Genomic DNA, 118,944 nt, shown 5'->3' on the forward strand with positions numbered 1-118,944 from the left:
GGCTTCAGGTAGGCAAACATGACAGTGCTGATGAGCAAGGAGACCACGGCCAGGTGAGGGAGGCCCATGGAAAAGGCTTTGTGCCAGCCCTGCTCAGAGGGGATCCTCAGCACAGCAGTGAAGATCTGCACGTAGGACAGCACAATGAAAACAAAACACCCAAAGCCTGAACAGATACTAACCACAATAACCCCAACTTCCCTGAGGTAGGAGTCTGAGCAGGAGAGCTTGAGGATCTGGGGGACTTCACAGAAGAACTGGTCCAGGGCATTGCCTTGGCAGAGTGGTATTGAAAATGTGTTAGCAGTGTGCAGGAGAGAATAGAGAACACCACTGGCCCAGGCAGCTGCTGCCATTTTGACACAAGCTCTGCTGCCCATGAGGGTCTTGTAGTGCAGAGGTCTGCAGATGGCAATAAAGCAGTCATAGGCCATGACTGTGAGGAGAGAATACTCTGCTGACATAAAGATGACAAAGAAAAAGTCTTGGGCAGCACATCCTGAGTAGGAAATGGCCCTGGTGTCCCACAGGGAATTGGCCATGGATTTGGGGACCATGACAGAGATGGTGCCAAGGTCGAGGAGGGAGAGGTTGAGGAGGAAGAAGTACATGGGGGTGTGGAGGCGGTGGCTGAAGGCTACAGCTGTGATGATGAGGCCGTTGCCCAGGAGGGCAGCCAGGTAGATGCCCAGGAAGAGGGAGAAGGGCAAGAGCTGCAGCTCCCGTGTGTCCACAAATGGCAGGAGGAGGAACTCATTGAAGGAGCTGCTGTTCAACATTTGTTCCCTCTGGCTGTGGGGGACTGTCCAAGGAGGAAAAGACATTGACAAGTTAGGAGAGACTTTTAAAGGAAAATAAATAAATAAACATTTTCATTTCTTATTAAAAATCCCACATTGCTTCTCTCTTTTTTGGGAGGCCCTTTGCCCATTTCCCTTGCTTGAGCTCTGGTTTGTGAGGGCAGAGGGAGTCATGAGGAGCAGGGACCTCTGCCCATAGGTTCCGGAGGAGTCTGTCCTGCTGTACAGCAGGGGGTACATGGGAATGGGGGTGACTAGCTCTGAGATTCACAATTTCTGTCAAATGAAATTCATTCATCTTGTGGAAGGGCTTTTCAGCATCTTCTCTCCCAATTCTAAAGGACAAGGGTTGCAGAAGTGAGTTTCAGGGATTTTTTAAATATTGTTTATTTTCTTTGAGAGGCCCTTGTCTCCCCTGGGGAGTGTTCTTTAAAAGTAGAAATCCTTGGCATTTCTACTGTGAGTCCTGAGAGGAAAGCATGCACTGTCACTTGGAGTGGGGACATCTCGACTGTCTAGTAGTCTCATTCCTACCTGTCCTGTGCTTGCACCTCTTTGAGCTGGAGCATGCTGTTCCCCCCAAAGAAACGAGTCCCTGCTGAGAGCAGACAAGTCCAGTTTCAAAGTGCAGATATCCAACCTTCTCTGCCTTTCTCCGGGCACCTGAGGGAGGTCTCCACACTCCTCTTCTAGCCAAGGACACACAGGACTCTTTTCAGATGCCCATTGACAGCCTCCCACCACCATCTCCATGCTCTCAGCATCTCTGCAGCTTCATAGAGATGCTATGAGATCACAGAGATGCTATGAGACAGCAGTGCCTTTCTGGAGGGCAGCTCACAGCCCGGCAGGACCCAACAGAGAAACAGTCAAAGGACCGTTAGGACTGAAGACGGGCTCTGCTTAAGGGAGAGTCAGCTCATTTCCCAACTCCATGGACTGCATTTCCTTTATCTGCACAAGTTTGAAGGGGGCTGGGGCAACCTCGTTTCCATGCAGACTCCTCTGCTGTACAACTCGCAATGTCAGTGTGTGAACTTCATCTGAAACCCTCAACCCCAGGGAGATCGAGAGAAGAACAGGAGCAGCATGGACAGGAGGGAAAAAAAGGAGCAACATCACGATCCTGGTGCTGAAGGAGGCACAGAGAGAGAGAGAGAGAGGGGCACCCCTTCACCTTACCCAGCTGGGCATGCCGCCTCGCAGACAGCGACATTTGCAGAGCAGTCGCTCTCAGCCCCTTTGTTGGGCAGCACAAAACAGGCCCATGGCAGGAGAGAGGCCCCTCTCCTCTGCCAAAGGTCTGGCTGCAGAGGAGGCGGCTCGTGCCCTGGACGTCACAACTGTCAGGGCAGAGGCTCTGCTGGGTGGGAGAGAAGACATGGGGGAGTGCTCAGAGGAAGGTGTCTGCATCGGAGGGATTGACCATGACTTGCCCAAATCCACCCTCCCATGACGATTGTGTTCACTGTTCCCTCTCATTCCCTGCCCATCTCTGCTGCCTGGCACTGTCCCTGCTGCCTGGAGCTTTCTCACTCCCAACATCTTTTCCCTGTCGATGCTCACAGACCCCATCCCACCCTCCATGTGCACAGTTCTGCCCTACAGAAACTACTCAGGACAGGGCACTTGCCAGGGGCATCTCTGCATGCAGGTCCTAAGCAGCAGGTCACATAAACCCTGATGAGACCATAAAGGTGCTGCTGGTGCTGTCTGTAGGCTGAGGTGGGGTTGAAGGGGTTTGCTGACCTTTCTCACAGACCTACTGATCTCTGAGAGTGAAGGTTAGCGAGTCCCAGTCCCTTGCCAAACCAGCAAACTCTTTCCCTTTTTCTCCCTGCCAAATTAGGAAACTGAAAGCCCTGGAAGGGAAACTCCTTCCCTTTCAAGTAGCCTTTTTTTTTTCACCTTCCCCTGTGGTGCAGGGACACTGCTCTGAATCACAGCCCTGGGCAGATCTTGGTGCATGTCCCAGCTTCACAGCCCTGCACCGTCCCTGGCAGAAGGCAGCAGCATGCCCTGTGCCTGTGACGGTGTGACAGGGAAGCCCTGCTCTAAAGCATCACCTCCCCCATACTGGAGAAGCTGGGATAGCGATCCTTAAAAACTGATCATTTGTGCTGGAATGGGTTTAGAAGATCCCTGCAGGAGCCTCAGTACCATTGCCCTGCAGCGAGAGGCTTACCGTGTCAAGGGCTGTGGAAATTTCTCCCACAAGCAGCTCTCCTCTGTCCTCCCACTCCACACTGCCTTGCACTTCTCTCTGCCTTCTCTCATCTCATGTCAGCAGCAGCAGGCAGTGCCCGCAGCCCTGCTGCTCTTGGCAGAGGAGCTGCTCCTCTGGTTGCCATGAGCTCCCTCCATCCCAGGAGCCTGGCCTCGCTCAGGAGCAGGGGCCCAGCTGAAGGCCTGAATTTCTCTGTCCCTTGTGCTCCCTCCTCCTGGGAAATGTTCACTCATGTAGACTAAAATAATCACCTATTGTCCTTTGCTAAAGAGTGGAGAAAGACAGATTCCAACATTGCAACTTGTTTTATCAGAGGATGACTGACTATGAGAGGTGGAAATGTCCCACTCTGGAAGGCCCTATTCCCATCTCTTGTTCAGCTGGAAAAGGAAAGGCTTTGCTGGGGACTCATAGCAGCTTCTCAACTCAAGGTTACCACCAATAAAGAAGCAGGTTTTTGCAGCGACCCATGGCAGAAGAATGAGAGGCAATGGCTATAAGCTGACACAAGTGAGGTTAAAATTTAGATGTAAGGGAGAAAATCAAAGAGGGTGATGAAGCATTTGAAGAAGGGTCCAGCGAGGTCATGGACTTTCTGTTCCTGGAGGCTTACAGGATGCAGCTGGACAAGGCCTTGGGGAATTTGGTGTGAATTCAGTGTTGATCCTGATGTGAGCAGGAGATTGGGCTAGAGACCTCCCAAGGTCCCTTCCAGCCTGAATGATTCAGTGATTCTGTCATCTCTGGCTATTGTCACTGCAATTCTTGCAGTTTTGAATTCCTTTTCTGCATGTGGGTTAGCACCAGATGTGGCCTCCCCAGAGCCAGCCGCTCCTAGTGGTGGGAGGTTTCCTCTTGGGCCTGAAAGGTTTTAAGGTCAAAGTTTAATTATGAACAGCTGCTTGTCCAGAGTGGACCCTTCTCACAGCATACAATACCTGCTGCGTTACAACACAATACTCTTCACCATTGTGAATGACGGGAAGTGAGAGCCAACGGGCATTGGTTGCAACAAAAGAGGTACGGGATGGGGATAAGGAAAAAAATTTTAGCTATTGAGATGGTGAAGCGCTGGGGCAGGTTGCCCAGAGAGGCTGTGCCCTCCGGGCCAAAAAGCATCTCCATCCTTGGAGGTTTTCAAGGCCTAAATAAATAAAGCCTTGAGCAACCTGGTCCGATCTGAGAGCTGACCCTGCTGTGAGCAGGAAGCTGGGTTGGAGACCTCCTGAGGTCCTTTCCAGCCTGAATCATCTTGCATTTCTTTCCACACCAGGTCTTCCCTTGTTGATGGTAGGGAAAGCACTTAGGTCCTCTGTGACCACAGAAGTAAGTCAGACGTAAGTATGGTCAGAACAACTGCAGCAGTCCTGTCCTCTGCCAGTCAGTGTTGCTCAGGTGTAGGACTGTTTCACAGGTACCCCCAAACAGCCCTGATCATATCCTTTATTTCACCCCCTGCTTTCCCCCCCTCCTTTTCCCCCTTTCAAGTTCTTCCCTTTTATCATCCTCATGCTCGTCCACACAAACAGCCCACCTCTGCTTACCCTGTTCCCACTGGTCCTCATTTTGTTTGCTTTGTGCATTCATTGGGCTTTTCTGTGCATTCATCTGGCTTTTACTGTGCTTTACTGTCAGCACAGTAATTCCTACCAGTGCCAGCAGTTGCATTAAACTAATACCTCCTTTTATTATGTGTAGTGTCCTGCAGTTCCTCACGCTCTTATCCTGCTGGAGTCACCACAAGTCAGGGGAGCCATCTGCACACACACACATTAACAGCTGACACAAGAGAGCTTCAGTCTGGGGGACCTTCAGAAACTTGAGGGTTTGTCTAACTGAAGCCTCAGGAAGTTTTCCAAGGAGAAGGGGCAAGTCCTGCCTGCCTGGGGAAGGATAACTCCATGCATCAGGGCAGCATGGGCCCTTACCAGCAGAGGAGTGACCCTGAGGAGATGGGCCTGGCCATCGTGAGAAATGCCACACGAGCCAGTGGGGCACACTCATTGTGAATAAGGCCAGAGGTCCATGGGCTGCATTAGGAAGAGCCTGGCCAGCAGACCAGGGGAGCCATTATCCCCCTGGACTCAGAACTGGTGTGGCCACAGCTGCAGTAGTGTGTCCCAGGGTGGGGCTCCCAGGAGCTTCTCTTGGTAGCGGGAACCAGCATGAGAAGGGGAAACAGCCACAAACTGCAACTTGGGAGGTTCAGGCTGGACATTAATGTGAATGAATGTCACTCAAAGAGTAGTGCTGTGCTGCCAGAGATCACCCAGAGGGAGTCTGTGATCATCCCCTGGCTCTGTGTTTCAAGGAACAGCCAGTGAGGATGGAGAGACACCAGTAAAGGGAGGGAGATCCTGGAGTGAGAGAGAGCAAGGTGGGGAAGCAGGTTTACAGTGTGCAGGGACACAGCAGCAGGCATGGGACAGTGTAGGACAGCCTGTGGTGGAGACAGTCAAGGGCACAGGCAAGCCTGAGGGCCGCTTGTCCCCCAGGGGACCCCAAGAGGTGTCATGTCATTGTCCTGCACTCAGCATTGTTGCACCCCCACCTGCAACCCGCCCCCAGGAAGAGCCCTGGGAAACATGAGAGAAAAGGATCTGCCTTCCCAGGGGCTGTGTGTCCATCCTTGCCCATTTTGCTTGATCAAACACATCAAGGTTGACTTGGCATTAGAAACACCTGCACATTTCCTTTGCCTGCTTGTAGTCAGTGATCACAATTCTCTGCTCAGATCAGCCCCTGGGGAGTCTTTGTTGCTCATGGCTTTCAATGGGACCCACTAACACTCAAAGAAACTTTGGGCTTTGCTTCTTTGACTTCTGGAACATTTTCTGCAATATCCTGCGAGGAGCTGCGGTTCATGGACTCAGCACCAAATCCACCATGGGGATCATTAAAATGCAAAAGCCCTGATGAACCACATCTCTTCCTGTAATTTTCTTGTATATAAATCTTGTATGGCTAATGGAAGATGTTTCGGGAGTGTAGCTGAAAGGTGGAGACTGCAATAGTAAACAAGCATTTCTGCTTTGAAAGGGTGGTGGTTTTTTTCGGATTATTTATTTATTTGGATTATTATTCTCCCACTTTCAGAATAAGGGACAGCAACATTCTCTAGTTGAGATCGACCCAGAGTGTCTCCTAGTGAAGTCTGGACATGTAGCCAACACCTGGGGCTGGCACCGCCAGGGTGGGTCGGGAGAGGACAGCTCCCCTCCGCCACACTGGGGCTGGGGCTGAGGATGGGGCTGGGCACAACGTTTCCCTGGGGAGCTCCCTGAGGAGCCGCTCTGGGAGATCCTCCACCTCTGCCCTGGCAGCAGCACCAGTGCTCAAGGTGCTGGGGTGGAAGTGCTCAGAGGGTGGAAGGGGCATGGGCTGCCCAGGGGGAGCATCAAGACCTTGTCCGTGCACGAAGGGATGGAGTGAGGAAAGCCAGAGCTTGGCTGGAGCTGCAACCAGATGCCTTGGACATGGCAACTGCTGTCATTAAATGACTCCTAAATGATGCCCCACCCACTGCCCAGCCAGTGGTATGCTCCAGGATCCGCTGGTGTCTGGTGCAGAAGAGAGGCCCTGCAAGGCTGGCCTTTTCCCCTCTGTTGGGATACGGAGACCTGCAGCAGGATGGAGCTGGCCATGGACCACCCCACAGCTGGGTGAGCAGCCAGTGCTGGAAAGGGGTGATGTGAGGGGCTGCTCTGGGACGATGGCCCTGGGGCAGCTTCCCCACTGTGTCCGTGCAACACAGGGAACTACCTGGGCTCTTGTAGTCTGCACCCACCATGTCCTGCTGCCTTTCCCAGCAGACCTGCATTTGCCTGCAAGCACATGGCTGTGTGCTCCCACACTGCCGTTCACACGCAGGAGCTGCCTGCTGGCATTTGTCCTCTCCCAGACCCTTTCCAGACCAGACCAGACCCTCTCCAGCTCTCCCCACCTCCCCTGCCCTCTCCCCAGCCCACCCAGCACAGCAGACCAGGCTGGGGTGGCCCCACAGCAGTGCCTGTGGCAGGGGGCTGCAGAGCTCTGGGCACTCACCCCACAGCCCCAGCCCCTCTGCAGGGCACAGCAGCTGCTGGGGGGCACAGAGGGGTGTCAGCCTCCCCATCAGCCCCACACCTGGGGACCAGCAATGGCACAAGGAAATGGAGGCCAGGCACTCCATGTCTCCACTGCTCTCATGACCAGAGATCCTTAACCCTGGCTGCCTGCAGCCCCTCTGGGCAGCCCCTCTCCCCAGGGCAGCACAAGAGTCCTGGCCCCGGGGCTCCTCAGGCAGCTCCAGTGACAGGGCAGCCTGCCCGGAGCTGACACACACAGGAACAGGTTTTCATTTATTCCTCCCCACAAGCACACAATTGCTCCTTCACTCTTCTCTGTAGACCTCCCTGCTCCCCAGAGAGCCTCTCCCCAGGTCAGTGTGTCCGTGCTGGCCTGGCCGGCGATTCCTGCACCTCTGTCCTCTGCTCCCTGCAGGGCGCTGGGCTTGCGGTGCTGCTCTGCAGGGCAAGCAGATGTGCAGTGGTCCTGGGTGACTCCTCACTGGCCGTGCTGGTGAGGGCAGACCCAGCTGGACCAGCATCATTGCACCTGACTAGCCCCTCCCTAGGGTCTGTGGCTGTGAAAGATGCTTGGAGCAATCAGAGGACATTTCACATTGCTCAGGAGGTGTTCAGGAATGTCATTAGACCGAGCCCACTGCCTCTCCTGAGGCTGCAGAGCCCTGATTTGGTGCATTCCCTGGTTTGGCCCTTTACCTTTGGGTGACTCCACTTGGTTTTGGGAGTCTCCACTCACTGCCCATCCCAGGCACACGCTGCCCCTGGAGATGTCCTGTGCTCTCTGGGTGGCTCCATACTCCCTTCCAGAAGGATGGACATCTGTCACCAGCCCTCTAATAGGTGGGACAGTCCCCAGCAGAGACCTCTTGAGCACTCACCCTCTCCAGGGGCACTGGGCACCCACAAGTGAGGGCTCCCTCCAGCCCTCCTTCCCTCGCATATCACCCTCTGCACGCATCCCCCTTAGCCAATGGAAATCCCAAGCACAGCAACAGGACCTTTTGGGGTGCAATTCCCTGAGCGCATTCTTGGCTCCAGCATGGGAAGAAGAGCCTTTTGTTCAGGTACAGTACTAAGTAGTACCCCTTTTATTACAGAGATGCTACTTGGGAGGCCACCTCTGACACAGTGATAGGCAGATTTACAGAAGGCCTCTGGGTTAGACAGATGGGCTTTGCGACTTTGGAGAAGTGGGAGGAATCCAAACTTGTGCACAAATGTGACTATCACAGACAGAATGCACAATGCACAAGAGCTGCTGGAGATAAATGGGGAATTGCTTGTGAGGAGAGATGGGCAGCTCATTGCTGCTGAACTAGTACCAGCTGAAAGAGTTTCCTCACTGCCTCCTGGATCTCCTTGTTCCTCATGCTGTAGATGAGGGGGTTCAGTGTTGGAGGCACCACCGAGTACAGAACAGCCACCACCAGATCCACAGCTGGGGAGGAGAGGGAGGGGGGCTTCAGGTAGGCAAACATGACAGTGCTGATGAGCAAGGAGACCACGGCCAGGTGAGGGAGGCCCATGGAAAAGGCTTTGTGCCAGCCCTGCTCAGAGGGGATCCTCAGCACAGCAGTGAAGATCTGCACGTAGGACAGCACAATGAAAACAAAACACCCAAAGCCTGAACAGATACTAACCACAATAACCCCAACTTCCCTGAGGTAGGAGTCTGAGCAGGAGAGCTTGAGGATCTGGGGGACTTCACAGAAGAACTGGTCCAGGGCATTGCCTTGGCAGAGTGGTATTGAAAATGTGTTAGCAGTGTGCAGGAGAGAATAGAGAACACCACTGGCCCAGGCAGCTGCTGCCATTTTGACACAAGCTCTGCTGCCCATGAGGGTCTTGTAGTGCAGAGGTCTGCAGATGGCAATAAAGCAGTCATAGGCCATGACTGTGAGGAGAGAATACTCTGCTGACATAAAGATGACAAAGAAAAAGTCTTGGGCAGCACATCCTGAGTAGGAAATGGCCCTGGTGTCCCACAGGGAATTGGCCATGGATTTGGGGACCATGACAGAGATGGTGCCAAGGTCGAGGAGGGAGAGGTTGAGGAGGAAGAAGTACATGGGGGTGTGGAGGCGGTGGCTGAAGGCTACAGCTGTGATGATGAGGCCGTTGCCCAGGAGGGCAGCCAGGTAGATGCCCAGGAAGAGGGAGAAGTGCAAGAGCTGCAGCTCCCGTGTGTCCACAAATGGCAGGAGGAGGAACTCATTGAAGGAGCTGCTGTTCAACATTTGTTCCCTCTGGCTGTGGGGGACTGTCCAAGGAGGAAAAGACATTGACAAGTTAGGAGAGACTTTTAAAGGAAAATAAATAAATAAAAATTTTCATTTCTTATTAAAAATCCCACATTGCTTCTCTCTTTTTTGGGAGGCTTTCAGGAGCCTCAGTAGCATTGCCCTGCAGCCAGAGACTTACTGTGTTCAGGGCTGTGAAGATTTCTCCCACAATGCACTGTCAGCCACTCTCCCACTCCACACTGCCTTGCACTTCTCTCTGCCTTCTCTCATCTCCTGTCAGCAGCAGCAGGCAGTGCCCACAGCCCTGCTGCTCTTGGCAGAGGAGCTGCTCCTGCACACAGCTGTGTCTGGGCAGTGCTGCCAGGTTGCCATGAGCTCCCTCCATCCCAGGAGCCTGGCCCTGCTCAGGAGCAGGGTCCAGCTGAGGGCCTGAATGTCTCTGTCCCTTGTGCTCCCTCCTCCTGGGAAATGTTCCCTGATGTAAAGCAAAATAATCACCTTTGGTCCCTCCCTAAACAATACAGAGAGACCAGCTACAGCACTGTCACTTGTTTCATCACAGGATGGTTCTCTATGAGAGGTGGAAAGTTCCCACCCTGGAAATCCGTATTTCCATCTCTTAACTAGGCAGGACAGCTAGAAGCGGACAGGAAGGGAGCTCATTTTCCCATGGTTCAGGTGTTGATTCAGATGAGTCAGTCTGGGCATCTCATGCCACTTTAGAGGCCCCTGGGATGCAGTGGGATTCAACTAACTCCTGTGAACTCCACAAACACACAGGAGGTGGGATTCCCCTTGCCAAAACTGAAGTGAGCACAACGGAGGGGTCTGCCTGGGAGCTCCTTGTCTAAGCTCCCATTACAATCACTGGAGATGGAGGGTGGGAGTCAGTTGCCCTCACACAAACATCTGGTGACAGTTGAAGAGACAGAGGTGGTCCAGGCATGTGCCAGTGTCTGCTTGCTCTGGTGGAGCGACTTTGAGACTGTTAAAGAATATTGGACTGGGGCTGTCTAGAGGTAGCCGCTTAGCACAACTTCTATAAAACTGGCTTAGCATGAGGAGCTAAATTTGCTGCAGCCTTAGGCTGCACTCAGAGAACATGAGGAACTTTCACTTAGTTCAGTAAAAGAGGCCCCAGAACTGGTTCAAGCTGGGAAGATAAGGGAGTTCCAAGCGGTCTGCATTCCTCTGTCTCACACTCCGAAAGGGAGGGTGTCAAGGCTTTGAAATAAGGCCTGTGCAGGGCTTCAGGAGCTTGAGAAACAAAGCCTGCTCTCACTGCTGGGGCAGTGTTAGTTGCTATGGTCTGGAACTATCTCCTCCAGACCTGGAGAAACGACGATAGGATTCAATAGGGAATGGGAAGACCCCAGACCTGAATATTACTCTTGGTATGAACTATCACGTCAGGGGTGGAGAACTTAGATTGAAAAGTTATAATTGCCCAGGAGTTTCTCTGTTTGGGTCCCTCTCCAGAGGCACCCAGCTCGAGCTGTCATTTGCTGCTGTACCACTTAGAGTAAATGAGTCTGTGATACTCCACGTCTGAGACTCTGCTTTGGGAAACCTAGGGTCAGAGGCCATCTTTAACACTGCCCCTTGCCTGCCAGCAGTGCAGCTCATGGGAAAGGCAGAGCCTGTCTCTGTGCCCGGGGTCTTTCCATTCATGGAGTTGCAGAGGACTTTTGGTGGGATCAGACCCCCGGAGGTCTCCAGTCCAACCTCCCACGCACAGCAGGGCTGCTTAGAGCCCTACGCTCTTGTCTGTGATCTCTGAACTGCACCTGACCCTGGTTACCATCCCCAAACCTGCTCTGCTCCTCTTGTCCAAGCACTGCAGGACGGCACCTCTCGTTGGTGGGTCACTGCCCTGCCTGCCTTGCCGGCACCCTCGACTGCCAGCTCCCCTTCCCACACGCAGCAGCCCAGCTCTTGCTGCTCCCAGCACTCCAGTGCTCTGTAGCAGAGCATTGTGGTGCTCCATTGAGTGCACCTTTAAGCAGCATTAAGTGGTGCTTAGACACTCAAGGTGTGATACAGAGCAATCTGCTTTCATAACTACACATTAAAAAGCACACCCCAAGTGGCTGCTCTCACTTTTTCATCTAGCTAAGGCTCCATGTGCAGCGTCATCCGGGTAGGGGGTCCAAATCCAAAGCACTCCTTACTTCTTTAAGTGGGCTGTCAGGCAAGAGTTGCTGCTGTGTCTCTATGGCCAATGTTTTCACTTACAACCTTCTCTGGGATCTGCTTGGGTCCCAGCTTCCCTTGCCAAGGCTTTCCTGACCATAGTCAGACACAGGTCTGAGGCAGAGATGGGGAGTTGGGTCAGCAGAATGGGGACAGGGTCAGGTCAGCACCCAAGAGGTGCAGGGCCAAGGACAGGCATATCCACAGCATAGCTCAGGCACAGCCCAAGGACAAGGGCAGCAGATCCCTGGCATGGGGGACGAGGCCCCGCAATGAAGCTGGTCACTGTCTCCCCTGCTCTTGTGCCCAGCAGATCCCCCTCCCTGTCTGCCTGCAGCCCCTCCATGCCCACCCCGCTGCCCAGCACAGCACCAGAGCCCTGGCCCTGCAGCCCCTCCGGCAGCTCCTGCTGCCCTGGGCACAGAGCCGCCTGTCCCAAGCTGGTGCACAGAGAAACCTTCTTCTTCTTCTCATTTGCTCTCTCTGAACGCTGCCCTGCTTTTCTCCTGGGACATCCCTGCTCCCCAGAGAGCCTTTCCCCAGGTCAGTGTGTTCATGCTGGCCTGGCTGTTCCTGCACCCCTGCCCTGTGCTCCCTGCAAGGCCACGGGCTGGCGGTGCTGCTCTGCAGGGCGAGTGGGCTGTGGGGGCACGGGGTGACTCCTGACTCTGCACTAGCCATGCTGGTCAGGGCAGGAAGCAGACTCAGCCAGACATGGCTCAAAACCACTGACACTGCTGGCAGGTGTCTGTGCTCAGAGTGACCCCAGGACATTTGCAATGGCAGGAGATGTGTTTGGGTGGGCACCAGCTCCAGCCTGTGGTGTTTCACTGCAGGTGCAGGAATCACTCTCCAGTGCCCCTTCCCTGGGACTCCTGGGTCCCCACTGCCTCTTCTGCAATTGCAGAGCCCTCGTTTCCCCATGCATACCAGGTTTCAGTGCTCTACCTTCTGGTCACTCCACCATGGACCATCCCTCATTTTGTGAGGCTCCACTCACTGCCCTCCCCCAGGTACACGCTGACCCTGGAGATCCCCTGAGCTCTCCTGGGGGTTCAGATTCCCCTCCAGAAGGATGGGCATCTCTCATCAGCGCTGTCACCCATGGGACAGCCCCGGGCAGGCAATTCAGAGACCATTCTCCATCTCCACTGGTCACTGGTCATTGAGAAATGAGCCACGAATCCAGTCCTCAGTCCCTAAGAAATCACAGTGGGACTCTGAGCTCATCCTCTGCAGCCCACGGAGAACACAGGCAGAACAGCAGGCCCGTCTGTGGTTCAATCCCTTGGGTGTATTTTTAACTCCATCTTCTGAACAGAAGCCAGACTTGAGGCACGTGTCTGAGGAGAGCCCCTTCTATTTTAAAGGCACCCATTACCTGGTCTGCCTGTACTCACAGGAATGCACGTGGCAACAAAACCCTACTGCCACGAGGTTAGGAGAACTCTTGGACCATATACACCCACTAGAGTACAGCAGGGCAGTGTGGAAATGAGAACCACTCTGAAAAAGAAAGTCCTGCTGCTGTTGGTGGACATGTCGCCAGGAAAGCTGCAGCCCTCACACAAAGGCTGCAGCAAGGAAATGCCTGCTTTGGCAGTGGGAGGATGGTCCTAAGGAGCAGAGCGCCTGTCCCCACAGGCTGCATTGAGATCTTCCTCCCCTCCACTCCCACTCCTCTGTGAGCACTGGAGCACTGTAGAGGAAAGGGACAAGCCCACGGGGACAGCCAGCTGCCACCCTTGCTGAAGAGGGTGGTGAGATCACAGCCTGGCTGTGGCTACGGAAACAGAGCTTGCCTAATGGTCATGGGAGCCATGGTGTCGCCCCGTCTTTACTTGTCTGAGCCTCTGTGTGCCCCCCTTAGCTCCCTTGGTGTCAGCGCTGAAAGACACACTGCAAACAGAAATGCTTCTCCTTGCACTGAGGGCATGCGAGGGAGCTCAGACTAGCGGGCTCTGAGGTTCCCCCACCTCTGCTGATGAAGGGGGAAGCCTGGCTTCCTGCTCCAACACGGTCTCTGGGTCAGATTCAAACGAGAGACTCCTGAGGACAAGGAGCATGAATCAGAACATTTTATTCCTTTACAAGAATGTAACAGAAATGTAGGGAATGGCGATCGGATGATCTCGCGATGGCATGGAAAGAGGAAGGAAGAGGAAGGATATGACGTAGAGATAGCAGTATGCTTGTAGGTATATAAGCGAATACATGCGTACAATAAACGCCATTTGTAGCATCCTCATATTGGTGTCAGTGCTCATTGGCCCGGAGGCTGGGGGAGCCTCCGTGCCGTCTCAGGCGAACGGGAGATTGTCGCATCAGAAGGCGACAAGTGGTGACCCCGACGTGATAGCTGAGACGGCGGACCGCATGCGGTCGAGAGGATCCGGATCATGGACGCGGTACTTAAGGTTGTACGCGTGGGTGCCCAGGAATGGGGGCTCTCTATGAGAGCGGATGCAGTAGCGAACTGCGTCGGGCGGCTCCTGAAAGATGGAGCGATAGTTAGACCAGGGGACATTTTTTCCCCTTCTAACTGGGAGAAGTGCACTCGAGCACTCGCTCAGAGAGCTATGGCCACTAAGAAGGCCGCAGAGCTTAAGACATGGGGAGACATAACGATCATTTTACAAAGGACTAGGGAGGAGCTTGAGACCTGGCAGGCTGCCCGCGCGGCGCTGCACATGTCCGCGGAAATGGCGACACAGACAGCAGCGAACGCAGAGGAGCGAACGGAGGAGATAGAGGGCGAGACGATAGTAGGGGATGAAGTGAGAACGGAGAGTGTGGAAACAGACATAAAGGAGGAGGCGGTTAATCAAGAACCAGAGCGGGGAGAGGGGGAGGCAGAAACTCCAGAGGCTTACCCAATAACGCCCTCTTCTCCGCCACCGCCGCGGTATCCGTGGAAAGAGATGAGGGCGATGGAAGGGGGAGAACTAGGAGAACCAGGAGACCTTTGTGGAGACCGAGATATGAAAAAGCCAGAGGCGGGTAGAGGAAAAGAAAGCAAGGTGAAAGTGGAGGAGGCAGAAGAAAAGGAAAGACCGCTTATAGTGGATGATCCCCGAGACTGGCTACCGGGGGCCATGATTCGGGTGCAGTGGGAGGACGAAAGAAGAGAAGAAGCAGGGGAAAGACCAGAAGCAGGGGAAGGACCGAGGGTGCCGCACCCGGGAAAAGATGGCGCTGGCCGAGAGAGGAGTGGGCGTCGACCAGCATTGCGGGAGGAGGAGACTGAAGACTCAGGTACAGACTCTGACTCCTTAGAAGGAATAACAACGAAGATGCAGCAACTAGGGCGGAGTTCCCCGCCGCAGTCAGAGGCGGGAGGGAAAAAGGGGAGGAAAGTCACAAGAGATATGGAGCAGATGTTTATGCTGCTTACAGCTCTGGAAGAAGAAACAGCTAAACAAAGAGGGCTATCAGAGGCAACAGCTAAACAAAGAGGGCTATCAGAGGCAGCAGCTAAACAAAGAGGGCTATCAGAGACAGCAGGTTCCACCCAAGCGGGAGGGGGAAAAGAAATTCCCCTAACAGACTGGAAACTGATAGCGACGGAATGTGCCCTGAGTGGCCTCAAGTTTCGTGCGCCAGTAGGGGCCTTCCCAGTACGAGTTGCCCCGGGGGAGGGGGGGGGGGCAGTGGAATGGATGCCCCTTGACCCAAAGACGGTACAACAGCTATTGAAAGCAGTGCAAGAACAGGGCCTGCGACACCCGGTGACACAGACGTTGCTGGACGCAGCGCACGCGGGAGGCCTAATACCGTGGGATTGTCGCGCCCTCGCGCGACTGGTTTTATCGCCCACGATGGTCCTTATGTGGAAAGAAGCGTGGACCTCGCGCCTGCAGCAGGCGTTGATGGCCGCGCAGGCAGACCCGCAGAACCCACTGGGCCAATCCACCCTAACGCGGTTAAGAGGAAATGATGCGACCATGGCTACACCCCAGCAGCAGGCAGCGGGCCTGAGACCTCGGGAGATACTGGTGGCAACAGAAGCATCTCGAAAGGCCTTTGATGATATTGGGCCACTGGTGCAGCAGGCAGACCCATGGACGACTGTGAAGCAGAGAGTGGGAGAGCCGTTTGACAAGTTTTGTGACAGGCTACAGGCAGCAGTAGAACTTGCATCTTTACCAGACGCTGCAAAAGGAGCGGTGATGTTGGAATGTATCAAACAGCAGGGCAACGAGTTGACAAAAGAAATCCTAAGAACAGCGCCTAAGGGAGCAAGTCTAGGGCAGACGATCAAGTACGTATTAGAACACCGGGACAAGACCACAGCCCTACAGATTGCTGCAGCAGTTATGGCAATGCCGGAGGTTAGAGCTAGAGGAGGTCCAAAAGGAGGCCCATGCTTTGGCTCCGGGCGAATGGGCCATTTGAGAGCACAGTGCACGAATAAGGGAAGTTACGCGCGCCCAACAGGGGGTATGGGGAGCCTTACATGCTGGGCCTGTGGAAAACCAGGACACAGAGCACAAGATTGTCGACAGTTGGGAAACGAGAAGCGGGGAGGGCAACTAGGGGGCCACCCCTCCCCGGTGAGCCGGCCTCAAGTAGCCCCCGTCAACAACAACACACCGCTGATGGACAGCTCCAGCGACCAAACTCCGAAGGGAAACCCTGCGTGGCCCTGGTCTTAGGGTGTGAGAAGAGACCCCAAGTAAAAGCGCATCTGATAGGCCCACCAGGGGCGGGTCCTCCTAGCATCCCCTTAATAATGATGCTAGATACGGGGGCAGATGTTACATGTGTGCCCTCGTGGTTGTGGCCATCGAGTTGGCCAGCAAAAGTGGCAAGCTCGTTAGATGGAGTGGGAGGCAGGGTGGAGGCTATGATTTCTGAAACCGATATCACAACTGTATTGGAGGACCCGGATAGGCCTGCTTAGATCATCCGTGTGCGGCCGTACATAACTGCCATAGGGGAACCATTCTTAGGGCGAGATGCCTTATTGCAAAGCGGCTTTCACCTGACAAATTTAGGGTAAGGGCCACTGCCTACCTCCTCGGGGCTCATTTCGCTGTCCCGCTGACATGGTGCTCCAGTGAGCCTGTGTGGGTAGAGCAGTGGCCATTGACAGGGGACAAATTGGCGGCTGCCCGACAAATAGTAAGTAGAGAACTAGAGCAGGGACACCTGGAGGAAAGCCACAGTCCCTGGAACACTCCTATATTTGTGATACACAAAAAGGATAAGTCTAAATTTCGATTACTGCACGACCTACGAGCGGTAAATCAGCAGATGGAAGCGATGGGTGCCCTCCAGCCGGGGTTGCCACTACCATCAGCAATACCAAAGAATTGGCCAGTGGTGGTGATGGATATCCAAGATTGCTTTTTCTCTATACCATTAGCCTCAGGACAAAGCTCGATTTGCCTTCACACTGCCCTCAGAGAATCTGCAGGAGCCAGCAGCATGATATCAATGGACAGTCCTCCCGCAGGGCATGAAAAATTCACCTACGATTTGTCAGGCGGCAGTAGCTAAGGTATTGCAGCCGGTAAGGGCGCAGCTCCCGCGCGCGCTTATCATCCATTACATGGACGACCTCCTAATAGCTGCAGAGACCCAGCAAGAAACCGATCAGGCAGAACAGGCAGTAATTAACTGCCTAAATGAAGCGGGATTGTACGTCCAGAAAGCGAAGATGCAAAGAGGAGAATCTGTCGACTATCTGGGAACCACCATCCTCCCCAGAGCTGTGGTCCCACAGCCGATAAAGCTCAATAAAGAGATACGGACGTTGCATGATGTACAGCAATTGGTTGGAGCTCTCCAATGGCTGTGAGGGCTGATAGGTATTCCCGAGGAGTGGATGGAGCCACTGTTCGAGTTGCTCAAGGGCCGCAAACCATGGGAACCGAGGCAGATGACACCGAACGCGTTAGAAGCCCTCCGAAAAATAGAAGATCTCATGGCAAAGGACGGAGTAATGAGATACAACCCGGCCAGACCAATCAATCTGTACGTGGCAGTTACAAGAACAGGAGCCATAGGCGTTCTAGGACAAGAGGCGCCGGAGCGTCCGGAAGTCGTATGGTGGATAGTGTCAAACCAAATAAGTACAGCATACGTCACAATCGTAACAGCGTTGGCACAGATGATACAGAAGGGACGGACCGCCACCGTTCGGCACTTTGCGAAGGAGCCTGAGTCTATTTACCTGCCGGTAAAAAGGAGTCAATGGGACAGCGTGGTCCAGAAACAAGATAGTATAGCAATAGCTTTAGAAGGATTCCCAGGAACAATCAGATTATCGCCTGTGCTGGAGATGTATACACACCTCTCCGTCCTTCGGCCCCATCTGAAAGCCCGAGTGCTACAGCGACCTGCACCAGGGCGCACAGTGTTCACCGACGCGTCATCGGTGACCAGGGCAGCGGTCGTTGTGTGGCAAGATCAAAAGGCCCAATGGCACCGAGTGAAGATCAGCGAGCCGGACAGTAGCGTACAGCATCTAGAGGCCCGAGCTGTGGCGCAGGCATTGCAAATGTGGCCAGAAGAGCATTTGAATGTAGTGACAGACTCCATGTTCGTCTTTAAATTGTTACACAACATGTCGTATCCCGGATGGGCCGGATCGCCCATTGCGCTAATGCTAGAAGAAGCCCTACAACAGCGGCGGGCCACTGCCTCCGTTATTCATGTTCGGAGTCATGAGGCAATCCAAGGAGTGTACCAAGAGGGCAACAATAAAGCCGATCAAGCGGCCAAAGATGTGTGGACAGTCGCAGAAGCAAGGCAGGTGCACGACCTTCTCCATGTTGGTGCAAAAGCACTGGCAAAAAGCTGCAACATCCCCCTCACCACGGCTCGTGAAGTGGTTGCGGCTTGCCCGTATTGCCAAAAAACCCCCCTGTGGGGCGCCGGCATCAACCCCAGGGGGCTGAAAGGAAACCAAATATGGCAAACGGACTTCACAATATGCCAGCGACTTCGACCACGGCCCTGGCTGGCTGTCACAGTGGACACACACAGCGGTATCATCGTTGTGACCAAACATAAACGAGTCACAGCGCAGGCGGCACAGTTGCATTGGCACACGGTAGTGGTAATTGGCTTGGGCTAGGACCATGGGCCAGGCAATTACTAATAGAAGGGTTGCGCCTGCTGCTGATGCTCGTGCTAGGCATATTAGCATGTAGGCTAGTGTTTAGATGCTTGGTAAGACAACTGCTAGAAAAGGGGTGGTCCCACCCACACCCGCACTATGAACGCTTAACCCGCGACACGGCAATTTAAAGCAAATAGCATAGCCAAAGCATGGGGAGGGGGAGATGTAGGGAACGGCAATCGGAAGATCTCGCGATGGCACGGAAAGAGGAAGGATATGACGTAGAGATAGCAGTATGCTTGTAGGTATATAAGCGAATGCATACGTACAATAAACGCCATTTGTAGCATCCTCATATTGGTGTCAGTGCTCATTGGCCCGGAGGCAGGAGGAGCCTCCGTGCCGTCTCAGACGAACGGGAGATTGTCGCATCAGAAGGCGACATTGTGAGGTCCCTTCTGCCCAAGTACCTGACTGGATAGCAGCAGGCACAGAGCTGGGTCGTGTCCATCAGGTAGCTGAAAGGCTGGCAGCTGGTGCGTGGGCTTGGATGTTGTTTGTGAGGTTCTTTGTAGCTGATCAGCTGATGGGCCACTAAGAGGCTGATGGGTGGCAAAGTTATGATGAGGCGAATTCTGTCTTGGAAGTTCCTAAGCTACTAGGAGGACCCTGGCTGTGAAGATGACAGTGATGTCACTTCTGTCTCTGAAGATGATGGTCCAGCAACAGGCACCGGTGTGTGGAAGTGCCTGTGAGGTCACTTGTCCTGGAGAAGGCGTTAGGCAGCAGGCTCACAGCTTGGGAATGTGCTTCTGAGGGCACTTGTGCCTGAGGACCTGATTAGACAGCAGGCACAGAGCCTGCTGATACAGAGCCTGCAGGCAGAGAGCCCTCGCCCTGCTGCCAACACTCTTCCCAGTGCAGCCCAGGAAGCCATTGGCTTTCTTTGCCACAAGGACATGTTGCTGCCTCATGCTGCTTCATGTTGTCTACAAGGACCCCCAGGTCCTTCTCTGCAAAGCTGCTTTCCAGCTGGTCAGCACCCAGTGTGTCCTGGGTTACTCTTTCTCATGTCCTGGGTTACTCTTTCTCACATGCAAGACGTTGCATTTCCCTTTGTGGAGCTTCATGAGGTTCCTCTGTGCCCATTTCTCCAGCCTGCTGAGGTCTCTCTGAATGGCAGTGCAGACAGCTGTTGTATCATGGCTGTGTTTTAGGAGAAGATTGTGTCTCAGGAGCTTGTAGGCCTTTAGGTCTACATGCACATGACCCTGCAGGGGGACTGTGAGGTGACTTCTGTGTCTGCAGGTGATGGGCCAGGAACAAGCAGAGGAGTTGGAAACTGTCTGTGAGGTGACTTGTGCCTGAGTATCTGACTGGAGAGCAGCTGGCACGTAGCTGGGTCATGTCCCTCTGAGAAGCTAACCTGCCAGCAGCAGTCATATAGGGTTGGAAGGTGATGATGAGAGTACTGGTTTCTGAGGGGTTGATGGGCTCCAAAGCTCAAAGGCCAATCTGAGGCAGGCACATGGCCACAAAGGTGATGGTGAGGTCACTTCTGTCTCTGCAAGTGATGGGCAAGGAGCAGCAGTCTGTGAGGTGACTTGTGTCCCAGTACCTGGGGTGTGAGTTTTCTACCTGTGTGGTTTGCACCTCTAAGTAGATGGTTCCATCCTCTCCAGTCTTTCTTTCCTGAAGCTCAGACATGTACGTTTTGCCCTCAGGGGAGCTGAATCCCGCCCATGACGGTTAAACCCATGCCCTGTGTTCATCCAGAGGACAGCAGAGAGGGTTTTCTCCTGCTGGCTTGCTCCCATGCCACAGGGGCTCTTCAGCTGGGATTTGTCTCCCCTTGTTCTGGACAACTGCCATTTGGAAGTCCGTCCACTCTTGCTCGTACAGGCTTCTCTTACAGCTGACAGAGGGTCTCAACCCTCATCTGGGGTAATTCATCCTTGCAGCACCATGAACTCATCTGGCTCCTTCATCCTCTTGGCCTCTGGGAGCCTGATCCGCCCAGGCACAGCCTGGCTATTAGCTCACTCCTGGACTCTTCTTTAGAGGTGAACCCCCTGTGAGATGATATCCCAAGTGTGGTTCTGAGGCTAATTTGGACAAAGGTGCCCTCTTGGCATTGAGGTGTGGAAAAAATGAGGTTCAATTCCTTCTAGTGGCAGGTCCGCTGCAGAGGGGCGAGTCCTGAGCAGGGTGGCCGTGAGCCATGCCTGCCTGCCTGCCAGCCGCGGGCGGGTGGGATGGCTGCAGCAGAGGTGCCCTCACAGTCAGCACCCAGACAGGGACCTTTCACTTGTGTCACCCCCTCCCCTCCCCAGGACTGTAATTGCTGCTGGGTGGGCTCTCTGAGGTGCTGGGTGACATCACAATGCCTGCTGGTGAGCACATCTGCTGAGGGCCAATCAGGCTGCTGCAGTGGAAGTGACCTTCACAGTCAACACTGCAGCCATGTCCTTTTTGCCTGCCTCTCCCCATGCTCTGCAGATGCAGAAGAAAGGAGAGAGAGGCAGAAGAGAAAAGAAGTATGTCTGTTCGAATACCATAGTTCCTCAGAACAAAATTTTCTCCATGCAGAGTGCTGGTAGGAAATGAAGAAGAAATGAATAACTGTAAGTATATATATATATATATATAAAATAAATATATACAGTAAAAAAAGAAATAAAAAATCCATTCCAACTAATAAAAAAGAATTTTTGTGGAGACGGGGATTTTTTTCAGCTCTTCCGTAGAGTTAATTTTTGAATGGGTTTCACCTTATGACTAAAAATCAGTGTTCCGGCCTTTATTCATCTGCTGACATATAGAGGCTGTTACTGCCTGAGATGCCCTGGGGTGGCTGTGTGCCCATGGGGAGCTGGGAAATGTGACCCAGGACCTACGGGAACCTTTTTGGAGCATTAGGTGGTCACCAGCAGAAGTCTCTCAAGACCTCTCAGTGAGACAACTTATTTCTCTCCCTTGACTAGAAAAGAAAGTCCAGACACTTGCGTTAGACATAGACGTGCACTAAAATTGCCTGGCATGGAGTGAGATCAGTCTCATCCCTGTTGTCACCTCAAATGCAGTAGCACTGCATTTACCGTGCAGGGAAGGAAACGGGAGTGTGGCTAGATGATTAGGGACTCCTTTCAGACATCACTCTACCACAGCTATGTTGAGGTTTGTGCAGATTTGGCCACCCAAAGATGCAGCATTTCACTGAAGCTGGTCACCCTGCTTGCCTCTATCAGTCGAGAGAGCCCGACACCTCAGTGTGTGACTCGCTCTGCAGTGAGGAGTGGCATGGACAGCCCTGGGCAGGGGGTGGTTTTGGTGCTCTGGACTCTGTGCAAGACACAAAAATATCTGTTTTAATGGTGCAGGCCTGATTATAACAGGAAGGTCTACAAACAGTCAATACAAAACAAAATGAGGAAGAAATTAAGAGAATGATCAAAAGCTAAGGAAAGTTTGGTTACAGTTTCCAGGTTTTAACCTTCTTTGTGTTCTTATGGTCCTTCTTTGCTTTGTTTTCATTTCTTTAATATAGTGGTCTTTTATGGGGATTTTGTGGTTTTTCTTTGTTTTATTTTTTTTGTTTTCAGAAAGAAAGAGTTTTTCAGAACTGGGGTGGGATGCCATCACAGGGTCATGGACATGTGGTGCCATTGCAGGTGCCCTGGTCCCCTCTGCCCAGCCTCCATCTGCAGCTCCCAGGGGCTCCAGTCTCCCGCAGGTCCAATGGGAGAGCTGCCAGGTCCAGGCAGGTGCCTCAGATGCACCGGGGCCTCTCCAAGTGCCACGGGGTGCTTGTGGTTGGACATCTGAGCTCTGCCTGGAAAGGTGAAGAACAGTTTTCAAGATTTCAAAAATATGAGCACACTTTCAACAGCTGAAAGGATTGACTAATCTTAATGCCAATGTTTTCCCATGATGAAATAGTGGAAATTTTGAGGAAGAGTACATCTCTGGAGAAAATTGATCTGTCCCTGACAACTTGCATTACTGCTCTGTTATGCTGTGGATGGCATCTCAGGAATCTTTCACATATTCCCCCATGTCCCTATTAAAGTGATCGTTTCTAAAGTCCTCTTTGCATCAGACTATCTGGACATATGAACTTTCCATAGTTCTCCAGGTTTCCTCCTCCCCTTGCTCTTTATCCATTCAGATACTCAGCTTTCTAGCTCTGCTCTGAGCTTCAGGGAGTCTGAAGCTTGCCTCCTCTTTCAAGAATCTAACTCTCTCTTTACCCAGCTCCTTAGCTGTATTTCCATCTAGCTGTATCTCTCCTACCTAAAACATTTCAAGGAAGATTATTGCTTGTGGAAAGTGGAGCTCACTGTAGGCAGCTTGGACTTAACATACACTATAGCAGTGTATTTGACTTTTTAGTAAACTTGATCATATTTTATTTTTCTTTGTTTGTAGTTAAGAAAAATCCTCCCGTGTCTGCAGCTAGACCTCTAAGGCAAGCAGGTGGGAATTGGTGCAGAGGAGCTGTAACATTCAGCTACCGCCTTGAGTGGAAAAGCGTTAGATTTTAGCAAGAGTGATGCAAGTCCCCAGTGGCTGAAGAGGGAAATTGTAGGGTTGGGGAGCTGGGAGGAAGGTTGTCCATGCAGGTCTCTTCTCAAAACTGCTGCTTTTCCTCCATGTCCAGACCTCATTAGGAGACACTTTGGATCCATATCAATTGGAGAGGGTGGACATCACTTATTCTGCAACATGAAGAATAAAGAAAGCTTAAAAAGCAGACATCTTTGTTTTACAGGTGCTCACTGAAACCTTGCTCTTGTAAATACACTCCTTTAAGGAAAGGGCATCTTCTCAGAGGCCTTGCTGGCAGAGACGCCAGCCATGGACAAGAGGACAATGACCTCAGTTCTGTTGGGAGCTTTGAGCCCTGGCAGTGCCCTGGGCTGTCTCCACCACAGCCTTTCCTATGCTGTCCCATGCCTGTGCCTGTTTCCCTGCAGACAGGAGATACCCAACATGCTTCCCCACCTTCCTTTCACCCCAGGATATCTCCACCTCTACTGATGTCTCTCTGTCCTCACTTGCTTTTCCTTGAAACACAAAGCCAGGGGCTGATCACAGGCTCCCTCTGGGTGACCTGTGGCACCACAGCAGTATCCTACGAGTGACATTTCCTTTTCCTAATGTCACAGCTGAGCTCCACAAGCTGCTGTTTGTGGCTGTTTCCCCTTCTCTTGCTGCTTCCCACTACCAAAAAAAGCTCCATCATCTCTGAAACCACCCTTCAAGCAGTCACAGGTTCCTACTCTACTGCCCTCAGCCTCCCCTTCCCCAGGCTAAAGAAGCCCAGGTCCTTCAGCCTCTTCATAAAGGCCTTTTCCTTTAGACCCATAACCTTATCTTCGCAGACCTCCTCTGGACCCTCTCCAGTTCCTCCCCATTCCTCCAGCACTGGACATCCCACACTGGGACACCCTATTCTAGATGTGGCCACACCAGTGCTGAGACGAGGGGGATAATAATTCACCTTGTCTGGGTGGCCGCTCACTCCCTAATGCAGCCCCGTATGCAGCTGGCCTGATTTATGGTGAGCACGCAGCACTGGCTCATGTGGCATCCCTTGCAATGTCCAGGTCCTTCTCCTCAGGGTCACTCCTCTACTGGTCAAGTCTCAGCCTGTCCTCATGCACAGGCTGTTCTGCCCCCTGATACAGCACCTGTCATTTCTCCTTGTACAACGCCATGAAGTTTCTGTCAGCCAAATCCCCAAGTCTTTCAAGACCCCTCGGCTTTGTACCACTGTTCTCCACCCTTTGAGCCAGGTGACCTCCTGCTCATTCCCCACACCCTCCATTGCTTACTCCTCCATCCCACCTCTCCCCAGTTTGGCTACAAAGATGTTATGGAAGACCGTGTCAAAGGCCTTCCTAAATTCAAAGTATACAGCAGGCACTGCACTCCCCTTGTCCACACAGCCAGTCATCCCATCACAGAAGGCAGTCAGACTGGTCAGGCACAATTTGCCCTCGATGACTTCGTGCTGGCTGTTCCTGACCCCTTCACGTGGCTGGAACTAGCTCCAGGAAGATTTGCTCCCCAGGGACTGAGGTGACGCTGACCAGCCCATCACTCTCCAGATCCTCTTTCCTGTCCTTCTTGAAGATGGATGTGATGTTTGGCAGGCAGGAGGTGAGGGCCAGGGGCCAGGCAGCGGCTGTGGGTCTGTGCCAGCTCCTGCTGCATCACTGGTGCCTGCAGTGTGGAGAACAGGGACAGAGGACGAGGCAGCACGGGGGTGGTGGCAGGTTGGCAGGGGCCAGTTGGCAGGGGCCAGTGGGAGCTGCAGCGAGAGGTTGTGCCCGTGCCACCCTCCCAGCAATACGGGGACATACAAGGAGCGTGCTCTGCCTGTTGTGGTGCTCAGGGCAGCTCCCCAAGGCTGGTACAGCTTTGCCTGAGGGACGTCATGGTCCTCCAGCACAGCTGCAGCAAGAACAAGAGCTCGTGGGCCAGGCCATCATCCCCCTGGCACAGGCCATGCGACAGCCTTCGGTGTCCCGTCCCCCCACAGCCCTCCTGCTTTGGCAGCCCCCACAGTTTCTGCACCTTGCCCAGCCCTGGCCATGTCCCACGCAGGGGTCAGCACACAGCCGTCCCCAGGGCCTGCTGGGGTCTGGGCCAGCAGAGAGGCTGCCTAGGCCTGGCTCTTCCCCTCCATACAGGCACTGAGCCCAGCAGGAATGAATTGGCCGCACAGCAAGACTCACCCATAAACCTGAGCTGTGCAGCCAGGGCTGCAAATGGCCTCCACTCTCCTGCACCCGGCATGTCTTGCTTCCCCTCCACGAGACCTGGCTCTGCCCCACAATCCCATCGGTGTGTGTCCTCACCCAGGGAGGGCATCAGTGCTGGCCTGCCTGGCCATTGCTGCAGCCTCCCCTGTGCTCCCCGCAGGGCCCCGAGCTGGCGGTGCTGCTCTGCAGAGCGAGCGGGTTGTGGTGCCCCAGGGCCACGGGGTGACTCTGCACTGGCCGTGGTGGTTGGGGTGAGAAGCAGACCCAGCTGGACGGGCATCATTGCACCTGACAACCTTCTACCAAGGGGTCTGTGGCCATGGATGATGCTCTGGAAAATCATAGGACATTTCAAATGGCGCAGGCTGTGTTCTGGTGTGTCCCGAGATCCAGCCCAGGGTTTTCCATTGAAGGTGACATGAACCCCTCTCCAGGCTCCCTTCCCTCTGCCTGCAGGGTCCCCACTGTGGGCATCTGTCACCAGTCCTGCATAGGCCAGACAGTCCCAGGCAGATAGCGCTTGACTATTCAGCACCTCCAGGAGCACTGGGCACCCACAAGTCAGAGCTGAATGCAGCCCTCATTCCCTAACACAGCACCCCATGAGCTCATCGCCTTGAGACCATGGATACTTCCCAGAAAGCAACAGTCCTTTTCAGGGTGAAAGCACTTGAGTGCATTCTTTGCTCCAGCTCTGGAAGAAGAAAGCAACTTTCAAGCACTGCACTGAGGAAATCCCCTTTTATTAGAGACCGGCCAGCTCTGACACAGTGACGGACACATTCACAAAAGGCCTCTGGGTCAGACAGGCTGGGTTTGTGCCTCTGGAGAAGTGGGATGAATTTAAATACCTCTGAACAAACATAGGTGCCCAAAGCACAAAAGTTGTCTGAGAAATTTAGAAATCACCTGTGAAGAGGGATGGGCAGCTTATTCCTGCTGAACTAGTACCACTTGAATCAGTTTCTTCAGTGCTTCCTTGAGCTCCTTGTTCCTCATGCTGTAGATGAGGGGGTTCACTGCTGGAGGCACCACCGAGTACAGAACAGCCACCACCAGATCCAGAGATGGGGAGGAGGGGGAGGGGGGCTTCAGGTAGGCAAACATGCCAGTGCTGACAAACAGGGAGACCATGGCCAGGTGCGGGAGGCACATGGAAAAGGCTTTGTGCTGGCCCTGCTCAGAGGGGATCCTCAGCACAGCAGTGAAGATCTGCACGTAGGACACCACAATGAAAATGAAACACACAAAGACAACAGAAGGAGTAGCCACAAAAAATCCAACTTCCCTGAGGTAGGCGTCTGCGCAGGAGAGCTTGAGGATCTGGGGAACTTCACAGAAGAACTGCCCCACGACATTGCCTTGGCAGAGTGGTATTGAAAGTGTGTTAGCAGTGTGCAGCACAGCAGTGAGAAACCCACTGGCCCAGACAGCTGCTGCCATTTGGACACAAGCTCTGCTGCCCATGAGGGTCCCATAGTGCAGAGGTCTGCAGATGGCAATGAAGCGATCATATGCCATGGTGGTAAGAATGAAATCCTCTGCTGAAATTAAGAAGAGAAACAAAAAGTCTTGGGCAGCACATCCTGAGTAGGAAATGGCCCTGGTGTCCCACAGGGAATTGGCCATGGATTTGGGGACAGTGGTGGAGATGGAGCCAAGATCAAGGATGGAGAGGTTGAGGAGGAAGAAGTACATGGGGGTGTGGAGGTGGTGGTTGCAGGCTACGACTGTGATGATGAGGCCATTGCCCAGGAGGGCAGCCAGGTAGATGCCCAGGAAGAGCGAGAAGTGCAAGAGCTGCAGCTCCCGTGTGTCTGCAAATGCCAAGAGGAGGAACTCGTGGAGGGAGCTACTGTTGGACATTTGCTGCCTCTGGGCAGAGGGGACTGTGGAGGGAGGAAAAGATATTGACATGTTAGGACTGACTTGGAACAAAACCCACAGCATTTCTCAGAGCAACTCCCCACATGTCCTTTCCCCTTAACAGCAGGACCTTCCTTCACCTCCTTCACCTACTCTAGTCTGTGCTTTCGGAGTCTGCCATGGGGAACAGGGTCCTCTGTCCACAGGCTCCAGAGGAGTCAGCCCTGCTTGTTACACCGACACTCAGAATCAAAACAGGATGATCAGTCATTGTGCAGTGACAAAGTGTCCTTGCAGTGCTGTCAGCGGGATTAGGTGAGACTCCTGGACCCCTGTTTGGCTCAGTTCCAATCCTGTTGGCTGGGGACCCACGTGACCACCCAGCACATGCATAATTCATTGCTCTTGATACACCTTAACAGCATAGTATGTGACAATTACTGCAGGAACACTTTGACTCTTTACAAATGTCTTTGCTATGCACAATCAGATCACTGTTGCAGCAAGGACACTTCAGGACACTCCACCCAGGATGGTTATCAACACATTTTGGCATACAAATTGGACTAGACACAGCAGGATTTGCCACAGGGGAATTTCTAGAACCTTCAGAAATTCCCACCTGCAGGGCTGCCATAACTCTCAGTCAAATATTTAATTGCCTAGGTCTAGTCAATCACCTAGTTTCAAGTTGGTCTGTTGTCTCATGACAACCTGTTCTCTCATCTGTGCAGATGACTGGCCAGGAAATTCTTGGGCCAGGCAAGGAGCTAATGACCAAAGTGCTCTGGGTGTGCACACAAGCGTAGCCCTGGTACCCAGCCAAACCACAAGTATGACTCCAGAACAAAACGGATTTTTCATATCTGAAAGCCACCTGTAACTTCAGTCCCTTAGCTCTCACCAGATGCTCTGCCACACTGGGTGCATGGAGATAGCAAAGAGCAGCATGCATTTGGGGGTGGGGTGTGGGGGGCAGTTTCTCACCACACATGGGGCACATCTATTGAAGGGATAGAAATCCTTTGCTTTTCCCATTACTAGAGAATGCTGAGGGGCAGAAGTGTTTGGGTTAGTGCATTGCCCAAAAGAGGATGTCTCCTCAGCGAGACTTGGTGCATTCCCCACCCTACAGACTGCATGGCCCAAAGACCCACAGGCTAGAAGGGGTCTTGGACCCCTCACTCCCATGCAAACACCTCCGGATGGGCACGCAGGAAAGTCTGCATCTTACCCAGCTGTGCAGACCACCCTGCAGAGGAGGTTTTACTCTCAGCCACTGTGTCACACATCTCCCCTCCTGGAGGTCAGGCTGCAGAGGAGGTGGCTCATATCCTGGATCCCTTGCATTGAGGGCAGAGGCTCTGCTGGGTGGCAGAGGAGACATGGGATGGTGATTCAGGGCAAGGCACCTGCATTGCAGAAGCTGTCAGGGAACTGCCCACATCCACCCTCCCACAGCCTTTCCTGTTAAAGGTTTCCTCTCCTTCATGCATCATACTGCTGCTGCCTGGCACTGTCCCAGGGGCATCTCCACATTTGCAGGTGCTAAGCAGCAGCTAGGACCAACCCTGAAGAAGCTAATAAACATTTTGGTTGTGCTGCTCATAGGCAGAGGGGTACCTGAAAGGATTTGCTGAGGTTCCTTGCAGACCTTTTGATCTCTCAGTGTAACAACAGTTCAGGGCTTGCAGTTTCTTGTCTAAACCCAGCACCTCTGTTTCCAAACCCGTTCAAAGAAGGAAAGCTTAAGCACAGACTGAGGAAGGAAAGCTCTGCCCTTTGCAGGTATGACCAACATATACTTTCCTTCTGAAAAGTCCCCTTCAGAAAATGTCCTGGGGGTGAGCTGGAGCTGAGAGCAGCCCTGAGCCATGCATCACCCTCTCAACAGGAGAATGAACCTGCCCTGATGCTGGTCACTCCTTTCGCCCAGAGCTTCTCCCTGCAGCACCATAGGGAGTTCCCTGGGCAGGCTGAGTGCTGACCTTCGCAGGCAGCAGAGTCACTGCCTGGGTGCACAGCACCCCAGGGGCGCAGGGACACTGCTCTGAGTTACAGCCTGTGCAGACCTGAGTGCCCTCCCTGGCTTCACACCCCTGCACCACCCTCTGAAGAATGTAGCTGTGATGACCTGTCAATCTGACGGTGTGGCTGGGAATCTCTGCTCTAAAGCACCACCTGCTCCAAACAGGAGAAGCTGGCAGAGCTGCCCTGACAGACCCTATCAGCTGTGGAAGGTGCCAGCTGCAGAATAAACTGCCAGGAACCACAGCAGTGTTGCCAGAGCCAGAGACTTACTGTGTCAAGGGCTGTGAAGATTTCTCCTCACAGTGAGCTCTCAGCCGTCCTCCTGTTCCTGACTGTCTTTAAATTCTGAGCTGCTCATCTCATCCTGGACCCTGCAGACAGCACCCTGAGTCTTGCTGCTCCTTTAAGAGCAGCTGCTCCTGGACAGAGCTGTCTCTCTGCAGCACCTGCCAGGTTGTCATGGGCTCCTGCAGTCCCAGAGGCCAGGCCCAGCTCAGGAGTAGAGGCCCAGCTGAAGACGTGACTTTCTCTGTGCCCTGTGCATCCTCGAGATGTTCCTGGGGCTCCAGGGCTGACAGTTCCTGAAAGGCAGCAGGGTCACCCAAGGGAAATGTCCACTGAAGTAGACAAAAATAATCACCAATGGTCCCTCCCTAAACAGTGGAGAGAGACTGATTTCAGGATTGCAGCTGCTCTCACCAGAGGATGGTTATATGAAAGAGGTGGAAATGTCTCACTCTAGAAGGCCCTGCTCCCATCTCAGAAGAAGACAGGACACCTGCAAAAGACGAGAAGCCAGTTCGTTGATTTGTGCTTCAGGGAGTGATTTAGAGGAAGAAATCAATACATCTAATGCCCATTGAGAAGCCCCTTGGGATGGACTGGCATTCAGCCTCCTGTGCACTCCACAAACTCACAGGAGGTGGGATTCCCCTTGCCCAAGTTTTGGGGGGCATAACATGGGTGTCTGCAGGCAATCTCCTTGCCCAAGCTCCCATTGTGATCAATGGAGATGAAGGGTGGGCGCCAGTTGTATACAAACACACACTTTTGGACATCCGAGGTGCCAGAGATGGTCCAACACGTTTACCAGTGTCCCTTGCTCTGATGGAGCAAGTAGGAGACCCGCATCCTTCTGGAGCATCAGCCAGGGACCAGGTGGAGAATCTCTTTGGCCATCTGAAATGACACTTGATGTCTACTACTGCAAGAGCTCCCCTCACTCGGAAGCTGAAATGTATGCAGATCCCAGCATTGCAAATAGCTCAGGTAATTCAGGGCAGATACTTGATTTAATGCAATGACAAGAGGCCTGCAGGGCTGTCAAAGGCATGGGGTGTCCAGCAGAACCACCATGCTTCTAGCAGGTACAGCACGGCATCTAAAGGAAGACCAGGCCCTTTTGGAGTGGTTGCTGGGCAAGTGCCCCAGGGCATCTCAGCTTTCCTACCTGTGCCCAGACAATGGATCCCCACCGCTGCCTTTAGGCAAAGTCCTTGCCATCTACATCCAAGCATGCTGCAAAGATGGAAGGCACATCACACCAAGGTCTGCACGCATATGCCCAGACTCTCAAACCCTGCTTGTTTTCCTCTCCCTAAACCTTTTCTGATTCCCAATGATAGAAACAGGGACTGTGCTAATGATTCAGCTGCAGCATGGCTGGATTGCAGGCTGTTCAGGCCCAGGGACTATCTCAGGGCCACCTTGTCCTTCCTGGACATCCGGTCACCTCCATCACAGGCCCCAAGGTGCTGCAAAGTCACCTTGGGCACAGATGCTACAGACTCAACTCAGGCACCAAACACCTCTCCTGCCATGGCTGCATGGCCCAGCTCTGTTTGTCTCTGGCCTTGGGTACTGCAGGGTTTGCTCTCTTAGTCAGTGCCTCATATCATCATTACATTGCCATCTGCTATCTACACCAGCAGGTCTCTATGCTGAACTTTGGCCTTTGCATACATGGTGTCCTTTGCTCCTGGGAACAGGTTTCACAGCAACAATGCTGTGCTCAGCCCTGGTGCCACAGCTGAGATTCTGCAGCTCAAATATACACAAAGGCACAAAGCCTGGGCCACAAAACAAGAGGAAGGGGAGATGCACAAGCTGTTGCAGAACGACAAAAGCAACCTTAGGCAACCTGAGGAAGTCTGTGGATCACAGACCCTGGTTCCTATGGGGAGACTTTAATCTCCCTGGCATTCCCCGGGAGGGCAACACAGCAGGGTAGAAAGAGTATAAGAGGATTCTGGAGGGTGTGGGGGACAACTTCTGAGCACAGCTAAGCCAGCTAGGTCAACAAGGGTGACACCTTCCTGGACCTGGAACCTGCAAACAAGGAAGAACTGACCAGGGATGTGATAATCAGTGTCAGCCTTGCCTGCAGTGGCCACAAGGTAGTGGAGCTCCTGCTCTTGAGGGGAGCAAGGAGGAAGAGTAGCAGAGTCCAGACTTCGGATGTCAGAAGTGCAGACGTGGGCCTACTGGGGAGACTGGTGGAGGAATCCCTTGGGAGGCAGCTCTAAAGGGCAAAGGAGCTCAGGAAAGCTGGCAGGTCTTTAAGGCAACATCCTCCAAGCTCAAGAATGGCCCCTACCCAGGAGAACAAGTAGACGTCGCAGGACTCAGTGTGGCTAACTGCACAGCTGAACAAGCGTACAAAAAGGCAGCACACAGGAATGGGCAGAAGGAAGAGGCTGCAAAGGGGGAATTGTAAAATGTTGTCCAGGGAAGTGTGGAAGCTGTTAGGAAAGCCATAGCTCCTCTAGGATTGATGCTTTCAAGGGATGTCAAAGGCACAAAGATGATCTGCTATTCCTTCAGAAACAGTAAAAGCATACACAAGGAAAATGTGAGCCCACGGCTGAATGGGGCAGGGAATCTGGTATCAGCAGATGCAGATTGGTCTGGGGAACTCAGTGCCTTTGCTTCAGTCTCCACCAACAAGGTCTCCCAGGCCATTGTGCTTGGAGTTCAGGACTTCCAAAGAGAAAAACAACCAGCAGTGCCTGAGGGTTGAGTCAGGTACTACTTGCAAGAACACAGGTCTACAGGATTGGATGGACTGGAGCTAAGGGTGCTGAGAGAGCTGGCTGCCATCTGGCAAGGCCTCTCTCTATCATCTTGGAAAGCTGTGGAGACTCAGGGAGGTCCCAATGACTGGAAAAAAGGCAAACGTTGCATCCATCTTCAGAAAAGGCCACAGGGACAGCCTGGGGAACTACAGGCCATTCAGCCTCACTTTGGTCAGGAGAGTGTCATGGACCAAGTCTTCTCTGATCCCCTTTCTAGGTAAACAAAAGAGGAGAAGGTGACAGGGAGCAGTCAGCATAGATTTACTGAGGGGAAATGATGTGAGCCTCACCAACGTCACGGCCTTCTGTGCTGAAAGAACTGTATTTGTGGATGAACAGAGAACAGTGAATGTCAGTTAACTCAAGTTTAGGAAGGCTCTTGACACTTTCTCCCACAGTATACTTGCACACCAGTTAGTGTGCAAGTTAGTCAGACAGCAGTGTGCCCGGGCAGCAAGGAAGGCCAACTGCCTGAAACAGGCTGAAAGCCTCTGACAGACCTGATGTGTTTGTCCCCTATAGCTGTTGTCTCTGCCACTGAGGCCTATGAGTAGACACCAGGGCCTCACTGTCCCCTTGTCCCCTGGGGAGCCCAGGAGGGCTCATGTCATTGTCTTGCATGAATATTGCACACCCCAACGTGCACGCTGCCCCCAGGAAGAGCCATGGAAAACACATGGGGGAAAGGATCTCCCTTCCCAGGCTCTCAGTGTCCATGCTTGGCCATTTTGCTTGAAAAACACATCAAGGGTTAACATGGTATCAGAGCCACCTGCACATTTCCTTTGCCTACCTGTAATCAGTGATTACAATTTTCTGCTCTAATCAGCCCCCAATGAATCTTTGTTGCTAATGGCCCTCAGTGGGATCTATTAATACTCTACAAAAGTTTGGGATTTTCTTCTGACTTTGAATTGAACATTTTGCTCAATCTCCTCGCAATAACTGAGGTTCATGGAGTCAGCACCAAATACACCATGGGGCTCATTACAGTGCCAAAAGCCCCAATGAACCACGTCTCTCTCTATAATTTTCTTCAAGTAATGTACAGGTAATTGGTTACAGCAGTGTAGCTGAAAGACAGTGACTTCAGTTAGAACCTAATGTAAAGGTATTTCTGCTTTTTAAGGTTTTTCTGATTAGTATTGTTATCCAGCTTTCACAATAAGTGACAGCAACATTCTCCAAATGATATAGATCCAGAGTGTCTCCTAAGGAAGTGTGGACATGCAGGAAAAGCAGTGTCCCAGACGTCAGACGCTGTATGGGCAATCTTCTTCCCCATCTCCTTAAACCTGCCATTGCCCTCATCAGCCACCTGGGACTTGCACCACTCCTGTTAAAGTCAAACCTTTCTCCACTGAAGTCTGCAAATGAATGTTACAGCTCATATGCCCCACTTCCCAGCTGCTTTCCTTAGAGAACGAGCTGCAAATAGACACAGAAGAATTTTTCTTCATTGCAAGCCAGAAGGGGGAAAAAAAAAAAGGCATGCTATAGTTTTGTAAAATTAATTACACTCCTGAACTGTATGCTGAGTCCAAGCTGCCTCCAGTGAGGTCCCCTTTCCACAAGGGACAGCCTGGCTAGAAAAGTTTTGGATAGATAGGAAATGCTAGAGAGAAACAGAATGAAGGACTTGCCCAGAGGAACAAGTTTTAAACTCCTCACAGTGCAAATCAGCAGCGCAGTATGGGAATGAACAAAGAGTAATGGAAGGAGTTACAGTGTTACAGTGCCCAGATAGGGTGCTGTAAAGGGGTGTTAGAAATTGTTAATGTAATCAGGACATGTGGAAAAAGAGGAGAGAGCCATACAGCTCCTGGGGGTCCTGCACCATGCTGGTGGCTCTGCTGCTCTTGGGCATCTTGGACCAGGTTGTGTTTCTGTACAAAAGTCTGGAAAACACTCTATGCAAGCCCCCGGAGAGGAGGGATTTTTCTGGACAGTCAGACAACCCAGGCAGGACTCAGGCATGTCAAGGGAAACCCATCCCACCCACACCAAACCCACTGCTCTCAATCCTGGGACCTTCCCGGGCCCTCAGACCAGGAGCAGGAGGGGGTTTGGGAGCATGGCCACGTCCCAGACAAGCCTCTGTCAGCTCTTCAGCTCCACAACATGTCATAGCTTCAAGTGAGCTCTCTAAAGCAACACTTCCCATGGCCCTGGTGCACTGGCCAGACTTTGGGCAGACACCCAGGAGACAGGGCAGAGAAAGGACAGAGACCTCAGGGTGCACAGCTGGGCTCACAGCATCACAGAGGGGGTGCCACGGGGTGGATAAGCAACCCAAAGAAGTAAAGGAATCCTTCCTTTTGCAATGACTTGGAAAGCCCCATCTCTGACAGCATTCAAGGGGGATGGAGTCTCCCTTCTGCAAGAGTCACCCCGGGACTGTGCAAAGACTAGGAAGGGGAGGAAGACTGGTTGTAGGGACATTCTCAAGCTTCAGCAGCTGCAGAGGTGGGAGCTCTTCACCTCACAAGCTTCTGAATGAGCCCAAATGTAGGTCCTGTGGCACTGCACCACCTTACGGGCTCTGCACCGGAGCCTGGACAGCAGCACTGTGGTGTGTGGGCATGTCCTGAGAAGCCCAGAGTCAAAACTGTGGGAGATCCAGGGTGCCAGGGCTGTAAAGCCTCTCAGGAGACTAGGAAGGGGAGGAAGACTGGTTGTAGGGACATTCTCAAGCTTCAGCAGCTGCAGAGGTGGGAGCTCTTCACCTCACAAGCTTCTGAATGAGCCCAAATGTAGGTCCTGTGGCACTGCACCACCTTACGGGCTCTGCACCGGAGCCTGGACAGCAGCACTGTGGTGTGTGGGCATGTCCTGAGAAGCCCAGAGTCAAAACTGTGGGAGATCCAGGGTGCCAGGGCTGTAAAGCCTCTCAGGAGACCTTGGTTGGCAGCTGGGTATGTCCAGGGTGCCAGAGGCTTTAGCAACCCCCAGGCAAGAAGCACTGCTTCGAGGGGACACGGAAAAGCCCAAGGCCCAGCTGAGGCCCAGGGAGGAGAAAGGGCTTTCCCTAGGCTCAGGGAAGGCTCAGCCAGAAAGCCCAAAGCTGGACAAAATGCATGGGAAATGGGAAAGGTTCCTCAGATTTCCTACTGGGCCTGACACTCCTGATGATGTGTTTTAAGGGCACATTTGCTCTTCTCTGGCGTATCATCTTTGTCTTAAGCACCACAGATGGAGAAACCTTGCTGAGGACTCTTAAAAACAAAGAGCCTGTTTTGGTGCCTAAAGGAGGAAGGCAAAGTCCTCTCCCATATTGTCCAACACCCTACTTCTACAAAAAGAGTGACTCACAGCAGAAACCACTTTTGAAGCTCGCCAAAGCATCTCAGCCTGTGGCCACACTTTGTGCTGTTTGATCTCACAGCACTTTGATCCTGGCTTTGAAAAATGCCAAAGCTTAAAGCAGCCCTGAAGCCCTGGCTTCCCACACAGGTCTGCCCAGGGCAGAGACATGTCAGGGCAGGGGTGCAGAAGTGACTTCTCCAGCACTCCATTTGAGATATTTCTCAGCCTTTGACAGCATCTGGAGACATTCCTGAAGGATTTATCAGCAAGTTCTGGAAAATAACTGGGGTGAGGGGAGGTGACTGCTTTCCAGGACCTGAGGGGAAATCTCTCTGCTCTCGCCCTGGCTCTGCCATCTCCATGGCAGTGACCTCCTGAGCCCCCTGATGACACGAGCTGAGGTCACAGTGGGATGTGCTGCATCACAGGGAGGTCTCCTCAGGGCCACAATGGTGCCCTCACTTCCCTGAGAGGCCCAGCACTGCTGGACACCACTTGTGCACTCCCCACCACTGCCCTTTGGAGCCACTCCATGGCAAGGAAAGGGGATGAGAGCTGCGTGGGGCCCCTCACCGACAGGCAGCGGAGCAGGGACATGTTGGAGAGGAGTTTTGGGTGACAAGACAGGAAGAGCGTCCTTCCTGCTTGGATGGAGAGGTGAGCTAAGCGCAAGGGGACAAGCGAGATGGAGGACTGCCGGGCCACCACCATCAGCCTAGACACAGTTCCTTGTTCCTAGCGCTCCTGCAGCTCTGCACTGAGGGTAAGGGCTTTGGGAGCTCCTTCCTGAGGGGTCTCACAGAGACTGCAAACAGGGCTGTGGATCTCAGGCTGTGGGGGTGGCTGCACAGGGAGAGGGCTGCTGTGACAGCCCTTCTGTAGGGTCCCGATGGGGCTGAAGGTGCGAGAGGACACTGCCCGGCCCTGCCCTGCCTGCCCTTCCCGGGGGCAGCAGGATGCTGCCCACGGGCTCCTCAGCCCTGGCCATGCCCAGGGCCCCCACACCAGCACCAGGGCCAGCACCAGCACAGGCCCCAGGGCTGTTCCCCCATGCCTGGCACAGCCCCCAGGCGCAGGGCAGCCAGGAACCCCGCGGGGCCCCTGCGGCAGAGCCCAGACCCTTCGGGGCAGCAGCCGGGCCCCGGGGCCCCGCACTGCCTAGGCACATGGCGCCGGGCTGCCCCCAGGCCCCACCGCACCCCGCGCTGCTGCCCACAACATGGTGCCCAACTGTGGGGGGGGGGGAGGGGGCGGGGCAGAGCTGGCCGCCAGGGCAGGAGGCTGCAATGTTACCTTAGCAACGCCCCAGTGCTGCCTCCTATTGGCTGCTGTGAGGAGGGGGGCTGGGCTGGGTTTGACTGGTGGCTCTGTCAGCCAATCGGAGTGCAGCATGTGGAAAAATCCAGCCCTGGGAGCAGGGTGAGACCAAAGCGGGAGCGAGGGGCTGAGTGAGAGCAGGTGGGGGCCGGGCTGACGGGGCTGCGAGCGCGTCCCGATGGCGGCGGGTGCCCTCCCGCCGGGGCGGGGGCAGCGGTGCTGCCCCGGGGCTGCTTTCCTCCCGGAGCTGCAGCAGGGGCTGGTGGGGCCGGGAGCACGGGACAAAGCGCCCTGGCCCCGGGGCAGCTACCCTGCGAGCCAGACGTGCCGGCTGCCTCCAAGCAGCTGGGCCGGGGCGGCTGGGGGGTTTGGGGGCAGGAAGCTTTGCCCCTGCCCTGGGTCGCAGACCCCTTGTCCAGCCATTCCCGAGCTGCTGCTTTGGGGCAGTAACTGGTCCATAGTGGGTGTTTTGCTGCACTGTGATCGTTGCGATGCCCCAGGGTGAGTCCGGGCAGCCGCTCAGGAGCTGGCTGAGCCTTGGGGGAGGCAGGGGCAGCTGCAGGTGGCAATAGCCGCGTGGCCGGGCTGTGGGCAGGGAGGTCACGGCTGTCTGCGAGAGCTGGGCCAGGAGATCCCCAGTGTCAAATCAGCTCTTGGTCAGTAGCTGCCAGGCCAGCAGGAGGCCCGTGGCTTGGGTTTATGCTTTTAAGATCATTTCTGCCTGAGCAGTTGATAAGCAGGATTTGGCTCAGGGCTGGGGAAGCTATCGTGAGGTAGCTGCTGTCTCAGAGGCTTGTAGGCCAGTGACAGGCACATGGCTGTGAAGGGGACTGTGAGGTCATCTCCTTCTGAGTCCCTGATAGGCCAGCAGCAGGCCCCTGCCTGGGAAGGTCCTTGTGAGGTCACTGCAGACAGAGCAGCTGGCAGGCAGCAGCTGGCACCTGGCTGGGAACTGACGCGGAGGTCCCTCCTGTCCCAGCAGCCTCTGGGGCTGCAGCAGGCGCCTGGCTGTAAAGGTGCCTGTGAGGTGCCTTCTGGGTGAGAAGCTGATAGGCCAGCAGCAGGCTATGAAGTGGGGAATGTGCTTGGGAGGTCAGTTTTGTGTCTGTCTGTGATGGGCCAGTAGCAGGCCCATTGCTGGGAGCTGACTTTGAGGTCATTTCCTCCAGAGCAGCAGGGAGGCCAGCAGCAGGCACATGGCGGGGAAATGTTTGTGAGCTCATGTCTGTCTCAGGGCCTGACAGACTGTGTGGCGGCACATTGCTGGGAGAGTCGCTGTGAGGTCACTTGTCTCTGCAAGGCTAGCACTTGCCTAATGGCTTGGGCATTTGCTTGTGAGGTCACTTCTGCCTGAGTCCCTGAGAGGCTAGCAGCAGGCAGATGGGTGTGGAGGTTGATTGTGAGGTCTCCTTGGCAGAGGAAATGGTAGGGCAGCAGCATGTTGGTGGCTGGGGAAGTTATTTTGAGGAAACTTGTGTCTCTGAAGCCATAGGCCAGCAGCAGGCACCTGGTGGGGGCATGCACTTGTGAGGTCACTTCTACCTGAGCAACTGCCAGGCCAGCAGCTGCTGGTGGTGAGGTGACTTCTGGATGTGGTGAGTGTGCCCAGAGGAGGGATTGACACCTGCAGATCTCTACAGCAATATGGAAATGCAAGTATGTGCGAAGCTGATAGGCCAGCAGTTGACTCCTGTGTGGGGTAAGCGCTTGTGAGGTCACATCTGCCTGAGTACCTGATAGGCCACCAGCAGGCATAGGGCTATTTAATGAACCATAGATACTATATAGTACCTTTTCCAGGTTGGGATTGAGAGGCGGCCCGTCCGCCCAAGTCAAATTAAGTGGAGGTCATCTGGAGACGAGATGTTACATCCCTACGTACAAGCTCAACCACACGGGAGCTGGGCAAGAGCAAAATTCAGCAAGACAGAAGACTGAGCAAGCCCATTTCATCTGTGTGAAGAATTTTACTGTTGCCTTCCAAAGAAGGACTTTGGATTAGTAAGTCATATACTGGTTAGTACAAAACATTAAACATCTTTACCTTTACTGCTAAAGATGTGAATTATATCTACTGAGGATAGGAGGGCTCTATGAGAAAAGAGCCTTGCTATCCTTAATTGGCGGCTACTGGAAAGTCCAAGGTCAGCGAGGAAACTGTCGTTTGCCTTATGCCACTTCCCACAAGTGCCAATTGGGAAATCCAGGAACTCCACCTCTCCAGCTTTGGTCAATGCTTTCACTTGTTCTTCAAGATGTTGATACTTTCAGACTTTCTCTGCCGCTGCGTCCCCCAGAGATGACAATCCGCTCTCGTAGCGGACTGTAACGTCCACTACTTTCGCCCAGCCTTCTTTAGCCACCACCAGCTTGAAGAGCTCGTTATTATTATCTCTGAGGTTGGGCTCTATATAGATCTCCCAACCCAGTTTCTTAGCTTCTCCAGCCAGCAATCCACAAAAGATGTTGTGCCTTTTAATCCGTGCGTCCTGGACTGCAGGGCAGTATCCAATAATAAGTGAACAAGTCTCCCATTCCGCAGGACAATGCCTGCATCCCTTTGGTGCCCCTTCTCCCAGCCCACGTGCCAAATACTGCCTAGTGGGATAGACATTGGCACGCAGCTGTATCGCTGTTAATAGCTTCCTGTGGGGAATGCCCCGATAATGTATGAGCCAATCATTACTGATATTATCATTCTCAAAGTTCTTAATGCCGTGGCCCTGTGCTTTCGGATTGGCCCAGTTTTCTGACTCTCTTTTCCTCCACTTGCTAGGAATAGGATAGATGACCCGGGGAGATGGTACTTCCCATTCAGACGTTGTCTCGCTCCCATCCAGTACGGTCGGAATTCCCATGGGGAGTTCTTCCCCAATTGATGGTATTTTATCGGCCTTTCCTCCAGTGGCGATCCACACCTTCTCAAAGGTATGGATCCACCCATCCCGTAGGGCTAGTATGTAGGTTTTATGGTCACTCCTGTCTCTGCAGCTGATTGGCCAGCAGCAGGCACATGACTTGGATGTTGATTGTGAGGTCCCTTCTGCCCAAGTACCTGACTGGATAGCAGCAGGCACATAGCTGGGTCACGTCCATTGGGAAGCTGAAAGGCTGGCAGCTGGTGTGTGGGCTTGGATGTTGTTTGTGAGGTTCTTTGTAGCTGATCAGCTGATGGGCCACTGAGAGGCTGATGGGTGGCAAAGTTATGATGAGGTGAATTGTGTCTTGGAAGTTCCTAAGCTACTAGGAGGACCCTGGCTGTGAAGATGACAGTGATGTCACTTCTGTCTCTGAAGATGATGGTCCAGCAGCAGGCACCGGTGTGTGGAAGTGCCTGTGAGGTCACTTGTCCTGGAGAATGCGTTAGGCAGCAGGCTCACAGCTTGGGAATGTGCTTCTGAGGGCACTTGTGCCTGAGGACCTGATTAGACAGCAGGCACAGAGCCTGCTGATACAGAGCCTGCAGGCACGGAGCCCTCGCCCTGCTGGCAACACTCTTCCCAGGGCAGCCCAGGAAGCCATGGGCTTTCTTTGCCACGAGGACATGTTGCTGCCTCATGCTGCTTCATGTTGTCTACAAGGACCCCCAGGTCCTTCTCTGCAAAGCTGCTTTCCAGCTGGTCAGCACCCAGTGTGTCCTGGGTTACTCTTTCTCATGTCCTGGGTTACTCTTTCTCACATGCAAGACGTTGCATTTCCCTTTGTGGAGCTTCATGAGGTTCCTCTGTGCCCATTTCTCCAGCCTGCTGAGGTCTCTCTGAATGGCGGTGCAGACAGCTGTTGTATCATGGCTGTGTTTTAGGAGAAGATTGTGTCTCAGGAGCTTGTAGGCCTTTAGGTCTACATGCACATGACCCTGCAGGGGGACTGTGAGGTGACTTCTGTGTCTGCAGGTGATGGGCCAGGGAGCAAGCAGAGTAGTTGGAAACTGTCTGTGAGGTGACTTGTGCCTGAGTATCTGACTGGATAGCAGCTGGCACGTAGCTGGGTCATGTCCCTCTGAGAAGCTGACCTGCCAGCAGCAGGCAATTAGGGTTGGAAGGTGATGATGAGAGTACTGGTTTCTGCAGGGTTGATAGGCTCCAAAGCTCAAAGGCCAATCTGAGGCACATGGCCACGAAGGTGATGGTGAGGTCACTTCTGTCTCTGCCAGTGATGGGCAAGGAGCAGCAGTCTGTGAGGTGACTTGTGTCTCAGCACCTGGGGTGTGAGTTTTCTACCTGTGTGGTTTGCACCTCTGAGTAGGTGGTTCCATCCTCTCCAGTCTTTCTTTCCTGAAGCTCAGACATGTACGTTCTGCCCTCAGGGGAGCTGAATCCCACCCATGACTGTTAAGCCCATGCCCTGTGTTCATCCAGAGGAGAGCAGGGAGGGTTTTCTCCTGTTGGCTTGCTCCCATGCCACAGGGGCTCTTCAGCTGGGATTTGTCTCCCCTTGTTCTGGACAACTGCCATTTGGAAGTCCGTCCACTCTTGCTCGTACAGGCTTCTCTTACAGCTGACAGAGGGTCTCAATCCTCATCTGGGGTAATTCATCCTTGCAGCACCATGAACTCACCTGGCTCCTCCATCCTCTCGGCCTCTGGGAGCCTGATCAGCCCAGGCACAGCCTGGCTATTAGCTCACTCCTGGACTCTTCTTTAGAGGTGAACCCCCTGTGAGATGATATCCCAAGTGTGGTTCTGAGGCTAATTTGGACAAAGGTGCCCTCTTGGCATTGAGGTGTGGAAAAAATGAGGTTCAATTCCTTCTAGTGGCAGGTCCGCTGCAGAGGGGCGAGTCCTGAGCAGGGTGGCCGTGAGCCGTGCCTGCCTGCCTGCCAGCCGCGGGCGGGTGGGATGGCTGCAGCAGAGGTGCCCTCACAGTCAGCACCCAGACAGGGACCTTTCACTTGTGTCACCCCCTCCCCTCCCCAGGGCTGTCATTGCTGCTGGGTGGGCTCTCTGAGGTGCTGGGTGACATCACAATGCCTGCTGGTGAGCACATCTGCTGAGGGCCAATCAGGCTGCTGCAGTGGAAGTGACCTCACAGTCAACACTGCAGCCATGTCCCCTTTGCCTGCCTCTCCCCATCCTCTGCAGATGCAGAAGAAAGGAGAGAGAGGCAGAAGAGAAAAGAAGTATGTCTGTTTGAATACCATAGTTCCTCAGAACAAAATTTTCTCCATGCAGAGTGCTGGTAGGAAATCAATAAGAAATGAAGAACTGTAAGTATATATATATATATGTATATAATAAATATATACAGTAAAAAAAAATAAAAAATCCATTCCAACTGATAAAAAAGAATTTTTGTGGAGATGGGGATTTTTTTCAGCTCTTCCGTAGAGTTATTTTTTGAATGGGTTTCACCTTATGACTTAATATCAGTGTTCAGGCCTTTATTCATCTGCTGACATATAGAGGCTATTACTGCCTGAGATGCCCTGGGGTGGCTGTGTGCCCATGGGGAGCTGGGAAATGTTACCCAGGACCTACGGGAACCTTTTTGGAGCATTAGGTGATCACCAGGAGAAGTCTCTCCAGACCTCTCAGTGAGACAATTTGTTTCTCTCCCTTGACTAGAAAGGAAAGTCCAGACACTTGCGTTAGACATAGACATGTGCACCAAAATGGCCTGGCATGGGGTGAGATCAGCCTCATCCCTGTCGTCACCTCAGATGCAGTAGCACTTCATTCACCATGCGGGGAAGGAAACGGGATTGTGGCTAGATGACTAGGGACTCCTTTCAGACATCACTCTACCACAGCTATGTTGAGGTTTGTGCAGATTTGGCCATCCAAAGATACAGCATTTCACTGAAGCTGGTCACCCTGCTTGCCTCTATCAGTCGAGAGAGCCCAACACCTCAGTGTGTGACTTGCTCTGTGCAGAGAGTGAGGAATGGCATGGGCAGCCCTGGGCAGGGGGTGGTTTTGGTGCACTGGACTCTGTGCAAGACACAAAAATATCTGTTTTAATGGTGCAAGCCTGATTATAACAGAAAGGGCTAGAAACAGGCAATAAAAAATGAAATGAGGAAGAAATGAAGAAATGATCCAAAGAGAAGGAATGTTTGGTTCCAGGTTCCAGGTTTTAACCTTCTTTGTGTTCTTATGGTCGTTCTTTGCTTTGTTTTCTTCTCTTCAACATAGTGGTCTTTTATGGGGTTTTTGTGGGGTTTTTTGGTTTTGATTTTTTTGGTTTTCAGAAGGAAAGTGCTTTTCAGAGCTGGGCTGGGATGCAGTCACAGGGTCATGGACATGTGGTGCCATTGCAGGTGCCCTGGTCCCCTCTGCCCAGCCTCCCTCTGCAGCTCCAAGGGGCTCCGATCTCCCACAGGTCCCCTGTGAGAGCTGCCAGGCCCAGGGAGGTCCCTCAGATGCATCAGGGCCTCTCCAAGTGCCACTAGGTGCTTGTGGTTGGACAGCTGAGCTCTGCCTGGAAAGGTCAAGAATAGTATTGAAGATTTAAAAATGTATGAGCACACTTGCATCAGCTAAAACGATTGACTAATCTTAATGCCAATGTTCTCCGATGACAAAAGAAATTTTGGCCATCAGGGTGGAAATTTTGAGGAAGGGTAATAATCTCTGGATATTGACCTGACGAGGTCAATATGCGTTACCACTGCTCTGTCTGCCATGCTGTGGCTGACATCTCAGGAATCTTTCACATATTCCCCCACGTCCTGATTAAAGTGATCATTTCTAAAGTCCCCTTTGCATCAGACTACCCTCCCAGCAGGACGGGGACAGACAAGGAGCGTACTCTGCCTGTTGCGGTGCTCAGGGCAGCTCCCCAAGGAGCACAGCTTTGCCTGAGGGACCTCTTGGTCCTTGACCTCAGCTCCAGCACAGCTGGAGCAAGAACAAGAGCTCGTGGGCCAGGCCAGCATCCCCCTGGCACAGTCCCTGTGACAGCCTGCGGTGCCCCATCTGCCCACAGCCCTCCTGCTTTGGCAGCCCCCACAGTTTCTGCACCTTGCCCAGCCCTGGCCATGTCCCACGCAGGGGTTAGCACACAGCCGTCCCCAGGGCCTGCTGGGATCTGTGCCAGGAGAGAGGCTGGCTAGGCCTGGCTCTTCCCCTCCATACAGGCACTGAGCCCAGCAGGAACGAGCTGGACGCACAGCAAGACTCGCCCATAAACCTGGGCTGTGCAGCCAGGGCTGCAAATGGCCTCCACTCTCCTGCGCCCGGCATGTCTTGCTTCCCCTCCACGAGACCTGGCTCTGCCCCACAAACCCACCGGTGTGTGTCCTCACCCCAGGGAGGGCATCAGTGCTGGCCTGCCTGGCCATTCCTGGAGCCTCCCCTGTGCTCCCCGCAGGGCCCCGAGCTGGCGGTGCTGCTCTGCAGAGCGAGCGGGTTGTGGTGCCCCAGGGCCACGGGGTGACTCTGCACTGGCCGTGGTGGTTGGGGTGAGAAGCAGACCCAGCTGGACGGGCATCATTGCAGCTGACAACCCCCTACCAAGGGGTCTGTGGCTGTGGATGATGCTCTCAGCAATCACAGGACATTTCAAATGGCTCAGGCTGTGTTCAGGTGTGTGCCGAGATCCCGCCCAGGGTTTTCCATTGAAGGTGACATGAACCCCTCTCCAGGCTCCCTTCCCTCTGCCTGCAGGGTCCCCACTGTGGGCATCTGTCACCAGTCCTGTCATAGGGCAGACAGTCCCAGGCAGACACCGCTTGATGATTCAGCACCTCCAGGAGCACTGGGCACCCACAAGTGAGAGCTGAATGCAGCCCTCATTCCCTAACACAGCACCCCATGAGCTCATCGCCTTTAGCCCATGGAGACCTCCCAGAAAGCAAGAGTCCTTTTCAGGGTGAAAGTCCTTGAGTGAACTCTTGGCCCTAGTTTTGGAAGAAGAAAGCAACTTTCAAGCACTGCACTAAGGAAATCCCATTTTATTAGAGACAGGCCAGCTCTGACACAGTGACAGACATATTCACAGAAGGCCTCTGGGTCAGACAGACAGGATTTGTGCCTCTGGAGAAGTGTGATGAATTCACATACTTCTGTACAAACATGATAAATACAGGGAGAATGCCCAAAGCACAAGAGTTGTCTCAGAAAATTAGAAATCACCTGTGAAGAGGGATGGGCAGCTTATTCCTGCTGAACTAATACCACTTGAATGAGTTTCCTCAGGGCCTCCTTGAGCTCCTTGTTCCTCATGCTGTAGATGAGCGGGTTCACTGCTGGAGGCACCACCGAGTACAGAACAGACACCACCATATCCAGAGCTGGGTAGAAGATGGAGGAGGGCTTCAAGTAGGCAAACATTGCAGTGCTGACAAACAGGGAGACCACGGCCAGGTGCGGGAGGCACATGGAAAAAGCTTTGTGCTGGCCCTGCTCAGAGGGGATCCTCAGCACAGCAGTGAAGATCTGCACGTAGGACACCACAATGAAAATGAAACACCCAAAGTTGAAACAAAGCCTAACCACAAGAACCCCAGCTTCCCTGAGGTAGGAGTCTGAGCAGGAGAGCTTGAGGATCTGGGGGATTTCACAGAAGAACTGGTCCACTGTGTTGCCTTGGCAGAGTGGTATGGAAAATGTGTTAGCCGTGTGCAGCACAGAATAGAGAAAACCACTGGCCCAGGCAGCTGCTGCCATTTTGACACAAGCTCTGCTGTCCATGATGGTCCCATAGTGCAGGGGTCTGCAGATGGCAATGAAGCGGTCATACGCCATGATGGTAAGAAGGAAATATTCCGCTGAAATTAAGAAGACAAAGAAAAAGACTTGGGCAGCACATCCTGAGTAGGAAATGGCCCTTGTGTCCCACAGGGAATTGGCCATGGATTTGGGGATAGTGGTGGAGATGGTGCCAAGGTCAAGGAGGGAGAGGTTGAGGAGGAAGAAGTACATGGGGGTGTGGAGGCGGTGGTCGCAGGCTACGGCTGTGATGATGAGGCCGTTGCCCAGGAGGGCAGCCAGGTAGATGCCCAGGAAGAGCGAGAAGTGCAAGAGCTGCAGCTCCCGTGTGTCTGCAAACCCCAGGAGGAGGAACTCGTTGAGGGAGCTGCTGTTGGACATTTGCTACCTTGGGGCTTTGGAGGACTGTCCAGGGAGCAGAAGATATTGACAAGTTAGGACTGACTTTGAACAAAACCCACAGCATTTCTCAGAGCAACTCCCCACCTGTCCTTTCTCCGTACCAGGAGGACCTTCCTTCACCTTCTCTACTTCTGCTCTAGTCTGTGCTTTCAGAGTCTGCCATGGGGAACAGGGTCCTCTGTCCATCGGCTCCAGAGGAGTCAGCCCTGCTTGTTACACACACACTCAGAATCAAATCTCCAAAACAAGATGGTCAGTCATTGTGCAGTGACAAAGTGTCCTTGCAGTGCTGTCAGCGGGATTAGGTGAGACTCCTGAACCCCTGTTTGGCTCAGCTCTACTCCCGTTGGCTGGGGATCCACGTGACCACCCAGCACAGGCATAATTCATTGCTCTTGATACACCTTAAGCTCAGAGTATGTGACAATTACTGCAGGAACACTTTGTATTTGACTCTTTACAAATGTCTTAGCTGTGCACAATCGGATGCACTTTTGCAGCAAGGACACTTCGGGACACTCCACCCAAGATGTTTATCAACACATTTCAGCATACAAAATGGACTAGACACAGCAGGATTTGCCATGGGAGAATTTCTAGAACCTTCAGCAGTTCCCACCTGCAAGGCTGCCATAACTCTCGGTCAAATACTTAATTGCCTAGGTCCAGTCAATCACCTAGTTTCAAGTTGGTCTTTTGCCTCATGACAACTTATTCTCTCATCTGTGCAGATGACTGGCCAGGAAATTCTTGGGCCAGGCAAGGAGCTAATGACCAAAGTGCTCGGGGTGTGCACACAAGTGTAGCCCTGGTACCCAGCCAAACCACAAGTATGACTCCAGAACAAAACTGACTTTTCATATCTGAAACTCATCTGTAACTTCAGTCCCTTAGCTCTCACCATGTGCTCTGCCACACTGGGTACATGGAGAGAGCAAACAGCAACATGTGTTTGGGGGAAGCTGTTTCTGGGGTGGATGCCCTGAGCTGAGTGAGGGGGATTTCATGCAGTGACCTTGTGGGAATACTCTCCAAGTCCTGCAGGAAGAGATGACATTAGCATCCAACCCATCAGCCTCTGCAAGAGAAGAACCCTGGGAGGAATTCATCTCCTCCTCTTTCACCCTTCTGAACAATTGTCTGTATCCAAATCATTCACCATCAGCTCCCACTCAGTGCAAGGGAGGAAAACAGGCCCATGATGGCAGGGGTTACAGGACCCATTGCAGAGGTCCCCGTTCCACTAAGACAGATCCTCTCCTCACATCAGTTTACCACCCGCACCACACCTGCAGCCACAATAGGGGTTGTGGGGCAGGGGGTACAGGCAAGCTGTGTGTCCACATCCTCTCTCCGATTAAGCCTACTCATAACTGGGAAGGGGTCTGCAACATCCTCACAACCCATTCTGCAGAAGAAGGGCTGTAGCAGAGGGGCTTGCTCACCACACATGGGGCACATCTATTGAAGGGATAGAAATCCTTGGCTTTTTCCATTCCTAGAGAATCCTGAGGGGCGAAAGTGTTTGGGTTAGTGCATTGCCCAAAAGGGGATGTCTCCTTAGGGAGACTTGCCGCATTCCCCAGCCCTACAGACTGCATGGCCCAAAGACCCACAGACTAGCAGGGGTCTTGGACCCCTCACTCCCATGCAAACACCTCCACATGGGCACACAGGAAAGCCTGCATCTTACTCAGCTGTGCACATCCCCCTGCAGAGGAGGTTTTGCTCTCAGCCCCTCTGTCAGGCAGTGGTAAAGTGGGCACATACAGGAGAGACACACATCTGCTCTCCTGGAGCCTGGACTGCAAAGGAGGTGTCTCCTGCCCTGGATGCTGTGGCCTTGAGGGCAGAGGCTCTGCTAGGCGGCAGAGGAGACACAGGGGCTGGCTCAGGGGAAGGCATCTGCACTGCAGAAGCTGTCAGGGAATTGCCCACATCCACCCTCCCACAGCCTTTCCTGTGAGAAGTTTCCTCCCTTTAATGCATCATCCTGCTGCTGCCTGGCACTGTCCCAGGGGCAGATACCTTCAGGTTTGCAGGTGCTAAGCAGCAGCTAAGCCCAACCCTGAGGAGGCTAATAAAGATTATGGTGGTGCTGCTCATAGGCAGAGGGGTGGCTGAAGGGATTTGCTGAGGTTCCTTGCAGACCTTTTGATCTCTCCGTTTAACAGTTTAGAAGTCGCAGTTTCTTGTCCAGACTGAACAACTCTGTTTCCGTTCCAGCCATGTCAAAAGATGGGGAGATTAAGCACAGACTGAGGAAGGAAAGCTCTGCCCTTTGCAGGTATGACCAGCATAAACTTTCCTTGTGAAAAGTCCTCTTCAGAAAATGTCCTGGGGGTGAGCTGGAGCTGAGAGTAGCCCTGACCCATGCAGCACCCTCTCAAGAGGAGAAGGAACCTGCCCTGATGGGGGTCACTCCTTCCACCCACAGCTTCTCCCTGCAGCACCATCATGGGGAGTTCCCTGGGCAGGCAGAGTCACTGCCCCAGAAACACAGCACCCTGGGGCACAGGGACACTGCTCTGAAATGCAGCATTGGGCAGACCTGGGTGCACTCCCTGGCTTCACACCCATGCACTGTTCCTGGGAGAAGGTAGCCATGATGCCCTGTCCCTGTGATAGTGTAGAAGCTAATCCCTGCTGTAAAGCACCACCTGCTCCAAACAGGAGAAGCTGGCAGAGCCACCGTGACAGACCCTATCAGCTCTGGAAGGTGCCAGCTGCAGAAGAAACCTCTGGGAACCACAGCAGTGTTGCCCTGCAGCCAGAGACTTACTGTGTCAAGGGCAGTGAGGATTTCTGCTCAGACTGTGCTGCTCTCAGCTGTCCTCCTGTTGCTGACTGTCTTTAGCTTCTGAGCCGCTCCTCTCATCCTGGTGCCTGCAGGCAGTGCCCTGAGTCTTGCTGCTCCTTTAAGAGGAGCTGCTCCTGGACAGAGCTGTCTCTCTGCAGTGCCTGCCAGGTTGCCATGGGCTCCTGCAGTCCCAGGAGCCAGGCCCAGCAAAGACATGACTTTCTCTGTGCCCTGTGCACCTTCAGGAAGTTCCCAGGGCTGACATCTCCTGAAAGACCGTGTGGTCACCCTTGGAAAATGCCCATTGAAGTAGACTAAAATAATCACCGATAGTCCCTCCCTAAACAGGGGAGAGAGACTGAGTTCAGCGTTTCAGTTTGTCTCATCACAAGATGGTTATCTGGGAGAGGTGGAAATGTCCCACTCTGCAAGGGCCTGCTCCCATCCCATAAGAAGACAGGACACCTAGGCAGGGACAAGAAGGGAGTTCATTTATTCATGCCTTAGCAATTGGTTTCGAGGTGTCAAGCTAGGCATTAAATACTGATTTGGAAGCTCCTGGGATGCAGTAGGATTCAGTTCCCTCTCATGCCCTCCACAGACTCACAGGAGGTGGGATTCCCCTTGCCCAGGTTTTGGGGTGCAGAGTGTGACTGTCTGCTTCTTGTCTAAGCTCCCATTGTAATCAGTGGAGATGGAGGGTGGGAGTCAGTTGTTCATACACAAACAGCTTCTGACATTGGAAGTGTCAGAGGTGGTCCAAGACATGTCTCCTTGCTCTGATGTAACAGCTCTGAAACCCACATCTTTCTGGGGCATCAGCTGCCAGGTGGAGAATCTCCTTGGCCATTTGAAATGACACTAGCTACCTACTACTGCAAGAGCTCCGCTCACCCTGAAGCTGAGACCTGTGCAGATCCTGATGTTGCAAGCAGCTGATGTAATTCAGTGCAGACACTTGGTTTAATGCAATGACAATAGGCCTGCAGGGCCATGTCACCTGCACGGGGTGTCCAGCACAACCACCATGTTTCTAGCAGATACAGCTCAGGACCTACAGGAAAATCATGCCACTCTGGAGTGGTAGCTGGACAAACACCCCAGGGCATCTCGAGTCTTCTACCTCTTCCCAAGCAAGGGATTCCCACCACTGCCTTTAGGCAAAGTCTATCGCATCTACATCCAAGCATGCGGCAAAGATGGAAGGCACATTGCACCACGGTCTCCACACATACTCCTACACTCTCAAATCCGTCTAGTTCTCCTCTCCCTAAAGCTTTTCTCACCCCCCAGTTATGTGAACTGGGACCATGCTAATGACGCAGCTACAGCGTGGCTAGATTGCAGGCTGTTCAGGCCCAAGGACCTTCTCAGTGGCACCTTGTCCTTCCTGGACATCTGGTAACTTCTATCACAGGCCCCAAGGTGCTGCAAAGTCATCTTGGGCACAAAACACTTTTGCTGCCACAGCTGCATGGCCCAGCTCTGTTTCTCCCTGGCCTTGGGTACTGCAGGCTTTGCTCTCTTAGTGGGTGCCTCATATCATCATTGTATCGCCATCTGCTAGCTACATCAGCAGGTCTCTGTTCTGAAGTGGGGCCTTTGCATACATGGTGTCCTTGGCTCTGGGGAACAGGTTTTACAGCAACAACTCTGCGCTCAGCCCTGGTGCCACAGCTGAGATTCTACAGCCCAAATATACACAAAGGCACAAAGCCTGGGCCACAAAACAAGAGGAAGGGGAGATGCACAAGCTGTTGCAGAACTACAAAAGCAACCTTAAGCAACCTGAGGAAGTCTGTGGATCACAGACTTCGGTTCCTATGGGGAGACTTTAATCTCCCTGGCATTCATTGGGAGGGCAATGCAGCAGGGTGCAGAGTCCAGGAGGATTCTGGAGGGTGTGGAGGACAACTTCCCAGCACAGTTAAGCCAGGCAGGTCAACAAGGGTGACACTCTCCTGGACCTGGGACCTGCAAAGAAGGCAGAACTGACCAGGGATGTGATAATCAGTGTCAGCCTTGCCTGCAGTGGCCACGAGGTAGTGGAGGGTCTTCTCCTGGGGGGAGCGGGGAAGAAGAGGAGCAGAGTCCAGACTGTGGATGTCAGAGGTGCAGACTTGGGCCTACTGGGGAGACTGGTTGAGGAATCTCATGGGAGGCAGCCCTGAAGGGCAAAGGAGCTCAGAAAACTGGCCGGTCTTTAAGGCAGCATCCTCCAAGCTCAAGAATGGCCCATTCTGATACCCAGGAGCACAAGTAGACATCTCAGGAGACAGGCTGGCTAAATGCACAACTGAACAACAGTACAAAGAGGCAACACACAGGAATGGGAAGCAGGGAGAGGCTGCAAAGCAGCAATTCAGAAATATTGTCCAAGGAAGTAGGGAAGTAGTTAGGAAAGCCAAAGCTCCTCTAGGATCGACGGTTGCAAGGGATGGCACACACAGGAAGATCATCTGCTATTGCTTCACTGAAAGTCAAAGCTTTAAAAAAATGTGGGTGCATGGCTGAATGCAGCAAGGAATCTGGTATCAGCTGATGCAGATAGGTGTGGGGAACTCAATCCCTTGGCTTCAGTCTCTCTCCACCAGGAAGGTCTCCCAGACCATTGTGCCTACAGTAAGGACTCCCAAGGAGAAAAACAACCCACAATGAAGGAGGGTAGAGTCAGGAATTATTTGCAAAAGCACCAGTCTATGGCATTGGATGGGCTGCAGCCAAGGATGCTGAGAGAGCTGGTCTCTATCTAGCAAGGCCTCTCTCTATCATCTTGGAAAGCTGTGGAGGCTCAGGAAGGTCCATGCCTGGAGAAAGGCAAATATTGCATCCATCTTCAGAAAAGGTCAAAAGGACACTGCAGGGAGCTACAGGCTGTTCAGCTTCACTTTGATCACAAAAATGCCATGGAGCAAGTCATCTCTGGCCCCATTTCTGGGAGAATGAAGGCAAAGGTGACAGGGAACAGTCAGCATAGATTTACTGAGGGTAAATCATGCCTCACCAACCTAATGGCCTTCTATGTTACAAGAGCTGTATTTGTGGACGGACAGAGAACAGTGAACGTCAGTTACCTTGACTTTAGGAAGGCTTTTGACGCTTTCTCCCACAGCTTACTTGCACACCCTTTAGGACTTAGGCAGGAGGAAAGGGCTGTCAGGAGTCTCATGACATTCAGCAAGGACAAATGCCAGGCTCCTGCACCTGGGACAGACCAACACTCTGCAGAGAGACAGGCTGGGGACTGAGTGGCCATGCAGCAGCTCTGCTGAGATGGACACAAATATTTTGGCATGCAGAAGACAAAATGTAAGACAGCAGTGTGCCTGGGCAGCAAAAAAGGCCAACAGCATCCTGGGCTGTATGACTAGGAGCATGGCCAGGAAGTCACGGGAAGTGCCTAGCCCCTTGTTCCGGGCACTTGTTAGGCAACATGTACAATACTGCATCAGTTTTTGGCCCCCCCAATACAAAGCCCCCCCCCCATACAAGGAGGTCCTCAGGAAGACAAAGACAGGCTCTCCATAATGGTGCATGGCAGAAGGATGAGAGACAACAGCCATAGGTTAAAACCAAAGAGGAACAGGCTGGAGAGAAGGACAAACTTTTCCACTGAGAGGATGGTCAAGCATTGGAACATGTTGCCCAGAGAAGCTGTGCCATCTCCCTCCCTGGAGGTTCTCAAGACTGGATCAAGGCCTCAGAAACCTGGCCTGCCCCCAAAGCTGACCCAGCAGTGAGCACTGAGGTCCTGTCCAGCCTGAAAGACTCCATGATTCCTTCCCCTCTGGGTCAATTCTTGTCAGTGTTAGGGGAAGCACTCAGTTCTCATGACCATGGAAGTAAGTCAGACACTATGATCAGATGAATCAGCTTGCCTCTCCTGCTCCAGTCAGAGATGGGCAGAGGCAGGGCTGCTTCACACATACCCCTGAACAGCCCTGATCACTCCTTTGTTTCACCCTTTATTGTGTTTCTGTCTCCTTTACTCCTTCCAAGTTCTACCCTCTTACCAGCCTCATAACCTCCCGTACAAACTGCCCACCTCTCTTTACCGTCTCCTCACAGACCCTCATTGTGCTTGCTTTGTACCCTCACTAGGCATTCCTGAGATGGTTGCCATGGTAATTCCTACCTAGGTCAGCAATTCCATTAAACCAGTACTTCCTTCTAGTACTTGAAGTGTCCTGCAATTCCTTCTGCTATTGTCTTCTTAGGGGCATCACAACTCAAGCTGAGCCATCTGCACTCCACGTTAACAGCTGCTGCACTGAGCTTCAGTCTGGGGCACCTTGAGAAACTTGGGGATTCAGCTAACAGAAAACTCATGATGTTTTAGAAAGAGAAGGGGCAAGTCCTGCACATGGGGAAGAATAACCCCATGTATCAGGGCGGTTTGGGATGTGAGCAGCTGAGGAATGGCCTGAGGAGAAGGCCTGGGTATTGCAAGGGATGCCATAGGAGCCAGTGGTGCATGCTCACTGTGAATAAGGCCAGACATCAACAGGGCTGCATTAGGAGGAGCATGGCTTCCCAGTCAACAGCAGTTATTGTCGCCCTCAACTCAGCACTGGTGTGTCCGATTCCCAGGCTCCCCGGAACTTTTCTTGGTAGTGGGAAGAAGCATGGGAAGGGGAAACAAGCTCAGACCTGCAGCTTGGGAAGTTCAGACTGGCCAGTAGCATAAAAATAAATTACCTGAAGGGTGGTGCTGTGGTGCAACAGGTCACCCAGAGGGAGTCTGTGATCAGCCCATGGCTTTGTGTTCCAGGGAACAGCCACTGAGGATGAAAGACAGCAATGAAGGGAGAGAGAACCCAGGGTGAGAGCACGGTGGGGAAGCAGGCTGGGTGTCTACAGTCTGCAGGGACACAGGAGCAGGAGGGGGACAGTGTACGTCGGCCTGTGGTGGAGATGGCCGAGGGTGCTGCAAAGGCTGAAGGGCCCTGACAGAACTGAGGTCTTTGTCTTACGGCTGTTGTCTCTGCCACCAGGGCCTGCCAGGAGACACTGGGGCCTCGTTGTCCCCTTGTCCCCCCAGGGACCCCAGGAGATGTCCTGTCATTGTCCTGCACTCAGCCTTGCACACCCCCACCCGCACACTGCCCCAGGAGGAGCCCTGGGCAAGGCATGAGGGAAAGCATCTCCCTTCCCAGGGTCTCAGTGTCCATGCTTGGCTGCTTTGCTCTATAGAACAAATGAAGGCTTCACTTTGCATCAGAGCCACCTGCACATTTCCTTTGCCTACCTGTAACCAGTGACTACAATTTTCTGCTCTCATCAGCCTCCAGTGAGTCTTTGCTGGTAATGGCCCTCAGTGAGATCTATTAATGCTCTACAAAAGTTGGGGATTTGCTTCTGACTTTGACTTGAACATTTTGCTCAATCTCCTCGCAATAGCTGAGGTTCATGGACTCAGCATCAAATACACCATGGGGCTCATTACAATGCAAAAAGCCCTGATGAACCACTTCTCTCCCTGTAATTTTCTTGAAGTAATGTATAGCTAATTGGAGTGGTTTCAGCAGAGTAGCTGAAAGATGGCGACTTCAGTTAGAACATCATATAAAGGTATTTCTTAAAGGTTTTTAGGATTAGTAGTCTTATTCAGCTTTCACAATAAGTGACAGCAACATTCTCCAAATGATATAGATACAGAGTGTCTCCTAATGAAGTGTGGACATGTAGGAAAAGCAGTGTCCCAGAAGTCAGACACTGCATGGACACTCTTCCTCCCCATCTCCCCAACCCTGCCATTTCTCTCATCAGCCACCTGGGACTTGCATCACTCCTGTTAAAGTCAGACTTTTCTCCACTTTAGTCTGCAAATGAATGTTACAGCTCATATGCCCCACTTCCCACCTGCTTTCCTTAGAGAACGAGCTGCAAATAGACACAGAAGAATTTTTCTTAATTACAAGGCAGAAAAAAAAAAAAGGCATGATGCAGTTTCCTGAAAAATAATTACACTCCTGAACTGTATGCTAAGTCCAAGCTGCCTCCAATGAAGTCCCCTTTCCACAAGGGATAGCCTGGCTAGAAATGTTTTGGATAGACATGAAATGCTAGATAGAAACAGAATAAGGACTTGCCCAGAGGAACAAACTTTAAACTCCCCACAGTGCAAATCAACAGTGTCGTATGGGAATGAACAAAGAGTAATGGAAGGAGTTACAGTGTTACAGTGCCCAGATACTGTGCTGTAAAGGGATGTTAGAAATTGTTAATATAATCAGGACACGTGGAAAAAGAGGAGAGCGCCATACAGCTCCTGGGGGTCCTGCACCATGCTGGGGGCTCTGCTGCTCTTGGGCATCTTGGACAAGGTTGTGTTTCTGTACAAAAGTCTGGAAAAAACCCTATGCAAGTCCCTAGGGAAGAGGGATTTTCCTGGACACTCAGAGCAACCCAGGCAGGACTCAGGCATGTCAAGGGAAACCCATCTCACCCACACCAAACCCCCTGCTCTCAAGCCTGGGACCTTCCTGGCCCCTCAGACCAGGAGCAGGAGGGGTTTGGGAGCATGGCCACATCCCAGACAAGCCTCCGTCAGGTCTTCAGCTCCACAACATGTCACAGCTTCAAGTGAGCTCTCTAAAGCAACACTTCCCATGGCCCTGGTGCACTGGCAAGACTTTGGGTAGACACCCAGGAGACAGGGCAGAGAAAGGACAGAGACCTCAGGGTGCACAGCAGGGCTCACAGCATCACAGAGAGCGTGCCACCCTGGATAAGCAACCCAAAGAAGTAAATGAGTCCTTCCTTTTGCAATGACTTGGAAAGCAACATCTCTGTCAGCATTCAAGGGGGATGGAGTCTCCCTTCTGCAAGAGTCACTCAGGACTGTGCAAAGACTAGGAAGAGCAGGAAGGCTGGTTGTAGGGACGTTCTCAAGCTTCAGCAGCTGCAGAGGTGGGAGCTGGTCACCTCACAAACTTCTGAATGAGCCCAAATGCAGGTCCTGAGGCATTGCACTGCCTTCCAGGCTCTGCACCGGAGCTTGGGCAGCAGCACTGTGGTGTGTGGGCATGTCCTGAGATGGCCAGGGTCAAAAATGTGGGAGATCCAGGGATCCAGGTGCTTGGGTGGCAGCTGGGTATGTCTAGGGTGCCAGAGGCTTTAGCAACCCCCAGGCAAAAGCACTGCTTTGAGGAGACACTGAAAAGCCCAAGGCCCAGCTGAGGCCCAGGGAGGAGAAGTGGCTTTCCTTAGGCTCAGGTTAGGTTCAGCCAGAAGGAAGGCTGGGCAAAATGCATGGGAAAAGGGAGAACTTCCCCAGATTTGCTCCCTGGCCTGGCCCTCCAGATGATGGGTGTTAAGGACACATTTGCTCTTCTCTGGCATATTATTTTCATCTGGAGCACCACAGACAGAGAAAGCTTGCCGAGGCGTTTTGAAAACAAAAGTCTGCTTTGGTGCCTAAATGAGGAAGGCTCTGTCCTCTCCCACAATGTCCTACATCCTACTTCTACAACAAGAGCAACCCACAGCAAGAACCAGTTTTGAAGCTCACCAAAGCATCTCAGCCCGTGGCCATGCTTTGTGCTGTTTGATCTCACATGGATTTGATCCTGGCTTTGAAAAAAGCCAAAACTTAAATCAGCCCTGAAGCTTCCTGCACAGGTGTGCCCAGGGCAGACATGCCAGTGCAGGGGCGCAAAAGTGACTTCTCTAGTGCCCCAATTTAGATATTTCACAGTCTTTGCCACCATCTGGAGACATTCCTGAAGGATTTATGAGCAAGTTATGGAAAATAACTGGGGTGAAGGGAAGTGACTGCTTTCCAGGATGTGAGGGGAAATCTCTGCTCTCTCCCTGGCTGTGCCATCTGCATGGCAGTGACCTACTGAGTCCCCGATGACATAAGCTGAGGTCACAGTGGGATGTGCCACCTCATACAGAGGTCTCCCCAGTGCCACAGGGGTACCCTCACTTCCCTGCAAGGCCTGGTCACTGCTGGGCACCTCTCATGTGCTGCCTGCCACTGCCCTTTGGAGCCACTCCGTGGCAAGGAGAGGGGATGGGAGCCACACTGGGGCCCCTCACCGACAGGCAGAGGAGCAAGGGCACATCAGAGAGGAGTTTTGTGTAATGAGATGGGAAGAGCATCCTTCCTCCTCATCTGGAGAGGCGAGCCAAGGGCAAGAGGACAAGCAAGATGGAGGACTGATGGACCACCACCATCAGCCCAGACTGCCGTTCCTTGTTCCCAGCGCTCCTGCAGCTCTCCACCAAGGGTAAGGGCTTTGGATGCTCCTTCCTGAGGGGTTGCACAGAGACTGTTAACTGTAAAAAGGGCTGTGGATCCTGGGCTGTTTGGGTGGCTGGACAGGGTGGGGGCTGCCAAGAGAGCCTTGTTGTAGAGTCCTGACTGGCTGGGGGGACAATGTGGCAGCCAGGACTCTTGCGTCCTGGGGCTCAGCCCTAAGCCCCCAGGATCCTGTGGGGGTGGGGGCAATCCAGGGCCAGGTTTCCCTGGGAGTGGGTCCCCCTTTGGGATCTGGCTCTGAGAGGAAAGGGGTGCTGCATCCCAGAGGCTGGGGTGGCCTGCAGTGGCCATGCCCAGGGCCCCCACACTGGCACCAGGGCTGGCACCAGCACTGGCCCCAGGGCTGCTGCCCCGCACCCGGCACGGCCCCCAGGTGCAGGGCAGCCAGGAGCCCTGTGGGGCCCCTGCGGCAGAGCCCAGCCCCTGCGGGGCAGTGGCCAGGCCCCGGGGCCCTGCACTGCCCGGGCACAGGGTGCTAGGCTGCCCCCAGGCCCCGCCGCGCCCCGCGCTGCTGCCCACAACATGGTGCCCCACCACGGGGTGGGGGGGAGGGGGAGGGGGAGGGGCAGAGCTGGTCACCAGGGCAGGAGGCTGCAATGTTGCCACGGCAACGCCCCAGTGCTGCCTCCTACTGGCTGGTGTGAGGAGGAGGGTGGGGATGGGTTTGACTGGTGGTTCTGTCAGCCAATCAGCAGCCACTATTGAAAAACGAGGTTCTAGCAGAGCGGGAGCAAAGCGGGAGTGAGGGGGCAAGCGGGAGCGAGGGGGTGGGTGGGAGCGGGTGGGAGCGGGGCTCTGGGCATGTCTCGATAGTGGCGGCGGGTGCCCTCCCGCCGGGGTGGGGGCAGCGGTGCTGCCCCGGGGCTGCTTTCCTCCCGGAGCTGCAGCAGGGGCTGGTGGGGCCGGGAGCACGGGACAAAGCGCCCTGGCCCCGGGGCAGCTGCCCTGCGAGCCAGACGTGCCGGCTGCCCCTGAGCAGCTGGGCCGGGGCGGCTGGGGGGTTTGGGGGCAGGAAGCTTTGCCCCTGCCCTGGGTCGCAGACCCCTTGTCCAGCCTTTCCCTGAGCTGCTGCTGCCACCACAGCCCCCAGGTGCTGCTCAGAGCTGCGTTTGGGAGCTGCTGGGCAAAGTCTGAGCAGGCTGCTGGTGTCCTTGCGAGGGGCCCTTCCCAGGGGTCTCTTCTGTTCTGAAAACGGCATTTCCGAGTGGCTCTGAGAGAGGCTTTCAGAGTAGTTGAGGCACAAGCAAGAGGCAGGAGCTGCCTGATCAGCCCCTGTGAGAGCCCTGCTCCTCTGCTTCCTGGAGGTGGGAAGTGAGCAGGCCCTGGGCTGTGAGTGGCTGTTCAGAGGCAGGGCCTGTTGCAAGGCCTTGGAGGACTAGAAGGGAGTTGAAGGGCTGGAGAATTGGGCTTTCTGTGCTTTGGGGTGCTTGTGGGTTCTCTGCTGCCATGTGTGGTGCTGTGCCCTGTGTGTCGCTGATGCAGAGGCACGTGTTGGCTGGGAACCCTCTGTGAGGTGCGGGGGTAGCCACGTGTCACAGTGTGGGGTGCCCTGTGGTGGAGCTGGGTGTTGGCCCCAGGGTTTTGCTGCTGAGCATGGGAGAAGGTGGCTGCAGAGAGCAGTGCTCTGTTCCCAGAGCCCAGCCTGCCATCACGGAGTCCTTCTGGGAGACCTGGGTGAGGACTGTTGGTGACCGTGTTCCCTCCTTGGAGCATCCTGGTGTGAGCCAGGGATGCTCACAGTTTGGTGGTTTCTGTCAGCTGAGGTTCAGGCTTGCATTTTCTGGAGGTCTTGATGCTTCTGTGAGTCTTTGGGATTTTATTGACTCTGCTGGAGAAAGTTCTCTTCTCACTCCTTGAAGGCTTTCTGTTGAAGCTGGAACCTCATTGCATCTTCCCTTCTCAGACCTTAATCCACTCCCATCCATCCGAGAGATGGGTTGGTAATCAAAGCAGTCAGAGCCATTTCTCCACGTTGTGCCTCCCCAGACCCTTGCAGACAGGGCAGATGCCACCTCACCAGAAGTCAGGCCTCTCAGGGTGATGGGTGGCTCTGAGACACCTGTCCTTGGTCAGCGGTGGAGGTGGCATCTCCAAAGCCGCTGGTCCCTTTGGCAAGAGTCTCAGAAGAGCAGATTCCTTGAGCCTTCAATGGGGGAGACATCTGGAGGTGGGGATCCAATGCCCTGATCAAGGCAGAGGAGGTATCTTTGGGCCTTTTCCAGTGCAGTTTTGATTATCTCTGAGCATGGAGATCTGAGAAGCTCTCTGGATCCCTGTGCTACAATTTTGCCACCCTCATGGAGAAAAAGGGTTGTTCTTAACATCTAAGAAGAATTTCCCCTTGTCCAATTTGTCCCTGTTGCCTCTCATGCTATCAGTGTGCACCTCCAAGAAAATTCAGCTCTGTCTTCTCTGTGCCCTCCATAAGGTGGTTGTGCACAGCATGAAGATACCCCTTGGCCTTCTCTTGTCTAGGCAGAACAAACCCAGCTCTCCCAGCCTCTCCTTATATGCCCCATGCTCCAGGCTGCACCATCTTGGTGTCCCTGTGCTGGACTCCCTCCTGTGTGTCAGTGCCTTTGCAGAATGGGAGAGCCCAAACGGGAGCCAGTATACAGACATGGTCTCCCCTCTGCTGAAAAGAGGGATAGAACATCTCAGTGGCCCTGCTGGCTGTGCTCTCACAAATACAGCCCAGCATAGAGGGGAGACATTTGCCCCTGACTGTTGCGATCCTGCAAGGCCAGCAGAACTGATGATAACACTCTGATTTTTTCTTTCTTTCTAGGTTGCTCCACTCATGTAGGTTCCCTGTGCAGGCCTGGAGCCCCTGAGAATGGAGGCTGGATGCCAGAGCGTGTCCCTGTAGCTGTCAATATCTTTGCCAATGTTGTGAGCCTTGTGTGAAAGCAGCTGCAGGTGAATGAGATGAGGCTACGTATGGATGCAAAGGCTTCCATAGATGCGCCGGGCTTCCATGGGTGCCTTGGGGTGTGTGTTCACCTCCTGGTACCTCTGCTGTGCTGCTAATTCTGCGTCGCACAAATGCTGTTGCTGCCGGCCCACTCAGCAATTGCCATTGTGCCCCCTCCTTTTCCTAGAAGATTGTGGTGCCATGTAGGATGGATACAAGACCCTTATAATTAAATGCCAGCATCTTGAGTGCCTTTGTCTGAGTTGCCCCAAAGCCTGCATAGCTTGAAGTGAGGAAGTCTCCCAGCTCCTGGCTCTATGAGGGGTGAAGCTGTGCCCAGGGCCAGGTTGCCCGTCGCACCCAGCCTCCAGTGCTGTATGAACCCAGCTGTTGAGCCTGGACTGCTGCTGCAGAGCCTGCACAGCCAGGACAGTTGGCATTTCAGCAGACCTCCCGTCTGGGGCTGTCTCCTTGCTTGGGCCTCGTTTCAAAGCCTCTGCAGCCTTTTTCCCTTCACAGGGGCTGCTTGTCCAAGGAACTGAAGGAAAGGAACTGAGGTTACTTTGGGCTCAGGAGGCCTTCAGCACTCTCCAATACTTCTACACTGTACTTGTAACTTTTGTATTACTAAACAAAATCCCCCCCATCCCTAGCTGGAGGTTCCTGAGGGGATGGGGGTGGAAAGCAGCAGCCTGCTCTGCCCAAAGAAAGCAGGCTTCTTCCCTCTGAAAGGAGCAGCATCACCCAAGGAGCCAGCTCTGTCCCTGAGCTTGTGCTGATCATTTGCACCTGCCTTGTGAGCCTGGAGTGCCTTGGCCACCTCCTGGTGTCACCACAAGAGCTTCCCTGTGTGTCTGAGCTGAGGAGCCAAAGGAAGGCAGCGAGCAGAGCAGTGCCTGGGGAGTGTGCAAGTGGCGAGAGTCCTGCCTCCATCTGTTCTTGCTGGCCCTTGGTTGTATCTAGCAGAAGAGCCAGCTCTGTGGGGCAGAGACAGTGTGTTTGCAGACCAGCTGGCACAGCCGAGGTCTGGCATCAGGTTAATGCCTGCTGCAGTGCTGAGTTGACGTGACAGTGTCAGGAACCCTTTCCAGTGCAGCTGCTCCCTCAGCTGATCTCTGTACCTCGGCACTGGAAATGGCAGTGGCCTCCTGCTGTCATTGTGTAGGTGCTCCAGTGCAAAGGGTCACAGCTAGGACTTGATGGTAAAGGAAACGCAAGTGCAATTGTTCCCTTTTGTGATTTGGTGCCAGGGTGACAGAGTGGAGATGTGCCATGACCTGGAGAGAATCCTGCCAGGAGATGAAAGCCATTTGCAGATGACTTTTCTGTACAGAGTGATAACAGCGTACTCAAGGGCCATGCAAGTGGTCCAGGTGAGCTTCTCCTCTGTGAAGGTTTGCACTTTTCCAGTCACTTGTGACTCGGTACCAGCTAGGCCAGCAGCAGGCACGTCGATGCCGTTTGTGCTTGTGAGGTCAGTTGTGCCTCTGAGCCTGGTGGGCCAACAGCATGTCCATAGCTTTGGTGATGCTGGTGAGGTCCCTCGTGTCTCAGTGCTGCCCGAGAGGCAGGCTGCAGGAACACTGCGGTGTTGTGCTTCTGAGCTCCCTCCTGCCTCAGGACGTAACAGGCCAACAGCAGGACCATGGCTTTGGAGCAAACTGTGAGGTCACTTCTTCCTGAGTACCTCAGAGGCCAGCAGCAGGGACACAGCTGCTCTCTGTGCCTGTGAGGTGATGTTTTCCTGAGTGTTACAGGCGAGCAGCTAGCTGACGGCTTCAAGGCTGATAGTGAGGTCACTTGTGCCTCATTACCGGATAACCAAGCAGACGGCATATTGCTACCGTTTGTGCTTGTGAGGTCATTTGTGACTCAGACACTTTGAGGGCAGCTCCAGGCATATGGCTTTGAACTGGACTGTGAGGTAACCATTGCACCAATACATGATAGGCTAGGTGTAGGTGCTGATTTTTTGGTGTAGTACCTGGTCCCTGAGGGGTGTTTGGCTGCCCTGTGAGCATGGTGAGGGGATGACGTGAATCTGTGCTGTCACGATGTGACTCAGGGAGGCCATTCCAGAGCTGGCTTAGTCTTGGGGAGGGCAGGGGGAGCTGCAGGGGCAATAGCTGCATGCCTGGGCTGTGGGTAGTGAGGTCACGGCTGTCTGCAAGAGCTATGCCACAAGATCAGCATTGTCAAATCAGCTCTTGGTCAGTAGCTGCCAGGCCAGTAGGAGCCACATGGCTCAGCTACTGGTGATGAGGTCACTTCTGCTGGAGTAGCTGATAGGCCAGCTGCAGGATCAAGACTTGGCTGTTGATTGTGAGGTCACTTGTGACTGATGAGCTGCTTGGATGGCAGCAGAGCTGTGGCTGGAAAGGTGACTGTGAGGTCACTTCTGCCTGAGCAGTTGGTAGGGCAGCAGCAGGTCCCTGGCTGGGACATGTGCTTTGGAGCTCACTTCTGCCTGAGCAGCTGATAGGTTATCATTTGGCTCATGGCTGGGGAAGTTATCATGAGGTAGCTGCTGTCTCAGAGGCTTATAGGCCAGTGACAGGCACATGGCTGTGAAGGGGACTGTGAGGTCATCTCCTTCTGAGTCCCTGCTAGGCCAGCAGCAGGCCCCTGCCTGGGAAGTCCCTTGTGAGGTCACTGCAGACAGAGCAGCTGGCAGGCCAGCAGCTGGCACCTGGCTGGGAACAGACGCGGAGGTCCCTCCTGTCCCAGCAGCCTCTGGGGCTGCAGCAGGTGCCTGGCTGTAAAGGTGCCTGTGAGGTGCCTTCTGGGTGAGAAGCTGATAGGCCAGCAGCAGGCTGTGAAGTGGGGAATGTGCTGGTGAGGTCAGTTGTGTCTCGGTACGTGATAGGCCAGCAGCAGGCCCCTTGCTGGGAAGTGACTTTGAGGTCATTTCCTCCAGAGCAGCAGGGAGGCCAGCAGCAGGCAAGTGGTGAAGAGATGTTTGTGAGCTCACGTCCGACTCAGTGCCTGACAGACTATGTGGAGGCACATTGCTGGGAGAGTCGCTGTGAGGTCACTTGTCTGTGCAAGGCTAGCACTTGGCTAATGGCTTGGGCATTTGCCTGTGAGGTCACTTGTGCCTGAGTCCCTGATAGGCCAGCAGCAGGCAGAGAGGTGTGGAAGTTGCTTGTGAGGTCTCCTTGGCAGGGTAGCTGGTAGGACAGCAGCATGTTGGTGGCTGGGGAAGGTATTTTGAGGAAACTTGTGTCTCTAAAGCCGCAGGCCAGCAGCAGGCACCTGGTGGGGGCATGCACTTGTGAGGTCACTTCTACCTGAGCAACTGCCAGGCCAGCAGCTGCTGGTGGTGAGGTGACTTCAGGGTGTGGTGAGTGTGCCCAGAGGAGGGATTGACACCTGCAGATCTCTACAGCAATATAGAAATGCAAGTATGTGCAAAGCTGATAGGCCAGCACTTGATTCCTCTGTGGGGTAAGTGGTTGTGAGGTCCTGTCTGCCTGAGTACCTGATAGGCCACCAACAGGCACAGGGCTAGAATGTAGGTTTTGTGGTCACTCCTGTCTCTGCAGGTGATTGGCCAGCAGCAGGCACATGACTTGAATATTGATTGTGAGGTGCCTTCTGCCCAAGTCCCTGACTGGACAGCAGCAGGCACAGAGCTGGGTCACGTCCATCAGGAAGCTGAAAGGCTGGTGCGTGGGCTTGGATGTTGTTTGTGAGGTTCTTTGTACCTGATCGGTGGATGGGCCACTGAGAGGCTGATGGGTGGCAAAGTTATGATGAGGTGAATTGTGTCTTGGAAGTTCCTAAGCTACTAGGAGGACCCTGGCTGTGAAGATGACAGTGATGTCACTTCTGTCTCTGAAGATCATGGTCCGGCAGCAGGCACCGGTGTGTGGAAGTGCCTGTGAGGTCACTTATCCTGGAGAACGTGATAGGCAAGCAGCAGGCTCACAGCATGGGAATGTGCTTCTGAGGTCACTTGTGCCTGAGGACCTGATTAGACAGCAGGCACAGAGCCCTCGCCCTGGTGGCAACACTCTTCCCAGTGCAGGCTGGGAAACCATTGGCTTTCTTTTGACATGAGGACATGTTGCTGCCTCATGCTACTTCATGTTGTCTACCAGCACCCCCAGGTCCTTCTCTGCAAAGCTGCTTTCCAGATGGTCAGCACCCAGTGTTTCCTGGTGCATTGGGTTACTCTTTCTCACATGCGAGATGTTGCATTTCCGTTTGTGAAGCTTCATGAGGTTCCTCTGTGCCCATTTCTCCAGCCTGCCAAGGTCCCTCTGAGCGGCAGTGCAAACAGCTGTGGTATCATGACTGTATTTTAGGAGAAGATTGTGTCTCAGAAGCTTGTAGGCCCTTAGGTCTACATGCACATGACCCTGCAGGGGACTGTGAGGTGACTTGTGTGTCTGCTGGTGATGGGCCAGGAGCAAGCACAGGAGTTGGAAACTGTCTATGAGGTCACTTCTGCCTGAGTGTCTGATAGGCCAGCAGCAGGCACATGGTTTAGAATGTGATTGTGAGGTCACTTCTGCCTGAGTCCCTGACTGCATAGCAGCTGGCACATAGCTGGGTCATGTGCCTCTGAGAAGCTGACCTGCCAGCAGCAGGCAATTAGGGTTGGAAGATGATGATGAGAGTACTGGTTTCTGAGGGGTTAATGGGCTCCAAAGCTCAAAGGCCCATCTGAGGCATATGGCCACAAAGGTGATGGTGAGGTCACTTCTGTCTCTGCAAGTGATAGGCAAGGAGCAGCAGTCTGTGAGGTGACTTGTGTCTCAGTACCTGGGGTGTGAGTTTTCTACCTGCGTTGTTTGCACCTCTAAGTAGGTGGTTCCATCCTCTCCAGTCTTTCTTTCCTGAAGCTCAGACATGTACGTTTTGCCCTCAGGGGAGCTGAATCCCGCCCATGATGGTTAAACCCATGCCCTGTGTTCATCCAGAGGACAGCAGGGAGGGTTTTCTCCTGTTGACTTGCTCCCATGCCACAGGGGCTCTTCAGCTGGGATTTGTCTCCCCTTGGTGTGGACAACCACCACTGGGAGGTCTGTCTACTCTTGCTCGTACAGGCTTCTCTTACAGCCGGGAATGAATAACTGTAAGTGTATATATATATGTGCATATAATAAATATATACAATAAAAAAAGAAATAAAAAATCCATTCCAACTGATAAAAAAATTGTTGTGGAGATGGGGATTTTTTTCAGCTCTTGCATAGAGTTATTTTTTGAATAGGTTTTACCTTATGACTAAAAGTCAGTGTTCAGGCCTTTATTCGTTTGCCCACAGATAGAGGCTATTGCTGCCTGAGATGCCCTGGGGTGGCTGTGTGCCCATGTGGGGCTGGGAAATGTGACCCAGGACCTACGAGAACCTTTTTGGAGCATTAGCTGGTCACCAGGAAAAGTCTCTCAAGACCTCTCAGTGAGACAACTTATTTCTCTTCCTTGACTAGAAAAGGAAGTCCAGACACTTGTGTTAGACATAGACATGTGCATTAATGTTATGGAAATTAGGCTTGTTGGCCACCATGACAGGGCTCGACCCTAGGTTCTCGCAAGTAAAGTTCAGAGCCAAATCAAAACAAATTAAATTTTAATGACGCGCGTGCCGTAATTACAGCTCGAGCTGGGTGCCTCCAAAGAGGGACCCTAACGTAAACAGATCCTGGGCAATTATAGTTTTTTCAACTTACATTTCCCACCCCTCACGCGGTAGGTAGACCAATAGTAATTTTTTGGTCTGGGGTCTCCTGCTCCTCATTGGGTCTCATCGTCATTCTTAGGTAAGCTGTTTTTCTCCTCATTTTTGTTTTTTGCAGTCTCTGATGAAGGTTGTACCTCTGTTTTTGTTGGGTCTGGTGGTTGTCTCCCAAGGTCTTATTTTTCAATTGTTTTGATGTCTTCCCTTTCGGAGTGGGTAACACAGGAGCGCAGACCGTGTGTGGCTTCCTTATCTTCCCAGCCTGAATGAGCTCTGAGGAACTATTTTTTACTAAACAAGGTAAAGGTTTATTACTTTTCCCAAGTGCGGCCTAAGGCTTCAGCAAATTTAGCTACTCATGCTAAGCAAGTTTTATAGAAGTTGTGCTAAGCAGCCATTTCTAGACAGTTTTAATTCACTATTCTTTAATGCCTGCATCCGCTTGATTTATTAGTTGCATCTCTGTATTGCTGTAGAGCTCTGCAGGCGTCAATCCCTCCTCCCGGCACACTCACCAAACCCAGGAATCATATCACCACCAACATCCAAGCCATATGTCTTCTCCTGGCCAATCAGCTGCTCTGTTAGAGTGAGCTCACAAGTCCCTACCCCCACCAGGTGCCTGCTGATGGTCTAAGGGCTTCAGAGACACAAGTTGCCTCAAAATACCTTCCCCAGCCATGAACATGCTGCTGCCTGCTACGTACTCTGGCCCAGGAGACCTCACAATCTGCTTCCACACCCATCTGCCTGCTGCTGGCCTCTCAGGGACTCAGGCACAAGTGACCTCACAGGCAAATGCCCAAGCCATTAGCCAAGTGCTAGCCTTGCACAGACAAGTGACCTCACAGCGACTCTCCCAGCAATGTGCCTCCACATAGTCTGTCAGGCACTGAGTCGGACGTGAGCTCACAAACATCTCTTCACCACTTGCCTGCTGCTGGCCTCCCTGCTGCTCTGGAGGAAATGACCTCAAAGTCACTTCCCAGCAAGGGGCCTGCTGCTGGCCTATCACGTACCGAGACACAACTGACCTCACCAGCACATTCCCCACTTCACAGCCTGCTGCTGGCCTATCGGCTTCTCACCCAGAAGGCACCTCACAGGCACCTTCACAGTCATGTACCTGTCACTGGCCTATGAGCTTCTGAGACTGCAGTTACCTCACTATAACTTGTCCTGAACAGTGCGTGTTCATGCGCACTCAAAGCGAGCCTGGGGCAAGGCCCTGGCGAGGCCACTGGCAGCCTGCTGCACTACCATTGGCTGACAGAGCCATCAGTCCAACCCAGGCCGCCCTCCTCCCCTTGCTGGCCAATAGGAGGGCAGCACTGTGGGTGATGCCATGGCAACGCTGCAGTCCTGTGTGACCCGGCGGGCAGCTCTTCCCCTCCCCTGTTTCCCCCCACCTGTTTCCAAGCTGCTCCCCCAAACAGGCTGTCTTTTGGGTGCAGAGGTTTGACCCCAGTTTGCAGGAGGACAGGGGCTGTGGCCATCAGAGGACAACATCTCTGAGCCCAAAACATGCTGTACCAAGCTGCAAGTATAAATGGATGCAGGGGGGAGGAAGAGAGGTTCTCCCAAACAAGTAGATGCCTTGGGGTTCTTACAAGGTTCTTACATCTATATCCAACATGGCATTTCCAGCAGGCTCCTGAGAGCCCGATAGGAGCTGCAGGACACCCCAGCCTCCAGGACACAGGACCCCTTTCCTGCCAGAGCCAGATCCCAAAGGGAGACCCACTCCCAGGGAATCCTGGATATTCATTGCCTCCTGCCATGAGGGGATGGAGCTGGCCCCACAGGAGCCTTGGGGCTCAGGGCAGCCCCATCCCCAGGGTCCAGGAGTCCTGGCTGCCACATTGTCTTCTGAGCCAGGCAGGACCCTCAGGCAGGGTTCTCGTGGCAGCCCCCAGCCCTGTCCAGCCACCCTCACAGCCCGGGACCCACAGCCGTTTTTGAGTTAACAGCCTCTGTGTGAAACCTCAGCAAGGAGCTCCCAAAGCCCTTATCCTCAGTGGAGAGCTGCAGGAGTGCTGGGAACAAGGAAGTGTGGTCTGAGGTGATGGTCTGGGTCCAGCAGCCCTCCATCTCACTTGTTGCCTTCTCATCAGTGTGCCTCTCCAGATGGGGAGGAAGGGTGCCCTTCCCATCTTGTCCCCAAAACTCCTCTCCAGCATGTCCCTGTTCCTCTGCCTGTCAGCAAGCAGCTCCAGCATAGCCCCGCTGCCTCCTGTCCTTCCTCCTTTTCATGGAGCGACTCCAAGGGACAGCAGTGGGGAGCACGTGAGCAGTGCCCAGCAGTGTCCAGGTCTCACAGGCAAAAGAGGGCACTGCCATGGCAGCACCGGGGAGACCTCCCTGTGATGCAGCACATCCCACTGTGACCTCAGCTTGTGTCACCTGGGAGCTCAGCAGGTCACTGCCATGGAGATGGCACAGCCAGGGAGAGAGCAGAGAGATTTCCTCTAACATCCTGGAAAGCAGTCACCTCCCTTCACTCCAGTCATTTTCCAAAAATTTCTGATAAATCCTGGAACATCTCCAGATGGTGCCAAAGGCTGTGAAATATCTCAAATGGGGCACTGCAGAGGTCACTTCTGCGTGCCCACACTGGCAGGTCTCTGCCTTGGGCAGACCTGTATAGCAACCTGGGGCTAGAGAGTTGTTTTGGGGTTTGGCAAGACAGGAGAAAAGTCATGTGGGATGAAACAGCACAAAGCGTGGCCACAAGCTGAGATGCTTTGGTGAGCCTCAAAACTGATAACTACTGTGGGTTGCTCTTTTTGTAGAAGTAGGATGTAGGACAGTATGGGACACGATGTAGCCTTCCTCCCTGAGGCCCCAAAGCAGGCTTTGTTTTTAGAAGTCCTCAGCAAGGTTTCTTGGTCTGCGGTGCTTAAGATAGAGATGATACACCAGAAAAGAGCAAACATGCCCTTAGCATTCATCATCCAGGCAGTTTTATCCAGGACCCTCGTCCCTGACAGGCTCCAAAGCCAATGGGGCAGGCCAAGTAGTTAATCTGGAGAAGTTTTCTCATTTCCCATGAATTTTGCCCAGCTTTCCTTCTGACTGAGCCTGGGGAAAGCCATTTCTCATCTCTGGGGCTCAGCTGATCCATGGGCTTCTCAGCATGACCTTGAGGCAGCGCTTCTCCCCTGGGTACAGTCCCTGACCCCTGGCCCCTCCCTGGGACCCTAGCTCTCTTCTGGGCTGTACATCCCTGTCTCCCTGGATCTCCCACAGTTTTGATCCCACGCTTCTCAGGACATGGCCACACACTGCAGGGCTGGTGACCAGGCTCTGGTGCAGAGCTTGTAAGGCAGTGCAGTGCTTTGGGACCTGCATTTGGGCTCATTCAGAAATTTTTGAGGTGACCAGCTGCCAGCGCTGCAGTTGCTGAAGCTTGAGAAGGTCCCTACAACCAGCCTTCCTGCTCTTCCTCATCTCTGCCCTGGAGTGACTCATGCAGAAGGGAGACTCCATCCCCTTTGAATACTGTCAGAGATGGGGCTTTTGAAGTCACCGCAAAAGGAAGGACTCACCTACTTGTGTGGGTTGCTCCTTCAGCCTGTGGCACCCGCTCTGTGATGCTGTGAGCCCCAGCTCTGCACCCTGAGGTCTCTGCCCTTCGTCCAGAGGCACAGCTTCAAATGACGGAAGTGTTGCTTTAGAGAGCCCACTTCAAGCTGAGACACACTGTGGAGCTGAAGGCCTGATGGAGGCTAGTCCGGGATGTGGCAGTCTCCTCCACCCCCTCCTGCTCTGGGCCCAAGCACGCAGGAAGGTCCCAGGAAGTGTTTGGTGTGGGGGGGATGGGTTTCCCTCCACATGTCCCAAGTCCTGTGTGGGTGTCTCTGAGCACCCAGGAAAATCCCTCTTCGCTAGGGCCTCGCATCAAGCCTTTTCCAGACTTCTGTACAGAAGCACTGCCCAGTCCGAGATCCCCAAGAGCAGCACCACCCCCGGCATGGCCTGGGACCCCCAGGAGCTGTGTGGCTCCCTCTTCTGTTTCCACGTGCCCTGATTAAATGGACAATTTCTACCATCACCTTTCCAGCACCCTAGCTGGACATCGTAACTTCCCATGTTTTCCAGTTTTCCTCCTTCCCTTACTCTTGGTTCATTCAGATACCTAGTTGCTGAGGTCCACTTCAGGACATTTAAAGCTTGATCTGTCTTTCAGCAGTCTGTCCCGTTAGCCAAGGCATTAATTGTGTTTACATCTACTGTTTCCTATCTATCCAAAAGGTTTCTAGTCAGGCTATCCCTTGTGGAAAGTGCACCTCATTGGAGGCAGCTTGGAATGAGCATACTGGCGAGTGTAATTTTTTATGGAACTATATCATGCTTTATTCTTTGTTTGTTTTCTACTAAAAGAAAAAGCTTCTTTGTCTATTTGCAGCTACTTTTCTAGGTAAGGTAGGTGGGAATTGGGGCCTATGAGCTGTAACATTCAGTTGCAGACTTCAGAGGAATAAGGTTAGCTTTTAACAAGAGTGATGGAAGTCCCAGTTGGCTGATGAGAGCAGTGGGAGGATTGGGGAGATGGGGAGGAAGATTGTCCATGCAGGCTCTGACCTCCAGGACACTGCTTTTCCTACATGTCCTGACTTCATGAGGAGACTCTCTGGATCAGTCTCAGCTGGAGAATGTTGCTGCCACTTATTCTGAAAGCTGGAAAATAGTACTCCGAAAAAAACCCTTTCAAAGCAGAAATACTTGTATACTATTGAAGTCTCCATCTTTCAGCTACACTCCCGACACCTCTCCAATTGGCCATACAAGACTTGAAGAAAATCACAGGAAGAGAGGCGGTTCATCAGGGCTTTTTGCGTTTTAATGATCCCCATGGTGTATTTGGTGCTGAATCCATGAACCACAGCTACTGACAGCCTTCTTTTTGGTGCCATCCACCAGGAGGGATGATGGCACGATGGCGCTATGAGCTGGGAGGGTGGGGAACATTATTCCTTCTTCAGGCACTTCCCAGGCCATGTGGAGGCCAGGACAGCAAGGACTTCTGGCTCTGCACCAAGAGCTCCCTGTAGTGTACCCACACTCTGAATGTTGTCTTGGATTAAAAGTTGGCATTTTTCTCTCCAAGACACTTTCAAGCCCAGTTCCACTTCCTTCTCATCTCTCCCAATCCCTCCTCTGATCTCGCTGGCCATTCCTACACCCCTCCCCTCTTCTCCCTGCAGGACCCCGAGCTGACAGTGCTGCTCTGCAAAGCAAGCGGGCTGTGAGGCCCCGGGGCTACAAGGGGACTCTGCACTGGCCGTGCTGGTCAGGGTGGGAATCAGACCCAACCAAATGGGGATCAAAGCCTCTAGTCCCTCCATGGGGATGCAGACGTGGCAGGTCTTGGAGGGACTATGGAGCATTTCCAAGGGTGCTAGTTGTGTCCAGGGGTGCCTCTAGATCCTGGCCCTGCTATTTCACAGAGGGTGACATGAATCTCTCTCCAGGCTCCCTTCCCTGTGCCAGCTGGGTCCTCACAGCCTCTCCTGAGATTGTGGAGTCCTCCTTTGCTCCCAGATACCTGGGTTTAGCACTTCACCTTTAGGTGACTTGACGTTGGAGGATCTCTCCCTTTGTGAGGCTTCCCTCACTACCCACACCAGGCACACGCTGTCCCAGAAGATCCCCTGTGCTCTCCTGGCAGCTCCAGCTTCCCCTCCAGAAGGACAGGTATCTGACGCTGGGCCTTAACATGTGGTACTGCCTTAGGTATGCACATCCAGAGGTGTCCCACTCCACCGGCCTCCCCCCCACTGCCACTGGACACTGATGGGGGAGTCCTAAATCCAGTCCTTGGTCTCTAAGAGATTATTACATGATTTTTGCTCCTGAACCCACGGAGAACCCCATCAGCAGCAGCCGCTTTGGTCATAATTTCCTTGGGCCTACTCTTGACACCAGCTTTGGAAGAAGAGCCAGCCTTCAAGCACTGCACTGAGGAGAACTTACTTTATTACAGAGATACTGTGAGGGAGTCAGCTCCGATCCAGTGTTGGGTACAATTTTATATGGGCACCAGCTGAGACAGAGCAGTCTCAGTAAAGGTGAAATGAACCCAAGCATTTGTGCAGCAACATGAGTACAAATACTACTAATAATAGTAACAATAGCCATAATAAAAGTAAAGTGAATAAACAATATTCAGTCCTGGTATGGGATACTGTGGGAGTCATTTGTGGAGAGGAATGGCAATGTTACCACTGCTGAAAAATGGCCATGAAATCACTTTCCTCAGGGCATCCTGGAGCTCCTTGTTCCTCATGCTGTAGATGAGGGGGTTCACTGCTGGAGGCACCACCGAGTACAGAACAGACACCACCAGATCCAGAGATGGGGAGGAGATGGAGGGGGGCTTCAGGTAGGCAAACATGACAGTGCTGAGAAACAAGGAGACCACGGCCAGGTGCGGGAGGCACATGGAAAAGGCTTTGTGCCGGCCCTGCTCAGAGGGGATCCTCAGCACGACTGTGAAGATCTGCACATAGGACACCACAATGAAAACAAAACACACAAAGACTAAAAAAACACTAACCACAAGAAGCCCCACTTCTCTGAGGTAGGCGTCTGAGCAGGAGACCTTGAGGATCTGGGGAATCTCACAGAAGAACTGGTCCACTGTGTTGTCTTGGCAGAGTGGTATTGAAAATGTGTTAGCAGTGTGCAGGACAGCATTGAGAAAACCACTGCCCCAGGCAGCTGCTGCCATTTTGACACAAGCTCTGCTGCCCATGATGGTCCCGTAGTGCAGGGGTCTGCAGATGGCAACATAGCGGTCATAGGCCATGACTGTGAGGAGAGAATACTCTCCTCCAAACAAGAAGACAACCAGGAAGACCTGGGCAGCACATCCTGAGTAGGAAATGGCCGTCGTGTCCCACAGGGAATTGGCCATGGATTTGGGGACAGTGGTGGAGATGGAGCCAAGGTCGAGGAGGGAGAGGTTGAGGAGGAAGAAGTACATGGGGGTGTGGAGGTGGTGGTCGCAGGCTATGGCTGTGATGATGAGGCCGTTGCCCAGGAGGGCAGCCAAGTAGATGCCCAGGAAGAGCGAGAAGTGCAAGAGCTGCAGCTCCCGCGTGTCCGCAAATGCCAGGAGGAGGAACTCATTGAGGGAGCTGCTGTTGGACATTTTGCTATCACCAGGCGTGGGGGACTCTCCAAAGAAGAAAAGATATTGAGAAGTTCGGAGAGAATTTTCAAACAAAAAAAAGAAAAAAAATTGCAGTTCTCATACAAACCCCCACATTGCCTCTCTCTTTACTGAGAGGATCTCTGTGCAGCTCCCTTGCTTGGGCTCCACTTTGCACTGGCTGAGTGTGCTGCTGTGAGGAGCAGGGACCTCTGCCTATGGGCTCCACAGGAGTCCCTCCTGCTGTACATCAGTGGGAACAGAAGACAATTTCTGTCAGGTGAAATCCACTCTGTATGTAGAAGGGCTTTTCAGTGTCTGCACTCCCAATTGTAAAGAATGAGGTTTGAGGGGAAAAAAAAAAGTTTTAGGGATTTTTAAAGATTGTTTATTCTCTTCTGCATATCCTTATCACCCCTGGGAAGTGTTCCTTGAAGGTAGGAATCCTCAGCATTTCTACTGAGTCCTGAGAAAAACGGATTCACTGTTCCTTGTTGCAGAGTGAGGACAACTAGTCTGTCCATTAGTCCTGTTCCCAGCTGTCCTGTGCTCGCATCTCTTTGAGCTGGAGCATGAGCCACACTCATATGTAGCCCTAGAAAGAAACCAGCCACTGCTGAGAGCAGACAAATCCAGTTTCAAAATGCAGATCTCCAACCTTCTCTGCTTTTCTCAGAGCACCAGAGGGAGGTCTCCACACTCCTCTTCTAGCCAAGGACACACAGGGCTCTTTTCAGATGCCCATATACAGCCTCCCACCATCATTTCCATATTCTCAGCATCTCTGCACCTTCTTCTTTTCTCTCTCAGATATCACAGAGATGCTATGAGACAGCTGTGCCTTTCTAGAGGGCAGCTCGCAGCCCAGCAGGACCCAACAGGGAAACGGTCAAAGGACCATTAGGACTGAAGATGGGCTCTCCTTAAGGGAGGATCAGCTCATTTCCCAAACCCAGAGCTCCACAGGTCAGAAGGGGGCTGGGGAAATCTCATTTCCATGCAGATCCCTCTGTTGCACAACTTGCAGCACTCATGTCTGAACCCCACCCCTGAGACCTGAGAGCAAGAACAGGAGCAGTGTGGACAGGAGGAGAAAGAAGGAGCAACCCCATGATCCTGCTGCTGAAGGAGGCAAGGAAAAAGAGAGACAGACGGGAACTCAGGAAAGCCTTACCCAGCTGGGCATGCCACCTTGCAGGTGGCAGCATTGCAGGGCAGTCACTCTCAGCTGCTTTGTCAGGCAGCATGAAATGGGTCCGTGGAAAGAGAGAGGTTCCTCTCCTCTGCAGGAGGTCTGGCTGCAAAGGAGATGGCTCATGCCCTCGACTCCATATCTTTCAGGGCAGAGGCTAGGCTGGGTGGGAGAGGAGACATGGGGGGGTTGCTCTGAGGAAGATGCCAGCATCAAAAGTACTGACCATGGCTTGCCTAAATCCATTCACAAATGATGTTTCTGTTAGCAGTTGCCTCTCATTCCCTGCCCATCTCTGCTGCCTGGAGCTGTCCCTGCTGGCAGCTCTTTCTTTGTCCCAACAGCTTTTCCTGGTCAGTGCTCCCAGACCCCTTCCCACCCTCTGTGTGCTCAGTTTCTACCCTACGGAAACCTCCTGGGACAGGGCACTTGCCAGGGGCATCTCTGTGCAGGCAGGTCCTAAGGAGCAGGTCAGATAAACTCCCATGAGGCCACACAGGTGATGCTAATGCTGTCTGTAGACTACAGTGAGGATAAAGCAGCTCGATGAGACCCTTGCAGGCAGCAGAATCACTGCTCTGAACTTGTCTGATTTATAGCCCTGCACAGACCTGAGGGCACACCCAGGCTTCACCCCCATGCAGCTGCCCCTGGCAGGAGGGAGCAGTATGCCCTGTTCCTCTGACTGTGTGGCAGGGAATCCCTGCTCTAAAGGATCTCCTCCTTTTATGCACTAGAAGAAGAGGGAGAGCAATTCTTAAAAAGCCTATCAGTCATGGGATGGGCTGGGTTCAGAAGACCCCTCCAGGAACCTCAATAATATTGCTGTACAGCCAGAGACTTACCATGTCAAAGGCTGTGATGATTTCCCCCACAAGGAGCTCTCCTCTGTCCTCCCACTCCACACTGCCTTCCACTTCTCCCTGCCTTCTCTCAGCTCATGTCAGCAGCAGCAGGCAGTGCCCACAGCCCTGCTGCTCTTTGCAGAGGAGCTGCTCCTGCACACAGCTGTGTCTGGGCAGTGCTGCCAGGTTGCCCTGAGCTCCCTCCATCCCAGGAGCCTGGCCCCACTCAGGAGCAGGGACCCAGCTGAAGGCCTGAATTTCCCTGTCCCTTGTGCTCCCTCCTCCTGGGAAATGTTCACTGCAATAATCACTTATTGTCCTTTGCTAAAGAGTGCAGAGAAACTGATTCCAACATTGCAACTTATTTCATCAGAGGCTGTCTATCTATGATCAGTGGAAATGTCCCACTCTGGAAGCCCCTATTCCTATCCCTTCACTAGGCAGGACACCTAGACAGGGACAAGAAGGGAGGTCATTGACACATGGTTTGCGTGTTGATTCAGATGAGTCAATCTGGACATCGCACGCTGGTTTAGAAGCCCCTGGGCTAGAGTGGGATTCAGATCCCTCCTGTGAACTCCACAAACACACAGGAGGTGGGATTGCCCTTGCCAAAACTGAAGGGAGCACAACATAGAGGTCTGCATGGGAGCTCCTTGTCTAAGCTCCCGTTATAATCACTGGAGAGGGAGAATGAGTCAGTTGCCCACACACAAACACCTGGTAGCAGTTGAAGAGACAGACGTGGTCCCAGGCATATGCCAGCGTCTGCTTGCTCTGTCTGAGTGACTATGAGACCTACATCCTTCTGGAGTGTCAGGTGGGGGCCAGGTGGGGAGTTTCCTTGGCCTTCTGTAATGACACTGGATGCCTACTGCTACTACTAGAGCTCCACTCACTATGAAGCAGAGACACAGGCAGACATCTACAGCCTAAAAAGCCAACAGAATTCAGTGCAGACATGTCCGTAGGCAGGGCCATGTTCCATGCCTGGGATGTCTAACACAACCACATGTCTCTAGCACATACAGCATAGCACCTGCAGGAAAACTATGCCTCTTTGGAGTGGTGCTGGGCAAGTGCCCCAGGGCATCTTGGGTTCCCTACCTGTGCCCAAGCAACTGAATCCCACCACTGCCTTTAGGCCAAGTCCATCCCAGCTACATTCAAGTGTGCTGCATAAATGGGAGGCACATCACACCAAGGTCTCCCCTCCACTCGCTGCACTCTCCAACCCTTCTAGCTCTCCACCTTTGGAACCTCCTCTCTCTCCCCCAGATGACAGGAACCGGGACTATGCTAATGATGACCTCAGGGTGGCTGGATCTCAGGCTGTTCAGGCCCAGGGACTTTCTATCAGTGGCACCTTGTGCTGCCTGGAGATCAGTTCACCTCTGTCACAGGCCCCAAGGTGCTGCAGAGTCACCTCAGGCAGCGAACCCCTCTCCTGCCATTCCTGCACAGCCCAGCTCTGTTTCTCCCTGGCCTTGGGCCCTGCAGGGTTTGCTCTCTTAGTGGGAACCTCCTTTCACCACTACATTGCCACCTGCTATCTATGGCAGCATGTCTCTGCTCTGAGCCACAGCTGAGGCTCTGTAGCCCAAAGAGATGCAAATGCCTGCAGCCTGGGGCACAGCCAGGAGCACAAGCTGTCAGAGGTCTGCAACATCTGGCAGGCTCTCCTTGGAGGGTACAAGCTCTTCAGGAGAGACTTTCAGGGACAATGAGAAGGGGGGATGCCCTTTGTGTGAAGGGGTAGCTCAGATGTGTGGAGCTATTCCATGGAAGAAGCAAGGCTTTGGGTGAGTGCTTGGATTCAGTCTCCTTTAAGCAACGTGAACAACTCTGTGGATCACAGGCCCTGGTTCTTAGGGGGGTGGTGGTGGTGATTTTCATGTCCCAGACATGAACTGGAAGAGCAAACAGCAGAGTGCAAGCAGGCCAGGCGGTTTTTGGAGGGCATCAGGGACAACTTCTTAGCACAGCTGCACAACAGGCAATATTTGTGCTGCCTTTCTTGTATCTGGAAATTTCAAACAGAGATGAACTAACCAGGGATGGGACTGGCAGTGTCTGCCTTGCCTATGGTGACCATGAACAAGTAGAGTCCCAGATCCTGAGCGGAGCGAGGAAGGATAGTAGCATAGTGCAGACCCTGGACTTCAGAGAAGCAGACTTGGGCCTGTTCAGGGGCCTTCAGTTCTGAAGGGCCCAGGAGCTCAGCAAGGCCATTAGGTCTTTAAGGACAGCATCTGCCACGCACAGGGATGGTCCATCCCAGTACTCAGTAAAACTAATTCCTGAAGATTCCTGAAGAATCCTTCCTGAAGATTTCCACTATTTCACCATAGGAGAACATCGACATTAAAATTAGCCAATCATTTGATCTGATGAAAGTGGGCTCATATTTTTGAAATGTTGAAAACAGTTCTTCACCCTTCCAGGCAGAGCTCAGCTGTCCAACCACAAGCACCCAGTGGCACTTGGAGAGGCCCTGGTGTCTCTGAGGCACCTGCCTGGGCCTGGCCGCTCTCACAGGGGACCTGTGGGAGACCAGAGCCCCTGGGAGCTGCAGAGGGAGTCTGGGCAGAGGGGACCAGGGCACCTGCAATGGCACCACATGTCCATGACCCGGGGACTGCATCCCACCCCAGCTCTGAAACATCACTTTCCCAGGGCAATAAGAACACAAAGAAGTTTCAAAAGCTGAAAGGTTTAATGAAACATTATTTTTTTTTGCTTTAGATAATTTTTTAAATTTCTTTCTTCTTTCGTTTCTATTGACTGTTTCTAAGGATTTCTTTTATAATAAGGCCTACACTATTAAAAATGATATCTTTGTGTCTCACACAAGTCCAGTACCCCTCAAACCACTCCCTGCCCAGGATCATCCTTGCAGCTCCTCACTCTTTGCACACAGCGAGTTGCACCATGAGATGTCACACGCTCACAACTGATAGAGGAAAGCAGGCTGATCAGCTTCAGTGAAAATGCTCTATTTATCCATGCCCTAATTTGCACCAATCTCAATGTACCTGTGTTACAGTGATGTCTTAAAGGAGTCCCTACACATCTAGCCACTCTCCCTTTTCATTCCCTGCATGGTCATGAAGTGTAACTCCATTTGAGGCGACAACAGGGATGGGAATTAGTTCACTCGATGCCAGACCCCTTCAGGGCAGATGTCTCTGGCTAATCCAGTTGTCTGGACTGCCCTTTCTAGTTGATGGAAATAGACCTCCCACTGAGAGGTCTGGAGATGCTTCTCCTGCTGACCAGCTAATGCTCCAGGAAGGTTCTCATGGTTCCTGGGTCACATTTTCCCAGCACCACATGGGAACACAGCTACACAGGGCATCTCAGGCAGCAATGGCCTCTGTATGTATGTATAAAAGCCTCAATGTAAAGTTCCCATCACTGAGTGAAATCTATGCCATAAACAGCTCTGTGCAAGAGCTGAAACAAATCTTTGTTTTCAAACATCCCTTATCAATTCTCATGGAAAATTTCTTTCCTTCTGATTGGCAGCACCATATGCATACACTACAATAACTACTCTGCATGAGTGTATATATTTATATAAATGTACGGTTTATTCAATGCAATAAATTTCCTACCAACACTCTAAATGGAAAAACCTTGTTCTGAGAAACTACTGTATTCAGATTGACATGTCTCCTCTCTCTTCTTCTGCCTCTCTGTCTTCTCTTCCTCTCCCTAGTCTGTCTTTACAGAGGCCTCATGGCCGCTCTGCCCCCCAGGGAAGTCTCCTGGGGGATCCTGCCAAGCAGATCCTGAATGAGCTGAAATCAGCTCTCCTGCAGCCCTGGGCTCTTCTTTGGCTTTTTGTCTAATTTCTCCACCGCCTCATGATCATTGCAGCCATGTCTGCCCTCCACCCTTACATCCCCATCCAGGTCTGTTCTGCTTGTGACTGACAGAGTCCAGCCAGTGTTGGATCACTGATTGCCTGTGCCAAGAAATTGTTCTCAGCACTCTCCAGGAATCTCCTGGGCTGCTTGTGCCCAGGCCCGCTGCCCTCCCAGCAGATTTCAAGGGGGTGAAACTACCCTGTGAGAACCAGGATGTGGGACCATGAGGCTTCCCCCAGCTGCCTGCACAAGGTTTCAGCTGCTTCCCTTCCCTCCTCAGGCAGCTGTTAGCAAACACTCCCAGAATGTCACCCAGACTGCTGTGTGCTCTTGTCCTTCCTACAAGGTCTCCACCCGCTCATCACCTGCTCCAAGGCAAAGCCCTGTGCACTCCAGCCACCCCTTTGCACAGAACACACCTGCACCTCCTCGCCATCCCAGCCTGCCTTCCTCAGAAGCCCAGTTTCATGAGGACAAGAAGAGAATCACACCACCTCTCATCCCATCAGAGATGATATACAGGCAGGAGGATGGGGAGAGGCAGGCAAAGGGGACATGGCTGCAGTGTTGACTGTGAGGTCACTTCCACTGCAGCAGCCTGATTGGCCCTCAGCAGATGTGCTGGCCAGCAGGCTTTCTGATGTCACCCAGCACCTCAGAGAGCCCACCCAGCAGCAGTGACAGCCCTGGGGAGGGGAGGGGGCGATGCAGGTGACAGGGACCCATCTGGGTGCTGATTGTGAGGGCACCTCTGCTGCAGCCACCCCACCAGCCCGCGGCCGGCAGGCAGGCAGGCAGGGCTCACGGCCACCCTGCTCAGGACTAGCCCTGTGGAGCACACCTGCCACCAAGCAGTGCACAGCTCCTCACCGAGGTCAGCTCCAAGCCAAGTGTGCTGCCCCCGTGGCCCAGACACACTGTTGACATTATCTGAAGGCTTCCTTTGGCAGCTCAACCTTCCCAAAGCAGCACATGATGGATTATTACCAGCCAGAGGGGAATTTTATAGTGTGCTACCAAAAAGGAACCATCTTGCAAGCTCCAATGTGCAGTTTGATGATGGGTGGGTGAGCTGAACTGTGCAAGGCCTCCTGGGACAGCCCTGGACCACTCCAGAAGGAACTGACCCTCACTTGCTTTCATCCACACCTCACTGCCAAGAGGGCACCTTTGTCCAAATTAGCCTCAGATCCACACTTGGGATGTCATCTCACAGGGAGTTCACTTGCAAAGAAGAGTCCACAAGTGAGCTAAGACCCAGGCTGTGCCCGAGCTGATTGGGCAGGAGGTTCGGGAACCTGCAGGCCTCAACCAGCTCAGTGACACATTACAGAATGTGCTCAGCTGAGTTGGACACCTGATCTGTCAGGTCAGAAATGACTCCCCTAGAGCAGAGAGGAGCATGTGGAAAGGCGAGGAACATAATTCTGAGGGACTTGCAAGTTATCTGCACAAAGCAACTTCAGCTTTGCAAGCTGGTTCTCAGCTATGACCCATGAAGTATTTCCTGCTGACTTGCAGGCAAGTGCTTGAGCATCACAACTCACTGTAGTCACACATCTGGGAGAAGTGGTTTTACAGGCCAATTATTTTCTGAAGAAATACATTGTCTTTGGAAGTCTTCCTTATTTTTCCCATTTTAAAAGCTAATGACTGTGGCACTGCCACTTGAAAGGGCACCTCTGAGTGCTCCACTGTGGCAAGATCATTTCCTTGTGAACTGTGTGGGTGAAAAAAGTCCCACATGATCTAAACTGCTCTGAGGCCTCCTGCTAGATGTCAGCCCCTGGATGTCCCATGTCAGAGCCCAGGGCAGTGTGCAGGGTGCAGGGAGCAGCACAGAGCCCTGAAGCAGCGAAGCCTTCAGCAAGAAGAGCTCAAGATCCTCTCTATAGTTCAGTGGATTGGAGGGGAGTTACTCAAATGGTTAAGTAAGGGCTAATTGGGAGATAATACTGCATTATTAGCAAAGAGTTTCTAGGGTCCTGCCACATGAGAAGAAAAGAGTGTCCGCACCAATTAGCTATATGGGCAGTATCTCCCCATAGCCTTTGCTAATAGGAGGGAGAGGCAACTGCTATGCCTCTAGCCTAAAAAACCTTGTGGTTGGACAGATCCCAGAAGTGTTAACTTCAAGAATCTCCAACAAAGAACCTTTTCTGAAAGATGACCTCTTCTACTCCAAATACTCTAAGCTCCATATTTCTAGGTATTTCACAGTCTATGTGGCATATCTGGCTGCAGATCCTGGCAAGAGCTGAGGAAACTCAAGGCCTGAACCTCAGTGCACAGAAGGCAGCAGGCTGCCAGCATCCCTGGCTCTGGCCACCAGGGCAGCCTGGGCCCTGCGAGCCAAGTCACCTCCTCCCCTCCAAGGGCTCCCAGCTCCCCAGCCTGGCAGCACTCCCCACGCACAGCACTGCTCTCTCCAGACACTTCCTCCCACGCAGAGCAGCACCAAGACACTGGGGCCACCACTCGTTCCCACCACAGGGCACCCCACCACTGTGACACACCGCACCACCTGCCCCTCGCCTCATAGAGGGTTGCCAGCCAACACACGCCTCTGCATCAGAGACATACAGGGGCCAGGACTAGACGTGGCAGCAGCTAGGGGACCCACAAGGGCCCCAAAACACACAAAGGCCAAGTCTATATCCCTTCACTTCCATTCCTCCAAGGCCTTGGGACAGGGAATTCCTCTGGACATCCATCTCCTGCTAGAACCTTTGCAGCCATTTGATAAGCGTCACACAGGCAAGCGTGGGACTCAGGATGGGACAGCCCACAGAAGAGGGGTTTGCTCTGGGGGGCTCCGCAAGAATCCTGGGAACACCACAGCTGGAGTCACCACACTGTGCGGTTGCTGTAGCCTAGTGGCACACCCTCCAACGACCCCATGATCGCTCAACAAACCTAGTCAGCAAAGGGGAAGTGACACCACAGACTCACACCACAGGCATCTAGGTACCGTGGAATTCTCCACTGAAGGACCTGTTGATGTGCGTACTGTTGTCAGCTGAGCACTGGGCTATCTCTTGGTATGCCTACTGGTATTGACTGGGGCCATACAGCTGTTGTGTAACCGTGGCCTGGCACTGTTTGACTGGAAAAGGAACTAAGCCCAGGAAGGCTAAGGGAGTAAGCCACATACCTCTGTGTGGACTCGGACTCATCATCAGCTGGCCTGCGGACTCGACAACCCACTCATCAGTGGGGACAACCCTGAGGCCAACTGCCAAGGAGAACATGAATCATCCTGGCACAGCTGAAGTGTGGTGAGAATAACCTGGGGAAAACTGTTACCGTAGGGGTGGCCCCATAAGGACAAGAAAAAAGCAAGAATGGTCATTATATCGTGCATCCGTGGCTTAACAGTACGGCTTGGATATACTTTGAGGTTTGTTAATACTTACAGTTTGTAGATTGTTTGGTGTTGCCCAATGTTTGTTATATGTGTAGAACCATTTATCTCTAATAAACTCCTACACTTGACAAGCAATTTCTCTCAAGCTCAGCGTGCCTGGCCTATGAGGGCCTGAAGCAGAAGTGGCCTCACAAGTACAAACTGCACCAATATGCTTGTGCTGGCCCATGAGGTACTGAGGCCAAGGCACCTCACCATCTGCATCCAAGCCATGGGCCAGATGCTCACCTATGAGGTGCTGAGGCAGAAAGTGACCTCACCATCATCACCAAACCCATGTGCATGTGGCTGTCTCTCAGGTTCTCAACATCCTCACCAAGACAACCAGCAGTAATGTACCTGACGCTGGCCTACCAGGTAGGGATTGAAAAGGGGCCTCACATTAAGCCTTCAAGCCATGTGCCTGCAGCTGCCCTATCAGGTACTGACTCACCATTGACTTCACAAGCGCAAACGGCAGCCCTGTGCCCGCTGCTGACCTATCTCCTACTGAGGCACCACTGACCTCAAACTCAGCCTCGAAGCCCTGTGCCTGCTGCTGGCTTATCAAGGACTGAGGCAGAAGCACCTCCCAGCCTGCACCAACAGCACTTAGGTGCCTCCCCTGGCCTAGGAGGTGCTGAGGCACAAGTCACCTCACAGGCAGCACCCAAGCCAGGTGCCTGCAGCTTGCCCAGCAGCTCCTGAGGATAAAGGGACCTCACAAGCACATCCCCTCCCCATGGGCCTGCTGCTGACCTATCAGGTACTCAGGCAGAAGGGACCTCCAAGGCCACACTGAAGCTATTGAAAGGTTTCCTGCTGGTCAGGAGAATGCACGGAGGTGACATCCCAAGAACCTGCACCAACCAAGAGCCTGCTGGGCACAACCTTTTCTCTACAGGAAGGTGCTCTGCCAAAGGATCTGTCACAGGCAGAGCTGGGAACCTCCACTGGTTCTTCAGGCATGAGACACATCTCTGGGACAGCCTGTATTTCACAAAACCACACGTGTTGAGGCAGGCTTCTCTGATGCCCTTCACAGAGGAGATCACCTGGATCACCCTCATGTCCCTTGATGTCACTGTCATCACTCCTTTCATGACACTCCTCTGCAAACAGCTGTCATCTCCTGGCAAGACTCTCTCCAGGTCATGCGACATCTCCACTCTGTCACCCTGGCACAAATCCCACAAGGGAACAATTGCACTTGCATTTCCTTTACCATCAAGTCTTAGCTGTGAGCAACTTGTTCTGCAGCACCTATTACATGACAGCAGGACACCACTTCCATTTATAGGGCCTCGGTAAAGAGACCAGCCCAGGGAGCAGCTGCACTGGAAAGGGTTTCTGACACTGTCACATCAACTCAGCCCTGCACCAGGCATCGACCTCACACCAGACCTCGGCTGTGCCAGCTAGTCTGTAAACACAGTCTCTGCCCCACAGAGCTGGCCCTTCCGCTAGATACAACCAAGTGCCAGCAAGAAGAGACGGATGCTCGACCCTCGCCACTTGCACACTCCCCGGGCAATGCTTTGCTTGCTGCCTTGGCTCCTCAACCCACACACAGAGGGAAGCTCTTGTGGTGACACCAGGAGGTGGCCAAGGCACTCTGGGCTCAGAAGCTGTGTGCAAACACTCAGCACAAGACCAGGACCAGAGCTGGCTCCTTGGGCAATGCTGCTGCTTTCAGAAGGAAGGATGCTGCTCCCTGTGGGCACAGCAGGCTGCTGCTTTCCACCCCCACAACCCCACCACATCATGAACCTCCAGCTAGGGACAAGGGTTAGGGCATTTGTTTTTTATAATAAAGTTACAGACACAACTTGGGAGTCCTGTAGGTCTCCTGAGCCTAAAGTAACCTCTGCCCCTTTCCTTTCATTAGCTGGACAAGGAGCTGCTGTGAAGGGAGAAAGGGTGCAGAGGCTCTGAAAACGTGGCCCCAGCAAGGAGACAGCCCCAGACTGGAGGTGTGGGGAAACACCTGCAGTCCTGTGGGAATGGGCTCTGCAGCAGGAACCCGGGCTCTGGAGTTGTGTTTGTGGCACACCAATGGCTGGGTGCCATGGGCAGCCTGGCCCTGGGCACATCTTCACCCCTCACAGAGCCAGAAGCCCAAGAGCTCTGAGAGTTCCTCAGTTCAATCAAAGCAGGCTTTGGGGCACACAGACAAAGGCACACAGGGGATGCTGGCATTTATTATAAGGGTCTTTGATTCATCCTATACAGCACCACAACCATCTAGGAAAAGGAGGGAGCATTACAGCATTTGCTGAGCAGGCTGGCACCAACAGCATTTGTGGGAGGAGGAATTTGCAGCAGAGCAGAGGTACCAGGAGGTGAACTCACACCCCAGGTCACCCAAAAAAGCCAGATGCATTTACGGCAGCCTTCACATCCATACGCAGCCTCACCTCATTCACTTGCAGCTGGTTCCACAGAGGGCTCACGGTGTTGGCAACACGTTGGCACGTGTTGGTGTCACAGTGAAGGCACCCTGCCTCCATCCTCGGGGACTCTAGGACTGCACTGGGAGCCTACATGACTGCAGCAACCTAGGAAGAAAGAATCGGAGGGTTACTGTCAGTTCTGCTGGCCTTGCATTCTCACAACAGCCACGGGCAAATGTCTCCCCTCTATGCTGAGCTGTATTTGTGAGAATGTAACCAGCAGGGCCACCGGAGACATTCTGCCTGGCTTTTTGGCACAGGTGAGGCCACGTCTGGATACTGGGTGCCATTTGGGTTCTCCAGTTCTAGAAAGGCACTAACACATAGGAGGCAGTCCAGCCCAGGGACACCAAGAAGGTCAGGGGCTAGAGTACAGGGCATATAAGGAGAGGCTGGGAGAGCTGGGTTTGTTCAGCATCAAGAACAGAAGGCCAAGGGGGATCTACCTGCTCTGCACAGCTACCCTATGGAAGGTGCAGTGAAAACAGAGCCAGCTTTTCTTGAAGGTGCATAGTAACAGCATGAGAGGCAACAGGGACAACTTGGAGCATGGGACATTCTTCTTAGATGTTAAGAACAACCCTTCTTCTCCATGATGGTGGCCAGACTATGGCACAGGGACCCAGAGAGGTTCCCCAATCTCCATCCTTGGAGAGATTCAAAACTTCACTGGAAAAGGCCTGAAAATACCTCTGCTCCTGGGACCTGCCTCGAGCAGGGTGTTGGACCCCCACCTCCAGATGTTTCTCCCATTGCAGGCTCAAGGAATCTGCTATCCTAAGACTCTACTCCAAAGGGACTAGCAGCTTTGGAGCTGCCACCTCCATGGCTGACCAAGGACAGGAGCCTAAGAGCCACCTGTCTCCCCGAGAGGCCTGACTTCTTGTGCGGTGGCATCTGCACTGCCTCAAGGGTCTGGGCAGGCAAAAAGGGGAGAAGTGGCTCTGACTGCTTTGATTAACTCCCCATCTCTCTGATGGATCAGAATGGATTAAGATCTGGGAAGGGAAGATGCAGTGAGGGTCCAGATTCAACAGAAAGCCATTAAGGAGCAAGAAGATGACTTTCTGCAGAAGACTCAGTACAATCTCAAAGACTCGGGGAAGCATCAAGAGCTTCACAAACTGCAAGCCTGAACCTCAGCTGACAGAAGCCAGCAAACTGCAAGCATCCCTGGCTCGCACTAGAATGCTCCAAGGCAGTAACATGGTCCCCAATGGTTCCCAGCCCCGGGTCTCCCAGAAGGACACCACGATGGCAGGCTGGGCTCTGGGAGCAGAGCACTGCTCTCTCCACACACCTCCTCCCAAGATGAGCACCAAGACACTGGGGCCACCACCTGTCCCCAAGACAAGGCACCACATCACTGTGGCACCCCAAACCCACTGCCCCACACCTCACAGAGGATAGCCAGCCATCACGCGCCTCTGCAGCAGGGACACACAGGGCACAGCACCACACATGGCAGCAGCTGTGGCACCAAGGGCTGCCAAAACACACCGTGCAGCAGTGACAGCACCTAACCACACCACACCTAGCACACTGATGCCTGCATGGAGGGTGCTCTCTCATTTCCTTGCTGCGGCACAGAAAGCTCACACTACAGCAGGATGCTGGAGGATCTTAACGAGGCTGAAACTGGAAGGAAGAGAGACTTGGGTTGCGCAGGCCTTGCAGGGCACTCTGGCCGTGGCTGGCCTACTCAAAGTGACTGCTTGTGTGTGAAGATTTGGCACATAAAGGCATCAGCCCCTTGACAGTCGTCTCCCAAGAACACACCTGCCTCTCTCCAAGGACCACCGCTCCACAAGGCCTTCATTTGTCCAAAGAGCTGCCAGCATGTTAACACCCAGCTGGCAACAAGCATGTCCCGCCACTCCTCCACCCTCAGCAAACACTGCTGCAGAGGAAAGTTCTCATGAGGAAAAGCAAATGAGAGGAAAGGAGGGGAAAAGCAGCCTTGGTTCACATCTCAGAGCAAGCAGAAACACTCCCTGCCCTTTAGTCTGGATCCTGCCTGCAGATCCTGGCAAGAGCTTCACAAACTCAAGGCCTGAACCTCAGCGCACAGAAGGCAGCAGGCTGCCAGCATCCCTGGCTCTGGCCACCAGGGCAGCCTGGGCCCTGCGAGCCAAGTCACCTCCTCACCTCCAAGGGCTCCCCAGCTCCCCAGCCTGGTGGCACTCCCCACGCACAGCACTGCTCTCTCCAGACACCTCTTCCCGTTCTGAACACCAAGACACTGGAGCCACCACCTACCCCCACCACAGGGCACCCCACCACTGTGACACCCTGCACCCCCACCCCTCGCCTCATGGAGGGTGGCCAGCCAACACGTGCCACTGCAGCAGGGACACACAGGGCACAGCACCACACATGGCAGCAGACAGGGCACCCCCAGGGCCCCAAAACACACACACACACACACGGAAACGTTGCAGCCTGCTGCCCTGGCGGCCAGCTCTGCCCCTCCCCTCCCCTCCCCTCCTCCCCCCTGTGGAGGGGCGCCATGTTGTGGGCGGCAGCGCGGGGCGCAGTGGGGCCTGGGGGCAGCCCGGTGCCATGTGCCCTGGCAGTGCGGGGTCCCGGGGCCCAGCTGCTGCCCTGCAGGGTCTGGGCTCTGCCGCAGGGGCCCCACGGGGCTCCTGGCTGCCCTGCACCTGGGGGCCATGCCGGGCGCAGGGGAGCAGCCCCAGGGCTGGTGCTGGTGCTGGCCCTGGTGCCGGTGCGGGGGCCCTGGGCATGGCCACTGCAGGCCACCCCAGCCTCTGGGATGCAGCACCCCTTTCCTCTCAGAGCCAGATCCCAAACGGGGACCCAGTCCCAGGGAAACCTGGCCATGGATTGCCCCCACCCCCACAGGATCCTGGGGGCTTAGGGCCAAGCCCCAGCACCCAGGAGTCCTGGCTGCCACATTGTGCCCCCAGCCAGTCAGGACTCTACAACAAGGCTGTCTTGGCAGCCCCCACCCTGTCCAGCCACCCAAACAGCCCAGGATCCACAGCCCTTTTTACAGTTAACAGTCTCTGTGCAACCCCTCAGGAAGGAGCATCCAAAGCCCTTACCCTCAGTGGAGAGCTTCAGGAGCGCTGGGAACAAGGAACTGTGGTCTGGGCTGATGGTGGTGGTCCATCAGTCCTCCAGCTTGCTTGTCCTCTTGCCCTTGGCTCGCCTCTCCAGATGAGGAGGAAGGATGCTCTTCCCATCTCATTACACAAAACTCCTCTCTGATGTGCCCTTGCTCCTCTGCCTGTTGGTGAGGGGCCCCAGTGTGGCTCCCATCCCCTCTCCTTGCCACGGAGTGGGTCAAAAGGGCAGTGGCAGGCAGCACATGAGAGGTGCCCAGCAGTGACCAGGCCTTGCAGGGAAGTGAGGGTACCCCTGTGGCACTGGGGAGACCTCTGTATGAGGTGGCACATCCCACTGTGACCTCAGCTTATGTCATCGGGGACTCAGTAGGTCACTGCCATGGAGATGGCACAGCCAGGGAGAGAGCAGAGATTTCCCCTCACATCCTGGAAAACAGTCACTTCCCTTCACCCCAGTTATTTTCCAGACCTTGTTGATAAATCCTTCAGGAATGTCTCCAGATGGTGGCAAAGACTGTGAAATATCTAAATTGGGGCACTAGAGAAGTCACTTCTGCACCCCTGCACTGACATGTCTGCCCTGGGCACACCTGTGCAGGAAGCTTCAGGGCTGATTTAAGCTTTGGCGTTTTTCAAAGCCAGGATCAAACTCATGTGAGATCAAACAGCACAAAGCATGGCCACGGGCTGAGATGCTTTGGTGAGCTTCAAAACTGGTTCTTGCTGTGGGTTGCTCTTCTTGTAGAAGCAGGATGTAGGACATTGTGGGAGAGGACAGAGCCTTCCTCATTTAGGCACCAAAGCAGACTTTTGTTTTCAAAACGCCTCGGCAAGCTTTCTCTGTCTGTGGTGCTCCAGATGAAAATAATATGCCAGAGAAGAGCAAATGTGCCCTTAACACCCATCATCTGGAGAGCCAGGCCAGGGAGCAAATCTGGGGAAGTTTTCCCATTTCCCTGTGCATTTTGCCCAGCCTTCCTTCTGGCTGAACCTAACCTGAGCCTAGGGAAAGCCACTTCTCCTGCCTGGGCCTCAGCTGGGCCTTGGGCTTTTCAGTGTCTCCTCGAAGGAGTGCTTTTGCCTGGGGGTCGCTAAAGCCTCTGGCACCCTAGCAATACCCAGCTGCCACCCAAGCACCTGGATCCCTGGATCTCCCACAGTTTTGACCCTGGGCATCTCAGGACATGCCCACACACCACAGTGCTGCTGCCCAAGCTCCGGTGCAGAGCCTGGAAGGCAGTGCAATGCCTCAGGACCTGCATTGGGCTCATTCAGAAGTTTGTGAGGTGACCAGCTCCCAGCTCTGCAGCTGCTGAAGCTTGAGAACGTCCCTACAACCAGCCTTCCTGCTCTTCCTAGTCTTTGCACAGTCCTGAGTGACTCTTGCAGAAGGGAGACTCCATCCCCCTTGAATGCTGTCAGAGATGTTGCTTTCCAAGTCCCTGCAAAAGGAAGGACTCGTTTACTTCTTTGGGTTGCTTATCCAGGGTGGCACGCCCTCTGTGACGCTCTGAGCCCAGCTGTGTACCCTGAGGTCTCTGCCCTTTCTCTGCCCTGTCTCCTGGGTGTCTACCCAAAGTCTTGCCAATTCACCAGAGGCCTGAGAAATGTTGCTGTAGAGAGCTCACTTGCTGAAGGCCTGACGGAGGCTTGTCTGGGATGTGGCCATGCTCCCAAACCCCCTCCTGCTCCTGGTCTGAGGACCAGGAAGGTCCCAGGATTGAGAGCAGTGGGTTTGGTGTGGGTGGGATGGGTTTCCCTTGACATGCCTGAGTCCTGCATGGGTTGCTCTTAACGCCCAGGAAAATCCCTCTTCCCTAGGGACTTGCATAGGGTTCTTTGTAGACTTTTGTACAGAAACACAACCTGGTCCAAGATGCCCAAGAGCAGCAGAGCCCCCAGCACGGTGCAGGACCCCCAGGAGCTGTATGGCTCTCCTCTTTTTCCACGTGTCCTGATTACATTAACAGTTTCTAACATCCCTTTACAGCACCCTATCTGGGCACTGTAACACTGTAACTCCTTCCATTACTCTTTGTTCATTCCCATACTGTGCTGCTGATTTGCACTGTGGGGAGTTTAAAGCTTGTTCCTCTGGGCAAGTCCTTCATTCTGTTTCTCTCTAGCATTTCCTATCTATCCAAAACATTTCTACTCAGGCTATCCCTTGTGGAAAGGGGACCTCATTGGAGGCAGCTTGGACTTAGCATACAGTTGAGGAGTGTAATTAATTTTACAAAACTATAGCATGCCCTTTTTTTTTCCTTCTGGCTTGCAATTAAGAAAAATTCTTCTGTGTCTATTTGCAGCTCGTTCTCTAAGGAAAGCAGGTGGGAAGTGGGCCATATGAGCTGTAACATTCAGTTGCAGACTTCAGTGGAGAAAGATTTGACTTTAACAAGAGTGATGCAAGTCCCAGGTGGCTGATGAGGGAAATGGCAGGGTTGGGGAGATGGGGAGGAAGAGTGTCCATGCAGTGTCTGACGTCTGGGACACTGCTTTTCCTGTATATCCACACTTCCTTAGGAGACACTCTGGATCTATATCATTTGGAGAATGTTGCTGTCACTTATTGTGAAAGCTGGATAAGAATACTAATCCTAATAACCTTTAAGAAATACCTTTATATGATATTCTAACTGAAGTCACCATCTTTCAGCTACTCTGCTGAAACCACTCCAATTAGCCATACATTAGTTGAAGAAAATTACAGGGAGAGACGTGGTTCATCATGGCTTTTTGCATTGTAATGAGCCCCATGGTGTATTTGGTGCTGAGTCCATGAACCTCAGCTATTGCGAGGAGATTGAGCAAAATGTTCAAGTCAAGTCAGAAGAAAATCCTAAACTTTTGTAAAGTGTTAATAGATCCCACTGAGGGCCATTACCAGCAAAGACTCACTGGGGGCTGATTAGAGCAGTAAATTGTAGTCACTGGTTACAGGTAGGCAAAGGAAACGTGCAGGTGGCTCTGATGCAAAGTGAAGCCTTCATTTGTTCTATAGAGCAAAACAGCCAACCATGGACACTGAGAGCCTGGGAAGGGAGATGCTTTCCCTCATGCCTTGCCCAGGGCTCCTCCTGGGGGCAGTGTGCGGGTGGGGGTGTGCAGTGCTGAGTGCAGGACAATGACAGGACATCTCCTGGGTCCCTGGGGGGACAAGAGGACAACGAGGCCCCAGTGTCTCCTGGTAGGCCCTGGTGGCAGAGACAACAGCCATAGGACAAAGACTTCAGTTCTGTCAGGGCCCTTCAGCCTTTGCAGCACCCTCGGCCATCTCCACCACAGGCCGACCTACACTGTCCCACTCCTGCTCCTGTGTCCCTGCAGACTGTAGACACCCAGCCTGCTTCCCCACCTGGCTCTCACCCTGGGTTCTCTCTCCCTTCATTGATGTCTCTCATCCTCACTGGCTGTTCCCTGGAACACAAAGCCATGGGCTGATCACAGACTCCCTCTGGGTGACCTGTTGCACCACAGCACTGCCCTTCAGGTAATTTATTTTTATGCTACTGGCCAGTCTGAACTTCCCAAGCTGCAGGTCTGAGGTTGTTTCCCCTTCCCATGCTTCTTCCCACTGCCAAGAAAAGTTCCGGGGAGCCTGGGAATCGGACACATCAGTGCTGAGTTGAGGGGGACAATAACTGCTGTTGTCTGGGAAGCCATGCTGCTCCTAATGCAGCCCTGTTGATGTCTGGCCTTATTCACAGTGAGCATGCACCACTGGCTCCTATGGCATCCCTTGCAATACCCAGGCCTTCTCCTCAGGCCATTCCTCAGCTGCTCACATCCCAAACTGCCCAGATACATGGGGTTATTCTTCCCCATGTGCAGGACTTGCCCCTTCTCTTTGTAAAACATCCTGAAGTTTCTGTTAGCTGAATTCCCAAGTTTCTCAAGGTGCCCCAGACTAAAGCTCAGTGCAGCAGCTGTTAACGTCTGAGTGCAGATGGCTCAGCTTGAGTTGTGATGCCCCTAAGAAGACAATAGCAGAAGGAACTGCAGGACACTTCAAGTACTAGAAGGAAGTACTGGTTTAATGGAATTGCTGATCTAGGTAGGAATTACCACGGCAACCATCCCAGGAATGCCTAGTGAGGGTACAAAGCAAGCACAATCAGGGTCTGTGGGGAGAGGGTAAAGAGAGGTGGGCAGTTTGTACGGGAGGTTTTGAGGCTGGTAAGAGGGTAGAACTTGGAAGGAGTAAAGCACACACAAACACAATAAAAGGTGAAGCAAAGGAGTGATCAGGGCTGTTCTGGGGTACCTGTGAAGCAGCTCTGCCTCTGCACATCTCTGACTGGAGCAGGACAAGAAAGTCAGTTGATCTGGTCATGCTTGTGTCTGACTTACTTCCATGGTCAATGAGAACTGGGTGCTTCCCCTAACACTGACAAGAATTGACCCAGAGGGGAAGGAATCATGGAGTCTTTCAGGCTGGGCAGGACCTCAGGAGGCCTCCAGCCCAACCTTGTGCTCACTGCAGGGTCGGCTTTGGGGTCAGGCCAGCTTGCTGAGGCCTTGATCCAGTGTTGAGAACCTCCAGGGATGAAGATGACACAGCTGGTCTGGACAACATGTTCCAATGCTTGACCATCCTCTCAGTGGAAAAGCTTGTCCTTCTCTCCAGCCTGTTCCTCTCTGGTTTCAACCTATGGCTGTTGTCTCTCATCCTTCTGCCATGCACCATTATGGAGAGCCTGTCTTTGTCTTCCTGAGGACCTCCTTGTACAGGGAGGGCCCTTTCTCGGGGCGGGGGGAGGGGCAAAAATTGGATGCAGTGTTGTACATGTGGCCTAACAAGTGCCTGGAACAAGGGGCTAAGCACTTCCCTTGACTTCTTGGCCAGGCTCCTATTCATACAGCCCAGGATGCTGTTGGCCTTCTTTGCTGCCCAGGCACACTGCTGTCTCATATTTTGCCTTCTGTCTGCCAAAATATTTGTGTCCATCTCAGCAGAGCTGCTGCATGGCCACTCAGTCCCCAGCCTGTCTCTCTGCAGGGTGTTGGTCTGTCCCAGGTGCCAGAACGTGGCATTTATCCTTGCTGAATGTCATGAGACTCCTGACAGCCCTTTCCTCCTGCCTGTCTAGGTTCCTCTCAAGCATAAGATTAATCTTCATGCAGTTTGAGGTCATCTACAAACAGGATGAAAGTTGCCCTCTCCAGGTCATTCATAAAGGAGATAAGTAGGACAGGCCCCAATAGAGACCCTGTGCTCTCAGGAGCAGGAGCACCACTACCTCATGGCCCTGGCAGGCAAAGCTGACACTGATTATCTTTGACTCTGACTCTGGTCAGTTCTTCCTTCTTTGCAGGTTCCAGGTCCAGGAAAGTGTCACCCTTGTTGACCTATCTGCCTTAGCTGTGCAAGGAAGTTTTCCTCCACATCCTCCAGAATCCTCTTGTACTCTTTCTACCCTGCTGCATTGCCCTCCCACGGAATGCCAGGGATATTGAAGTCTCCCCATAGGAACCAGGGTCTGTGATCCACAGACTGCCTCAGGTTGCTTAAGGTTGCTTTTGTAGTTCTGCAACAGCTTGTGCATCTCCCCCTCCTCTTGTTTTGTGGCCCAGGCTTTGTGCATTTGTGTATATTTGGGCTGCAGAACCTCAGCTGTGGCACCAGGGCTGAGCACAGCGTTGTTGCTGTGAAACCTGTTCCCCAGAGCCAAGGACACCATGTATGCAAAGGCCAAAGTTCAGCATAGAGACCTGCTGACGTAGATAGCAGATGGCAATGTAATGATGATATGAGGCACTGACTAAGAGAGCAAACCCTGCAGTACCCAAGGCCAGAGAGAAACAGAGCTGGGCCATGCAGCCATGGCAGGAGAGGTGTTTGGTGCCTGAGCTGAGTCTGTAGCACCTTGGGGCCTGTGACGGAGGTGACTGGATGTCTAGGAAGGACAAGGTGCTGCTGAGAAAGTGCCTGGGCCTGAACAGCCTGCAATCCAGCCATGCTGCAGCTGCATCATTAGCACAGTCCTTGTTCCTATCATTGGGAACGAGAAAAGGCTTCGGGAGAGGAAAAGGAGCAGGGTATGACAGTCTAGGCATATGCGTGCAGACTTGGTGTGATGTGCCGTCCTGCTGGACACCCCATGCATTTGACAGCCCTCAAGGCCTCTTGTCATTGCATTAAATCAAGTGCCTGCCCTGAATTACATGAGCTATTTGCAATGTGGAGATCTGCATATATTTCGGCTTCAGTGAGGGGAGCTCTTGCAGTAGTAGACATCAAGTGTCATTTCAGATGGCCAAGACGATTCTCCACCTGGCCCCTGGCTGATGCTCCAGAAGGATGCGGGTCTCCTACTTGCTCCATCAGAGCAAGGAACACTGGCACACATGTTGGACCACCTCTGGCACCTCAAATGTCCAAAAGTGTGTGTAAACAACTGGCGCCCACCCTTCATGTCCACTGATCACAGTGGGAGCTTGGGCAAGGAGACTGCCTGCAGACACCCATTTTATGCATCCCAAAATTTGGGCAGGGGGAATCCCACCTCCTCTGCATTTGTGCAGTGCACGGGAGGCTGAATGCCAGTCCATCCCAAGGGGCTTCTCAATGGGCATTAGATGTATTGATTTCTTCCTCTAAATCACTCCCTGAAGCACAAGTCAATGAACTGGCTTCTTGTCTTTTGCAGGTGTCCTGTCTACTTATGAGATGGGAGCAGGGCCTTCCAGAGTGAGACATTTCCACCTCTCTCAGATAATCATCCTCTGGTGAGAGCAACTGCAATCCTGAAATCAGTCTCTCTTCGCTGTTTAGGGAGGGACCATCTATGACTATTTTCATCTACTTCAGTGGACATTTCCCTTGGGTGACCCTGCTGCCTTTCAGGAACCATCAGCCCTGGAGCCCCAGGAAAATCTCGAGGATGCACAGGGCACAGAGAAAGTCACATCTTCAGCTGGGCCTCTGCTCCTGAGCTGGGCCTGGCTCCTGGGACTGCAGGAGCCCATGGCAACCTGGCAGGTGCTGCAGAGAGACAGCTCTGTCCTGACGCAGCTCCTCTTAAAGGAGCAGCAAGACTCAGGACACTGCCTGCAGGTGCCACGATGAGATGAGCGACTCAAAAGTTAAAGACAGTCAGGAACAGGAGGATGGCTGAGAGCTCACTGCAGGTAGAAATCTTCACCGCCCTTGACACAGTAAGTCTCTGGCTGCAGGGCAACGCTGCTGTGGTTCCCGGAGGGTTCTTCCGAAGCTGGCAGCTTCCACAGCTGATAGGAGCTGTGGTGCTTTAGAGGAGGGATTCCCAGCCACACCATCAGAGGGACAGGGCATCATGGGCACCTTTTTGCAGAGGCGGTGCAGGGTTGTGAAGCCAGGGAGTGCACCCAGGTCTGCATGGGCTGTAATTCAGAGCAGTGTCTCTGCACCCAAGGGTGCTGTGTGCCGACTCTGTCTCCTGTGAGGGTCAGCACTCAGGCTGCCCAGGAAACTTCCCACAGTGCTGCGGGGAGAAGCTCTGGGTGGAAGGAGCGACCCCCAGCAGGGCAGGTTCATTCTCCTGTTGAGAGGGTGCTGTGTGGGTCAGGGCTGCCCACAGCTCCAGCTCACCCACAGTGTTTTTCTGAGGGGCTTTTTCAAGGGGGCCGTCAAGGCAAGGGTTGCCTTAAAGATCAGGATCTTTCCTGAATCTGTGCTTTCATTTTCCTACTGTTTGCAGAGCACTGGCAGGGAAAAGACATGGGGTAGAGAAACAGCTCCCGGGAGCAAAAGCTCCAGGTAGTGGGGCAACCAGAGAATGAGGGGAAACTGAAAACAGAAATTCTGTGGGAGGGGGAATTTGGGAAATTCTCAGTCACTCCCCACAATGTAGACATTTTCCTCTAACTAAGCCCCCTGTGTCTCCTCTCCCCCCCAGCAGAGTCTCTGCCCTCAAGGCCAGGGGTCCAGGCCATGAGCCCCTTCCTGAGCAGCCCGATCTCCAGCAGAGGAAAGGGGCATCTCTCCTGCAATATGCCCATTTTCCACAGCATGACAAAGGGCTGAGAGTGACTGTCTGGCAGTTTCGCTGTCTGGGAGGTGGTGTGCACAGTTGGGTACGGTGACGGCTTTCCTGCATGCCTGTCTGTCTCTCCCTCTTTGCTTTCCCTTGGTAGGAGGCTCACAGTATTACTTCTTGTTTCTTCACCTCTCTGCTGCTCTGGTTCTTGCTCTTGTGCTCTCTGCGGTTAAGGAGGGGGGTTCAGCTGCAGTTAAGGCATTTACCCTGTAGGTCCTGCATGGAGTTGTCTTCATGGCAGTGACATGTCCAAGTCCCCTTCCAGTCTCCCTTCTAGGCAATGCATTTCATCTGGTTGGGGAATGAGCTGACTCTCCCTTAAGGAGACCCCATTTCTAGCACTCTTGACTGTCTTTGTGGGGTGTCCTGCCAGGCTGCAACCTGCCCTCCAGAAGACTGCAGCTCTCCCAGAGCGTATCTGTGATAGCTGAGAGTGCTTGTGCTGGTCGTGTGAGTCAGAGACCTCGTCACACGCTCTGAAGAGCTCTCCATAGCACTCTCTCCGAATGTGGGCTCAGATAAAATTTGGCAGTCTTCATTTTGAAACTGAACTCCTCTGCTCTCACCTCAGTCCACTTTCTTTCTCAGAGTAACTCGTGAGTGTGATTGTCCTTTAGCTGGGAGAGGTGCAAGCACAGAGCAGTGAGGAGCGAGACTCACGGACAGACCAGATGCCCTGACGCAGTCACAGTGAGCCCCTTTTTCTTCTTCAGATGCACAAGTGCTCATGTTGAGAGCAACTGACATGCCAGAGATTTCTACACCATCAAAGAATGCTCCCATGGTGTGATGGAGGCATCTAAAAACTAGAGAAATATATCATAAAACTATCCACTTCATCCTATTTTCTGGAGAAAATGCATGTTAAAATGTTGAACAGCCTTTCCACAAAACAAGTGGATGTCATCTGCTGCAGGATGTGTGCATCAGACCCAGTCACTTCCCCCTCCCACTGCAGTGTCTGGAGAAAGAGTGCAGATGGTAAACCAGTGTGAGGACAGGGTTCATCTCCTTGGGACAGAAACATCTAGGAAGGATCAAGTCAGTCCCTGCCTTCACTTCACGGTTTCTCTACCTGGCCAGAGTGGGAGCTGGTGTGACTGGATCAGTACAGACACCTCTGTTCAAGCAGGCAAGGTTGGGGGGGATGAATCCCTCACAATGATCTTCTCTTTTGGCTGCAGCTGGCATGAGTGCTCTATTCATCTCTCAAAAAGGTAAATAGAGAGTATTCCCACTGGCTCACTGGACCAAATCCCCTTCACTCTGTTCATGGTGCCCATCCCCAGGTATCTCCACCGAATACACAGGACAGTTTGACATCTCCATTTACAAGCCCTGGCAAAGCAGGAGTGGCTGCCCTGGAGCCCATGGGCAGAGGCCCCTCCTCTACAGGACACACTCAGTCAGCCCAAAGCAGAGGTCAGGAAAGGGAGCTGAGCGAAGGGAGAGGAGAGAGGCGATGCAGGGGGGACTTGGAGGAGTGGAATGGGTTTTGCTCAGAGAAGTCTGTCCTAACTTGTCAATGCCATTTCTTCCTTTGACAGTGCCCCAGAGAGCAAATGTCCAACAGCAGCTCTCTCAGCAAGTTCCTGCTCCTGGCATTTGCAGACACACGGGAGCTGCAGCTCTTGCACTTCTCGCTCTTCCTGGGCATCTACCTGGCTGCCCTCCTGGGCAACGGCCTCATCATCACAGCCGTAACCTGCGACCACCACCTCCACACCCCCATGTACTTCTTCCTCCTCAACCTCTCCCTCCTCGACCTTGCCTCCATCTCTGTCACTGTTCCCAAATCCATGGCCAATTCCCTGTGGAACACCAGGGCCATTTCCTACTCAGGATGTGTTACCCAGGTCTTTCTGCTTCTCTTCTTGTTCGTAGCAGAGTATTCTCTTCTCACTGTCATGGCCTATGACCGATTTGCTGCCATCTGCAGACCCCTGTACTACGGGACCATCATGGGCAGCAGAGCTTGTGTCCAAATGGCAGCAGCTGCCTGGGCCAGTGGTTTTCTCAATGCTCTCCTGCACACTGCGAACACATTTTCAATACCACTCTGCCAAGGCAACACCATGGACCAGTTCTTCTGTGAAGTTCCCCAGATCCTCAAGCTCTCCTGCACAGATGCCTACCTCAGGGAACTTGGTCTTCTTGTTGTTAGTCTTTGTTTAGCTTTTGGGTGTTTCATTTTCATTGTGCTGTCCTACGTGCAGATCTTCACTGCTGTGCTGAGGATCCCCTCTGAGCAGGGCCGGCACAAAGCCTTTTCCATGTGCCTCCCGCACCTGGCCGTGGTCTCCCTGTTCATCAGCACCTCATTTTTTGCCTACCTGAAGCCCCCCTCCCTCTCCTCCCCAGCTGTGGATCTGGTGCTGGCTGTTCTGTACGCGGTGGTGCCTCCAGCAGTGAACCCCCTCATCTACAGCATGAGGAACAAGGAGCTCAAGGATGCAGTGAAGAAACTCATTGAGGTGGTACTAGTTCAGCAGTAATGAGCTGCCCATCTCTCCTCACAAACAATTCCCAGTTTATCTCAAACAGCTCTTGTGCTTTGGGAGTTCTGTCTGTGATAGCCATGTTGGTGCACAAATGTTTGAATTCATCCTGCTTCTGCAGAGATGTAAACCCCATCTGTCTGACCCACAGGCCTTCTGTGAATCTGGCTATGACTGTGTCAGAGCTGGCCTCCCAAGTATCATCTCTGTAATAAAAGAAGATCTTCTTAGTATTGTGCCTGAAGTTTGGGCTCTTCTTCCCAAGCGGGAGCCAAGAATGAGTTCAGGGAATTGCACCCAAAAAGGCCCTGTTGCTGTGCCTGTGATTTCCATAGGCTAAGGGGGATGAGCTTTTTTGGGTGATGTGTGAGGGAATGAGGGCTGGATTCAACTGTCACTTGTGGGTGCCCAGTGCCCCTGGAGAGGGTGAGTGGTCAAGAGGTCTCTGCCAGGGACTGTCCCACGCATTAGAGGGCTGGTGAGAGATGCCCATCCTTCTGGAAAGGAATATGGAGCCACCTGGATGGAGAGCACAGGGGATCTCCAGGGGCAGCATGTGCCTGGGATGGGCAGTGAGTGGAGACTCCCCAAACCAAGTGGAGTCACACAAAATAAAGGGCCAAACCAGGGAATGCACCACATCAGGTCTCTGCAGTCTCAGGAGAGGGAGTGGGCTGGGTCTAAGGACACCCCTGAACCATTGGAAATGGCCTGTGATTGCTCCAAGCATCCTCCACAGCCACAGACCCTGGGGAGGGGCTTGTCAGGTGCAATGATGCTGGTCCAGATGGCTATGCCCTGACCAGCACGGCCAGTGAGGAGTCACCCAGGACCACTGCACATCTGCTTGCCCTGCAGAGCAGCACTGCCAGCCCAGGGCCTTGCAGGGAGCACAGGACAGGGGTGCAGGAATGGCCGATCAGGCCAGCACGGACACACTGACCTGGGGAGAGGCTCTCTGGGGAGCAGGGACATCTCCAGAGAAGAGCGAAGGAGCAATTGTGTGCTTGTGGGGAGGAATAAATGAAAACCTGTTTCTGTGTGTGTCAGCTCTGGGCAGGCTGCTCTGACACTGGAGCTGCCTGAGGAGCCCCGGGGCCAGGACTCTTGTGCTGTCCTGGGGAGAGGGGCTGCCCAGAGGGGCTGCAGGCAGCCAGGGTTAAGGATCTCTGGTCATGAGAGCAGTGGAGACCTGGGGTGCCTGGCCTCCATTGCCTTGTGCCATTGCTGGCCCCCAGCCCAGGGGCTGATGGGGAGGCTGACAACCCTCTCTGCCCCCCAGCAGCTGCTGTGGCCTGCAGAGGGGCTGGGGCTGTGGAGTGAGTGCCCAGAGCTCTGCAGCCCCCTGCCACAGGCACTGCTGCGGGGCCACCCCAGCCTGGTCTGCTCTGCTGGGTGGGCTGGGGAGAGGGCAGGGGAGGTGGGGAGAGCTGGGGAGGGTCTGGTCTAGACTGGAAAGGGCCCAGGAGAGGACAAATGCCAGCAGGCAGCTCCTGCGTGTGAACAGCAGTGTGGGAGCACACAGCTGTGTGCTTGCAGGCAAATGCAGGTCTGCTAGGAAAGGCAGCAGGACATGGCGGGTGCAGGAGAGAAGAGCCCAGGTTGTTCCCTGTGTTGCACGGACACAGTGGGGAAGCTGCTGCAGGGCCATCGTCCCAGAGCAGCCCCTCACATCACCCCTTTCCAGCACTGGCTGCTCACCCAGCTGTGGCGTGGTCCCTGGCCAGCTCCATCCTCCTGCAAGTCTCTGTATCCCAACAGAGGGGAAAAGACCAGCCTTGCATGGCCTCTCTTCTGCACCAGACACCAGCGGATCCTGGAGCATACCACTGGCTGGGCAGTGGGTGGGGGATCATTTAGGAGTCATTTAATGACAGCAGTTGCCATGTCCAAGGCATCTGGTTGCAGCTCCAGCCAGGCTCTGGCTTTCCTCACTCCATCCCTTTGTGCACGGACAGGGTCTTGATGCTCCCCCTGGGCAGCCCATGCCCCTTCCACCCTCTGAGCACTTCCACCCCAGCACCTTGAGCACCGGTGCTGCTGCCAGGGCAGAGGTGGAGGATTCCCTGGAGCGTCTCCTCATGGAGCTCCCCAGGGAAACGCTGTGCCCAGCCCCAGCCCCAGTGTGGCGGAGGGGAGCTGCCCTCTCCCGACCCACCCTGGCGGTGCCAGCCCCAGGTGTTGGCTACATGTCCAGACTTCACTAGGAGACACTCTGGATCGATCTCAACTAGAGAATGTTGCTGTCCCTTATTCTGAAAGTGGGAAAATAATAATCCGAATAAATAAATAATCCGGAAAAAACCACCACCCTTTCAAAGCAGAAATGCTTGAATACTATTGCAGTCTCCATCTTTCAGCTACACTCCCGAAACATCTTCCATTAGCCATACAAGATTTGAAGAAAATTACAGGAAGAGATGTGGTTCATCAGGGCTTTTGCATTTTAATGATCCCCATGGTGGATTTGGTGCTGAGTCCATGAACCACAGCTCCTCGCAGGATATTGCAGAAAATGTCCCAGAAGTCAAAGAAGCAAAGCCCAAAATTTCTTTGAGTGTTAGTGGGTCCCATTGAGAGCCATGAGCAACAAAGTCTCCCCAGGGGCTGATCTGAGCAGAGAATTGTGATCACTGACTACAAGCAGGCAAAGGAAATGTGCAGGTGTTTCTAATGCCAAGTCAACCTTGATGTGCTTGATCAAGCAAAATGGGCAAGGATGGACACCCAGCCCCTGGGAAGGCAGATCCTTTTCTCCCACGTTTCCCAGGGCTCTTCCTGGGGGCAGGCTGCAGGGGTGTGTGTGCAATGCTGAGAGGACAAGGACACGACATCTCTTGGGGTCTCCTGGGGGACAAGCGGCCCTCAGGCTTGCCTGTGCCCTCGACTGTCTCCACCACAGGCTGTCCTACACTGTCCCACGCCTGCTGCCGTGTCCCAGCAGACTGTAAACCTGCTTCCCCAACTTGCTCTCTCTCACTCCAGGATCTCCCTCCCTTTACTGGTGTCTCTCCATCCTCACTGGCTGTTCCTTGAAACACAGAGCCAGGGGCTGATCACAGACTCCCTCTGGGTGATCTCTGGCAGCACAGCACTACTCTTTGAGTGACATTTATTGACGTTAATGTCCAGTCTGAACCTCCCAAGCTGCAGTTTGTGACCGTTTCCCCTTCTCATGCTGTTTCCCACTACCAAGAGAAGCTCCTGGGAGTCCCACCCTGGGACACACTACTGCAGCTGTGGCCACCCCAGTGCTGAGTTGAGGGGGAAAATGGCTCCCCTGGTCTGCTGGCCAAGCTCTTCCTAATGTAGCCCATGGACCTCTGGCCTTATTCACAATGAGTGTGCCCCACTGGTGTGTATGGCATTTCTCATGATGCCCAGGCCCATCTCCTCAGGGTCACTCCTCAGCTGGTAAGGTCCCAACCTGCCCTGATGCATGGAGTTATCCTTCCCCAGGTGCAGGACTTGCCCCTTCCCCTTGGAAAACTTCAGGAGGTTTCTGTTGGCCAAACCCTCAGGTTTCTAAAGGTCCCCCAGGCTGAAGCTCTCCTATGTCAGCTGTGAATGTGTGTGTGTGCAGATGGCTCACGCTGACTTATGGTGTCTCCAGCAGGATAACAGCATGAGGGATTGCAGGACACCACGAGTAATAAAAGGAGGTTGTAGTTCAATGGAATTCCTGGCTGAAACAGGAATTACCAAGGCAACAATCTCAGAAACACCAAATGAGGGAGCAAGGCAAGCAAAACCAGGGCCCATGGGAAAAGTGTAAACAGAAATGTGCTGGTTTTTTTCTGGGACAGTGTGATGATGGTGTGACCGTAAGGCAGGAAAGGGAGGGTTGGATAATGTTGTAGAGGGACACTTGAGGTTCATGAGGGGTTAAACAGAGTAGATTTAATGGACTGGGAACTGTGTGGGGGGAATTGCTGATGGGAGACTGTTGGACGCACGGGTCAGATGCCCAGGCGGGACTCACTCTGTGTATCCTAAGGGCCCCTTTTATCTCCTAGAACTATTTTCCTTATCTCAGCTGTGCTAACCTTGAGTAGCTCCTGGCTGCAAAGGAGGTAGATGTGCTTGACAAAATGGAATAAACATTTCTGGCCTTGACGAGTTTTGGTCAGCGTGCAGACAGCACACGCTGGGGCTGTGATCACGTACTCTGCCAGTCCCCTGACTCCTCACCAGTTCTCACTGCACTCCACCCCCTGACTGACAGAGACGTGGTGTTGGTGCCACCAGTGTGTAGGCAAGGTTTGGACATGCCTTTCAGGCATTAGCTGAACTGACAGCTAAGGTGTACAAGCAACTAAATTATAGCAAATATATAGTAAATTATAGCATACATGCAAGCAAAAACAATCTGCCCAGAAGACCAAGAGTTTAATGCATTCTCCCACTGTCCTAAATTCGACAGCCATGATGACAGTCACTGCCAGGGGTTGTCCCACACTGATTCTTTGGATTTGACATCACTTAGTGCTTGGAGTAGGCTCATAATCTTCTGGATGTTGGGTTTGATGTGCTGACTGCAGGTTTGTCGGTGTCCCAACTGCCGTCAGAGTACAGGGTTAGGATGGAGAGCAGCAATGTCGCAGCTCCACTCAGCATACTCATCAGGTCTCGGTTCTCTGGGTGAGAATCTCCTGGAGGGAACATGGACTGAGGCACTTTCCCCTTTGATTAGTCCCAGGTGGGTGCCTCCTGGCCCATCAGCAATGATTTCCCCCTCCAACTGTTTGGGTTTAGTCGGATCATGCACCCTCTATACCCAACACCACCTGGATGCTGAGTGGGCTGCAAGAATCACCTGCCTGGGCAGTGGGGACCCCTATCTGCTCAGATATCAGTTGGGCTGTTGGGTCTCCCTGTGTACATCGCAGGGGTTGGGATCTGGTGTAGTGGATCACAATTCTCACCTCCTCAAGGACAGTTCAAGTCAATGACACCTGCAACGATGCCCACCCCCACCCTGGAGAGCTAAACTATTGCTGGGCACCAAGTGACCATAATGCTTCTGAGGTATGGTGACCACCAACCGCACACTCACAAGATGCTGGCTCTCCGCTTCCAGAGTTATTTCTTTGTGTGGCAATCGCAGACCCAACCCTGCACTCCCGGGCTTGGCTCACATGGGGAGGCAGGTTTGGGGGTGCAGCCGTTGCACTCTGAGCACACGTCTGCTCCATGGATTCCCCTTGGAAATGAGCATACGGTGTAGAGCCACATGGTGGGTGGTCACTGAGGTAGGTAGCTGCCTGGGGAACATTATTGCTCCAATCTGTGAAGGTACCAGCAGAGGACAATTTGCACAGCTGCTCTTTGAGCAGCCTGTTCATTTGCTCTGTCAGTCCTGCCCTTTGCAGAAGGCAGGGTATGTGATATGTCCAGGCTATTCCCCCCTCTCCAGCCCGGTTCTGAACATCATTGCCTGTAAAATGAGTGCCCTGATCACTTTGGATTTCCACTGGGGAACCGTATAACCCAATCAAATCTTCCAGTGCCTTCATGGTGTGAACTTGGGTGTCTGTGGTGCAGGAGCGGGTGTACAACAGACCAGAGCAGGTACCTACAGCAGCCAGGACATATCTGTGCTGCTGGCTCTCCTGTAAGGGTCCGATATGATCAGTTTGCCACACGTCCCCAGGCTTTTGTCCTCTGCAGATATATCCCTTATTGGTCCACAACTGCTGTGGAGCTAAGCGGGTGCAACGGGGGCAACACTGCCTGGCCCCTGTTTGTGCCACTGGCAGCTCCCCCTCCATGCACGCTGCTGGTGGGGCAGTGGGTGTCATGGATCCCCCTTGCGCTCTCCTCGGATCCTGGGGCAGAGCTCCGTCCTACCAAGCTCCTCTCTAGTAAAATAAACCATCTCTGCCCCATCGCCCCACAGCCTGAACAGCCACTCTAACAAGCCTTCACAGGGCTGCTGCCTGCAGCACCCTGCACATCCTGCAGCTCTGAGGCTTTAAAATCACCAGTAGTTGTGGTCCCTTGCAGATTGGCTGCATTTGGTCCAGTGAGCAGCTGCTCTGCCACCGGCCGGGCAGCTGCCTCCCCCTCCTGCTCTGTGTCTGATTCCAAGCTGGGGGCCTCGTCAGGGTCCCAGATGTTCCCATCCCAAGTTTCTGGATCCCAATCTGCTTTTCGCACCAGTGCCCACACCACCAGGGGATGGACATCTCGCCGACCCCCCGTCAACTCTGGCAATTTGCAATGTGGGCAGCCAAAACGGCATGTTGGTGCTACAGCTTCTTGGCTCCATCTGCAGTTGCAGCCTCCTGGGAGGCTTGGCAAGCCTCCTTAGCAGCTTTGAGTTCACTTTCCAACTGCCCGTTTCACTGGTGCTGCATCAGTAACGCCTTGTCCAGGGTGCAGAGAGCAGTCAGGAGGATCCGCCCCAGATCCTCCACTACCTTGTGCACTGCCAGCCCTGTTTTTTCCAGCTGGAGCTTGGAAACCAGTTCCAGAAGCCGCTCTGGGGATCCCCCCAGCTCACTCTCTAGCTCCGGCCATGCTGTGGGGGTGACCTACCCCACCAGCTTGCTAGCCATGGGTGCCCACCGACCTGTAACGGCCACCCAGGAGCATGGCTCCCTGCCTCCTCCATGTCCTTTCGCCTCCAAAGAGTTATCTCCACACCGTTCTCCTGCCAACTACGCCAAATGTGACCGCAAGGCAGGCAAGAGAAGGTCGCACACCAGCGGAGAGAGACACTCAAGGTTCGTAAGGGATTAAACAGGATAGATTTAATAAAAACCTTACACTATGGACTGCACGGGGAGTCCTGGGAAATGTTCGAAGGGGTTGCTGATGGGAGGCTGCTAGAAGCACGGGACGGACACACGGATTGGACACCCAGGTGGGACTCATGGGTCAGACACCCAGGCAGGGCTCGACTCATTGTATCCTAAGGGCCCCTTAAGTCTACTAGAACTATTTCCTTATCTCAGCTGTGCTAACCTAGAGAAGCTACTCTCCAGGGAGCAGCTAGACGTTCTTGACAAAAGGGAATATACATGTCTGGCCTTGATGGGAATTTGGTCAGTGTGTAGTTTCACATGCTGGGGCTGCTGCCACACACTCTGCCAGTCCCCGACTCCTCGCCAGGTCTTCCACAGGTGTTCTCACTACAGTGGGGAATGGCCAGTGCTGGCCAGAGATGCAGCCCTGTTTGAGGCCCCCCACAAGATGAAGATGGTCTACAGGCCCATGCTCCCTGCCAGCCCTGCAGAGGACCCGGGAGAGGGCTCATCCTGCCAAGACTCACGGCTGGACATCCAATCCTCTAGCTAGGCATGGAGCCTTGTCTGGGTGTGACTTTTGGGATAAGAACCAGCGCACAGGGTGGGGGAGATTGTCGCAAGAATATGTGGGGACAGCAGCAAACTGATGTAGCTCCCGGGTCCTGCTTCTTTCAATGCAAGCTCTGACAAAGGGTCCCAGGCTTCTTTTTGGTGCCACCCATCAGGATAGAGGATGGCATGATGAGCTGGGAGGGTGGGGAACATTAATGCTTCTTCAGCCACTTCCCAGGCCATGTGGAGGGCCAAGACAGTGAGGGCTTCTGGCTCTGCACCGTGAGCTCACTTTATTGTACCCACAACCTGAACATTGTCTTGGATTAAATGTCAGCTTTTTTCTCCCCAAGACACTTTTAAGCCCAGTTCCACTTTCTTCTCATCTCTCCCAAACCTTCCTCTGATCCTGCCGGCCATTCCCATACCCCTCCCCTGTTCTCCCACAGGACCCTGAGCTGACGGTGCTGCTCTGCAAAGCAAGCAGGCTGTGAGGCCACGGGGTGACTCTGCACTGGCCGTGCTGGTCAGGGTGGGAATCAGACCCAACCAAATGGGGATGACAGCTTCTAATCCCTCCAGGGACTGCAGATGTGTCAGGTGCTTGCAGGGTCTATGGAGGATTTCCAAGGGTGCTAGTTGTGTCCAGGTGCACCTCTAGATCCTGGTTCTGGAATTTCACAGAGGGTGACACGAATTGCTCTCCAGTCTCCCTTCCCTATGCCAGCTGGGTCCTCACTGCCTCTGCTGGGATTGCAGAGGCCTCCTTTGCCTGCAGATCCCTGGGTTTTGCACTTTAAGTGACTCCACCTTGGAGGACCTCTCCCTTTGTGAGGCTCCCCTCACTGCCCATGCCAGGCACACGCTCTCCCAGCAGATCCCCTGTGCTCTCCTGGCAGCTCCAGCTTCCCCTCCAGAAGGACAGGCATCTGACACGGGGCCTTAACATGTGGCACAGCTCTGGGTATGTAAAGTCATGACCATTCATCCCCTCCACTATCACTGGACACTGATGGGGGAGTGCTAAATCCAGCCCTTGGTCTCTAAGAGATCATTACACGATTATGAGCTTTTTGCTCCTGAACCCATGGACAACCCCTACTCAGCAGGCCCTTCTGGAGTGCAATTCCTTGGGCCTATTCTTGACAGCAGCTTTGGAGGAAGCCCAGCCTTCATGCATGGCACTGGGTAGAACCTGCTTTATTACAGAGATACTGTGAGGGAGTCAGCTCTGACCCGGTTATTATTAATTAGACAGAATTTTATGTAGACATCGGGTGAGACGGAGCAGTCTCAGTAAAAGTGGAATGAATCCAAGCATTTGCACAGCAATATAACAAATAATACTACTAATAATAGTAATAAGAGTAATAATGAAAATAAAGTGAACAACACATCGTCCTGGTGTGGGAGACAGTGGGATTCATTTGTGGAGAGAAATGGCAATTTTACCATGGTTGAAAAATGTCCATGAAATCACTTTCCTCAGGGCATCCTTGAGCTCCTTGTTCCTCATGCTGTAGATGAGGGGGTTCACTGCTGGAGGCACCACTGAGTACAGAACAGCCAGCACCAGATCCAGAGCTGGGGAGGAGAGGGAGGGGGGCTTCAGGTAGGCAAAAAATGAGGTGCTGATGAACAGGGAGACCACGGCCAGGTGCGGGAGGCACATGGAAAAGGCTTTGTGCCGGCCCTGCTCAGAGGGGATCCTCAGCACAGCAGTGAAGATCTGCATGTAGGACAGCACAATGAAAACGAAACACACAAAGCCTAAACAGGCACTAACCACAATAAGCCCCACTTCCGTGAGGTAGGCGTCTGAGCAGGAGAGCTTGAGGATCTGGGGGATTTCACAGAAGAACTGGTCCACTGTGTTGCCTTGGCAGAGTGGTATTGAAAATGTGTTAGCAGTGTGCAGGAGAGCATTGAGAAAACCACTGGCCCAGGCAGCTGCTGCCATTTGGACACAAGCTCTGCTGCCCATGAGGGTCCCGTAGTGCAGGGGTCTGCAGATGGCAATGTAGCGGTCATAGGCCATGACTGTGAGGAGAGAATACTCTCCCCCAAACAAGAAGACAAATAGGAAGACCTGAGCAGCACATCCCAAGTAGGAAATGGCCGTCGTGTCCCACAGGGAATTGGCCATGGATTTGGGGATAGTGGTGGAGATGGTGCCAAGGTCAAGGAGGGAGAGGTTGAGGAGGAAGAAGTACATGGGGGTGTGGAGGCGGTGGTCGCAGGCTACGGCTGTGATGATGAGGCCGTTGCCCAGGAGGGCAGCCAGGTAGATGCCCAGGAAGAGCGAGAAGTGCAAGAGCTGCAGCTCCCGTGTGTCTGCAAACCCCAGGAGGAGGAACTCATTGAGGGAGCTGCTGTTGGACATTTTGCTATCTCCAGGCATGGCGGACTGTCCCAAGAAGAAAAGACGTTGAGAAGTTAGGAGAGAATTTTCAAGCCAAAAAAAAAAAAAAAAACCCCAATGTTGCAGTTCTCATACAACCCGCCACATTGCCTCTCTCTTTACTGAGACGATCTCTGTGCAGCTGCCTTGCTTCAGCTCCACTTTGCACTGGCTGAGTGTGCTGCTGTGAGGAGCAGGGGCCTCTGCCCATGGGCTCCAGAGGAGTCCGTCCTGCTGTACAGTAGTGGGAACAGGTTTGACTATCCCTGACATTCACAGTTTCTGTCAGGTGAAATACACTTATCATGTAGAAGAGCTTTACATCATCCTCACTCCCAATTCTAAAGGATAAGGTTTGAGGAACAGAGCTTCAGGGATTTTGTAGGCATTTTACTTTCTTTTAGATGTCACCCATGGGAGAGTGTTCCTGAAAGGTACAAATCCTTAGCATTTCTACTGTGAGTCCTGAGAGGAAAACATCCACTGTTCCTTGTTACAGAGTGAGGACAGCTGGTCTGTCTATTAGTCTCATTGCCAGCTGTCCTGTGCTCACACCTCTTTCAGCTGGAGGATGGTGTTACTCTAAAAAGAAACCAGTCCCTGCTGAGTGCAGACGAGTCCACTTTCAAAGTGCAGGTCTCCAAACTTCTCATCCTTTCTCAGGGCACCTGAGGGAGCTCTCCACACCCCCCTTCTAGCCAAGGACACACAGGGCTCTTTTCAGCTGCCCAGTTACACCCTCCCACCACCATCTCCATTCTCTCAGCATCTCTGCAGCTTCTTCATTTGTCTCTCAGATATCACAGAGTTGCTATGAGACAGCTGTGCCTTTCTGGAGGGCAGCTCCCAGCCTGGCACAACACAGAAAAACAGTCAAAGGACCATCAGGACGGAAGATGGTCTCTCCTTAAGGGAGAGTCACCTCATTTCCCAGCCCCACGGACTGCCTTTCCTGGAGCTGCACAGCTTAGAAGAGGGCTGGGGAAACCTCACTCCCATGCAGACCCCTCTGTTCCACAACTTGCAGCATCAGTGTCTGAACTGCAGCTGAAACCCCCCTAACCCCAGGGAGCCCAAAAGCAACAACAGGAGCATCATGAACAGGAGGGGAAACAAGGAGCAACACCATGATCCTGCTGCCAAGGGAGGCAAGGAGAGAGAGAGACAGACAGGCACTCGGGAAAGCCTTCACCTTGCCCAGCTGGGCATGCCACCTCACAGACGGTGACATCGCAGGGCAGTCGCTCTCAGCCCCTTTGTTGGGCAGCATGAAATGGGCCCATGGCAGGAGAGAGGCCCCTCTCCTCTGCCAGAGGTCTGGCTGCAGAGGAGGCGGCTCATGCCCTGGACTCCATGGCTGTCAGGGCAGAGGCTCTGCTGGGTGGAGGGGAGACACAGGGGGCTTGCTCAGAGGAGGGTGTCTGCATTGGAGGGACTGACCATGGCCACAGAGGTGCTGCTGGAGGTGGAGCCGAAGGGGCTTGCTGAGGTTTCTCACAGACTATTAATCTCTTAGAGTAAAGCTTTAGGACTCTCAGTTCCTTGCCAAAACAAAACAAAACAAAAAAACAAAAAAAACCCTCTTTCCTTCATTGTCTCTGCCAAAATTAGGGAACTGAAAGCACAGACACTAGAAGGAAAGCTCCTTCTCTTTCAAGTAGCCCTTCTCTTGATATTCCTCTTGAAAAGCTGGGAGTCGCTCCTCTCATCCAAAGCTTTGTCCTGCAGTGCCATAGGGAGATCCCTGGGCAGGCTGAGTGCTGACCCTTGCAGGCAGCAGAGTCACTGCCCCGGGCACACAGCACCCTGGGGTGCAGGGGCACTGCTCTGAATTACAGCCCTGGGCAGACTGGGTGCATGCTCTGGCTTCACACCCCGCAGCGTCCCTGGGAGAAGAGAGCAGCATGCCCTGTCCCTCTCACTGTGTGTCAGGGAATCCCTGCTCTGAAACATCTCCTCCTCTGCTTATGCACCAGAGGAGCTGGGAGAATGATCCTTAAAAAGCCTATCAGTCATGGGATGGGCTGGGTTCAGAAGACCCCTCCAAGAACCTCTGTAGCACTGCCCTGCAGCCAGAGACTTACCATGCAAAGGGCTGTGAAGGTTTCTCCCACAAGCAGCTCTCCTCTGTCCTCCCACTCCACACTGCCTTCCACTTCTCTCTGCCTTCTCTCAGCTCATGTCAGCAGCAGCAGGCAGTGCCCGCAGCCCTGCTGCTCTTGGCAGAGGAGCTGCTCCTGCACACAGCTGTGTCTGGGCAGTGCTGCCAGGTTGCCATGAGCTCCCTCCATCCCAGGAGCCTGGCCCCACTCAGGAGCAGAGGCCCAGCTGAAGACACAAATGTCTCTGTCCCTTGTGCTCCCTCCTCCTGGGAAATGTTCCCTGAAGTGGAACCTATTTCACCTATTGTCCTTCTCTAAAGAGTGGAGAAAGACAGATTCCAACATTGCAATTTCTTTCTTCAGAGGATGACTATCTATGAGAGGTGGAAATGTCCCACTCGGGAAGGCCTTATTCCCATTTCTTTACTAGGCAGGGCGCCTAGAAGGGGACAAGAAGGTTGCTCATGGACACATGGTTTAGGTTTTCATTCAGATGAGTCAATCTGAGCATCACATGCCTGTTTAGAAGCCTCTGGGCTGCAGTGGGATTCAGATCCTTCCTGTGAATCCCACAAACACACAGGAGGTGTCTCCAGCACAGACAGCATGACACCTACAGGAAAAGCATGCCCCTTTGGAATGCATGCTGGTCAAGTGCCCCAGGGCATCTTGGGTTTCCTACATGTGCCAAAAAATTTAATTCCAACACTGCTTTTAGGGAAAGTCCATCCCATCTACATACAAGCATGCTGCATAAATGGGATTCACACCAAACCGATGTCTCTGCTCTAGTCTCTGCACTCTCCAGCCCTTCTTGCTCTCCTCCCCATGAATGTCTTCTCACTCCCCCAGATGATATGTCCAGGGACTATAGTAATGATGGCCTCACGGTGGCTGGATCACAGGCTGCTCAGGCCCAGGGACTTCTACAGTGGCACCTTGTCCTTCCTGGAGATTGGTTCACCTCTGTCACAGGCCCCAAGGTGCTGCAGAGTCAGCTCAGGCAGCCAACCCCTCTCCTGCCATTCCTGCACAGCCCAGCTCTGTTTCTCTCTGACCTCAGGCACTGCAGGGTTTGCTCTCTTAGTGGGAACCTCCTTTCACCACTACATGGCCACCTGCTATGCCACTTGCAATCAAAGTCTTTGCATGCATGAAGTCCTTGGTAATGTTTCCCTCTGACAAATCTTCAGTCGGCACCACAGCTGAGGTGCTGAAGCCAACATATATGCAAACACATGCAGCCTGGGGTGCAGGCAGGAGCAAATGGAGATGCACAAACTGTCACAGGAGTGCCACATGGTTGGAATAGCTGAGATGTGGTGGGATCACTCCCATGATGGAGTCCTTCAATGGCAGGGTACAAGTTCTTCAGGAGAGACCACCAGGGAACATCAGGAGGGTCATGCCCTTATGTGTGAAGGGACAGCTTGGATATATGGAGTTCTTCCATGGGTTGGACCAAGGGAGGCAGCTCGGAAGGGCAGAGGAGCTCAGGAGAGCCAGCAGGTCATTAAGGTCAAGCACAAGAATGCTCCATAATGAACAGTTTGTAAAATCAGTAGACATCTCTGAACCCCAGCGTGGCTAAACAGGGAGCTCCCACGTGAGCTCCAGGGCAATAAGGCAGCCTATGGAAAGGGGAAGAAGGGAGAGGCTGCAAAGGAGGAATTTGGAAATATTGTCCAGCAAAGCAGGGATGGTGTTAAGGAAGCCAAAGCTCCTCTGGGATAGAGACACTTGCATGGGGTGTGAAGAGCAGGAAGAAGAGCTGCTACTGTTTCAGGAACAGTAAGACAATAAACAAGGACATGTGGGCTCACTGCTGAAAGGGGCAGGGATTCTAGTAAAAGTGGATGTAGCTAGGTGTTATGGAAATTAGGCTCGCTGGCCATCATAACAGGGCCCGAGCCTAGGTTCCCGCAGAGAAGTTCAAAGCCAAATCAAAGCAAATTAAATAATTAAAATTTAATGACACGCGTGCAGTAATTACAGCGTGAGCTGGGTGCCTCTGAAGAGGGACCCCGAACAAAGAAACCCCTGGGCAATTTTACTTTCCAGTCTAAGCTCTCCACCCCTCATGCAGTAGTTTGGACCAATAGTAATATTTAGGTCTGGGGTCTCCTGCTCCTTATTGGGTCTCATCCCTGTGCCTAGGCAGGCTGTTTATCTTTCCTGTTGCAGTTTCTGCTGACAGATATGTCTTCATTCCTCAGGTCCCGCCCTTGTCTCTTAAGGCCCTGACAAAGAGGTGTTGTTCCAGCAATTAGCACTGCCCCAGCAGTGACAGTAGCTGTTATCTCCCAAAGTCCTGACAAAGGGGATATAATCCAGACCCCAAGATAGTCCAGATCCCCCTGATTAACACAGTTTCAGCAGCAAGAGGAGGCTTTGTTCCCCAGGGTCCTGGCTTCCAAGTAGGCCTTATTTCAAAGCCTTGATATCCTCCCTTTCAGAGTGCGAAGCACAGGAATGCAAACTGCTTGCAACTCCCTTATCATTCCAGTTTGAACCATCTCTCAGGCCCTTTTCTTACTGAACTAGGTAAAAGATCATTATTTTATCTAAGTAAGTGCGGCCTAAGGCTTCAACAAATTTAGCTACTCATGCTCAGCAAGCTTTATATATGTTGTGCTATGCAGTTACCTCTAGACAGTTTCAGCTCAATATTCTTTAACACTCCTGCTGTCATTGTGTAGGTGCTCCAGTGCAAAGGCTCACAGCTCGGACTTCATGGTAATAAATGAAAAGCAGAACCAATCATTCCTTTTTGTGATTTGTGCCCAGGAGACAGAGTGGAGATGTCCCATGACCTGGAGAGAATCGTGCCAGGAGATGAGAGCCATTTGCAGAGGACTGTTCTGTACGGAGTGATCACAGCATACTCAAGGGCCATGCGAGTGGCCCAGGTGAGCTTCTCCTCTGTGAAGGTTTGCACTTTTCCGGTCACTTGTGACTCAGTACCAGCTAGGCCAGCAGCAGGCACGTCGATGCCGTTTGTGCTTGTGAGGTCAGTTGTGCCTCTGAGCCTGGTAGGCCAGCAGCACGCACATAGCTTTGGTGATGCTGGTGAGGTCCCTCGTGTCTCAGTGCTGCCCGAGAGGCAGGCTGCAGGAACACTGCGGTGTTGTGCTTCTGAGCTCACTTCTGCCTCAGGACATAACAGGCCAACAGCAGGACCATGGCTTTGGGGCAGACTGTGAGGTCACTTCTTCCTGAGTACCTCAGAGGCCAGCAGCAGGGACACAGCTGCACTCTGTGCTTGTGAGGTCCCGTTTTCCTGAGTGTGTTACAGGCGAGCAACTAGGCGACGGCTTCAAGGCTGATAGTGAGGTCACTTGTGCCTCATTACCAGATAACCAAGCAGACGGCATATTGCTACCGTTTGTGCTTGTGAGGTCATTTGTGACTCAGACACTTTGAGGGCAGCTTCAGGCATATGGCTTTGAACTGGACTGTGAGGTAACCGTTGCACCAATATGCGATAGGCTAGGTGTAGGTGCTGATCTTTTGGTGTAGTAGTTGGTACCTGAGGGGTGTTTGGCTGCCCTGTGAGCATGGTGAGGGGATGACGTGAATCTGTGCTGTCATGATGGGACTCAGGGAGGCCGTTGAGTAGCTGACTGAGCCTTGGGGAGGGCAGGGGGAGCTGCAGGGGCAGTAGCTGCGTGCCTGGGGTGTGGGTAGTGAGGTCACGAATGTCTGCAAGAGCTGTGCCACAAGATCACCACTGTCAAATCAGCTCTTGGTCAGTAGCTGCCAGGCCAGTAGCAGCCACATGGCTCAGCTACTGATGATAAGGTCACTTCTGGTGGAGTAGCTGATAGGCCAGCTGCAGGATCAAGGCTTGGCTGTTGATTATGAGGCCACTTGTGACTGATGAGCTGCTTGGATGGCAGCAGAGCTGTGGCTGGAAAGGTGCCTGTGAGGTCACTTCTGCCTGAGCAGTTGACAAAGCAGCAGCAGGTCCCTGGCTGGGATCTGTGCTTTTGAGATCACTCTGCCTGAGCAGCCAATGAGCCAGGATTTGTCTCACGGCTGGGGAAGTCATCGTGATGTAGCTGCTGTCTCAGAGGCTCGTAGTCCAGTGACAGGCACGTGGCTGTGAAGGGGACTGTGAGGTCATCTCCTTCTGAGTCCCTGATAGGCCAGCAGCAGGCCCCTGCCTGGGAAGTGCCTTGTGAGGTCACTGCAGACAGAGCAGCTGGCAGGCCAGCAGCTGGCACCTGGCTGGGAACTGACTCGGAGGTCCCTCCTGTCCCAGCAGCCTCTGGGGCTGCAGCAGGCGCCTGGCTGTAAAGGTGCCTGTGAGGTGCCTTCTGGGTGAGAAGCTGATAGGCCAGCAGCAGGCTGTGAAGTGGGGAAGGTACTGGTGAGGTCAGCTGTGTGTCCGTCTGTGATAGGCCAGCAATAGGCACATGGCAGGAAAAAATGTCTGTGAGCTCACCCCTCTCAGTGCCTGACAGACTTTGTTTTTTTTAACTGTAGACTGTGTGGAGGCACATTGCTGGGAAAGTCGCTGTGAGGTCACTTCTCTCTTCAAGGTTCACACTTGGCTAACGGCTTGGGAATTTGCTTGTGAGGTCACTTGTGCCTGCGTCCCTGATAGGCCAGCAGCAGGCAGATGGGTGTGGAAGTTGATTGCGATATCTCCTTGGCAGAGGACCTGGTAGAGCAGCAGCATGTTGGTGGCTGGGGAAGGTATTTTGAGGAAACTTGTGTCTCTAAAGCCACAGGACAGCAGCAGGCACCTGGTGGGGGCATGCACTTGTGAGCTCACTTCTACCTGAGCAACTGCCAGGCCAGCAGCTGCTGGTGGTGAGGTGACTTCTGGGTTTGGTGAGTGTGCCCAGAGGAGGGATTGACACCTGCAGATCTCTACAGCAATACAGAAATGCAAGTATGTGCGAAGCTGATAGGCCAGCACTTGACTCCTGTGTGGGGTCAGTGGGTGTGAGGTCCTGTCTGCCTGAGTACCTGATAGGCCACCAACAGGCACAGGGCTAGGATGTAGGTTTTGTGGTCACTCCTGTCTCTGCAGCTGATTGGCCAGCAGCAGGCACACGACTTGAATATTGATTGTGAGGTCCCTTCTGCCCAAGTACCTGACTGGACAACAGCAGGCACGTAGCTGGGTCACATCCATCAGGAAGCTGAAAGGCTGGCAGCTGGTGTGTGGGCTTGGATGTTGTTTGTGAGGTTCTTTGTAGCTGATCAGCTGATGGGCCACTAAGAGGCTGATGGGTGGCAAAGTTATGATGAGGTGAATTATGTCTTGGAAGTTCCTAAGCTACTAGGAGGACCCTGGCTGTGAAGATGACAGTGATGTCACTTCCGTCTCTGAAGATGATGGTCCAGCAGCAGGCACCGGGATGTGGAAGTGCCTGTGAGGTCACTTGTCCTGGAGAATGCGTTAGGCAGCAGGCTCACAGCATGGGAATGTGCTTCTGAGGGCACTTGTGCCTGAGGACCTGTTTAGGCAGCAGGCACAGAGCCTGCTGACACAGAGCCTGCAGGCACAGAGCCCTCGCCCTGCTGGCAACACTCTTCCCAGTGCAGCCCAGGAAGCCATTGGCTTTCTTTGCCACGAGGACATGTTGCTGCCTCATGCTGCTTCCTGTTGTCTACCAGCACCCCCAGCTCCTTCTCTGCAAAGCTGCTGTCCAGCCAGTCAGCGCTCAGTGTGTCCTGGTGCATAGGGTTACTCTTTCTCATGGGCATTTCCCTTTGTGGAGCTTCATGAGGTTCCTCTGTGCCCATTTCTCCAGCCTGCTGAGGTCTCTCTGCATGGCAGTGCAGACAGCTGTTGTATCATGGCTGTGTTTTAGGAGAAGATTGTGTCTCAGGAGCTTGTAGGCCTGTAGGTCTACATGCACATAACCCTGCACAGGGGAACTGTGAGGTGACTTGTGTGTCTGCAGGTGATGGGCCAGGAGCAAGCAGAGGAGTTGGAAACTGTCTGTGAGGTGACTTGTGCCTGAGTGCCTGATAGGCCAGCAGCAGGCACATGGCTTGCATTGTGATTGTGAGGTCACTTCTGCATGAGTACCTGACTGGATAGCAGCTGGCACATAGCTGGGTCATGTCCCTCTGAGAAGCTGACCTGCCAGCAGCAGGCATATGGGGTTGGAATATGATGATGAGAGTACTGGTTTCTGACGGGTTGACAGGCCCCAAAGCTCAAAGGCCAATCTGAGGCACATGGCCACAAAGGTGATGGTGAGGTCACTTCTGTCTCTGCAAGTGATGAGCAAGGAGCAGCAGTCTGTGAAGTGACTTGTGTCTCAGTACCTGGGGTGTGAGTTTTCTACCTGGGTAGTTTGCACCTCGAAGTAGATGGTGCCATCTTCTCCAGTTTTTCTTTCCTGGAGCTCAGACATGGACGTTTTGCCCTCAGGGGAGCTGAATCCTGCCCATGACCATTAAACCCATGCCCTGTGTTCATCCAGAGGACAGCAGGGAGGGTTTTCTCCTGTTGGCTTGCTCCCATGCCACAGGGGCTCTTCAGCTGGGCTTTGTCTCCCCTTGTTTTGAACAACCACCACTGGGAGGTCCGTCCACTCTTGCTCGTACAGGCTTCTCTTACAGCTGACAAAGGGTCTCAACCCTCATCTGGGGTGATTCATCCTTGCAGCACCATGAACTCACCTGGCTCCTTCATCCTCTCGGCCTCTGACAGCCTGATCAGCACAGGCACAGCCTGGCTATTAGCTCACTCCTGGAGTCCTCTTTAGAGGTGAACCCCGTCTGAGATGAAATCCCAAGTGTGGTTCTGAAGCTACTTTGGACAAAGGTGCCCTCTTGGCAGTGAGGTGTGGAAAAAACCAAGTGAGGCTCAGTTCCTTGTAGAGTTGTCCTGGGCTGACCCAGGAGGCCTTGCACAGTTGAACTCACCCACCCATCATCAAACTGTACATTAGAGCACGCAGTGTGACTCCTTCTTGGTAGCACACTATATAAAACCCCCCCATGGCTGGTAATAATATATCATGCAAAATTTTGGGAACACTGAGCTGCCAAGGGAAACTTCCAGATCCTGCCTGTGCTGTCCCTGGGCTGCAGGGGCAGCACCCTGGGCTTGGAGGAGATCTAGGCGAGGAGCTGTGCGCTGCTTGGTGGCAGGTCGGCTGCAGAGGGGCAAGTCCTGAGCAGGGTGGCCATGAGCCATGCCTGCCTGCTGGCCGGCCGCGGGCTGGTGGGGTGGCTGCAGCAGATGTGCCCTCACAATCAGCACCCAGACAGGACCCTGTCACCTGTGTCACCCCCTCCCCTCCCCAGGGCTGTCATTGCTGCTGGGTGGGCTCTCTGATGCACTGGATGACATCACAATGCCTGCTGGCTAGCACATCTGCTGAGGGCCAATCAGGCAGCTGCAGTGGAAGTGACCTCACAGTCAACACTGCAGCCATGTCCCCTTTGCCTGCCTCTCCCCATGCTCTGCAGATGCAGAAGAAAGGACAGAGAGGCAGAGGAAGAGATAGGCAGTACGTCTATTTGAATACCGTAGTTCCTCAGAACAAAGTTTCTCCATGCAGAGTTCTGGTAGGAAATGTATCAGGAATGAATCACTGTAAATATATATATATGTATATAATAAGTATATACAGTAAAAAAAGAAATAAAAGATCCACTCCAATTGATAAAAAAAATTGAAGTTGTGGAAATGAGGATTTTTTTCAGCTCTTGCATAGATTTATTTTTTGAGTGGGTTTTACCTTATGACTAGAAGTCGATGTTCAGGCCTTTATTCATTTGCCCACATATAGAGGCTATTGCTGCCTGAGATGCCCTGGGGTGGCTGTGTGGCCATGTGGAGGTGGGAAATGTGACCCAGGACCTACAGAAACCTTTCTGGAGCATTAGGTGGTGATCAGAAATCTCTCAAGACCTCTCCAGGGCACACCTTATTTCTCTCCTTTGACTAGAAAAGAAAGTCCAGACACTTGCTTTAGACATAGACATGCACTAACATGGCCTGGCATTGGGTGAGATCAGTCTCATCCCTGTTGTCACCTCAAATGGAGTAGCACTTCATTTACTGTGCAGGGAAGGAAACGGGAGTGTGGCTAGATGACTAGGGACTCCTTTCAGACATCACTCTAACATAGCTGTGTTGAAGTTTGTGCAGATTTGGCCATCCAAAGATGCAGCATTTCATTGAAGCTGGTCACCCTGCTTGCATCTGTCAGCTGAGAGAGCGCGACACCTCAGAATGTGACTCGCTCTGTGCAAAGAGTGAGGAGTGGCCTGGAACAGCCCTGGGCAGGGGGTGGTGTTGGCCCACTGGACTCTGTGCGAGGCACAAAAATATCTGTTTTAATGGTGCAGGCCTCATTGTAACAGGACCATCAGGTTGGTGAGGCATGATTTACCCTCAGTAAATCTATGCTGACTGCTTCCTGTCACCTCCTTCTCCTTCATTTACCCAGAAATGGGGCCAGAGATGACTTGCTCCATGGCATTTTTGTGATCAAAGTGAAGCTGTACAGCCGGTAGCTCCCCGCATTGTCCTTTCGGCCTTTTTTTGAAGATGGATACAATATTTGCCTTTCTGCAGGCATTGGGACCTTTCTGAGCCTCCACAGCTTTCCAAGATGATAGAGAGAGGCCTTGCTAGATAGAGACCAGCTCTCAGCATCCTTGGCTGCAGCCCATCCAAGCCCATAGTTTCATGCTCTTACAAATAATTCCTGACTCAACCCTCCTTCATTGCAGGTTGTTTTTCTCCTTGGGAGTCCTTACTGTAGGCACAAAGGTCTGCGAGACCTTCCTGGTGGAGAGAGACTGAAGCCAAGGGACTGAATTCCCCACACCTATCTGCATCTGCTGTTACCAGATCCCTTGCTGCATTCAGCCATGCACCCACTTCTTTTTTAAGCTTTTACTTTCAGTGAAGCAATAGCAGATGATCTTCATGC

The 118,944-nt window shown here is 53.2% G+C and overlaps 4 protein-coding genes across 4 annotated transcripts; 1 reads left to right on the forward strand and 3 right to left on the reverse strand.

Annotated features, from left to right (window-relative positions):
- Positions 1–45,058: 45,058 nt before the first annotated feature.
- On the reverse strand, positions 45,059–45,994 carry LOC135326158 (olfactory receptor 14A16-like). Its single transcript, XM_064504006.1, has one exon. It carries the CDS (start codon positions 45,992–45,994, stop codon positions 45,059–45,061), a length of 936 nt encoding a protein of 311 aa, XP_064360076.1.
- Positions 45,995–50,665: 4,671 nt separating this feature from the next.
- LOC135326159 (olfactory receptor 14A16-like) lies at positions 50,666–72,462 on the reverse strand (the record flags this gene model as incomplete). Its single annotated transcript, XM_064504007.1, has 2 exons — positions 50,666–50,875; positions 72,001–72,462. Coding segments are annotated over 2 exons (672 nt in total), but the record flags the coding sequence as incomplete, so codon positions are not given.
- A 25,205-nt stretch (positions 72,463–97,667) lies between these two features.
- LOC135326160 (olfactory receptor 14A16-like) lies at positions 97,668–98,216 on the forward strand (the record flags this gene model as incomplete). Its single annotated transcript, XM_064504008.1, has 1 exon — positions 97,668–98,216. A coding segment is annotated over one exon (549 nt), but the record flags the coding sequence as incomplete, so codon positions are not given.
- An 8,730-nt stretch (positions 98,217–106,946) lies between these two features.
- On the reverse strand, positions 106,947–107,924 carry LOC135326161 (olfactory receptor 14A16-like). Its single transcript, XM_064504009.1, has one exon. It carries the CDS (start codon positions 107,922–107,924, stop codon positions 106,947–106,949), a length of 978 nt encoding a protein of 325 aa, XP_064360079.1.
- Between the last annotated feature and the right edge of the window lie 11,020 nt (positions 107,925–118,944).

This window comes from Dromaius novaehollandiae, unplaced genomic scaffold (genome assembly GCF_036370855.1).
Source record: "Dromaius novaehollandiae isolate bDroNov1 unplaced genomic scaffold, bDroNov1.hap1 HAP1_SCAFFOLD_37, whole genome shotgun sequence".
Taxonomy (NCBI): Eukaryota; Metazoa; Chordata; class Aves; order Casuariiformes; family Dromaiidae; genus Dromaius; species Dromaius novaehollandiae.

Coding starts and splice junctions, on each gene's coding strand:
- LOC135326161 (XM_064504009.1), bottom strand. CDS start 107,924: ATGCCTGGAGATAGCAAAATGTCCAACAGCAGCTCCCTCAATGAGTTC.
- LOC135326158 (XM_064504006.1), bottom strand. CDS start 45,994: ATGTCCAACAGCAGCTCCCTCAACGAGTTCCTCCTCCTGGGGTTTGCA.